A 144,179-nucleotide genomic window follows, 5' to 3' on the forward strand; every position below is an offset into this window, starting at 1 on the left:
TTTTTCTTTTTTTTTCAGATTGAAAGAGAAATGAATCTCGGGGGCGGGGGGGACTTCCATTAAGATACTGACATATTTCTTTCTAATACAAAAAATGAATGAGTCATTCATATTCTGCTGGATGAAATTTATGCAGTGATTTTCAATACAATCCTATCCAAATTTTATCTAGAATATGCTATAAATACTGTTTGAACTAACTAGAAATCATTTTTATGAATTGCTTTTATAAAATTTTAAACGATAATTTCTTGCACAGTAAAAAAATCATTAATTAACGGTATATTAGACGATTGAATGCGTCACGAAAAGTTTAAGTAAAAAGAGAAAAATGTAGCGTCATATTAAAAATCCCCATTTTGAATGCAAAACTCTCTGATAATTGAAATGGAAAATCCTGAAACCATGTGCAAAATTGAAACATAACTGAAATCAAACATGAAAATAAATTGTGAAAAATATTTAGGTAATTTCTAAAAATTTATGGTGACATGCACAATGTAGTTTTAAAATCAGCGGGAGTGGTTCACCAAAACTTTCACGCCAACTCTAATAAACCTGTCACGCCAGAGAACGCCTTGAATGGCATTGGCGTACAATAGTTACGTAATATTATTTTTTTGGCGTTAATGCAGACACGTTCTTCTCAACCGATTGAGACATAAAACTGCTCTTATAGTCACAAAATCCCATATCAAATTTGATATATTTAAATCATTGTGTTTTTATATTATTACATTTACACTTTCCTGAAAGTATAGACAGTCAGTCAGTCAACCCGTGGTTGAATTTGGCTCAAAATGTGACACGTGTCTACATTATATATCTTAAATCTTAGCAAATTTATGCATATAGCTTTCTTCGATTTTTTTTAATTTACCATTCTAACTTATAATCGAACAGATGGACTTCCTTTCCACTTATTTTATTCAACATTTTATGGAAATCTGCAAATTTAGAGTAAATACAATATACCAAATTTCAACCGTCTAGCACAAAATGTTTTTGAGTTATGTTTGTCACAGACAGACGGACATTTTCTATTTCGAACTCAGGGAAGTTTGAAAAGTTGAGATTCGTCAAAATCTCAAGCTCGAATGCTTTGGCGATTACAATATTTTCTCTATTCCACGTATATGAGGAAGCAAAAAAAGATATTGAATTTGATTGGCTGAGCTGCTACTAAACATACTTTTTTTTAATGTAAGTAACTAAACCGCTGTTTAGTACATAAGACGCACTGCTTATCACTTTTCGCCGATATTGAATCTTTGTAAAAGTTAGAAATTTTTTCATCATCTTAAACTCTATTGTGGAATATATCCAAGAGACAGTGGTTAGTTTATTACTGTTACATAAAGTGAGTATTAAGGAAATAGATACATCCAAGCTTAAAGATATGCAAGAAGCTGTGAAAAATAATCAAAGTTTGCGATGCAAACAGAAATGAAAAGTTAAAAGCAAAAGGGAAAATGTTTTGTTGTACTTTTTTTTTATCTACATTCTTCCACCATAGAATTCAAAAGAACATTTTCAATCACTTTTCCAAATATCTAACGAAAAGCATCTAGGAATAACCATACCTAAATGCTTCTTTAATTTCTTGTTGTTGTTGCTAATCTCCATGGTCTGACTTAGTCAGACCAAATCCAAAAATCCGTTGACAAGAAGAAAGTCATAAACGAGGAAGGGAGAAGAATAAATTTCTCCGCAATGAAGTCCTAAACAGTCTAGAATATGTTCAGCAGAGGCCTGATGTTGGCAGCATTTTGGGCAAAGAGGGTAAACTTTTTCACCCTGAGAAAAGAAAAGACATTTAAGGTGGCCACTGGCAAGGCGCGACAGGCAAGTGTTGGTTTTTCTATCACAAGGAAGAATTAAGGACTGGCTCGGCTTATTGGCTCTATACCAATCATGAGTAGGGGGAACCATCCAATTCTTCTTATTTAGGAATTTCGCCTGAGAGAAAAGTTCTAAGTATGTGAGCTCAGCAGAAGATGAAGTCGCTAGGCTGCTTCCTTTCTTTACAAGCCTGTCTGTTTAATTTCTTACAAGATGTTATCAACTTCTTGAGAAAACAATCTCCTTTTGTTACGTGTGTATCCGTGAAAATAGTTCAGGCGCCTTTAAAAAGTTCAATGCTTTACAGCAACCCTTCATTAATACCCATAACTTCTGCAGGAAGACAGAACTAAAATAGATTTAAGTTAAAAAATAAAGCAGACATAGGATAAGTTGCTATTATCTAACATGTAGAACACCATTCCTAATATTAAATCCATAGACATCTTTTATGTCCAGAGCTTGTAGTGATACATAAACGTTGGGTAAATGTTGGACTTCAGATAGAAAGATTATCGTATGTGGATTTAAGGCAGCAAGGACAGACATCTGATTTTTCCGGCTATTCAAAAGTAGAGTCCCCCGACATTGGTAGCGCAATTTGGCCAAAAATGGCTCTTGCGCCAACCGAAAAACAACTTGCGAAAAACAACCAAATAAAACTCCGGCATTACCCCCCAATGTAACCTGCAGGGCATTTATGTCGTAATACAGGTTGTTTTGTTACCAATGCCACAAACTTAAGAAAAGGGGAAAAGGTAAAAAAAAAAAATTCAGATTCATGTAGCATGGCAGGGTTGGAAATGCCTCCTTCATGCGCCAAGACATAAACAGACAAGATAAGACAAGGAATGAAGAATAGCAAAGCATTTTAACCATAAGATTTACAATAGCAGAAACAGTAAATGTTACAGAAGGTAAAAAACAAAATCTAGGTAAGAACTTGGGATTCTAGGGAGCACATGTTCTTATCTAACCTTGGCGTCAGAGCTATGGGATCCCTAACATCCTAGAAAATTTCTGCCATACTTTAAATCCCTTCAATAATTACAGAAAATATACTCATCTGATTCAAGAATTTGATTCATTCTGTTTTCATATGACCCTAGAAATTATATCAAGGCATGATAAATCCGACGATCTATGCAGTCAGCACTGCCAAAATTTAACATTTAGGTGTTTACAAGCTTCAATGATGAAATAAGAATGGCAAAAACTGAGCTATTTAATTTACAATCTAGATACATGTGTAATATATATTTTAACCGAGATAAAGAACAAAAAATCGGAATTTTCTCGATTAATCTAAGGCGTCTGAGAAGTTCTATTTTAAGCATCAATTTTTAAATATGTTGAAGTGGCATTTACAAAATCACGAACATATGTTGCTGCTTTATTTTAGTTTTTCTCTACTATCGAATAATGCGCTGGGACTAAAGCTTTAAATCACACAAATATAGCCGATAATAAAAGAAACGAATTATTTACAGTACATCCATTTTGTTGTCTATATTTAGACTAAGACATATTCACTCATAATAGACTCCCATATCAAAAAAGTAGTAATGTTTTCCCCAAATAGAAATCTTCAAACGAAGAATTCCACCGGAAAAAGAATGGCCATTTTCTGAAAACATAACAAAAGAAACACTACTACATAAGAGTTTACAAATTCTAACGTTAACGGAGCATTGAGCAATAGACCTAATGCTATGAGTTTGAAGTATAGGTACTGTATAGATGAAATATTTCCCCTTTTGAAAGACATTTCTCGTCTTTTAAAAGAGGAAATATTTCTTTTTCGGGATATTCAGTAAGGGAATTGCTAAAGTGATCCAAACTTCAAATGAACTAATGATCGATTTTTGAACGTCTTTCATGTACACCTCATTTTTCCTGAATGTCTTTCTGAAGGAATGGATTGTGTCGTTGTATGATGCCAAACATTTATCGTCGTTTTAAGAAGGTGGATATTACTCATAACAATTCTTGCAGAGCCAGCGGAATTCGGAGGTTGGATGACTAAGTTTATTTTTTAAGCGAAGTACTTTGTCTCAGAGTCAGCGTTAATAAATAAGAAATTCTGAAGAAATGCGTCTTGTCTGAAATGCCAATTTCAGTTTTCGATATTTTGCAGTAAATTTTATCATGTCTAAAACTCCCTCTATTTTTAAAAATATTCTGTTTTGCTTATGGAAAAAAAATTCTTCTTTATGAGTTTCATATCATTTTGTTTATTTATACAAATCGGAATATACATCGCTTAAGTGGATAATTACGACAATCTTGAAGTCAGCACAATTCTCAAATGTTTTAAATATGAAAAAAGAAAGTTGCGAAATCAAAAACAGGGTAAAAAATGAAGAGAAGTAGAATGTATATATAATTTTAAAAGCTAATATCTAATTTATTGATGGTGGTTAGGGATTACAATACCGGTATACCGAGATATCGAATACCGGTATTTTGAGCCATTTATACAATTTTGTAATACCAGTATTCACAAGTTTAAATACCCTTTTTTCGGTATTTACTAGAAATTTTTTTAATTGTCTCCACTATAAGTTCAGGGATCGCCAACATAGCAAAATAATATACGTTTTTGTTTTTATGTCTCCCTAACGGGCGAAATTAATTAGACTGTTAATACAAAGTTGCATCGTACAATCAAGAGAAGTGATAAAATACTGTTTGACAACGGATTGTAAAACCCTCCGCGATTTTGCCTATGCATTAGGATGAGTTTAATTCGACAAAATAGATGTGAAAGGAAAGATGAAAGGAGGATATGTTTACATTTAACAAGGAAGACTCGCGGTTTTATGAGACGTAAACATTACAGATAATTAGTAATACAGAATGTCTTACGGTATTTACATAATTATAATGATTCTAAAACTGAAAATGACAAAGAAGAAAAGAGACAAACCAATTCAAATCTGATCAAGTTTACAGTAAATTTTCTTAAAATTTTTTACCCACAATCCTATCCACATTTAGAAGAATTCGGAGCAGTTATCGAAGATTATGATGACACTAATGTCGATAGTGAAAAGAAATTGTCTCTTGAACAAAAATTAGAATTAGTGATAAATGAAAAAATTTCAACAAACCAAAATACAATACAGAAATCACTATATCCAAAACCATCCGACGAGAAATCAATTTATTTGAAAATTAGGGATTTAGAGGTAAATACTTGGAAAAAGTACTTCGCGCATTGCTAACAGTATCGCCAACTAGCGTAGATACCGAAAGAGCGTTTTCGACAGCTGGTAATTTTTGAACAAAATTACATTACAGGCTTAATGACAGTACAGTTGATGAATTATGTTTTTTAAGATCACATTTCAAAAATGTGTAATAGTACCACTGACTGAATAGTGATATTTACACTTTTTTGTGATTTAAATAAATAAGATGTTCCTTTACTTTGTTGTGATTTTTTATATACTGTTATAATTTATATGTTACAAATTATTTTTTATGATATTTACACTCTCTAATAAAACTGGCAAATAAAACAAACAAACACCTGCGTTTTCTTTCTTTTTCTAAAATTTCTATTATCGGTATTAAAACCGGTATCCTGGTATTAAGATCTAAAAAATACCGAATACCGATATTGAACTTTTGGTCCGATATTGCAATCCCTAATGGTGGTTAATTTGATAATATTAATATTTCTAATTACAGAGCGTTATCTCCAATTACGGAGCTTTATTTCATATAGAGCCTTATTTAAAATAATGGACAAATACTAATTATCTTGATTGCATTCTCTAATTTTTGATTAAAATTATGTACATTTTTACGATATTTAATATTCGTTCTTTTTCCAGTTTCATCTCAGTAACCGATATTAGGTTCTTTATCAATTTTACCCTAACGTATTTATATGTATATAAAAAAAACTATAGATCCCTTTTTTAGCGAATTTTTAAGATGTCTTAAACATAACTAGGCTTGTTAGTGAATCGGATGTATCAACAACTGGTAGATCAATTTATGCATATGTGCTAAATGTAAAGCTCCTCGCGTCAATTTAATTTCGGGATCTATAGTGCACTCTGCAGTAGAAAAGGGACAAGTCATCACATCACAATGCAGTTAGAAGTTACTAACGAACAGTGAGATGTCACATGGTATGCATAATTACATTGGTATGTAATGGCAGCGTTTCAAGAACTAATTCAGAAATACTTAGAGAATGGTGTTAAAATTCGTACTGGAAATGTTTTTTTAAAAAATACTCTACTTTGAGCAGTATTTTATGAACGAATTTCGTTAGTTATTCCGCATTAGTCTCCTCATCCATTGCGCACCTTGCAGTTGGCAAAAGGGCATGGCATCACAGCAAAACGCAGGTGAGAAGTTAATAAAGAGCAGTGAAATATCACATGATATACTCAGTTATGTTGGCACATAAATGTTATGTACTGACTCCATAAATAATAGGAAAATTGAGTTATAAGTTCAACGTGGAATAAAAAATATATATAATCTTCGAAGAGCCTTATTTTTTTAACAAAATTTGTAAGTTATTTCACATTAATTTAATCATAGATTCTTGGATACATTTTATACAATAATTGATAAATTTTATAAAAATATTCTTAATACTTTTATTAGCGCGTTTTAAAAAGTATAAGAGCGGGTTTGAAAGGTATAAGTTAATTTTATGTTAAGTATTTCTACTATTTAGTCATTCACTTATAATTGCTTTCATATTAATATCTTGGAAAGTGGAAATCCATTTTTATCAAAAGCATTGGGGCCACGCGTATGGAAAAAAGGTAATTAAATTAATCTATTAATAAATAAAATTAAGTGATTTATATATTAAAATAGTGTTTGGACATCTGGAACATACGTATACACCAAATTTCAAAATCATAGCAAATCAAAAAGTGAATGAAAGATCAATAATGGGATACCATCTTTGCAAATATGAAACAATACATGAAATAATAAAAGTTTTTTTAATGAGGAATAAAGTCTGGCATTTCTATCACAATTTTTTATAAAAGCATTCCCAAATTGAAGCGTATGGACTAAAATTTTATGAATCCAGCTTTATTAATAACTAAATTCGATAAAATTCAGAATTTTAGTTCCCGTTATTTTTATTTCGATACTAAAATGTCTCGACCGTTTTGGGTCTTTGGTTCACAGACAATTTTTGCTCAAAGGCTAAATCAATGGAATAATCACTGTGGAACATTGCGTTTCATAAAAAATAGAATCATTTTATTATCATATCCAATCATGTATTTTTCATAAACAGAAATCCAGCATTTTGAAAAAAAATCCAAGATGCAGTTTAAATGATCAACAAAAGAAGAATGCAAATTAGCCGAATTTATTTGTTTTTTAGAAGCTCTTCATCAATGTCATCATCAGTTATCCTTGGCAAAAAAAATGTTCAGATAAAAAAAATATTCATCAAGTGATAAATCCTTTTTTTCGTAGTTCAATCAACTCGTTCAAAAACTGGTGAGCCTTTTGAATCATAATAGCTGAAATTTCAAGTAGAAAAGAAGGGAAACTGACATCTGTTTTCACTTGATAAATGGTGCTTAAGTCCGTTTTGAAACCTAGAATTTAATCTTCGTTGTTAAAAAATAAATAAATTTGCTTAGTTGATATGACTTTCGAATATCATTTCATTAGTATTCCACTTTCCAGTTTTTAATTATTAATTGCTAATTTAATGTTTAAACAACCAAAGAAATTTCATAGAAACAATTGTTTGCTTTAACATTTTAATAATTTATTTATAATAATGTTACCATTATTATTAGATTTTTATTTTATGATGTGTTAAAAGAATCCATAAAATGGTGTGTTATGTTTAAGATGTAATTATTCTGTATTTTATTCTAATTATTCTGTATTCTGTATTTATCAGTCTAAATATGAGAAATGTAAAACATTTCTCATATTTAGACTGATATTCTGGTTATAGCAGAGTGAATCAATACTTATGTCATTCAACTGATAATTTTATTTTTAATTTATTTTTTGGATAAAATAAAAATTTGGATCTTATAATTGCTTAAATTGATAATGTAAATTTTAAAATATAATGAAAAATGGTGTAACTTTAAATTAAATCCATTTTTTTGGTATTTCTTTTTCAAATGAAACCACTGTTGTGAAGGAAAAAGCAATCAATTCTGAAATGAAGAAAATGTATTGACAATACACTGAACTAATTTTAGACAAAAAAAATCAGTGATGGCAAATGAACGTGCTTTTTAGAAAATTGTGCATTAAATATAATTTTTAAAAAAGCCAAAGTCTCGAATTTTATCGTAAACATTGAATTTCTAAACAACTATTATTCTTGTGGAAGATTTTCTACAAGTTAGAGATACTCATTTCGCTCAAACCATTTTATTTATTTTTTCCTTTCAAGTTTTTCCTGTTCATCTAAAAATCAATTATAATTAATTGTCAGTCGATAGTTGTTCAGAGAAGTTAACATTATTTAAATTCACCAATTCCTAATTAAATTCTCCATTTTAAATTTTCATTAAATTAGTCTTTATTCAAGAACTGTCATCTTTGAATTATTTTGAGCCCTATTTTTTCATTCAATTTTCATTTTCTCTTTTAAAAAGATTAATTCAGTTTCTTAGAATAATGTTTCTTTTCACATCCATATGGTCACAATTGATTAACAGTGCATTAGAACTGTCACTTTATTTAAGCATTTTTCAATCTAACGGATATGAGGAAGAGTTCAGTATCCACGAATTAAATCGCACTCTTGGTAACTCGACTTGGTAAATCATTCGTATTTCCCAAGAACATTATATTCATAAATTTATAACAAAAATATTAATGCAATATTAATCATATTATAGAAATGAGTTAGTTATATTTCTTCTGCAACTAAAATTATTGTATTTTCATTTTTATATTTCTTTCTCATCCTTTTCAGGAAAGTAATAATAAAGTAGTAGTTTATTTGTTTCCGAAAACAGCAGCCATCTTTCCAGATAACTAAAGACGATAAATTCTTGTACTAATTGCTTCAAGAAAAAAATATTCTTTTAGAATATAAGATAAGAATAATTAGATTAATTAATAATTAAATAGAAAACAAAGTTAATTCTTTGGGATTTAAGATAAGAAATCGAAACATCTATGTTTTGGTTTCATTGAAAAATACTTTGACAATTTAATCCACTTTCCTTTTCTTCAGCATGAAGGGTGGTTGGTACATTACCATCTAAAAATAGTAATATTTAATCGACTGATAAATAATAATTATTTTTATTAATAATAATAATTTGGTGAATAAAACCCTGTTGCATGAGTAATGTGTTTATAAATATTTTTCAGATTCCTGAAGGCATTAAGAAATAGAAGCTTTAATATGCAGGAGGTAAAATAGCTTTGTTATAAAAGTGGTTAATACGAATATTTAAAAACTGATGTTAGCGAAAAAAATTGCAAAAATCGTATTCTTCTTATAAACAGATGACATAAAATCATGTGCGTATAAGAGTAAACATTTATCGTTGATGAATGAAATGCTGGAATGGTTTTCAAGACTTCTAGCATATTAATGTTCTATTTTGACGATGCAACACTGGATATTGAAATAGACTTTGTGATTACTATAGAGCAAAACGCCATGGAATTAGCTCTATATTCATGACTACCCCACCACAATAGAAGGATTTTAAAATCTCTAGATTAATGAATATTCATGGTATTAACTTACAATAACTACATAGAGAAAATAGATAGGTAGCGTAGGTGACACTTGAATCAAGAATCTTTCAACCTCAGAAACGAGTATCTTCCATATATTTTAATGCTCTCCATTTTTGAATCAATATTTAAAATGTGTGTTCCATATTTCAAACAGTACTTAAAATCATTAATCTTTCAAAAAGGAAATTCAGAATTCGAGGCACGTTTTTGCAAAAACAGAATACAAAATCATTACTTATTCTGAATAAATTACCACAGCATTTTTTAAACGTCAGCGAGGAAACTTTAAAAGCAAGAATTTTTATTATAGAATTATTTAAAAGTGACAGAAGTATAAAAAGGAAGTTTAATAAGAAATATATTTTGTATAATATATATATATTTTTTTTTAAAAAAAAAAAGATGAATAAAGAAAAGGTATAAATTATGACTTAAAAATTATTTGCTTTCATTGCACATCGAAATAATTCATGTGCAATGAAACAAAATATTATATCTAAAAATATCTTTTTTAGATATAATATCTTAACAAAATATTATATCTAAAAAATTTCTTCTATAGTGATTTATAAAAAAAATTTCAAGGTGAAAAGAATAATACTTTCAAATTTTTAATAAACTCTTTTAACATTTCTCTTAATATATATCTCAATATTTAATTCATTAATAAGCGTATTGTTCAGAGTATTCTGTATAATTACATTCATATAAAGATTTTTTTTAATTGTCTTTTTAAGATGATTTAAGTTTGCAAGCTGATGAATTGTTTAGCGCTTTAACCTACAGATGGCACTACCAGCTATCGTGAAAAGCTGCTCCATAGATAGTAAGCAACCCAACAAACAGGGAGAAAATGATATCTGTATGTCAAAAATTCGAAACTGCATTTGAATATATAGCAGAGAGAAAGGGGAAAAAAATAATAATAAATAAATAAATAAAAATAAAAAATGCTCAATAAACAAGCTAGGTATTCAGCGACAAATTGCGAAAATCTACGATCCTAAGTAGAGTGTTTTATGATGTGCTTTTTTTTAAACAATGCTCAATATATAATGGAAAATCGATTTCATATCTGGAAATGTCAAGAACAAAAATGATTGAAGTTTTAATTTTTTTTAAAAAAAAAATGAGCCATAATTATTAATTAATGATTTCCTTACTTCCAAATATACATTTATTTAATTTTATAATAAATTACAGCGAACTAATAAGCTTCAAACAAACATAACATCAAAAATAATTATTTTATACGGCCTGTCAAATAGAGAGTAAAAAATGTAAACAGTAATAATAATAATTAATATTCCACTATATTATAAATATGTAATTTAATTTATTTAATAATGGTTTTAATACTTCACTGTAAACACATTCTGCAATCCTAATATTTTATGATGCATAGAATTTCTATTTTACGTAAGTTTATTTATTTGACACCATCAAATAACATACAATTTGTTAATATAACGTTATTTATTGGGATATTGCAAGACGATGAATTGTGGGTATCTCTAATTTACAATCTTAAAATGACGAGACATCAAGTCCATGTTTCTTCCGAATTCGAACATTTGAATAAAGAGTTAATAATCGATAACAACCCTAAATTCGGATTCTTGATTCAAACTGCAAAATTCGTTTCTCTCAATTCGAACAGTGTTACTTACTTTAAAAATAATGAGTTAAAAATCTTACCTTTTTCAATTTTTCTTCGTTTACTTCATGTTTAATTTAAGCTATCCTTTTAAAATGCTTAACATTTCAAAAGAGCAAAATTTTTGAATGGGCATAGATGAATACCGATGAGATTTGAACTCAATAAAAACAAAATATCGACTTTTCCATATTTCATTACTCATTTTCCTGGTCGAATTTATATTCATATTTCAGCAATATTCCATGACTATCTATCAGCACAATCATGCTCTTAAGCAAACGATTTCCTTACCAGATGTGGCGCGAATTGTCTAAAACCTTGAAGTTCGACTTTGACATCTGCTCATTAGAAACAAAACATAGAAAATGAAGCAATGGATGAATAAACAAAAGAGAGCATTGGATACTTGTATCATCCAAGCCATACCATAATCTAACCAAACAGAATTCTCAATGCATTTTGATTTTTCTTTCTTTTACATTCCATTGAATTAAATTCTTCTTCTTGGGCGAGGCAAAAATATGTACTTTATGATTCGTATACATCTGTATGGTGCCACATTTTATTTTATTATTTTTTGTTGTTATTTTTTAGGGGAAATGAACTGTGAGAAAATGCTTTAATTAAGGAGAGCAAAGGTGTAAACTAGAAATGTTAGTGATATTTTTATTAGCAGAATGTTGAATTATATGCGTTGATACAACTAAAACATTCTTACCCAATATTATTAAAATGTCACACTTAATTGACACAGATCATTTGTATCTAAAAAAAGATAAAATTAAAAACATAATATGAATGAAGCCTGTTAATTTTTCTGTATAGCTCTAATGATTATATTGATAGATCCCTTATTTTTTTATTATTTGTTCCTATTTTGTATAAAATGTATCCCGTTTATATTTTATTTCATTTTATTTTAAGTAAGTAGCTTATTGCAAAATTAGAAAGATTAATTCCGACAAGTTTTTCTTCTCAATTCTTACTATGCATTGAATAAATACTGGATAATCTCAAATCCATACCGTAATTCTTTTTAATATCAGCTATGATAGCATGTGCAACCTCATGATTTCTGTCATAGCAGCAAGGGACCGAAAACTCATGTTAGTTGGAGGAGTACTTGCCTCTCTGGTTTTAACTTCTTCTTGAATCTCTAATTAAAGTTTTTTAAAAGTCTGGTCTCTAGATTTTCATTAAGTTCTTCATCTTTGAAAGACATTTTATAAAAACTGCTACTTATATTACAATATATGAATTATTTTTGTTATATTATACTAGGTAAAATCGCTAGCTCAGTTTACTAAGAATGTAATATTGTTAACAAATTTTATTTGGTTTATGTTTTAATTCAATAGATAATAGATATAAAGCAAATTATACCAGGAATAATTTTATTTTTACAAATAAGTTAATTTTTGAAATATTTATTAAAAATCAAAATATATCGTGAATGTAAATCCTTCATTAATTTATTATCATATCATTATTAACTTTGATGCTATGAATACATTGCTCAAGTTGCAGAGCTTTGTCATTGTATTATGGATGCATAAAAAAGGTATTAAGTGAAAGTGTTTACAGGTTAAATGTTCTTGAAAATGGGAAAAAATACTCCAAACAGATTTTTTTATATAATATAAGCAATTATTTAAACCAAAGAATTATCGAGTATCTTGAAAATACATGAAGTTGAAACTTTGAATAAAGATATTAGTAATGCAATTAAAACTGTCCATTTACGCGTGATCGTCTTTCCGTTTTAAATTACATTAGGACGATTTATGGGCAGATTCAATAATTTAGAATCTTGTACAGACGACAAGAATAATATAAGAGGCAGCACCCATCTCTCTCCATACTTTCACACCACACCTGCGAGAGAACTTTCTGTGATGACAGATTTAACATGTGCCGCATACTTGATACTTTTGTTGGGGTCAAGTTTCAAGCCTATACGTCTCCAATTCTGAAATCAATCCTCGTCCACTAAAGAACCGTGCACAGCAAATTCGAACAATAATATGTTTATACAAAATTGTTTTCATGTATATAAATGGAAAGTTTCTTTATTCTTCATCAAATTATTTCTTAATAAACTATTAAGAGCTATTGATTCTTTAGATTTAAACTAAAATGTTTCAATTCTGTATTAAATAAAAGACAAAAAAAAATCCTTTAAAACGATTTTGTAACATTTTCCTCCTGTACAGCATTACGTAAAAGTACGTTGCGTGCAAGTAGTACTGTGTGCTTCAAGGTTACAAGGAATGAAATAATGAGAAAAATCGAACAAAGACAAATGCTCTTCGTCAGTTCTTTTTTTTTTTTTTTTTCAATACTGTAGTTCTTTCCGTTCAGGGTCTGCAAATAAAAAATGCACATCAAAGAGCCTTCAAACGTTTGACTGATAATAAACGCGAAAGTAATCCAGGTGTCTATACATTGCCTTCAGTGCCAGGTTCCTCATATCAGTTTTACTCTTTAAAAATAGTTTATTCTGGGCGTAAACAAGTTTATGAGAGTTAAACATAAACTATTATGCAACGAAATAATGAAAAACCTTTTTCTTGTTCTGTGCCAAGGTTTCTTGACGCATAAGTTCTGATTTATTTTTGAACATTTCGTGAAATTTACTTTTTTCTTCTAATAAGTTATCTCTGTTTAAATATTTCTTCTATCTGTTTTTAATCCTCATATGATTTTTTTGTCAATAAAAAAAATCAAATGCTCTGTTCCAACTTCTAAGACTGTAGCTTAGAATAATGTTACGCTAATAACAAATGAACTCAAATAGAAGAAGCATTTATTTTGAGAAAATAAATGTAGACAATAAATGTTGTAATGTTGTAAAAATAAATGTAGAAATAAATGTTGACAAAAATAAAATTTTTGATTGCTGCATATGTTGTTGTTGAGACTTATGGCACTTTACAAGCCTGCTGATAGTTATCTGTCAGCGATTTAAGCATCTCTTGTTTTTTCACCAACGCCGCCTAGGACCAATAGTGCGACTTAGCTACTTCATGCGCCACACTCGCTTGCCCAACCCCTTTTTACATTGGGGCACATTCACACGCTTCTCAGATAGAACAACCATGGCGAACCTGGACTCTAACCCGGGACGCCCAGATCACGGGAAAGACGCGCTACCCAATACTAGGACGCCGGCTGATCACTGCATATAACTTTACAAAGCGTGAGATTTAAAATCGCATATGATAATGTTTTGTAGTTTAAACATTATTAGTCGGACATTTATTATTATGATTCTGCAATAATGTTATCTGAAAGTAATTGACTTATTAAATTAATTTTCAGATTCAAATACCATCATTTCAAGAATATGTGTTTTAGAAATTGAAAGGAATGGCTAACTATTTTCTGAACTCTATATAACTTTGATTTTGTTATTCAAATTCTAGTAAAACCAAAAATATTGCACCAAAATTTCAATTAAAAACAAAAGAATAAACTATCAATTCTTAAACAAAAGTTATCTTTTAAACGGATACTGGTATTATCAGGAAAGAATGGTAGCTATTCCTAAAAGAACAACTAAAATCAAGTTGTGCAAGGAACACAAGTAGACAAAATCAAGGTTAATTTTTAAAACTGCAATCAAATTGACTAAATAAGGTATAAGAAAATAATTTCAAGGAGAGAACCTAGATTCCTTCCCTCCTGAAAAGAGTTTTAAGAAGTAAAACAAATAAACTGTTCATAGATAAATATTTGTGAGATTTTTTTTTTTTTTCAAATTAGATTGTTGTTAATGGGATATGGGCAAAAAACGACTTGATATTCAAGAACTAAAAGGGAACTATAATTAAAAGAAAATAACTTTTTGGGTTTCTTAAATGTTTTCTAAACAAGGGCATGCTGATTGTCATGCTGCTTAGAAGCATGGTTACTGTCCCATCTTTATTTTAAAGTAATTCACTCATTCAAAAAGCATTTAAAGTAAGAAAAAATTATTTTAGTGAGTGCAGACGCTCATATATATACAATAACACAATTGGCCGGCGTCCTGGCATATGGGTAGAGTCCTGCTTCGGGCATGGTTGTTATTCTGTGTGTGAATGTACCCCCCCCCCCTGTAAAAAGGGGCTGTGCAAGCAAATGTGACGCATGAAGTAGCTAAGTCGTACTCTTGGCCGTAATTCGCGCTACTGCAAAAAACAAGAGACGCTCACTCGGCTTAAATCACTGACGGATCGGTCAACGGGCTTGTAAAGTGCCACACACAAGTAACAAGACCATAATGCAATTGCAATTATATGGTGCCAATGAAAAGTGAAGAATAGCCATATTGAAGTAAACCCTCTTGGGATCATTTAACCTTGCTATAAGCCTCTTAAAATTTACCTTAGAGTATGAAACAAGCTGTATATGGAAACTTCCCCGATAATTGAAATCAAGTGACAATCTGAAATAAGCATATACCCCAGTGGTACGTATATTGATTTCAAGGGATAAACCATAAAAAAAATGATTTAAAGATGTGCATTCATAGATAGATTCAACATAAGAAAATGCAAAAGAAAAATTGTAATAATTTCAGTCCAAATTATATTTCACCACGAAAAATCAGTATAACTAAACTGAATTCGAAATCGTTTGAATTTAGAAAGATGTGAATGTTTAAAATTCAGTTTAGATATATATTTTATTTGTAGGGTCAATAACTGTCGGGAGCAGTGGAACCAACATCTGAAAATAATAAAAAATGTCTATAATCATTATACAAAGTGTTTAGGTAATTTGGCATTGCTTTCTGTTATATAATTTTATTTCTGGAAATAATCTGGGATACTACACCAGCGTTAACTATCGATTGGAAGTAATTTGTCCTTTTTTTTTTTTTTTTGCCTTAGCGTTGCCAACCGCACGTTAATTGCAGTATTCGGACAGGAATTAAAACTTTATGTACTACAAAGTATCGGAGTGGATATAATGTGCACATTTTTTTATAATTTTATACTACACTAACTCCGAATATTTACTAATTATATTTATAACTCGCTTATGAAATTATAATTTAGAAAACTACTCGCATTACCTTCTAAAAATCAATAGTCAAAATGTAGAATTTGTCCTTATGCGCCAGAAATGGGGATTCCCTTAGTTCTGTTGACTCAAACTCGATGAGTCATACGAGATTAACTCGAGGAAAGAGATTCTCGAAATCGAGATTCTATTTTTAACATAACGATACTGCTGTTAATCAGTTCCAAGCTTGCTTTCGAAATTACTGTAAATTTTAACAATCGTAGATAATGGTTTGGAGTTGGTGCATATGAAATAGTGAGGATAGGTTAAGTCGTTGCAAAAAAAAAAAAAAAAATGATAAATGCAAGTATATCTGATGAGATTAAGACTAATAAAAAATTATCCAAAGTCTTACAGTCGCAGGAGACGAATTAAAGGCGTTCGAAACGATAAGTTTCATCTAACTCAGTGGTACGTTGAATTGGTCAGAATGAATTAATACCTAAAGATAGACTATCAGATATTTTTAGAGTTAATCAGTATTATATTTACAAACAATATTGGTTTATGATATTATAGAAATGGCTAAATATTAAGGTCGAAGAAAAGTGTGAAGTAGCAATGAGTCATCTCAATAAATTCGTTCCATTGCTAGATATCCCAATACATTAAAACAATACATTTATTTACAAAATATAATGTAACAAAGAAATAGTACATTTGATTATTAAATGCTATGTAACAAAAAAAACAGTACATCCGAGAAAAACGATCTCATAAAATCTTTCAAATTTTTAAATATAAGTTAATTGAGGATTATGATATAAATATTGCGAGTGTGATGATGAATCTAATATGCTTTAGATGGGACTGTGAATTCAAAAAAAAATTATATAACTGTTCTTCAAAGTCAGTAATGAAAGTAATAATAAATGGTTTAACATGAATATCAGTTTTCTTCTTCCAATTTGCACATTGTCAAAGCAGATGCAAGAAAATGCTATATGGGATAAACTGGAAAAAATCAATATCTGAAATAAAAAAGATAGCTTATATAGTTATTTAATTCTATCAGATTCATTTACTATTCCTTCCATAGGGCTTGAAGTAAATAACAATTTTAAAAGATGCAAGAAAATACGAACCATGAAAAAGTTTGCCCACGCGCTTAATTTCATATGGTCAAATTTGTGCATAGTTTTCTTTTAATATATCTTATTACATTTAAAAAAGACCAATTGATTGAAGTATAAATTATCAACTACACATTATTTTCAGATATTGATTTTCTAAGAAATCAGTTTTGAGTAAGCAAGTATATGAATTAGTCAACTTAATAAGATCTATTAAAGTTCCGAACATTTTGCTTTCTGTCACTACTAATCTTCGCCATTCATAACCGGAAGCACATCCTTTATCTTATGAGTTCACTGGAAATGCAAACATCAAAATATGACAGAACTCATTTATTACTCCCTGTTTGACAAATAAACCCACTTTTTGGAAAACTTTACAGTTGAACAGTTACAGAGTAGATTTCTAGGGTACATTTTATTTGACAATTATCTCCTTGTCCTAGAGAATGCAATGAGTTAGCACCTGTCGATTGCAGCCGGCCTTTCGTAGGACAGCCTTGATAAACGCCAAACATCCGCAAAACCCTCCTCCCTTTGTTCAAACATCTCTTCCGAATTCCTTTCCTGCTTTTTCGACATTGCTTATATAAATAGAAACGAGTGCCAAAAGCAATGGGTCTAAAAGCTGAAAAAATGGGAAAAGTCACATTCGTGCTGTTAGGATTACTGTTGTTAGCTACATGCTTTCAGGTTGGTATTGTTTCATCTTTTGTAAATTTTTATTCAATTTTTAGTAAGTTTGGTGAAATTTTTTAAAGTATATGACAAATCTTTATTTTTTTAACTATCTACATTTCGTTTATTAATCTATATTTCAGTTATTTAAATTCGCAAGCTAGATATTTTAAACCTCAGATTTATCGAACTCTCTGTGATTTATTCTTAGAATTCAAAATAACTTGTTCATATATATTTGCATATTTTCTGAAAGTTTAGTTTACTTCTATTCCGTCTTGAAGAAATTCAAGGGATGTTTCGGGAATTGGATCTTAATTTTGAACATTGGTCTAATAAGGAGGCGCATACGATCCCATTCTTCAAACTTCCAAATCTTAAGCAGACAAAGAACTTTAACGAGATAGCTTTCTTAACTTGAACCAGACCCACATAACTTGCGGATAGTTAGTGAAATTGGATCTCGTATTCATTAACCTCCAATCTCAAAGCTGAAAATTTAACGCCACAAGACAGCAGTTCCATTTTCTTATAACTCTGTGAGTAAAAACTTCTCTTTTACAAAGATTAGATTACTTGTCGAAAATTTCGATTGATCCTCTTTAAAAGCTCATTTCTAAGAGCTGAAATTCATGCTATGAAAATAATTGATCACTTTGGCGGTTAGCTGCAAATATTATCCTTCGAAATTTCCAATTATATTGCTTATATTATTCACTTTTTTAGAAAGAAATTATATAACATCGAGAATAAAATGTTTGTTCTTCTATTTAAACTATTGAAGATATGTAAAAAAAGAATTGTGTAACTTTACAATCAAAGACACTATATTACTAATAATGTGAGAAATAATATAAAAGTAGTAAAACTTTTGTTCAGCAAGGGTTTCAGTAGTATTTAATTTTTTTAATAACATTTAATTTTTTTTCTAAAAATATTTTTTAAATAAATACATATATTCATTTCTATCAGCACCTAAAGTAAAATTTCCACAGATTGTGCAAAATATACAATTAAATTTTTACAACTAAACAATACAATATCTCATTATTTTTTTAATAATGAAACAACAAAAATAAAATGCTGTGGTAGAAAAAGATATTTTAAGAAAAAAATATTGTTAATTATTTTAATTAACCTATCAGAGAAGCCACGTTCGAATAATACAGTTAAAACAAATGCCACATAGAAAGCATAGTATTAAAAAGAATTATCTTTATCACAACTGGAGTTCAGAATGTCTGTTCAAAAAAACAATACATTTGTAAGGGCTTCAAATTTTGTAAGGTGTTATATCAGTTGTTTTTCTATTTACATATGGCGCTGCAATTTCCAAAAGTAAAATAAGGTTATTCTATGCGGTAATATACTATTCGGGAATGCTAAGCATCACTTTGACAATAGACAATGAGCAAATAAAAAGACTGACTGATTCTTTTATATTCAGAGAGAATTCCTCCGTGTTTCCCCCCTCTTCTAGTCTAAAAAACGGTATGATTATTTTTTATTTCAAATTATTATATTTTTTAAGAAAAAAGTTCAATATTAAATTTGCTTAAAGAAAAGATATCGAATGCACAATGCATGTAGATTATCTTACAAGATATAGAGCCCAGCTCCCCAACGAATGAAACTTTACGAGTTATTAAGAATTGGATATCCCTATTTTAGATCATTTTAGTGGTCGTCCCGAGGATGACCCATCAATCAAAGTACGACACTTCAGCGAGGAGGAGGAGCTTTGATTTGAATAATCAAATTCAAAGACTCATAACTCGATAAATTTAGTGAATTTTTATAATTAAAAATGATTGTGCGTCAAAAAGTATTTTGATAAATGTGAATAATAGGAGAATGTGAATAATAATAACTGTATGTGAATAATAATAACTGTATTAAATGTGAATAATAATAACTGTATGTGAATAATAATAATTGTATTAAATGTGAATAATAATAATTGTATTAAATGTGAATAATAATAATTTTATTAAATGTGAATAATAATAATTGTATATAAACTTGGAGCAGTTCCTTTATAGGTTCAAAAAATTCTTCCAATTAAAAATATATACCTATGTCTACCGGTTTCAGAAACTAGACAATTTAAAAGCGGGTCCCAGGTATCATCCTGGTCATCTAATCATGATTCAGAAGTTAAATAAACTGAAATGTTATTGACCAAACCAATTATGTATAAATAATATTACATGAAAATTTTTTATTTAAATATTCACACCAATCAATTTTTAAAAATGTTGTTATTAGGTGGAATTCGAACGAAATAATTTAATAGGCGCTTAATTTAGTTCTTGATTTTTAAAACTGATTTGAAATATAGGCAGTTCAACATATTTGTAATTTAAATTACTATTTTTTAAGGTTTTGGGTTCTCTTCTAAATCGTGTTGTAGATGCTTTTGCATTTGTTTGTTTATTTTTTATCTCATTTCCTCACCTACGAACACAGAATCAATATTTTTTAAAATCATTTCTGCGCATTTCTGTGAAAAGAGGAAAAAAACATACATTTATATATCTTTTCCTTGCCTTTCGCACGTGCTTTCGACACAATGAACATTTGAACAGACAGCTCAAAAACTGACTCATGTAAAAGCGAATACGAAGCATATATTTGTGATTTTTTTCATCAGATTTGATTAGAACTGTTAATACCTGAGTTTTATGTACCTATCTTTGATTCCAAAACTCTATATTTATTTATTTATTACATTTCTTATTATGGTCTTTAAAGTTTATATTCTTGTAGATAGTATTGTCAATTGAATTTTTTTTAAAGAGAAAGTAAAACAGTTCATTTCAAATATTTTATAATGACTTTCAATTATTTTATAATGGAAATTCTATTAAAAAGAAATTCTATTAACTATATTCACCATACGTTTAAAATATCTTATTCCTAGTTATTTCCATGAAACAAGATGTTTTCTGTATCCTTTTAGAAATTATTTAATAATTTTATAGTTAGAAACTATATTATCAAATATGTTGTAAAAAATTATGTGGGAAATCATTTAAGATATTTCCTTTTTTAAAAGCATTGTAAAGAATTCTTAAGACTTAAGCACGATGTCAAAACATGTATGGAACTATTATTATCAACCTTTGGAGTGTTTGAAAAAGGAAATATACTTGCTATTATGAAATTGCAGCTCTGTAAGTGAAATATATTTATACATTGCAATTAAAGATGCAACTACAGGAAGATATTTTTATGTTATAACGTTTTCTAATAATGTTTAGTATTTTTGGTTAAAATGTAAAAGTACACAAGCACATTTAAACATTTTCAAGTTCAACGTCCCCCCCCCCCTTAATAAAAAACACTTGTGATGGGCAATGATGCTTCTAAGTGAATTTGTACTGGTTAAAACTTTCTGAAGAACTGCATATATAAATATTAGGGTGTCGCAAAAGTTTCTTTCTCATCGTGCTATGAATGACATTATCTGACTCTGCTTGTGCAAACACGCAGGCTTATCTGTTAGCCGTCTATGTCATCTGTTTCATTCGTCCCAGAGCTCTTTCACAATACGTTTACAATGCCACAGTCTCTTTCTTTTGCAGCGTCATAGTGGGATTGGAAAGGCGTAATTTTCTACGAGCTCCTTCCTCAAGGTGAAACAATAAATTCTACAAAATACTTTCATCAACTAGATCAATTGAAAGCTGCCATAGCAGGAAATAAAAAGAAAAGAAAAACGGCCAGAATTAATGAACCAACGAGGCGTTGTTTTTTATCATGACAACGCGAGACAACATATTGCATTAATCGTAAGAGAGAAACTCTTACAGTTTGATTAGGATGCTTTACCACATCCTCCATACTCTCCAGATCTCGCCCCATCTGATTATTACTTCTTTATGACCTTGAAAAATTATCTTCGCGATAAGCGCTTTAAATCCATCAACGAAATAAAAGCGCAGCTCAGGGATTATTTCTTGTTCAAAACTCAACAATTTTGGAAAGAAGACATAATGAGGCTTCCTGGGAGATGGAAGAGGGTAATAGAGCAAAAGGGTTCTTATATAATAAATAATATCTGAAACAGTAAATATTGTGCATTCATTTCGTATTAGAAATAGGAAAGAAGCTTATGGGACACCCTAACATTATTAGCTCTCATCCCAGACAAAAGTAGGCAATAATTATTACAAGCAAGTAATCCCATGCCGTATAATTAATCTCAGTTAACTAGTTCAAAAGTATTTATCAAAATCTGAAACTTAAAACAAATAAAATATGAATAAACTACCTAACCTAAGAAAAGAAGCATTCTTGTTCTAAACATTTCTGAAGATTTGTGTGTCATTTAGTTTATCTATTTACTTGTTCTTTGTTGCTATTTTGTTTTAGGTAGTTTAAGTTTTTAATAATGATTAGAAACATTTTTAAAAAATTTAATATGAAACTGGAACCAAGCTTTTAATTTTCATGCAAATGCGTTATTACTTAACAAGTAAACATCCTTCAAATACTGGAATTACAACAACCAAAATAACGCTAAGATTAATGATTTCAGCTCTTTGCAATCCAGGCGCGAATCTTACGCACCATTTATTTGCATGAATCTTTTATATTTAGAAAATAAAACAAACTGTCTGCAATTTATAAGATAGCTGTTTCATAGCAATTAGAAGTGCTTGTCTATTTGTTGTAATTGTAGTCATATTGAGTAGAAAGTTATTCACAAGTAAAGCTTTTAACAAGAATTTTTATCAATGAGACCAATCGAGGCTTAAGTATTTAAATTGTTTTAAATTTATCTTACATATAAATTAGAATTTATATATGTTTTATTATTAGTTAGCTATATCAAACGAAAATTTTAACATATTTTTCCTTTGAAAAAATTTATAAAAATGTTTTTCTTTTTCACTCGTTACCACCAACAGCAAATATTTCATCAGATGCGTCATAAAAGAACTTTTTTACAGAAATAGAATTAATAGTAAAATACTTATTATAAGTAGAAAAAAAGCGGTTAAAAATTACAAGTTAAAAAAAAAATTAAAAGATTGTTAAAATACAACCAATTTTTTTCAGAATAGCATAGTTTTAAACAATTTTATATATAATTGTAGAACGAAAAAGACGTTGATTGCTTTATGATTTGTTTATTAATACGTTTATTAATTTACGATAGACTCTTACAAAATATAGTTTTATTGCACTGCTTGAGTTAATTATTTTAAAATTACATGAATTCACCAATTGAGAAAGTATATTAAAATGATAAGTATTTCATAAGTTACACTTTATTTCAGAAATAAAATCATAGCATAACAAATAACAAGTAAAATCATAGCATAATAAATAACAAGTAAAATCATAGCATAATAAATAACAAATAAAATGATAATTACTCTTCTGAGGAAGTGAAAGACATAGGGTTCTTTCAAAAACGGGTTCCGTTAATAATAAGGTAGAGCTCCTTAAAACACTCAGAACATCTTATCCTGCGAAACATTTCATCCAGTGTAAGACAAATCATAATGGGCTTATCATAAGTGATTGCGCATCCATTAGGGTTGGAGAGCTCCAGAATCCCTTACAATTATTTATTAGGAAGTTGTGGTTGGTGATCAAATGGCGAAGTATACTGGTGATAACGTATTCGGGCCCCTTACCTCGAGGTTAAAATTCTCTCCTAGATACAACTTTTTAAAGTTTTTTCAAAATTATGTCAAATTAAAATTAATAATTTTCAAATATTTTAATTGAAATATTGGTAGTTTTTATACTTACTTGATAATTTAATGATAACTTCGCTTAAATGATAATTTAATTTTACTTAAAATTCTATTTTTTGCATATCAGCTAAATTATATTTAAAACAATCCTTTATGATGATAAAAATAACTTCAAAAATTAATATTATCTTTATTGAATTCATTGAAAGTTTTAAATTATTTGGCTTTAACAGTTAAAAATTATTCCTTCTAACTCTACAAAAACGTTTTTTTTTTCCTTCTTTTTTTTTGCAAGATTATACAAAGCAACTAATAATTTATTAACTACCTAATAAATGGTCTCGATTTTAAAGGAAAACAGTAGAGAGCAGGTGGAAAGGAAACAGTAGAGAGCAGGTGGTAAGTTATTGAACTTGTTCAACCTTGTAATGTTTATTTTTATAGACAGATGAAAAAAGTTTTATGAAGCTTATGGTGAAGTCTACTTATTTGATCGAATATAATCAAGAAAGAAAACCTGGTAGAAACTGTATAAAAAGATAATCAATAGTTCATCATCAATTGTCATCATCAATTTTTAATAAAATGATCCGATACCGTTGGAACACTGCCTAACTCTTCGATGAAAGAGAAATATATTTTATGTACGAGTAATGTAACCTGTTTCCCCGATAGATCGTTTTAAGTAACGTTGCCTTAATGAACAATCGATTAACATTGTAAAATGTCAAACTATACTTGCTTCCAAAGTTTTCATGATAATTATCATTCTTGTTCTTAAATGTCATTAAAAATTAATGCATTTTAAATAGAAAAGATTTCTAAAATTAAATAATTAAATAATGTGAAATAAATTTTTTAAATCAATGAATAAAAAAATTGTGATGTGAGAAATTATAGTTAATGTTTATCAACATTAAAGGTATATTTATAATTATTTTACTGTTTAAAAACTAAATAGTATTTGTAATTCAAGTATCATAGGACTGAAAATTTACTTATTTATTTTTGCAGAAAAATTAAAGAACATGTTAATCAAAATGTTTGTAAATTGTACCTTTAATTTGAAAGGGGGAAAAAAAACTTTCTTTAAACCACATCCAGGAACGAACATTGACCTTGCGGTTAGTTGTCGAGCGCCCAGCAGCTTTGAAGCTGATTAACATCCATAACTTACTAGTATACAATCTATGCCGATTGCTTCATTTCTTCTTCGCTTTTTCTCGTTCGTTATATTTTGGTTTCAGTTTCATGTTGCCCTTGAAGGCTGTACATCTGGTTTAATGCGCATTTGCTTTTTTTTTTGTTAGAGGTCATTCTTAATAAAACGATATGTCGACAATTTTCTAAAATACAATGAGGAAATTTACAATTAAAATTTTTGGACTATTTAGAGAAAAGGCTTTTTTTTTTTTTTTTTCAATTCTATTCTCTTTAAAAGTATTTTTGCATCGCCGCTGATTTCGGAACTGCACATAGTATCCACGTGGTGCATGCCAAATGCGTCATATCAATTTAATTGTAGAATCCATAATACATCGTTTCGGGAAATATATATATATCCACACACATATATGTAATCATAATTTTGCAAATGCGTGGACGAAAAGATGGAACATTTAGAATTTTGACTTCGATTTATTTCACCACGGGAATAATAATTTGTACCTAGTAAAAGCGATAAGCGATGCGTCAATCTACATCGTGACACAAAAGCAAAAAAGACGGAAATTTGTCCCTTCAGTGATTTTACTATGAGATTTTGATAGGGATTTCTTTGCAACATGTTGATTCATGTAAGGGAATCTTAGGTATCTTTAAATGAAGGCTGTAAGCATTTGGGAATTTTATCCTTCTCTCTGAATGTGGGAAATGCGAAAGTTATCAGTTTTCTAGAGCGCATGTAGAATTAATGAAATAAATAAATGGGAAATGGATCAGGAAGTAAGAGAACATTTTAGAATGAAATTAACATGGACTAATTTAAAATGAAAGTTAGGAAATTAATTTTGATTTAAATTAAATTAAGAGATTCCATGTTGTTGTTACTTATGGCACTATACAAGCCTGCTGACGGACTGTCAGTGATTTAAGTCGAATGTGCAGTAGCTTCTGAGAGCCATGGCTCCTGAGCACCCGAGGGCAGAAGTCTGATTTCTAGCTCCTATGAAGATGACACACGCATTCGCTTGCATGACCCCTTTTTACAGGGGGGTTCATTCACACACTTCACAGATAGAACACAGGGTAGAGAACAACCATGCCCGAACCAGAACTCGAACCCGGGGCTCCCAGATCACTGGGAAGACTTGCTACCCCTAGGCCAGGTCAAGGAAAGAGATTTCCTTAAATATATATGGGTGTGAGGGTGTGTGTGTGTGTGTGTGAGAGAGAGAGAGAGATCGCAGAGCAGTTTAATATAACGTGCAATAAAATATTAGATGGGATATTCAGTAGTGTTTATCACGAGACTGTGACATCACAAGAAATAATTGCGCTTTGCGAATTATGTTATGTTACTATAAGAATTTCATAATCAAGTATGTTGATACTTCCTTGCATCCTCCAGGAGCGATTGCGTCTTCTCTAAACCCTATGAAAAGATTTTTCTTGATATTTTAAACTCAACACATGTTAACTATTTACAGCAAAAAACCTTCTCTTAATTGTGTTTTCTGATTATTATTGGCGTACAAAAATATATAATTTATTGTTAAGGAAAGCAACAAGATTTTATTATAAATAAATGCTTTTTTCGTTTCTAACTCATCTTTTGCTATTGATACGGGGAGAGGTATGTTAGAGAAGTATAGCTCAGCTGGAGCCTATATTGATGGCCATGAAAGCAATGTTTTTGCTTATTGACATTTCAAAGGTCGACATTTCACAGGTATTTGACATTTCAAAGGTCGACAAAATCGATAGAGACTTGAAATATGTTATATACCTCAGATATCGATTACTTTCTATGCACTGGCTCTTGCAATGACTTTATTTGCAGTCATATTGCAATTACTGTTGGCATTATACTGTTGGCGTAACAATTTTTTTAATCAAATTTAAGTCATATTTTAATTAAATGCCTGTTTGACTGTAGGTTGACAGTTTGATGTGGAATTCGAAACCTAGTGGAATCACCAATTACAGACCAGGATATAATATTGGTTGGAGAGAACATTATGGAGTTGGGGACACTAGAGGTCGATCATATCCATGGAGTAGCAACAATGGCTTTTATGGCACTTCCTGGAATTTCCCTACAGGAAATATGAAAGGCTCAAACTACCGCAGATGTGTTGACAGTAGACAATGCTATCAAGGAGAATGCTGTCAAGCTACAGGATTTTCTAATTTAGGGGCTTGCGTGTACGGAGGTTATGCTGCTGCATACGGTTGCAATGATCGCCCACAAAATCTGGGGTGGCCTGGAAATAATAAAGGTAGTCAAATAACAGCTACACAGTTTGGTAAGTTTCAAAAATTATGAAATCAGATAAACTAAAATATTTTTCCCAAAGTAGTTTTTCGCAATTTTCTTGTCTAACTTTTTTATTTTAAATTCAAACTTATCAAAACTACTTCTGTTTTTATTATAGATTTCATAACCATTATCAGTAAAAGTATCATTTATCATAGTCATAAATCATTTAACTTTTCATTCTGTCTAAAAATATCGATTTTATTTTTTTAAATAAATGCAAATTTAACCACATTTAAATACCAGTATAGTTAGTATGCCTTATCATATGTCGTTTAAACGTTAATTGGACCAAATCTTATTATTTAATGAAATCAATCTTATTTATGCGTGACAAACCTTTCTTTATCAATGTTGAAGGTCTTCTTATATTTTGTGGACGTTTACCATCTACGAAAACTAAATTTTTTTATTCTCTTTTACTTGATATAATGTTTTTTTTTTTTTTTGTTGTTGAATATTATTTCTTTTTTCAAACATGTGGCTCTTTTTCGCTAATATAGTTCTTTTGCCATAAAACCTCTAATTTAAAATAGCCTCTACCTCTAATTTAACCTCTAATTTAAAATAACAACCTCTAATTTAACCTCTAATTTAAAATAACAACCTCTAATTTAACCTCTAATTTAAAATAACAACCTCTAATTTAAAATATTTTCAGAGAAAATTCTGAAATCTGATGTAAAAGTACTCTCTGGTATTAATATTAAACTGCGTTAGAATAGCTCCAATGCAAAGTGAAAGCTGAATAGCTCTTTTATTCACTAAACCTGTTACTTTATGAAACCCCTATGCCATTATAAAAAAAAATTGGCAATATAAGAACCATATGGTATCATATTTAAATTGACACAAAACTAACTAGAAATAAGATTCAAATAGTGTAGCAGCTTTTTGGATTTGTAAAATTTAAATAACTTTGTATCAAAAATTCAATTCAGATAATTAATATAACAAAAAGTCATGCAATAACAGCTGAGCTTCTATCAATGTAACTGGGTTAAACTAAGTAACACTGATAGAACATAAAATCTGTATTACTTTTAAATACTTTTTCTTATTACTTTTAAATACTTTTTCTTATTACTTTTAAATACTTTTTCTTATTACTTTTAAATACTTTTTCTTATTACTTTTAAATACTTTTTTTACTTTTAAATATAAATTGTTTAGGTATAGAAAAGAAAATAATCAATGAAATGAAGTTAAATTTTTTCGTTCATAAACAATGATCTCTTGCTAAATCTAATTAATAGTTAGCAATTGCTGTTCATATTAGTTAATTGATTCTCACGATGCAGCATAAAGGCTACTTATTCTGAATATTAAAACACTATAAATACATGCACCTATTATTCGATGCAATTGTTTGGTTTGATGTTATGGAGAATTTATGCCATAACAAATTTGTCGCATAAAGACAAAAAGGGCCTAATTGATTATTAGATATAATTACGAAATATATAACTTAAATGTAGGAGAAGAAATTCTAATAATTTAACAAGACTTTAAAGTAAGTGAAATAATAAAATTTCTGATAAAGACAATAAATAATAAGAGTTATGCATCACACCAACGTAAATGTTTAGAAATTTTTCTTGTATTGTTTCCAAAAGTCCGTTGATGCTATTTATAAGCAAAATTTATTATTTATAAGCAAAAATGACAATATATTCACTTTTATTCACTTCATTCACTTTTATTATTATTCCAAAATTGTTTATGCAGTTGGAAAATACTAAGCAAGTTCCCGAAAGAAGTAAATCATTGAATCATCTTAATAACTTGTTTCGGAGTTGGAGTTCTGAAAATGCGACTAATACTTGCTTAGGTATTTTTTTTCAGCAATACCATCAAATTTCAGTTTATTTTAACCAGATTTTTTCAATTACTGTTTGCTGATCACCTCTGTGATATTTCACGTAGTAATATAATAATGACTAACTATGTCAAGAGTAAAACTAGAAGAAGACAAGTAATAATAATTACTTACCTATCGTCTTACCGTCGTCGCAAAGCGGTAAATAATTCAAAATGTGCAACAAAGGTAAAAAAAAATGGAAATATAAGAGAAAAAAATATTAAATATCCTTGGGGTGTCATAACCTTCTGTTCTGACAGAAATATAAATGAGGAAGATGAAGGTTACAACTTCTGTTTTTGAATATGAATTCCTTCTATAGCATTCAAACTGCTTTTACATCTTTAAAATTAATATATTAAGTAATATATCAAACAGAATAAATAGCAAATTATGAAGACACGTTTCAATCATTATCATAATAACTGTGCTCAAGAAAAAAGGAATATCATTTCGAATTTGTTCATCAGGAATTATATGTAATCGAAAAATATCAACTACATTATTCTCGTTATAATGTTACGCTCTAAAGCAGTTGTAGTTCGTGCACTGAAGCCACGGGATTATAGGAATAACTTAAATTTTAAGTTTTCTGATTAATTTTGAATGGCTCATTAAAAATAATATTTTCAACTTGATGTAAATAAATTTTAACAAAGGTACTATAACAAAGCAATTGGTAATTTTAAATTAATTTTAATTAGAAATGAAACTTCAAATTAAGCATTTTCCTTTATTTCCCTTGAATTCCTTATTCTTATATAAAAATATATACTCAACTATGTCTAAAATCTACTCCTAAATCTATGTCAAAAATCATAAAACTTTAAAATTAAATCAATTAAATCAATCAATTACATATCAATTTAAGAATGCTACTTTCTAGTAATATTCAAAAAAAATTATTAGTGAGATATTTTAATGAATGTTTATTTATGAATAATTTATCCTTCCTTTTTTTATTTATATTTAAATTTTATCCTTGCGAAAAAGATTATTCTGCACCATAAAAATGTTTAAAGCCCCACTTCACATATCTGCAAGGGAAAAAGATAATGTGTTTCTGGCTATATCTTCTTTTTTTCAGAGAATGTGGAACGAAACGCATGGGATTTGTTGTTGCACCTGCACAGAGATCTATACTCTTTGAAAGAGATACGCAAAGTGTTTTGCTGTGTTTCCCCTGAATATTGAAAAATTTAAAAACAAACTTTTGATTATGGTAGCTTTGGATATCGCTTGCTAAAGAAAAGTTAATGATTATATTCATACACTGAAAAAAACGTCGGAACACTGCAGTTGAGTAATACCTGTACAGAAGCCGCCCTTGCCTCGAGAAATTGGAATTTTTTAAAACCTTGTGCACACTCGCAATCTGTGTCGGACAAGTCATTAGTGGAACAAAATATCAGAGAAGTGATTAGAAGCTTAACGTTCATTGATAGGATAGTATTTGGTTATTGCACGCTTAACTCCTGTACTGTTCCGATTTTCTTCCGACATTCTGAGAGAAATGCTGAGCAAAAATGTCGCTAATATTTTTTCCGACGCGTCAGAACCGTGGGAGGCATGCGTGCAGTGTCCAACTGCTTCCTATGTTCTTTAAGTCACAAACTGCTTCTCAGACATTTCGTCGCTTATGTCTTGTCCAACACACATCAAACATATGTAAAAGACTTAGTTGGACTTTGTTCAATTGAATTCTGCTGATATCATACTCCTGAAATGTTGTGCTTCTTGATTCTAAATTCTTCCTGTCGTTTTGAAATTGTCTAAGTTTAAACTGTTTTCAGGTTGATTTTGTTGTCCCAAACCCAGTTCTAATTCGTGTTTTAGTGATCACTGCCTTCTTGGTTCAAGTAATAAAATATTTAAAAATAAAATAGAAACATAAAGAAATCTTATAACGTATTAGAAGAGAAAATATTCAAAATTCACTGTATTCGAGTTTTTTCTTCACTCCTTCCATAATCACTTGGTATTGCTTTGCAAACATTTCATCTGAAATTTTACCCAATTATATACCGACATTAAAATTGGTATAATACATGATTTAAAGAGAAAACTTTCGTAGTTCACTTTACACAGAAGTTACCCTCACTTTCTATAATCATTTTGGATAATCTTACTTAAATATAAAATTACATTTTAAATTTCAATATATACATATATATATATATATATATTTCCTCGCTTTTTATATTCAATTTTCTTAACTTTAACTATACTAAATGTTTGAATTACACATTGATAAATACACAGTAAGTGCTTGAACTCGTCTAATGAGTCTCAAATATATTCCCTTTGATATTGTATTCCAAATTTCAACCGAAATATCAGCCAGTTTTATCTATATATAATATTTATGATATAATTCTAAATGAAAGCTGTATAAAATATGAAATTTAAAAAAAACTAAAAGCAAAAAAAAAAACGTTGTAATTTTTCTATTTAAATTGAAAACAGTGGGAGTTGGTTCCCCCAAACTGTTTATGAATATACTGTCTAATAGAGCTGTTATCCCCTCTTCTCCAACCAACATAAAATTTCGGATCTTCTACAAGACCATGAACGACTAGAATGTTCAGATTCTTATTTTCAGAGTCCCACACGTAAGCGTTTTGTGTTTGACAGTATAGGGAAGAAAATCGAGCATGCATGATGAGTGCCCTTTTCTTGGCCGCTTGAAACTAAAATTTGACAAAAAAAACTACAATTTTGGTAATAAAATACCAAATTTCATCCATTTAAGTTATTATGTTTTTGAGATACGGCTTTTACATGCATGCGAAAGCACAGATCGACAAACGATCAAGTCCTTAATAAAGTTAATTAGAATCTACACTTTAAATCACAAATGACTACTCCAACCCTTCCGAAGGCACGTACAAAAAAACATCTGGATGATCGGAAAGCCGCGACAGCATAGGGGAGAACTAAGTTTGAGTTCTAAGGGTCATCACATCTACAGTTTAGATTCTAAAACTGTATACCAAATTTCATTTATTTAGATTATTGCATTTTTTAGTTATCGCGTTTACATGCATGCTGAAGTACACACGGGCAACGGAAAAATTTAACTTTGCACAAAATACTTCATAGAGCTCTTTGTATTTATCGCATCTCACTTGCATCCGGGCAGCTAGACCAAACAGACTTTTGTGAAAACTATCGCTCATAATTGGATAGAAATCTACAAATTTGATGCTAAGACTACATACCAAATTTAAACGTCTAGCTCAAAACGTTTTTGAGTCATCGTATTCACAGACTGACCGACAGACATAATTCCAAAATTATGTTTTTCGGACTCAAGGTGGTCTAAAACGTGCAGATTCGTCAAAAATTCGAGTTCGAATCTTTTGATGATTACAATATTTTCTTTTTATATTCTTTATTTTCGGGAAAATAAATGTATGAAATATTCTGTTCTGGGATTCTTTGCATAGAATAGAAAACTTTTACGTAACTGTAATGAAAAAAGAAATACCTACCGGCTCCGTCTTGAACGCATGGCAGCGAACTTTTCAGTTTAGACTATTTTTAAGCTTTCTTTCTTTCTAAAAGATAACTCTACTTTTGAAACACTATAAACAAGGGCAAAATTATGCAAATCTCTTCAGTTTGTAAGGACAGTTTTAGAAGAATACAAATGCTTTCCTTTCATAATGGTAGTGATTTGTATGACCTAATAACTCTTTCACCTCATTATAAACTTTGGAAAAAACATGTTAGACGAGGCTAAATTAACTGATCGTAATAAAGCTCAAATACAAAAGCGTTTCCTCCGGATAAAATTTCAAAATATTTTCCCATCTATTCTCCCTTTAACTATAATCTTTGGTTATTTCTTTTCACATTAGCTTCCACGGGACAGTTTCCAGCGATAAATTTTCATTTAATGTACTTCCGCGACCGATTTTCACCCTGCAGATTCAAAGTTGAAAAAACAATTTACGATCTGAACGGGTTACAAGAATTTTCAGAACAAATTTTGATATCAAGCAATTTTTTTGATAATTTTTATTGTTTGAAAGTCGTATTTTGAACTGTGTATTTGGAAAAAGCGACCGGAACATCAGACTTCTGTTTATAAAAATAACAGTCGTCGGAACTACGAGACATGAGATTGAGATCAATCCAAAAAAAAAACAACTTCATAAATTCTTCATATTTGTTCTTTATTTTTTGGTTTATTCTAAAATTGAATACGTATATTGAGTTTAAGGTTAAAAGAAAATTTCGATTGTGAATAAAAAATAAAATATATCTGATAGAAAAATATTTTCCTCTTCTACAGAAATAAATCGCTCAAGCCAAAAAGGAAATAATTATCATCAATTTTAACAATTATTACAAGTTTCGAGAAAATTTATCTCTTTCCCAGAAACTTTAATTACAACAAAACAAAAAAAAATTGTTGCCCAGGGCAAGTATCAAAACAGCGCCTCTCTCTGTTGTTGAATGTTGCTCCAGGCAATTTGCATGTCTCCCCCCACAGTCTACGAAGTTTTTCTGTAAGGAATGCTAAAATGGAAACTGAATTAAACCTAAATAATAATTTAAATAATATTTTTGAAATAATATAATCATGCCGCCTTCAGAACTATAAACATTCTGAAATGTTATTTCCTAAAAGATCTTACAGTTTCTTAAAATAACATGTTTAGAAATTTTAACCCCTTCTAGCAGGTAAAAATAAGAAGTTAGCGACCTTATTCAATCACAATGCCATCTAAAGCTATTAAGATATATAAATAAATAATCATAACTTTGAATTCGAATTCGTTGCTTACATTCTCTGTCGAGATTTACCAGTTTTTAAACATCAGACAGGTTGTCTTACATTTTATATTGTTTACTTGGTAGGTTATTTGTTTGCATGACTCATTTTGCTGAAAAGAGATGTAAAACTGTTTTATTTTTTATTGCTACTAAACTAATAGCTTTTATAATTTTTGAAAGGTTAATAAACTGTTTGAAAAAGTGAAGATAGAAAAATTAAATGGACCATGTTCCACTAAGCTGCGCCAAATATTTATCTGTAAACAGTACGCATATAAAACATCAGGAGTGAATTTTTTAAGTTTAAGATGTTTACTTTTTTGGGGGGAAATCAGTTTCACTCTGTAGTCATGTGAAAAGAGCAACGAATGAAACTTCAGGAAATTACAACTAAATTAATTCGTCGAAGTTCATAGATCATTTTGATAAAGCATGGGAAGACAGTAAAAGAAAGGATAAAAATTAAAACATTTGAATCTGAAATTTCACATGAATTATAATATAAGAGACAAAAAATTTCTGTGAAAGAAAGGATTCGTGTGAATCTTGGATTTTCCTGGATTTAAGAAATATACAAAAGATATTATATGTAATAGAAATTCCTTCAATCCGAAATAAGCGGATTTATGAAATAACACTTATTAACTTAATCAAACTTTGTTTTGGAACTCTATCATTTAGAGATAAACTGCATGAGGTATAATCAGGAATCCCTTCCTGGAATATTAATAGCCTGGATAAGGCACAGATCAAATAAAATTGAAAGTGAAGTATTTAGGTCAGAAAATCCCTCTGGAAATTCAACTGGTAAAAACTTTAAAGATAATTTATTGAATATTTTTAAAGCTCATTAAATTCTTTAAATTTTATGCATCATTCGTCAATTTATCAACAATTACTGATCTGCTACACCTACGGATTGATATAATCTAATACTTGAAGTAAAAAGCCAGTGTCTACATCAAAATACCTTGCTGATTGTTAGCAAAAAAGAAACTGAATTCCCTCTCTTTCGAAAAAACCATGCTAAGTTTTGCAATTATTTTTGCAACCGTTGAGAAACCAAAAAAGTAAATGATTTTACAAAAGAATATAATGAAATATCATTCAATTTTTCGTAAGTTTAAATAAGCATTATACTTTTACCTCAACAATAACATAAATATTTGTGTATCCCTGTATGATTTTGTATCTCATTAAATTTTGAATGCGAAGAATTTTTTTCTGACGTTAGCACTTCTCGGATTTTCGAAATGGTTTCGCAGTCACCTTCAGCCGTAATCAACAGCATTTTGTCAAAACTCGCTGAAAGGAATTTAAATAGGATAAATCTTTGCAGTCTGGTTCTTTCCTAAAGTGAGGTGTCTTTTTTTTTTTTTTTAAATTTTATTATATTGGCTCAAGTCCCACTCATTTTTCCTTTTATTCTAACCCCGTTCTTACACTAGTAAAAATAAATATGAAGAAATAAGCAATATATGAAAGGATTTTTAAAGCTCTTCAAATTAGATGATAAAACTTTTGAAGCTAAATGTATTCAGAAAGTGTAATAGTTCCTAAATTCATCTTTTAAATTTTCTAACCGCATCTCGTATTACTATAAAATTAGACTAAAGGTGCTCTTATTTAATTACATAGTAGAGAAAATTATTGTTTCTGTACTAGCCGAATACTTGCAGGAATTTTTGAGAAGCAATCAGAGGAGTAATATTGATGCAGAATTTTATTTTTTGTGTATATGTGATGATTTTTTAATGAACATTTTTTAACCACATTTAATTTCAAACATAAAATACTCTACTTTTATAGAAATATAAAAGCACTTCTGCTTTAACTTATGAGTGGTACGGATCTTTAATTTCATCCACATTTCTCAAAATATAAATGCAAGAATTTTCACCGCCTTTTGTGCTGACCCACACTGAGAGACCCGTAAAATAGCTTTTTCAGGGGATTTTCTCTTTTCAGAGCTGTATAATCGTTATGCAGATTTTTAACTTTCTCATTTGACGATGTCATATTCCGACAATTCCACTCGCAGCATTGATCATGAAGCGGAATTCTTTACAAATACTTTAAAGAGTTAAAAAATTAAATTAACTATACCAATTTGTTCAATTTTACAAAAGTAATATCAAAAGTCTTCGAGTTCTAACTGATGCTTATTTAATGATATTGTGTACAGTACACACAAATTCTATAGTAAGCTTCCTTCTATCGATAATAAACATGAAATAGAATGAAAAGTATTCACATCTCTATGAAACCCTTAAAGTGACAGATTTGATTATTTATTTTAATCTCAACATTATTTTAAATTTTGCAAATGAAAAAAAAGTCATTTAAAGAGGAACATTTCCGAAATCCTTAAACAAATAAGCCTCCAAGATTAAATTTGTATAAAAATTATTATTTCATCCTTAGCATATAATTGCAACTATCGACATTATTATTATTTCACCCTTATCATATAATTGCAACTATCGACATTATTAATATTTCACCCTTATCATATAATTGAAACTATCGACATTATTATTATTTCATTCTTACATAATTGCAACTATCGATATTGTTATTGTTGCAGGACATCAAATTAATTTTAGAAAGAATTTCAATGCATTATGATAGTTTTCACTTAAGAAGCAAAAATTATGTATTTAAAAAATCAGCGAAATTTCTTCTATAAAAGTTTCAAAGTAAAGATTCAAAAATTACGAGCTATTTTATTTTATTTTTTACTTAAAAATCATTATTTTCTAAACTTTAAACCTTGTATGGTTGAACACCTTTGATACATTATATTAATATTCTAATTGTAATAGCGATGATAAATGCACACTGTTTGTTCTCTCTCTTTTTTTTTTTAATGAAATCATAAAAAATATTCTTTTCGAAGCTTTGTTATTAATACTTTTCTTTACATGGAAAATTTTAATGATATCTATGTTTGAAATATTGCCATTAGAATAATACACATTTTATACCGTTAATAATTTATAGTGCAAATATTCGTCAAAATGAGGATTTTTCAAAGTGTAGCCGTCGGCAACTGACCCTTTTACTTTTTAAATAAAAAAAAAATCAGCTGATATTTATGAGCCTTTTGGATTTCACATAAATCTAGAATAAAAATCCATATTTTTCCTAAAATAATTCTGTAAAGAAGCCAATAAATCTTTTTCAAAATTTTTCAGCATCGCTATCTTCCTTGGAAACTTACTTCAACAAAATAAAGAACGCCAAACGATCATTGTTTGTTCAAATGCGACATAAAAGTCAAAAAAATCAAAAAGGTTTTTTTTTTTTTTTTTTTTGCCATTTTTAAGGAAAAATATGCCTGACATTTTTCATTTAACATCTAATTTTTCAAGTCAAAAGCAGTAAACAAAGTGCCTTGATCTTTTTGCCCTTGCTTTTTATTCTCTTTCAACAGTAGAAGTTGCAGAGCAACTTTACGCTCTCACTTTGCATTAATGAAATTAAGTTTTTAAAAAGTAAAAAATAAAAATAATGATTAATATCTAATCGGTTCCACTCCAGAATGCATCGATGAATATTATTAAATAAAAAGCGCATCTTTTTTTCTCCCCTAGACGTATTCAGTGCAGAAAATTGCGGTTTTGTTGACTCCATTTTATAAATTTCTACTGTAATATATCGCTCCATAATGAGTTGTAATCTGAATAAGCTCTAGTAAGTTGTGATTTGCAAGTAAATGCATTGATATATATGAATATCTTTGATGATTATTCATCTTTAAATTGCATAGATATGACTTCGTTTCAATTGCATATAAATTTGAATTATTCTTTATTTAAAGATAGCTGTTTGCATCCATATATGTTCTTAGCTTTTAGTGCTGCAAATCATCAAATGATTGTTTTCGAAATAAATAATTGTATAAAGAATTATAATTATTCTAACAAATATTTTTGATGACGGTTCGGTTTTCAAGAATAGTGAATGAAATTAATATAAAAATATGGTATGGTATGGTTAGTAATTAATATTATATGTTGCATGTTTTTATTTGGTTAATTAAAGAAATTAGGAACAAGCGCCATCATTTTTATCAATAAAAAAGTTGATGGCTAAGAAACAGAAATATAACGCTCTAATCCCTTATCTTTTCGTCGTGATGGAAGTTCACACAAAAGGTGCTTTATTTATTTCTCTAAATATTTCACTTCAATATATACGCTTTCAGTTGAAAAGATTTATTAAATAAGGTTGGGCAATTGAGTGAAAACCCTTTAGTTTCTGCGGTTTTCGAAATTAAAACGTTTTTTTTTTAATGTACATTCTTTTATGGGTTCAATAATGTAAACATTGTCAATTAGTAAAATGTTCTTTTATTCATCTGGCAACACACAAAGTTACATTCTCTGTCTACACAACTTGCAAAGATATTTTTTATTTTTAAATTTAGAGGGAATTATCACAAATTTAGATGGAGACTTTTATTTTAGGAATGCAAGTTTATTCAATACAGAAAACGTTTCGTATGCGAATATTTATCTACTAGTATGCCATCCAATCAATAGAAGCTGAAAGATATTTGCTAATCATGCATACGGTTGTTCACTCAGAATGATCTACAGTTACAGTTATTACATTGATTGGTCCCATTTTGTATAGCAATAAACCGAAAGGCAATGAGAAATATTTAGTTTATTTTGAAGGACATTGCATTTGAACTAACGGATAAATTGCCATTGGGATTACTTCCATTGGTAATTCATGCGTTATTGGAATCCAATTAGATGAAGCTCCTTTTCACTATATGTCAGGCGATGGCTGGTTACGGAATACCCTGATAAGTGGATTGATCTTCAAGGATTTGATACATTTCTTCCAAAGCGCCTGGCTTGACGCCTCTTGATTTTCATTTATGTGATCGATTACGTTCTTCTGCGTATAACTTGACTGCTACATATGTAGCAAATATTTTTTCAAAGAATTCAAGAAGCTTTTTTTTTATGTCATAAGTCATGAAATGGATTGCATTAACTCAAGTATTGTCAGAATAAAAAAAACTTTTATATCGAAGGTGATCATTTTTAACAAGTTTTGTAAACATTTCAATCAATGCATTATTTGTTTATTGTTTTAATTTAATAAGACTTAACATTTTATGATTCCACCCTTTTAATGATATATTGCGATATGTTTGCTATCCTTGAACAGAATAATGAGAGGCTCGTTCAAATACCAGTCTGAGTAAACAAAAAATAATCTCAGCCAGTACTTGATTTACTTTAGCAAATTTTGCAAATAGAAGCATAAAACTTTTGTGCTTATAAATAAGCGTGAGAAAAAATTTTGCTAATTGACGCATTTTCACTATGGGGGACGGAATGTATAAATCATTTTTGTAAATTTTTATTATTATATCATTTATGGGATTGTTATTTTTATCCATTATTATACGCCACTATAAAATTCAATTTTTCTGCAATCTCCTACTTTATTTACTAAAATTTGTGACTGGAATTATGTGTCTATTTGCAATATTTAAAGAAAGGCACGTTTGTTCCACTTTTTTAGAACAATGTAATATCAATTTCGACGAATTATTTAGATTTTCTGAGATATTAAGTGAACAGATTAAATATGAAAATAACATTTTGAGCAACATAAAGTGTTAATTGTTTCTTGAATCATTGTTAAACCTACTAGATTTTTATTATTTTGAAAAAGCGCATTATTTCTACATTCGTATACATTAAGCATTTGTTGTCGGTTTTATACAATTATGAAAGAATTTCACAAGAATTTGTATTTAATCTGAAATTAATTAATACACTCAATATTTCTACAGACTACAGAACTTTCTTTTTATGCAAATGAATGATAAATTCGGCACCACCCTTTCACATAACTAACAGAAGACCTTTAGTTCGAATGTAGGTGAAATTTTATGAAATTCAGATCCAAATTCCTTTTATATAAAATGTCACTGAATATCTTTTAGGTTGAGCTCTAACCAGTTTTCAATTATTAGTTGTTATCTTAATGGTGTTTTTGATCTGAGAATAATCATCCAACAGGAAAATGTTAGTTATGTTGATATAGTGGTTCAAAACATTTGATATATAATTACAAAAATTTAATAAGGTCCCTTTTCATTTGATGGGGAATTTGTGAGAAAAACATCGTATGTATCGCAAAGAATTTTGCAAAATTTCACAATTTTACTATCAACGTAAACTGAATACAAGATTTTAAAAAAATGTTATGTTTTCAAAGTGATATTAAAAATTATCTTCTCCAAGAATGAAAAGTAGTTTGTTTAATTCTGAAATCTTTCATAAAATGATTTATTCTAAGAAGTTCACAAACAAATGAAACCAAGGAAAATCAAGATAAGCTTGGCTTAACTTTTCTTTTAAATTACCGACCTCTTTTCACATTCCACTTTTGATTAAATGTATTATCCTCAGATCATGGAATGAATTCGTTTCCAACTGCGGATTATTGAAGATAGAGATGAGCTTATCAAGCATACGTAATTATTCAGTGAATAATGCGTGTTTTTGAGTCTTTGTCAAAGATATGCTTTTAATCAATCATATTTTTTTTCATAATCAAAAACAATAAAAAATCATACATCTAGTGAAGACTGTAACAAATTGTATTTGTCTCTCAATGAAGAAGGAAACTTTCATTTAATTTTAGATCTCATCATCTTTTAATTTCCCTTCCAGACCTGATTGCCTCCATATTGCTTATTAACCTGAATAATATAATCAAAAATATAACAATGACGAAGAAATTTTAAACATTTTTTTAATTACTTTTTTTTTTATCTTTTCTAACAGGCCGACCAGGGGCGTGCCCTCCTCCGCAATTCCTTCAAGGCCCAATGCAGTATTGCCGAAATGATGAAAACTGCCCTACCAACCAAAAATGCTGCTACTTCCAGGGAAAAACTGTTTGTCTTCATCCAATATTTCATTGACGAATGAAAACGTGGTCACTGAGCTATGCATCAAATTTTGTTGAACCGAAATAAAATCATTAATGAATAAAAACAGTTCTGATTTGAATTTTTAAAAAATAGGTCACATACCTATTTGAAGTAATCTGAATAATCATAGACAAGAAATTCTTACAAAAAATAACTCTAAAATTTAAAAAAAAAAACTCACAACTCAGTTACAAAAAGCCTCGCAATCATTATGATAAAAGCTTTAACGCCTTCAAAATCTGTTTAGAAAAGAAAGAAATTTTCTACCTTTTATTTACAATTTTCAAATAACAACAAAATAAATTCTTCAAAGCTTGCCTTCTAAAAGCTTTTAATAATTATAACTAGAACATGTATACATATATACATACAAGGTGTGCACAAAATGCAATGAAAGGTTTAAATATTTTTTGAAAATTTATTAATTTCAAAATCATTATTCTTTGTTTCACTAACAATTATTTTTAGTCCTGAAATGTCTGAATTTTCTTCTTGTCTTCTGCAAATTTTGATTTTCTTGAATTTACAAAGATTAAGTGCATATTTTTATATAATTTCTTGAAATGGATAAATCGAGTATTAATCTGCAAACTTCCTTAAATTTGATCATTAGAAGTACCACACAGAAAAGAATAGATTAGAAACACATAGAAAGAACAGACAAAAGATTTTACAACATGATGATCTATGAAATCGAAATTCTTTTGACTGCAGCCTCCTTTATGACTCATTATAGTCCATTATTTTTATTTTAACAATATGATGGGATGTTTTCTACGTAGATATAAATCCTCCAGCATTTTCAGTGTTTATAACTGTAAAACAAGCAGCATAATTTCTCGTTCAGTTTAAGCAAACTAAAAATGAAGGAATTGATTATTATTACATGAATGCTTATATTGATCATATTTTTAACTTAGATATAAATTTACTCTTCATTCTAAAAAATCTCTGTCGTTAAAAGAAATTATTAGAACAGAAATGAGCCTATCATTTAGCATATGGCCACACTTTATTTTGAGCAGCTCTGGGAATAATAACTGAAAGAAAATTCCAGCTTAGTTTTTGAATAAAATGCATCTTTTGATATTTTTAGATTCTAAGAAAAAAATTTCTGCGAATCTTTTCCGACGAAGAGAATTTTTAATGAACTAAATAATAGGCAAGTCACTTATAATTCTTAATTATCAATTTTCATGAAATTATATATGAAATTAGAAAACATACATTTTTTAACACGATTAACATCATATTAAAACTGATCAGAGTTTGCACGAGACAAACATCATATAAATATGAAATGCATATCAAAAGGATTGATTGTATTCCATTTAGTGGCATACTTCAAACCAGTTTTTGCATTTTCTAAATAACCATCAGTTGTTGATTTATTTGCATCTGCTAATGAAAGCAAGTGTTTTTAGCATTTAATTACTTCCGAGTTCATCAAATTTCAAAACCCTTTCAAAGAGGTCTATGTATTTTATTCCTGAAGTTTGCGAGAAAATAGCAACTGTAAACTAAATACATATAAAAACGCTTATTGATTAAAAATTAAATAGGTCTATGTAATAAATTATTCCATATCCATATGCAGTAATTTTATTTTATAGATAATTCATTCAAAACTTGTTCTTTAAATCATTTCTGTTGAACAATAAATTCAACATGCTAGTCGAAGTTTATCGTTTTAAATCCTCAATTTAATCATTCGGAAATTTTTATGTAATCGTTTCCTAAATATAATATATAACCAGTGGTGGATTTACGCATTCTGGGACTCTAAACAATGCAGATTACTAGGCTATTCCTTTAATAAATTGGTCAATATAGTTTCACATTTAAATACATTTTTTCTACATTGTCATTATGTGATTTTAAGTTATTTTTTATTTTATTACCTTTTTAAAAAATGTATTTGTCTATTTATTTTCTATGACACCAGACTGCCTTGCATCCATGGCAAGCTAAATGAACATCCACATCCTTTAATAAGTAAGGGAACATAAGAAATTACCATTTAGAACATTGAAACTATTTATAAGAGTCTACCATTTTTACATGTTATAAGTATTAGCATTATCCTGATATTTGCAGAATTTGCACTTTTTACAAATTTATTTACTTGGAAATTGGGAAAATAAAATGTTTCAATCGATCTCCTTGTAGTCTAGCAGTCCTGGGTAGCTACCTAATCTGGTTAGTCGCAAATCCGCCACTGTATGTAACAGTCGTGTCTAGCAAGATTCTGGTTCTTTTGCTTTTCATACATTTGGCATAAATTCATAATTATGCAGTTTGTATGCTTTCCTTTTGCGTTTATTATAAATTTCGATTTAATTTTTATTGTTTTGAAACAAGGTGCAAAGTTTCATATAGTGCTACCCAAAATATCATCTTATTTCATCTTTTGCATTTATTCATTTTTGTTTTTATCCATTTAAAAGTAACAGGCAAAAAATTTGTTGCATTTTCATAATAATAAATATAATCTTAGAACTTAGTTGTTCTTACTTAATATACTACTTTTCTGAAAACATTCAATGAAAGGATTATACATTATTCAAATATAAATTTTAAAAATCTTTTAACCCTTTCTAATGCCGTGGGAAGTATGCTTCCCACCAAATTTATCAATCTTTGTATGAAATTATGTAGGTTGGAATAAGTTCTGACAAATTTTTTTAGTAAGTCAGAAACTTAGATGCTTCAGTTCTTTATCTCAGACAAAATGATGTGACAAATGATGTGACAAAATGATGTGATCTTGATTTGTTACTTAATTATTAATTAACCAAATTAATTAATTAATCAAAATAAATTTATCTAATAAATTAAATGAATCCCTTTCCTTATTCTAATTTCAAGCCTAAAAATATTGTAACATAATATGACTAGAAAAAAATGGCCCTTTAAAGGGTTAAATCATTCTTTCCACCTGTAAGTTTAAAATAATAGAAACAAAAGGCTTGTAGCTTAAAAATGAAAGTTTTGAAAACCAAACCAGCGGGAGAGATCTCCTCGAAACTTTCTCGCATACTTCCTAATAAAGGTGTTATCCCCTCCTCCTGAATGAAATTGTGGACATCGGACAAGAATATCATCTCCATGGAGGTTCAGAATCGTATTTTCGCGCATACTAACGGTGTCTTTGGTAATGTAGTAGAGAAAACCGATATCTGTGTATTAAGTGCGTACCAATTATGAGCAATAATTACGAAAGATGAATCCTTGGCGTGATTCTAGTGTTTTTACAGATTCCCGTGTGCAACCTTATACGATTTTGTTTCGCGATAAACCGCTGGCATGCAGTTGATGCCTATGAATCAGAAAATTGAATATGTATTTAAGACGCCTTTTTCTAACCGATTGAAGTCAAAATTTGACATTGAATTATAACTGTAATCGAAATATCTCATACCAAATTTCATTTATTAGGACCTCACTTATTTATTTGGACATTGCATTTTTGAGTTATCTCACTTACAGACCGACAAATGAACAATCCTTTGACAGATATGGGTCAAAATTCGGTACATATCTACACTTTAGATGCTAAATATTATCTATCTAGCTCTTTTTGTTTTGTAGTAATCGTCTTTACCGGTATTCGGACAGCCGGACAACCGGGCTTCCTTTGAACATGATAACATGAAACGGTTTAGGGAATTTTTTTATACGATAAATGATTTTAAAATGACTCTTCTAGAATTTTCAATGAAATAAATATGCAAGTTAATTGCTAACATTGACTAAACATAAAAATGAAATGTTCAGTTGTGAAAGAATTGAATGTACAAATTATTTCAAGAATCTTAAGGTTCCAAATGGTTTTCACTTTACTATTGAAGAATTATAAAAGTGAAATAAAAAAAGATATATGAATAACATACAGATACAGTTAAAAAAATTAATTTAAGGTCATAAAAATTATTTACTTATTAGTGTGATAATTCACGCAACTTAAATTGTGCGAATTAATGTAAAGAAGAGAGAGAAATCTAAGCACGAAAGACGTTATTTTTATTTGAATAGAGCACGCAGAAAAAGAAAGAAAAAAAAACCCGCTTGCGTTTATATGGTAAATAAAGAAATAACCACCGCCTTTCTCTAATTGAATTCAACCAGTTGTGGCATTTCTCGCATTTTAAACATCTTCATGGCCGAAAGTCGCGTGGTGGTCATCAACCACGCAAAAACATACCAAAGAAGAAAAGCTTACATTCTTCCTCACATAACCGTATCAACAGCAACAAAACAATCTTCTCCTTTCTGACTTCGCGAGTATATAATGTGAAGCTATCCCTTTAAGGCCAAATGAGTGTATAAAATAATCTTGAGGGTACGGGTGAATAGGTATGAAGGCCGTCGAAAGACTACAGCTACCGGCACTCTTGTTCTTATTTTCTGGACACGGAACTAGGTTATCCAGGCTCAGCATCTTGGTGAGAAGTATTTAAGTTCTGCTTTCACCTTTACGCAGGTTTTGTACACTTTGGATTCGTGCATGTTGTATTTGCACTCAGAGATCGCTATGTGGGCTTCTTTCCTTTTGATCGGCCTCTTCGTGGGGCAGGTAATGTGCCAGAGCAAACCGTTCCCCTTTGGACCCAGGAGAAGGGTCCTTCCGGGTCAAAGGTCTTCGGGATGTTCGGACTGCGCGGCGGAATTGAAACAGTGCATTTTGACTTGTGTCGAGAAATTCGATTGCTCCGAAATGAACATCAAAGGTAAGTTCATGTTCTTTGTAATATAATTAGGAAAATTTCAAAAAATAATAAAGAGGATTTAATTACTGGTAATAAGCTGGTGCTTATAGTCATAATTATCATTTTGTTAGGTGTTGGTACATATTAACAGATTATTTTTAATACTTCTGAACAAAATCTTAATATCGTTATAATTAATATCTTTAAATATTTAAAATCGCTATCGTTCATTAAATTTATTAAAATTTCTTTTATTAGATACATTGGAATATTTTACATATTTTAAGCGAATGGAATTATCTATTTATATGGTGCAGAAGCTAAAAAATTGCAAAATATTTAGCAGAAATTATTCTGTTTAAATATCCAAGCAATTAACATGAAATAAAATAAAAACTAAAACAGTGAAACAAAGCTTAAGAAATAAAATAAGGAAATATTTCTTTTGGGAGAAAGAAAAGAAATTTAAGCAAATAAATCTTTTGACAGAAAATAGGTAATATTTGACTGAAGAATTTTTCATGTTATTTTTATTGTTATAAGAAATTCCGACTAAATTATTTTATCTGAATTTTCACTTAATAATAATTTGATTCACAAAATTGTTTTAAAACAATTGCCGCTCATTATCTTCGGATGGCACTTTGGATACAAAATAATAATTTGGCGAATAATACTTATTTTTTTAATTATCAAGCATCGTTGGAAATTACGCATAAGCAATTTAGTAAACAATATGAGACAAGCATTTATAAATTTACTCGGGTTGAGTTTAAAGTTATGTACAAATACTACATTTCATTAACATTTAACCATGTAATTAATTTCTAATCTATTAATTATATGTTTAATGTAGTTTATTATTATTTTATAATTCACGTGAAAATGTGTGCATATAAAAGAAATAACGTATCTAGGGGAAAAGAATTATATTTTACTCTTTTACAACATTTATAATTGAAATTAAATACAAAAAGATACCATGTTCTTCTATAAAATGGTGCAGACAAAATAAACTGTACCTAATAATCAAAACGGTAAACAATAATAAATATGCTTTATTGAATGTTTAGTGTGTGAATGACTATTTCAATTTCTAGCAATATATTTACTGAACAACTGTTTGAATTTTTCTTTATAATGAGTGATTTGTTTAAATTTTTCTTTATAATGAGTGATTTGTTTGAATTTTTCTTTATAATGAGTGATTTGATTATTTTTTATTAAATATATTATTTATGATGAAAAAAATTCTTATATAATGAAATCCTTACAAATCAATTGTTAATAATACTCTTATGTATAATCATGACTTATTTATACAGCAGCATAATATTTTTAAAATAATTAAATATTTATAAATAATCCACTAAAAATCTGTATCATTAAAGTTTGGCAAGAGCTTTAAAATCCTGTCTACATTCTTTTTCTTTGCGTCATTTTCTAAAACCTACATCCTTTTGTCATCTTGGAAGTCAAAAATTCAGATGAATTCAAAGGAAATATATTTTCATTTAAAAGCATTTGATCTCAGGAGTTTAATTTTTAATTACATGTGGAAATGCCCATATGGCTACTATGCGAACTTATAATTTACTGATAAAATTGCAGACACGATCGTGCTAGATTTTAAATTACAGATAAAGTTCAAACATGACTAAATTAAATTTTTAGTTATGTATAAAAATGTCAACTGTTCTATATAAAGTGATTGGAATGTCAAAATAACCCTAAAGAAATCCATGAAAACATTTTCAGTAAAAGAAGTTACTTTTAATTTGTGGTAATATGTGAAATACGATGTATCCGAAGGTAAAAAAAATGACGAGGCAATTTTTTTATGCTATTTTCACATATTCTTTTTTTATGACAATCCGCATGTTCTTTAAAGATCAGAACAATGTTATGCGTAATTAAAATGCAACAACCTTCCAATGAAATTCCAAACACCAACCACCTTTTCTAAATAAGATGTCAAACAATCTTTTAAAGTGGTTAATTAATTCTTTGCACTCCCCACTTCAATATCTAACAATTTTGAGGTCAGTTCAAACTAGTTGAACAATTACTTTAGAAGCCTGCTACAAAGTTGTCGTAAATGTCCGCAGGTCATTCCGGCCAAAAAAGTTAGGAGTGCAAACGAAAAAGAAATGATACATTGATAAGAATGGCTTCCAACTTCTTCTACAACAAGCATCCCATAATCTTTTCTGCGTCCTGAAGGCAGTTTTGTTGTAAACACGTAATATAAAAGCTAGAATTTAGCTCACATGACATTAAGCTTTCTAGAATCTTATGAAGTCACACTTTTTGTAAAATATTTCTGTTAGCATTATTTGCATTCTTTTTCGCTTTTGAGCTGAATAGCAATCATTTTCACGAAGACTTTTTTTCTCTATCTTCAGTGCAGAAGTTGGTTAATAATACCCAAATCGAAGCGTTCGAATGCATTGGTGGTAATAAATGCAATCGTTTTAAAATTTAAAGCTTTTATAGCACGTGCAGACTTGGATTATATAAAGTTATGAATACAATACTGAAACCAACATTCCACAGTTTTCCTCTATATTTCCTTGAATTTTTAATAGTATTATTGAGCCTGTGGGTATATATTTCATATCTTTATCTAGAAAAATTCACATAAGAAGAAATATATAGTTTCTGTCTAATTTTGACTCAAGATCTTAACCTCTGATTGAAATAAAATAACTTCTATCGACTTATTTCATTATCTGCGAAATATATTAGCCTGAAACTTTCCTTAGCCTAATATTTCATGGTTATGATTGTTTTTAAAATAAAAAGGTCGCTTATTGTTGAAACAAAACTGCGCTCTTTCTTAAAGAGCGTCTTAAAATGAAAAGTGTATCAGTAAGTGATCTTGAACTTTCCGCCTACATCCTTGTGTGAAGTGAGGCGTAACAAAGAAGTTCATAAAAGACGAAATAATGATAATTCCGTTACGATTGATGTTCTCCTTAAAGAAAGTGAATGAAGATGTACATACCCATTGTTTGTTATTATTTACATAACATAGTTGGATTAGTTAGACATGCGTGGTGGATTCGCTACTAATCTTATTTGAGCTTTATGGAGCAATTCCCATTACTTTACACGTGTAGATTTATTAGCATTTTTATATTACAGATTTAATTAAGCTTCCGAAGTAAACAATCGCAGTTTGTCTTTTAATATTTTTAATCATAGCAGTCATAAAATTGTAAAATAAATTGGAATGATTTAGCTTATTTTCCCAATAACAGCATGAGTTAAATGCAAGAGTAGGTGTGAATTAATTGAGGGAAATCACGATATTATAGATTTGTTGTAGGTATGTGTTTAAATGATTGTTATTTATTATTCCCAGTTCTGTTCATATCAATCTCTGTCGTTATCATCATTTTTTTTTTCAGGCTACAATTGTCATGTAGTTCAAATAACTTCTCATCTACATAATTGCCTTAAACCCACCAATTGTTCCGACAGAAAAGAATTTTGTAACTTAATCTGTATATCAGATTTGCAGATCAGATTTTATAATCATTTCCTCTCGCAATTCATACTTCTTTGCATAAAGATTTTGTTTAATAACCGAAACTTTTTTCGATAGAAGAAAACAAAATTATAATACGCATACGTGATGGAAAAAATGCTGCATGAGCAATCCTCATTCCATTCTTTCAATTTTTCTTTTTAATCTAAAAATACTCGTTTTATAACAGGATTATTTTTTACTTGAAAAAATATCCATCTCTACATTAAAGCTTAAAGTGCCTTCAACAAACAATATTTTAGTCATGTTAAAATCATATAAATAACTGCATGGCAATAAATTTAGTTATATACTTATCTATTTTTTTAATTTTACGCGGTGAAAAGAATTTAACAAAATATTAAATAGGAGAGAGTATGTTTACATTCAGAAATCGAGCTTTTTTTTTCAATAGAGATATTTTATATTATTTTTTATTTAATCAAGCATTCACATTTTACACATTTATGTATGATAACTCAATAGCACAAATATAGTTCGTTGATATGAATTTTTTTTTCTTTTATTACCCATTCATACATGCTTCATTTGAATAGCGGCAACGATGTCAATTTGCGACAACTATACCTACATATCACATTTTTAAGAATATAAAGAGATGACACATTAGTGGAGGACTTTTTCCAGGGAATTATCCTTATTCGGTTACACACAAACGAAAATAAAAAATAAATAAACAAAACAACATAAAACTTCACACTCAGACTGACATAAACCTATTATTGATGTGGCCACATGAAAAATGATAGTAGTTACGAAAGAACCTTCTTTTTTCAATATTTGTTTCCATCTACTAGGTCAGTCATTAATTTTACTATAATTTCCGCATATAATTCCACTTCTAAACGGACTGAAAGAATTTCTATATCTAATAAATCATTTTTCATTGATTAGAACTCTAAATTCCCAGTCCCTTTAACTCACAAACTCAAATACTGAGTATAAAATATGCTTGAAAAATAAGCTGACAACGAGCATTTAAAGATTACGAGTTGGAATTATTTATTTGATGAGTATAGATTTGTACAACTTTATGATCAAAGCAGGAACTGTATACTGGGGAGAGCTACAAAATGTTATGATAAATGGTCAAGAAACAGTTTCTTTTTATTGACGGACGCATACTTGAAACACCCCTTATCTGGATCAAAATTCTATATTACGATACAATTTTCGAAAATAATAAAATCTTATTTCTTCAGTGCAAGAAACCGAAATTCGTCTAAACAATTAATGAAATTATTTTTAAAATCCTTCGATGCCAAGAGAATTATTTCGTGCTATTTTCTTTGAAACTGAAATAACTAATTAAGCTTTTCAAAAACTGGTTGTTGTTATTCTGAAATGATAACATTTGGACAGAACAATTAATTGCATTTTGTATTTCACAAGTTTTTTTTTTATTTGCCCTTGAGAAGTCAGATATATAGCCTGCCTTCTTTTATAATTTCGTTTAACCTTCATTTGAGATGAAGGTTAGATGAGAGGTATATTGAAGGTCATGAATCTATAAAACCAAATGATATATTCACATCCTAATTTAGAATAAAAAAAACTGATGGGAACAAACGGATTTTTCGCTGTTTCCCGTGATATTTTGAAAATAATCACAAACTTTATTTTAAATAATCACTTTAATTTTGTAGATTTAAATGTTATAAATTTAAAATTCTTTGAAAAGTTTACACATTATTTTTAAAAGTTTCCACATTCTTTTTAAAAGTTTCCATATTCTTTTAAAAGTTTCCACATTATGATTTTTTTTCTTTTCAAAAAGTAAGCTTATTTTGTTGTAGAGCCATAAAATTCCTAATAAACTAACCATCTTTCAATGAAAACAATTTTAGTCTACTAACAGTCAAATAATTCAATCAATAATCATATTCTAAATGAAATAGCTAATGGCATTGATCTTCAATCTTTTATTATTGAATATAACCTAATAAATTTTCCTGGGATTGAATTTGATTATTGTGTCAGAGGTATAATAATTTCTTTTCTATTTTTAAATAGATATTCAATTCAAGGAATGAAAAGAAAGGGGAATTAACAATTTTAATATCCATTAATGTACGGTTTTATACTTATATAAACAGGAAACATGGAAAACTTGAATCATATTAATGACTTTTTAAGAAAGGAAAAGGATTTAGATATGATTAAGATAATTCTATGCTTAATATTTAAATAATAAAATCCGTATTTTTTTTTATTTTTTTTTGTCTTTATTTCTTAAAATAAAAAAAAATAGATTTCAACCAAATCAAATCATAATCTAGAACGGAAAAGATAACAACATCTTGATAACAATTGAACTTAGAAAATAACTCAAAATGTATTCGTAAAACATTCTGCTCGAGGTTTCATATAATTAAACCGTGATATATCAGCAACGACTTTTTAGGTTAATTAACGTTCTACTCCCATTATTATACAAGTTTTTTTCGAGCTATCGGAAACATAACATGACTGCAGATGCGGTACATTTTCATAAATGCAAAAAGAAATGAAAGATTATTTCTTAAAAAGAGACACGATCATCTTTTGTTAATAAGAACATTTAAGAGCAGAATCAGAGTTAGTGTTGGAACGCGTTATATTCAAATTGAAAATAATTCTTCTTACATGGAAATCTGTTATTCATCACAACATCGATTTATTAACTTAATCTAATAGATCCTTTCTTAATATTTTTGATAATTTGAAATTTTCAAACTACATTTTTGATGTTTGACTGTTAAATATTTAAATGTTTCCCTTTAAATCTTTTACATCAAAATCAAATTTTTCAAAATAACATTTCAGGATTTTTTTGATACGATATATATGATTGACCTATATTACAGATAATCTGGTGGCTATCTATAATGTCTGTTCTCTCTATATGATTGGACTATATCATGAGTAGTCCAATTGTATATATATACAAACTGAACCATATTCATCTTTTAAATACATATGATGAATATAGTCCAATTCTGAAATAATCAATTAAAAAACTGATGCTATAATAATTGTGGTGTTTTATCTGATTTATTTCTGCGTCCTATCTAATATGGTGATATTTGTTTTATTATTTGAGGATAAAAGATAAATCCTCATGCATTTAAATTTCCCCGAGAAAGAAAAATTAAAATTTTAGCATGATCTATAAAAATTATAATTTTAAAAAAATATGCACTGTTTTTTATTTTCATAATTATTTTTGCCATAAATTGTACATTTACTGGAAATAAACTTCCGAATGGAAATCTAAAGCTTGTTAAAAAGAAATTCAAGAAATAAAGCCCTAGACTGAGAAGAGCCGTTGTAGAATTTTAAGTCGAAGAAAATTATCTTTTTGAATCAAATCAACAAAAAAAGATATTACTTTCTTATAACTTTAGAACTGTCTGTTTTCATTATCAGACACATACACGCACACGAACAAAGATAGTCTCCACACTTATTCGAAATTCTTGGTCTGGAAGAAAAATTAGCCGCAATCCTTGCATACACACGTGCTTTTATCTGAATAGTAAATAGACTAATCATTAGACCTGCAACTATGCTTTACAATTCCTAACAGGATAGATAGCAATAGTTGAACCGAACTGAGGCGTGGCATCAACTCAAGCATCCGTTGTGTTTAAACAGTAGAAAATAAAAATTAGACTGTTACAGAAGAGAAGCGAAACAGTACTGTTATGCTTTGTGGCTCCAGCAATCTTTACTATCTAGTCCGCATTTAAAACAAATTATTATGGCATTACTTACAGAGCATCCTTAGCAGGAGGAGGTTTTCTCTGGTACGGAGCTTGCATCCTTAATACAGAAAATAATAGAGAATTTTTCTTATTTATCGTTGTGAGTATCCTCGATTTTAATCATATGCGTATTTCTTTCTTCTACAGTTTATTTCGGTCATGTTGTAGTCTTTTCATTGATCAAGAGTTTAATTTATTGATTTAAGTTCTTTCGGACCTTTTCCTCGATTTGCGATCACAATAAGCAAATTTAAAAACAACATTTTGGTTTGTATTTTTGTTTACAATACATACAATAAAGTGCATGCTATGTATTTTTCATATTATATGCAATAATTGTGCAAATCTGCGATGCACTTTTTAAATACACATTTTGTAACTATTTGAATAAAAATATTGCAGTAAAATATAAATCTGATATACAAATTACCTGTCGAAATAGAATTTGGTCGTTGGTCACTTTTCTAATGAAATCATTATTACCAGATTATACTGAATGCTATATAGCTAAGTGCTATAGTTCTTTTTATGATATTTAATCCTATATCTTATGGAAATATTCATAATGGATGACTTCTCATCGGAATTTTTTTTTATGGAAATCCATTTTGATTCCATTTAAGCTCTCAAGCATGTCAATTTTACAAAGCCACAAATATTTCTCAAAGAAAATTCAATGATATATGTGTGCTGATTAGAAATAAATGCTTGGTGATTTTTTTCCTTCTCGTTTATTTTAAAATGTGTATGCTTCATTGTATTTTACAACTTTCAATAAAATTGATGAATAAATTTATTACAGAAGCACTGAAATAAAAAAGATTATAATTTTTTATTAACAATTTTTTACAAAAATAAAATAAAGGATGGCCCGTTACTTTAAATAATTAGATGATTTATGGAAAAAAATTGCTATAATTTTATTAATTAGTAGTTTTATAATGGCAAAATGTTTTCATCAGTGAAGTATGGTTATCATTAAAAACAAGTTAATCGTACATCTGTGGTGATTTCAGCACCAAAATCTTCCACAGGCATAAAATCACGTTTATTTCTTCTGAGCGTCATTAAAATTATCAAAAATATTTTTATGATAAATTTTAGATCTTTTTACATACTCATACATCCTGATTTAATGTGTTATGAACAAACAGCTAATGATTGCCGGGCATAAATATAGGAAGCTTTAAATACTCCAAGATTGGGTTTTCACATGAACAGTTTATTTGATATCCTAATTGTTGCAACAATGTTAGTTATGATAAATTACATTCACAAAATTTACTCAAAAAAACACCCTCTTAATTAAAGTTTTAAAAAATTAATATTTTTTATATCGAAAGTAGAATTACTATGCTTCAAAGGGAGAAAATTATACTATACATACTTTTATATTTGAAACCATGCTGAAAAATTATATAATAAATCTAAAATTTAAAATTAATGCTCATCATTCAAACCAGAGAATTATTTTTTTTTAAAAAAATGTAGAAATGTTTCATATTTTGTGTCATTTTTTTTTTGTTCTTTTAATATAAATCACTAGTATTATTGCAGAAAGAAAATTCTGTAATTCCGAAAATTTTTGAATTTTTGAAAATTGGGAGCAAAAATTATATTAGAAATAATGTTTCTCAATTTTATGAGGTTATGTCAAGAGATTTTTAATATTCGAATATAGTGCGAAAATTATAATAAAATTATCCTGTACTCGTTATTTTCATTAATACAATTAAATCAATTTAAGTATTTTGTCGTTTAAAATAATGTAAATATTCATATCTAACAGAATTAATACAGGTATTGAAATTTCCGTATTATAATGAGATGTTAAGTCTCTCGACCGTTATTTTTTTTAAATGATTTTGAAGATTTATTTATTTTTTAATAATTTTTCATGCACTGATGAAAAGTAAATGCTCTATGTAAAGCAGAAAAAGAAAATTTTGCCATTTTTAATTTATTATTAAAATATATCTGTTGATCATGTGCTAAAGGACTTTTGGAATAAAACCAGCTTGAATTTGAGAAAATATGTCTGTTTTACAGACGTATTCGCACAAAGCATTCAGATGACGAAGCAAAGAACAACCAGTCACATTTTTTTCCCCTAGAAACATCTTTCCGCTTATTGCTGAGCAAGCAATTCTTTGTCTCGCATTCGTTTGCACGAGTTGCTTATCATTGTTAGACAGGTGAAAAAATTTGATGCCAAACTCTTCCGTGTTATTGGTACTGTCCAGCTTCGATATCAATCGAAACGACAAACAAAAGTTGTTTGGCACGCGTAGAAGGTGAAAAGGCAGGAAAATTAAAAGTTCGAATTGCATTAAAAGAACCAGTTATTGTGCTATGCAAAAGTGAAAGCTGAAAGACCAGATCAGTCAGAGAAAGCAGAGATTGTATCATTCCCTCCCGCCTGCGTGCCACATAATAATCTCTTAATAAAATCAACGTTTTTCTTTCCCTTACCTCTCATTATAAAGAAGACTAAGTCGCACTCACATGAGTAAGTCAACTAGGATTTTAATTGCAGAAGCCAAGGTTATAAGTGCCTAGATGTTGTTGATTGAGGTCAAATTAAAAAAAAAAAAAAATCCATGAACGGATTCCTTCAAGAAACGTAGCAAAAGTTATAGAAAAATAAGACCTGAAATGCAATTTTGAGTCAAGAGGAAATAACCCATTATTTGAAACACAAGAAATTAGGGCTTCATTTTAATTTTCTGAAAATAAATTCCTTTTCGCTAAATAAAGGTCACTTTGTGCTGTTTTCTAGCAAATAACACGTACGTGAATTATAATCATTTGAAGTTTCCAGCAATGCACTTTTGTTCTCCTTTGTTATTTAAATATTTATAAAATTGCATATAATTATTTATGCATTTGTTTGCTTTAGCTAATTGCCTGAAACCTAAAGATATATTTTTACACCTTAATAGCTTCAAACATTTCTCACATATTATTTTCCATATTGTGTCCAGAAAGTTTTTGCTGCTTGCTGACGTTGAGTGACTATAATTTATACCCTTTCCTTTATTTATTATTTTCAATAGCCCATTTAAACCTATCTACTTTAACTAAATATGTAGTATATCAATATTCTATTTGGATTAAATTAAAATATTCAGTTGCTAAATCGTATGAATTTTTTCTTGTGCTTTAAATTACCTTTTAACTTTCTAATAGACTTTCTCTAAAATATTTTTTAACAGCAGATGAGTTACAACTGCACTTCATTTAAATGTCACAAGTTATAAGGGAGAATATTTTAAGGCAATTTTGAACTGATTCTGATGGCATTTATTAAATAGATCTTAATCCAAGATAAACGCTATCTTATTGATGCATTTTTGGATACAATCATTCAGTTGCAATGCGTTAAGGTATTAGATCATAAGAATATATTGGGTTATCGTAAAATGCATGACCCATTTTTATAACAGGTAAAGTTAATTCACGTTAGCGACGTTTGGGGTTGTCAGCATCGTTACTCTCGCAGTTTAGTTTGAGAATATAGTTTCATTCAAAAATAAATAAAGATTTGACTGAGTTTTGATTTCACCCTGTGGACAAGATGGATGAATACAGTTGCCTTTTCGCTTTAGTTTACTGTTTTACTTCAATAAAGCGAAGAATGATCATCAATCACGTCCAAACGTGTGAGTTTACGATGATACTCTTTTATAAAAGGTCAATACCAACAATAATTCAAAAAATTTCATAGCAGATTTTATTTCAATGGCCTTTTTTGGTTAAAGAAGCTTAACAAAATTTATGATGACAAAATCAAAGCATTTATTATTAAGTTATATGAATTGAGAAATTTGAAGAAATTGAAAGAACTTCATTGTACTTAAAGAAATTCATTTGGCTTTACGTATAAACATCTGCGATATGCTCATAAAATTTTAGAAAAACGATCCTTTTTTTGAAACTTCTAACAGTGATAAAAAAAAAAAAAGGATTGTTTACAATAAATTTATATATAAAACGTTCCGACACGATGGTTTGCTTAGAAAAGCATCAAAAGCAGACATTTATAGGAGATAGTTTACTCTGTCAATGGATAGGAGATTCAGAGCTGCCATGCTTTCCTCGCTTATAATAAGGACCAAGCAATTCATTCTAATTCATATGTAAATTTCAGCGATTGCAACATCTGGACCTTGATAACTGTAAAGGAAATTTTACTTTGTCGCACAATGGAAGATCACATAACTTTAATCACACTTCAAAAGGCCGCGGTGGCATGGATATAAGGTCTCGACTTCGGAACGGGTGGGTTTCAGGTTCGAGACCCGATTCCATCGAAGAAGCGTCGTGTAAACGACCTGACGCCCGCTAAATCCGTGGGAGCCAAACGGCCTTCCACTATGTGATGTGGAAGCTTGGAGAGGGGGCATGCCAGTTCAGGTGTCGTCCTCGCCATCTGACTACGAGATGACGAGGACGCTTCAAGATTACGAGATCCGCTTCAAAATAGATCTAGGGTTGCTTTACAACGGGACGTTAATATAACTAAACTAAACACTTATCCAATATTATTTATGTACGCCGGCTTCTGTTATTCCTTTTCCCATATTAATCTCTCTTTGCTCTGTGAATTTTCAACATATTTTGTTCTCTTCTAATCTTCAATTTAGAGAGAGCTATAAATCAGCATCATTTTCAATTTTCTGATGGTGAAAACGCGTTTTCCAAGGAATGAAAAATTATGAAACTGACTAAAATATGACAAAATTGTGTCAAACAAAATCGGTGAAATATCTTTAATTAATTTAATTCTTGTTCTTTATATAATTGAAGAATCCTTAAAAAGCATATAAAAATCCATTGTAACTTTTCCAACAATTCGAAATGCTAGCAGCATAGAAAGAATCTTGTGGTTAAGAAGAATATGAGCTTGTTATTAAGTATAGGAGCAATTCGTAGAGTTCTTGTATATCAGGTAGTTAGAATTAAAATCTCTTTTTAAAGAAATGCGGAGAAAATTCAGGAGTCATAAGAACACTGCATTGTGGTGATATGGATTCAGAACAAGGCAGAAGGAATGATGAAAAATGGTTCAAAAATTAAACGGAAAGGTTAGACAAAGAAACTCTAGCATAAAAATACTTTAACTGTCATAGCATAGTAGTTTTATTGCAATCGGGATCTAAATTAATTGAATATTGTAGTGGAATAAGAAAGCAATAAATTTTAATAAGTATATTAAGCACAAAAGTGTCATTTTTATTAATGCATAAAAAGAAATAAATACTTTTGTTGTAAAAAGTATGCATTACACAACCAGATATTTGTACCAAGTGTTTCTTTTTTCTTGTTTTATTTATTAATTTATTATGTGTGTCATTTGTCTCCCTTTTCTCTATTGAATTCCACTGAAATTGGTCTGTCATATAACCACTGCGCCCCCCCCCTTATCCATTTTTTATCCATCCTGCAAGTGATAGATTCTTTCTCTAAGCAATAAGAACATATTTAGCATTTTATTTTTGTCAGTTTTTATTTTTGTCATTAATATTATTTTTACTTGAAGATAGAATTGTATATAATTTCATCTCGAGCGGCAAATTACAAACACACAACTTTTTTCATAGTATGATCGTATTATTGATTTTTCATAAGTTGGCAAATATTTAATATTATCAAAATATTCCAAAAAAATTTAATATTAGAAATGATTATTTATAGATATTGTATTAATAAGAGAAATACATTATCTATAATGATTGATTGTTGGTTTGTTTGATTGTAAGTGTAAAATTTAAGTTGCTGTTGTTATTAAAAAAATAATTTTATTTTGGATTGCATTGAATTTTTGCGTTGAATTTCAAAGAAAAAAAATGATGCTACAACAAAGTTTTCGCTTGCAACTTCAAAAGTCTAATCTGTTGTAAAGTCTTCTAACAAATACTATATTCAGATATCCTTCGCGCAGCAAAATCTTAGTAATCCCTTTGTAGTAAAGCGTAACACGCACCTAATAGATTTTACAAGTAAAACAACGATAAATTAATTTATACTTATATATTTTCTATCTTACTAATTTAAAAAAAGGGGTAGGGGTGATTACCTGATACGAGTATTAGTTTGTTTGTTTTTCTGTTACAATTAGATTCGATTATTTATCATCTAGAATCAATGCCATTAAATTACATTATTTATAATCGGGTTAGAGGAGAGCATTTACTATGATATCAAAATCAATAAATTTCAGTTAGCATAAGAAAAAAATTGGTTACATGTATCGTATTTAAGGAAATAAATATTTTAGAGTGGAATATTTTAACTACCAAAAGAAGCAGGATTAAAAGTTTCAAGAATGATGGCTTTTTTTTTTTATTTCTATGACATAAAAAAATTGCACCGAGTTCAATTGTTTTCAGAAACCTTGAGCTTTTAAGAGTCAAATACATGCAAATAGTTTGCGGTGAATAAACGTATTATTATGTGAGAATAATAGATATCCAAGGTTATATATTGCATAATACGATTCAGCGTAAAGTTCGGCTAGCAGCGCCATCTGTTGTGAGCATCGTCAATCATCTTAAAGTGGAAATTTTAATTAGGAATAAAAAATTTCTGCTTCTACTAAAAAATTTTGAATTGAATTTTGAGTAAAATTTATGACTCCTAATGCATGCTTAACTTCACAATTTATTTTAATATCAATTTGGAAAATCATTTTCAATTTCGAGAATTTTACAATATCATTAAAAGCATTAAGATTAACGAAGTTGTTTTATTAGTATATAGTGTTCATCTCCTTATGCAATGCAAATTTCAAGTCCTCCCTTGCTCCTTCAAAACTTTCGAAATCAGATATTTTTTACTGATTTTAATTTAATATTTATAAAATAATTTTTAAATCATAAATATAACGACAAATTGAAATCAAAGAACATTTCATTGCTAGTCTCCTTCAAAAGAGTTGGCCTCAGTGTTTTAGGTACAAAAATCTAAATTTAAAAGAAATTTAAACAAAATGGTAAAATCACTCCAAATGCTCTAATGCAAAATTTTATAATGCATATGATTTATAGGTTAGAAAACAAACGCAAAACTAATTGAACTCCACTGATCTGCAAACAAATGTGAAAACATTGAAAAGAAAATCCTAAAAATATTGTTCTGAAATAAAAATGATACTTGATTTTTAATTTTAACTAGTTCGAGCATAACGCTTTTGCAAATCAAATGAAAGCAAAATATTAAATTAACCTGAATATATTGCAAAAAAACCTCAAGACTTCGGGATCTCCTAAAATTTGCGACACTCCAGAGTTTATACTTTTAATTTACACATGAATTATAAAAGAAATCCTCCAGTCGGTAATTTCATATTAAAAAAAAACACATACACACTTTTTATTTAATCTTCATTGAAGCCTGATTACAAGAGGTAGAACGAGATATTTTTTAACAAAGAAAGGTACTGGACAAAATTCAAGTCAAAAACATTCGATTCAATAAGATTTATTTTAGTTGATTTCCTGCTATTTTTTAAATAAAAAATAGATTTCAAGGTAATTCAAACACTAATTATCTGCGCTTGTGATCTACCGTGATCAAATTTTAGAAATTTCTTTGGTTCCCAAATTGGGATGTTTATTAGGGATGGGATAAGAGTTTTGAATAAAATCCAATAGATATATTTAATTGAAAATTAAGATAATTATAAATAGAATAAGAAGGGGAGTGAATAGTATGCTTTCAATACTCCTTTAGACAGGCTAGAATAATTTTAAAGTTTAAAACTTTAGTATTCGTTTGAATTTGTGCTCCAATTTGCTTAGTAATTAAAATTTATTAGATTTTAACTCTTGATTTTGAATGTAAAAAAATAATAAATAAAAACAGTTTACAGCCAGTTATTCCAATGGCGGAAACTGAGAAAAGTTTCTGCAATTCATAAAAAACATAGTGGGAAAACGGGCCTTTAAATATAACTTTACACTGGCTTTTATTTCTTTTCATATAAAATACTATGTGCGCAGTTAAATCTGTTCCCTTCTTGAAAAAAGCGATACGTGGAAATAAAATAATTCACCTTGTGATATCTGGCTTACTGTATTAAATAAATATTAATGAAAATGAACGTAACTTGCTTTTTAACTTTATTTGAAACCAATTTTACAAAACTCTAATACTAATTGTAAAAATGGGTAATTTTCAAAACAAACTGTTTTCTCCCTGCATACACATCATCGGTAATAGTAAAAAGTTAAGGGTATTAACATAGCTTCATACAACTATATACTATAACAAAATGTTGAGCAATTTATAAAAAATTAAACCCATTTTTGGTGTGGAATTTCGCTGTGAAGTCGAACAAAGAAAAAACACGTTCCAAAAATTTTTACAAAACAGGCATATCAACAATAAAAGTCATTGCACTTTTTTTTTAAATTAAAAAAGAGCAAACGGTAAATTATTTTACTTTGAAAATTAATACTATTTTTTATAAACCGAGCATTTATTTCAGTTCTAAAGTGCATATCAAGCAAATAGAATAAAATTTCTAAGAAATATCACCCAATTTCCCCCTAACACCCATTGTGTGTGTGTGTGTGTGTGTGTGTGTGTGTGTGTGTGTGTGTGTGTGTGTGTGTGTGTGTGTGTGTGTGTGTGTGTGTGTGTGTGTGTGTGTGTGTGTGTGTGTGTGTGTGTGTGTGTGTGTGTGTGTGTGTGTGTGTGTGTGTGTGTGTGTGTGTGTGTGTGTGTTAAAATTAAATCAGAAAGAGATTAAAAGGTTAAAAAATGCATTTTTCTTCTCATACTTTTACTGCTTTCACATCAGGTTGATTAGAATGGTTATATTATAAACATAATAAGAACTGAGAAAAAGAATTCTTAGGACGCTAATTTTAAAAAACAAAAACTTAATGCTTTTCTTTTTAATAAGAATTACTTGCTAATTAAAAACTATATTTAATAGAGTTTCAGTATGAATCCGGGACCATTATCAATTCGGAACATAGAGTCATAAATCTGGAATGTCCTAGCCAATCCAGCACATTATTGTGCTTTGTTAATTAATTAAAGATCGATCGTAATCGAGACTTTCCGCTCTGTATTAGTCCCAATGGTCCCAAATGGAAAAATTTCTTCCAGGCATCTCGAATTATATTATGAGAAGGATTAATTTCTCCATCTTCAATGTCTGAAGCGTTCTGAATTGAAGATGAGAGAAACGAGTCATTTTAATTTGATAAAATATGTTCATATATTTTTGCTATATACATATAATTCTTTAAAGAAATTCGTATTTTCTATTTTAATATCATGATAAAACAAAGACTACTGTTAGCAAAATTAAAGTTAAAAACGAATTAAATAAATTCCAAGCACTTATTTTAATACCTCTGACTGATTAAAAAAATCAATGCAAAGTAAAATTTAATTAGGTAGTAAAATGAAAATGAATTCGAAAATAACAACGTTTTCATTAATCACCAAGAAATAAGATATAAAGAGCTCATATTTGATTATTTTTAGAGTTTTCATTAGCATCATTGCTCTAATTTTAGATTCAGACCTGTTTTGAAGTTATACTAAGATTAATTTGAGATAAACTATGTAATTTTTTAGCCATAACAGCCTCGTCTGCTTTCGCCATTTCTCCAATCGTGTATAACACACCAACAAGAAAACACACTAAGATTAATTATAAAAGTTTCAGGGTACCTTATAATTCATATGTACACATCAAATGATATTGAAATACACATATTCTTAAAAACATATATATATATATATATATATATATATAGCTAACCAAAATCTGAAATAATAGGCGCTTTTCAGAGACGTATTACAAAATAACATAATAAACATAAATGAGTTGCTACATTTATTTTTCTTTATCTAATATTTCAATCCAATTTTTAATACCTCTAGAGAGAAATTTGTTAATTAATAGATTCATACATTTTAATCACTGAAAAAAAAACATTTCTAGTGTTTTAAATTCCTGAATTTCCAACTAAGAAATTATCAATCACCTTTCCATCAAACATGTAGATAAAAGTATCATATTTTTAAAACTTATAACTGAAAATTTAGTCATTCTTGAGAGGTATAATTTCGATACAAAAATTACTTGGAATCTATAAACTTTCAAGCTTTCTATGGTCTTTTGTTTGAATCGGTACAACACATTTCTTACACAAAACGTCTCTTCTAATTAAATAGGAGAATAAACAATTATGGGGTAACAATATCTTCTACATTTAAGGTAAAACTAATTGAGGCTTATTATATGAAAAATATTTCTAAAAAAAGAGTTGAAATCTTCGAAATTCCTTTAAAAACCCTATTGTTGAAATATCGGAAAAAAATTAAAAATCTCTCTCCCTCTCTATTGTTAATATTCAGTATGAGATCTAAAAAAGCAAAATTAAATGCATTGTTAAAACCGCGATGGATAAATATTCATATGTAATACATTCCCATTGCAGTATGAGATGACAAACTGAATAAGAAAAAATAATAACGAAAGAATGTGACAGCTAAAAACTAATATGAGAAATATAAATGTAGTGTGTCACACATTTTGCATTCATTTGATGTAAGTAAAATTAGAATATATTTTTGAACGATAAAAAGAAACACAATTATTCTAATTTGTAGGAAAATAAACAAATAAATATTTAGTTCCAAAAAATTGCGCAATCTTATAATGGTATCCAATTTTCGCCATAATATTTATGCGTTGCGATGTCCTGAACGTGAATCAAATTCATTAATACGTAACATCGTAACCTAGTTTCGGATGATAGGTCGACTGAATACTTTATTCAACTCGGCATACGTTGAATCACGAATACCTGCAGAGCACTTATAATGAATTTGAGCTAAATATACTCGTCTTGTGTTGACATTTCTCTTCGATTTTGGTATTTAGCAACGCAACGAAGAATGCACGGTAGGCTATGGGAAATGGATTGCCTTTTAAACACGCAAGTATTCTAGAGAGATTTTAGCCACACGCATTTACCACAACGCACAAACATTTTAAATCATCTTACTTTATAATGTGTGTCAATTCGACTTATAGTACTGCAAATTGTTATGTATTATTAGCTTTTATTATTTATTGTTTTTACTGATAAGCATCTTGTAAATCGAGCTTTATTTAATGACCTTGAGATTTTAATCTAACTAAAACACCTTATGCGTAAAAAATGCATAGAAAGAGAACAATAAATTTCAAATTCAGCTGCCATTATAGCTCCTTTAAATTTTGTATCATTTTCTGTCACGAAAAGCAGAAGAGTTTAAAAGATTGACGAAGAAGACTTTATGATGAAATTTTGAGGTATATCCACGGAGAAAAATATTTTAAAGAATTTTCTTAAAATATTTATTCTAATACAAACAAAACAAATCAAAACTAAGAATAAAAAGAACTCATAACTAATTTTCTCATTTTAAGCCGGTAAGTATTCTGCATACACTACAATCAGATCAGGTTAAATCGATCTATATATACTTTATCAGATCAAATTAGATCTTTACCTATGACCTTACAAACTATAAACGAAAAATGTACAGAAAGCGAAATATGGATTCGAAGTTCACCGGCTTTATAGCCTTTTTTCATTTTATTTTTTATCCTATGATGAAAAATAGAAGAGTCTAATAGATTGAGAAGAAGATTTTATGATGAAACTTTAATGTATGCTTACGTATGATAATATTTTAAGAATTTTCCTATAATATTTGTTTCAATACAAAGAAACCAAAACAAAACTAAGAATGTATTGAACTTATAATTAATATTTTTATTTTAAACATATACGTGTTTTGAATGTTCTACAATGTATTTATAAGAGCGTATAAATTCGGTACTCATGGCCTTAAAAACTATAAAGAAAGAAATTCACTTAAACATGTAAGAAATACAATGAACGAAAATTGACTTCAGAAAGCAATTGTCTCATAACTCAAAGCAATTAGTCAATCGCGACCACCTTCAAAACAAGCACTAAGGACCATTTCTTTACAAGTATTTTTTTCTTTATAACTTTTTTTTTCTTTGCCCTTGCAAAGAAAAAATTTCAAAGAACAATAATCATTAAAATTTTGTCCAAATTTAGTTATTATATAATTCGAAATTGGCTGTACACCGGATCGGGCATAGTTAAATTCTGCAAATTACATCGGTATAATTTATTATGTGAATCCTAAGCGCATGAAATATTTGTTTTAAATCTTCTTAACCTGCTCCGGCCGATATACTTCATGGAATACTCCCCTTTTTTTTTTCCTTTTAACTTTCTTAAAATTAACAGTTTTTACTATTTGATATGAATTTTTTAAACATTATTAATGTCATATTTTACTTCAAAATAAAATTTTCATAGACTATGATAAAAGCTTTACAGTTTTTATGTTAGTACATTTTTACATTATACAGCCATTGTTTCGATATAGCATGGATATATCTGGGTTTTATGCCATAGAAATCTGTCATTCATTTACCCAACTGATTGAACGCAATTTTATATCTCATTAGTGTTCTATATCTGGGATAACTTTGAATTCTGTAATTAGTACAGCTACTTTTATTCTGTAGAGTCGTATCCACACTTTAAACACTCTCAAATGAATGATTTGCACACTAGTTTAAATTATATGGACACTCTAAAAGATATAAAGTGTGGCAATAACTTAGAAATGGACCAGAACTTGACGGAAGTGCACTTAGAAATACGCAAATTAAGAAACGAAAATATTTCACATAATATTTCTCTTATAAGTTGCACGGGTTCATTATTTATTTTAATATGTTTTCAAAACAAACAAAGGAACATTTTTATCTCGGCTATTTTTTATACTATTCCAAACAGCTTGCCATCAAAGATTCTCACATGATATATGAAGAGAAAAGAAACATGAATTTTAAATAAAAATCAATCATGCCACAAACGCTAAACAAACATTTTTATATACTAATTTTTAGATAATTAAAACAGCGTCGAAACCTCCACTTGAACATTCTTTTCATAAACACAAAAAATCTTATCTTCATAGCTTAAAGAAATTTGTAACTTTTTTTTCTCCCTACGCAAAAAGGGGAGGTGGGTGGAAAATTTCACTTGACCGTTAGCCACTAGATACATGACGCATAAATATCTGGCTAATAAATGTACTTATTGATTTCATCCTATTTACCAAAACACGAGCTTCTCGAAATTCTTAGAAAATAGAAACAAAAAATTTTTGTTTCATTTCCCAAATGAAAATTCCGATTTCTTTTAAAGTTCCGCATAATATAAATAATTCTATTTAAATCATTAATGTGGTGTGTGTGTATATATATATATATATATATATATATATATATAATGATACGTTTATATTCTGGAGAGTATAAAAAATAAGCAGGAATTATTAACTCATTAAATGCTCAGGCTAAATTAGCTAATTATATCAACGCTGTATTTGAAATTATACGAGGATTATTTAGGGATGGACCTACTGTTGACTGTTCTCTGTCTTTCGGCTAAGATATCATGATGATTTATGAAAAGTTTTTATTTTCTTCTACTATTTCGATCACATTTCGGTAGAATTATCAGAAATATTGAAACATTTGTATATCATGCATAATAAGAAGATAGAGTTGTTTTCCCTCATTCAGAACTCAGTGAAAAGTTCGAAAAAGAATTGTCATTTTTTATCCATTTAATTGTTACTTCATGGGCAATGAATTTGCAAATTTTCTAATTTATGTTTGTTTCATTATGATGATTCTCTTATTAAATTCTGAACAAAGATTAAAGTAAATTTAGTGAAACATAGGGGACTATTATCGACATTCTTTTACAATACGCATTCTAAAAAAAAGTTACTTTGCCGTGCCAAATTATGTGAATTCCTTATAAATCAATCACTAGAATAAATAAATTGTATAATTGTAGATTAAGTTTATTTAATAATAAAATATGTTTTTTTGTAATTTAAATTATTAGGCCACAATTATTTCACTAATGAAATATTATTGACTGCAACTAACGACAAAAGATAAATATGGTAGCTTTTTAGCTACACTAAAATAGTTCATCCAAGTATGCACTAAGTTTCATAAATAAATTAGTGCATAAATTTTTCAGATTCTACATTTATTATTATAATTATGCCATCAAATAAAGTAATTTTTCTTCTTTAATTTTTCTTTCAATTACTCATTACGATAAAAATATATAATTCCATGGACTTCTAAATTTTTAATGGAATTTAGTAAAGATGTTCTGATAAAAAAAATGATTAAAATGGTTACTCATTGAATACTATATTAAGACAAACCAACGCATGCAATCGAGAATGTAAAAAAAACCCTCGGGTTTTGTCTATAATATATATATATATATATATATATATATATATATATATATATATATATATATATATATATATATATATATATATATATATATATATATATATTAGCTTACAATAGCTCCAAAGGAAAAAAGTACTTAGCGATGAAAATAAATGCCTAAAAATGAAGATAGGATAATTCAAATTCAAGGTCTATTTGTTTTTAAATAAAATCGTTTGGTTTTAAAGTCTAAATATGCTCATATTAATAAGTGCATTAGAAATCTAATGTTTAAGTAGTTCATTTTTCACTTCTTATTAAGCATTACATAAACATTTCTGCATATATTTACAAAATTTTTCTCCAGCCTTCTTAAAACAACAATAACATCATACCCCCCCCCCCCTCATCTTATATTGTCCGTGTCCTAAAAGTAGAAAATTTTTGCTCATACTTGCCAGCTTATTTGCCCCAGAACTCGAAATACATCTTAATACCTGCTCGTTGTAACAATTATCATATAAAAATTATTTTAGGTAGATAATAACACTACAAATCGATTTTCGGCGAAAATATCGAATATTTTTTTATTAATTTTCCAGTATTTCTGGAAAGTTTCGTTTATGAAATCGATTGAATTTCATTTCTACACTCATTTTATATAGCTACATTATAAAAGTATACATTCGTTCATTTAGTATGACATGCCATCCAGGCACAATCAATACTAAGCTGAATCCGTTCTTTGCCACAAAAAGCTTTGACATTGCTTACCATAAAAGACATATGAAATTAAAGCATCATGATTAATTAGTGTAACAAAATCAGGTAGCTCCAGTCTTAGAAGTGGATGTGAAAAAAAGGAAGAATCCATAGGAAATTATTTCATCACAAGCTCTTTTCTTGAAGACGATAGAAGATCCAATATTCTTCAGGGTACCGCTGTCAAATGTAATTTCTTTCTTTCTTTTTGAATTATAAAGAATTTATAAAAATAAACATACGATTACTCCCCCCCCCTTTTTTCTTTTTTTTTTCTTTTTGTGGCTTCTCTTGCCCCGACAGTGTCTTAGGCATTAAGTTCTTTTCGTATAATTTATGTATTAAGGAAGCATTCTTTACTTTCAAGAAAATTGACTAATCGAAGAAAACTTAACGAAATTTTAGATTTAGTTATTTCTTTTTATTAAGTATTGTCTTGTATATGTTATCATAATCCAATAATAGGTATTTATAAATTATTGTAGCCCTGTTCGATTAATTCATTTCCTTTGCAACTGAAATATTTAATATTTAAAAAACCCCAGAAGTGTAAGAATTTTGTTAAATTCGAATCAAATTCAGAATGATTAAAAATGTATTTCTCGTTAAACTCATATTAAATATTTCTACGATCATGCTACAATAAATTTATCTGATTTATTGCTACAACCTGTGTTTCGATCTATGTACTAAACAGTTCATATCTAGATGAAATTTCATTTAAAACACAACTACGAGCATGCCTTTACTAATAAAAATAATATAACTTTTCAATTAAACCTTTTATTCTGTTTTAAATTATTTCCTTTGTTTCTTTCAGAGGGATTCTGTCCAATAGGAGACAAAAAGCCTGACAATTGTTCCATTTCTTCAGCTTCCTTTTTAAATGTTTGCAAAACAGACACAGACTGCCCAGGAACAAAAAAGTGCTGTCATAGCGGTTGCAGTAAAGTGTGTGCAAGTGCATTGCCTGTTCCTCCACAAACGGCAGGTCGTAGGAGTCGAACGCAAATGAAACTAGGGTAAAATCTAATTTAAACTCCATAAATGACTAAGATGAAGAATATTATGTAAATCTAACTGTACAGCACAAGGCAATACTTTGACGACTATACATAAGAAATGGTAAAGACATTTCTTACCTAAGAACTCTTAATACTGAATGCACAGTACAGAAACTAAAATAGTAGTGTAGATATCACATGAGCAATTGCCTAAGGGATGACAATCTAAATTTCAGCTATTTGAATCAATGCCATACGCATAATACAATAATTAAGCAGAAAAATGCAATTTGAATAAAATTAGGCCAGTCTTCAATGCTTAAGTATAAATCAATATTATAAGAATGAATGAAGTGATCAATTTATTACTTTTTATACGATATAGTCAGTGGCCTCTTTATGATTTAATAATGACAATGCTATGAGTTGACGCATTCACTTAAATGCGATTTTTCGTTTCATTATTAAATTGTTGTTACCATCACCCACCGTACACAACCAGACAAATGAATTCTCATCATTAGATTTAATATTAATGCAAATTTAATTATGAATAAAAAGAATTAGAAGGATTAATCGTAGCTATTAAGGGAAAAAACGAAAAAAAAAATTTACAATGAATCAGCAACGAAAGACATTTTCGAAAGGAAATTATGCATGCATCTTCAGATATTTGTAAAAATTTCTACTCTACTTTTATGTTATTGTGCCCGTGCTGTGATTCAGAAAGAATAAAACTGATATTTATTCGATGTGATCTATGCAAAGTTCCCAGATATATCTAGGAAAATGTCAGAAAGAGTAGGAAAATCAACCAAAAGTGAATTAACCAAATGGTATATAATAGCATATCATTGCTCACTTAAAAATAGAAGAAAATTGAAGTTAAAAACGACTTTAGAGAAGGAAAAAAAGTAATGAATATTCTGACTCAAGGACTGAAGTTAAGTAAAATGTATTCTGAGAAGACTTCCATCAACGGTACTACTCATGATAATCTGTGACAAGATAAAATATTTGCATTTAACGTTATTAGCTTTTTTAACAAGCTGCGATGATTTATAACTTTCATTTCATAAAGTATAATCAATCACAATGTATAATACTCACCTCGAATAACAATCAATGGCGTTTTAACACTTTCAGTCCTTGATTCTTGACTGAAAATATCGTAAATACAGGCGTTTAAATTCGTAACGAAAAGTGTCAATGCTAATCTAGGTCACTCCGTGTAAAAGGAAAGTTATGCTGTTCACATTTCAATTAGCTGTAAATAGGCAGATAAATATACTTATTAAACTGAAATATCTTCTTTTTTTTTTTTCCCTTTGCCAAAGTAATACGTCTGTTTATATTTATTATTAATCAATTCAATAAAAAATATTTTTTGAAAAATATGTGTAGCTTAATTTTACTTCTTTGACACACAAGAAACATACTAAGAATATCATGGTCACTCTTGAGATTGAGACATTGGCAGTCCCCAGGCATATTCAAGAAACTTTCCATTCGGTAGGAATCGGACCTTGCACACGGAAAGGAAAGAATATCGAATTCTGCTCTGCCTCAAATGTGTGAAGGATCGGCACCTATGCGTCTCAATACTTTTCAATCGATAATAATGTTCTTACATCTCCAAATTTGAATCATACTGTTCTAACCTCCAGAGCTCTGATTCAATATTTTAGCACTAAATAATGAATTTAGTATTTGTAGTTAAATGATTCTCAGGGGACTTTAATCAGAACAAATGGTTAAGTAATGAAAAAAAATGTTATTAGTGATACTCCTCAAAACTATTCAAATATTCGACTTGTGTAAAGCCAAAAGTTGTTAGTATGAAACTAATCTTATTGTTGGAAAAAGCAAATAAATAAAGACATTAAATATAAAAATGCAAACAAATTAAACGAAAACTACCTATTATATGAAAACTTATCCAATATTCAAATTCCAATATCTCCTTTTTCAATACAAGAATTGTAAAATTAATTTGCTTTTGATTTTATTTTAATTTATTTGAATAGAAAATATGCTTCAATAAACTCATTGTTGTTTAAAAGTAATTCAAATCGAAATACCACGTTCGCAAAAATTGAAATTTTAAATAAAGCATTCATAAAAAAAAAAAAAACCTTGCAGTATTGATTATTTCAATACAGAATAATTATTATAGAAATATTAGAGACACTAATAAGATATTAAAAAAAGCAATTTAATAAATATATTTATTGTGCACTTGTAACAAAAATTACAATTTACAAACAGGCATACCACATTATGCAACAAACAAAACACAGTCCTACAAAAACAGCATGAAAGTAATGCACAATGCAACCCACAATTTACATGGAAAAAAAATCAAATGACTCCAGCAATACACACACACATATAATAAATTAAAGCTCCCAGCAATCTTAAATGTGACAGTGTTTTTATACCTATATACATTTTGCATTCACAATCAAAATATTTTATGAGCCTTATATAAATAATCCTTGTGATTTAAGAACATACAGTGAGAATTTACAGTTAATGTCATGCATCACAATGTTTTAGAGCGCAAGGTAATCAATATTTCTACCATAAGCTTACGAGAAATGAGATTAAGAGTAAATTAGAACATATTCATTCTTATACTGTCATACAAAACAAATGGATGGAACCCTGAGTTGGCATAGGAAATGCACATTCTAAGATTTCAGCACTAAAAATACTTATTTTTATATGATATACATTATTGATTCTAAAAAAGCTACTGCAAAATATTGGTAGTCTATTAAACTCTTGATTTACGTAAAATTATTAATTCAACAAAAAGTACATTTATGGTGCAAATTTTGATAAAAATGGAAACTTACTCATCAGTAAAGATTATTAGTTAAGTAAAAATACAAACAAAATATAAATCTGGTCTAACTGTTACTTTTCAAATAAAGTGGAGGAAGTATTTGCATTAATTTATTTTAATTCATCTTGATAGCACTTAATTTTAAAAAAATAATAATTGCTTTTTCTACAAGCAAAACTATTTAAGAGTTTCAAAATTTGCTCTCATTTCTCACACAGAAATATTAAATGAAAGTGAAGCAGTTGATCAGCGGTTTTCATTCCAAAATTTGTCTCAATACTGTAAAAAAGGAAAATTACTTGCCCAGAGAGAGGAAAAATTAAAAACTAATTTCTTTCAAATATATTAAATAAGCAATAAACCAACAGACATAAATATGTAATGAAAAAAAATATAAAAATTAGGCTAAAAATATATCATAAAAGACTTCAAAAACCACCGGGTAAAAAATGTAGATATTGGTTGCATAAAACTTTGCAAAGCAAACCTTTGCAACTTTTCATTTATTAACTAACACCAAATAACAATGTTATAAATAATATGATTAAACAAAATATAAAAAACAAACACATTTCAAATTGGGAACTAAGTTAAAACAAATGAATATTCACTTACAAATAAAGTACTTAGATAACATATTTCATATAAAAAAGAAAAGAAATAAGTTCTACAGCATTAAAAAATGGGTGGTTTTTCATTGGAAAATCAGAGAAATCAATAAACTAAGTTCAAAAAGTTAATTACAATGAAATGTAAAAATAATTTGAATAAACTATTAATAGAATGATATTCTGCTTTTCACATGTCAAATCTAAGTAAGAAATTAAGCATAAAGCTTATCGGATAGCTTCAAAAGCATTTCAAATGCAATAAAGGGGGCAGGGTAGACAGAACTAAATATAATTAACCATTAATTGTAAGGTAAGTTAAACACTTTTCCTCCACATTATAAAATTTTAAATTTTATATAGCTTTATACAGTTTATTATTATTGTTAATTTTGTATTTATTCAATAAATACCCAAATTTTTTTTCATTCAATTTTGTTATTTTTTATAGTTATGTAAATATCTAATAACTCACAGCATGATCTTATTTAATGTTTTGAAAAATGGAAAAGGGAGCAGTTAAAATATACTTAAAAAATAAAAATGCAAGAGATGAAAATAATGCCTAGCAAAAGATCCAAAATATATATATATACACACATACATATATATATAAGCCTTTCTCAAGTACATTTATATTGCTAGAAATAAAACCACACTATACTAATGAACTGCCTTCAGATGTTCAGATTGCAGCATTTACATGATGTTTAATGAAGGTGGATTATTATGCATGGTGTGTAATGAAATGAATGGTTATTCTATTACATACCATAAAAAGATGAATGTTTGAACAATTTATACATCAATCTAACAAATATTACATGATGATGCATAGTTCAATATTGAGCAGTTGAATTAAAAGAGAAAGATAAAAATGTGCAAACTCTTTGACAAGAAAACCACATACACAACAAATTAAATAAATATAGTAATAATTACAAATATTTTTTACCCCTTTATTTTTTTATACAGTGACTCTCAAAAGTGTTTGTATACTTACAAATTTTAATAAAATGCTAAAAAATAATAATATACTAAGCATTAATATCCTAAAAATTAATATTTTAAAATGAAAATTTTATAACGACATCTATACCTGTTCCTTAACACAACTTAATAAAATATTTTAATAATATATTAAAACAATTTTTTTAATCTCATTAAAAAAATATCTCACAAAAGACTTCATTCACTTTAAAGAAATCTATAGATAACTATTAATAAATATTGTGACATTTCATTCAATCTGCATTCATAGAACACTCCACAGTATCCACCATGGCTTGTCCATGTCTGGGCACAGAGTTCATTAGTTTTTTTTTTATTTGTTTATCAATGTTCCTTTAATCTTCCATTATTAATGTTTTTAGTTTGTTTTTGTATTAATGTTGCGTCTTTGTACTTTCACTTCTAGATTTCACCAAACATGGTCTATTGAGTTTAAATCCGGCAAATGAGGTGGTACTTTCAGATTTTGTGGATTTGATTATAAAAACACCAGAAGATAATGATGAGAGTAATGTGCTAAGGATTATTATCCTGATAAAAGCAAAATTATTTTCAATACCTAAAATTTAGAATAATTTTAAATTACCTCTTAAAATATTTAAATAAAGAGCATGATTCATTATTCCATCAATAAATATTTTGCCTAGTCAAGTAGCTGACATGCAACCCATTACCATGCTTTATTGTTCCAATTAAGCTCCTCATTTTTATCTTTTTCATACAGTTATATAGTCATCAAAAGCAAAAACATAAAATTTGATTTCATTTGCAAATAAGGCATGAATTCTATGTTCCTGGCTTATTTTTAATTTTGTGAAGGAATAATACCTATACTTTATTTTTAGCACTAAATTTTTTTTCTCCAATCTGAACATTCAGGTAATCCAGCTGATCTGAACATTCCTCAAACAATTTTAGATTAAATAAATTCAGAAAATTTTTTGGTAAACTCAGTGGAAATCTTTGCAGCACTCAAACATGGTTTTTCTTGCAAATGTTTTAACTATAAATTTCTTATTAAATTAACTTTCCTGAGTAATCTTTCTCTGCATTCATTTCAATTCAATTTTCTTCTTAAAGCCATTTTATCACAGACTGATGTAGAATGGAATAAATTTACCAATTTAGTGATAAGACAAACTGATTTACCATTACTATGATAAAAATAATCACTTTTCAGATTCATTTTTTGTTTCTTTACAATTATGAGCCATTTTAAAATAATAAATAAAACTTAGAGAAGTAAACAAACAAAAATTGAAGCCAAACAATCTTTAAAATGTCACAAAAATGTAAAAAAACATAACAGTTGATATTCCTAGTTATAATTTCTTCAAAAAATTTTTGATGTACAATCACTTTTGTGAAATAATTTTTTAGATTTTGATTTTCAATAACAATAAAATAATCATATTAAATAAAAAAAAGTATTATAAAATCAATTTTTCTCAAAATCAGAAGGAAAAAATCATTTTTGTATCATTATTATGACAATATAAAAAAATATTGAATTCCACATTTATTCCACATTCTGAAAGTGTATGAACATTTTTGGGAGTCACTGTAAAAATGGCTAAATATTTAAGAAACAGCATACACAACACAGAAAAAATTTATGCACAGAATGAACAATTATGTCTGCAGTAAAAATGTGACCAATGATTTAAATATATCATGAATTCAAGTAAAAAATTATGACAGATAAAATTACATACAAATTCAGACATATGTACAATTACTAAAAAAACCCTAAATGTAAAGTAAAAAATATATATTAACACAAATGCTATAAAAATACACAAATTTTGGTGGTGGTGAGATTAAAACAAGTACATTTTAAAAATTGTTAATAAACAGAAAATATGCCAATTTAATTTTTTAATGTAGTAATTTGAAAAGCTTACATATATCAAGAAATTAAAGGTAGAAAATTTCACTTGTTACAGATGCTAAGATTAAAAAATGAAAATACTGAAATTCAATATTATTAGGAGCTCAAAACTATTCTTATATAATGCATAAAAAAACTATAAAGTAAAATTTTAAACATAGATTAAGCTATTATCAAAACCTCAAAACACAAATACAATAATAAAATATTCAAGCAATAAAGAAAAAAGGTATGGGCGAGCTCCAGTCCTCTTAATATACAATTCTTGTGCTCAATTCTGTTTGGGGGTGATGCTTAAGTTAAAACTAGTTCTTCAATAAACAATTCATCCATTATTTAAATTTTAAAACTAATATAAAATAAATTTAAGATGAATTTAAACATAGAAAAATCAAATATTAATCAAAGTATAAAAAGTTAATATCTATAGAAGCTAACTAAATAAGACACAAGACATTTGTAGGAACTATAAAACAAAATATTTCTATAAATAAAGGTATAAACACAGCTCACCTCCATTAATACTAAGCACAATAAATAGAAACAATTGAAATTGATGAGCTTTCATAAATTAAAAAATCATTGGTCACATTTTCTATGAATGTATTGGAATGTACTAGGATAACATAAAGCAGAAAGAAAAGAAAGGCAAAGATTATACAGGATTATAACACATTTAGTTGAGCTTACACAAACTATTTTCAGATAATTCATAATAGGCTATGAATAGATAGTACATTATTTGATCTCAATTTGTACTTTCTGAAAACAACTAAGTTTCATGCTTTTTTTCCCCCTTACTAAAAGAAAATTCTAACATATTACTGTAATTAAATATAATATACCAAATATTATCACTTTATTGCAAGTAATCCAAGTATCCATAAAAACTAAAATTTTGAGTAGTGTATGCTAAAATCCATAAAATAGGTAAAAAAAATTTTAAGGTAACAAAATTAAAGGTAATTAAAGGTATAGGTAACAAAATTTTAAAAAATTAAGCAGTCTTACTCAACAAATATATATATATATATATATATATATATATATATATATATATATATATTGCAAAAACCTTTTCAAATTACTTATAGTAATCTTTATTTGATTTCTCGACATATGATAAATATTTCATAAATCAAATTTAACAGCAGCTTCCAAAAATAATAAATAAATAAATACATATAATTTTAAAAAATGTCAGCGTGACAACTTGATTTTAACACAGATTTGATTCTTGTTGACAAATGTTACTAAACAGCAATAAAAAAAAAGTCAATATGTGGAAAAATAATGAAGGTTGGATTTTAAACAAATATTAACACTGCTTCAAAGTTTCATATCATAAAAACATAGCAGCTTACACTATCATTAGGAAATCTTAAATAAAAGGAGCATAATTCTAATTTAATTATGCTATTCAGAATCCTATAAAATTTTATGAATATGGAAATAAATATTCAATTTCAACAATATATCATCAGATTTACAGAGAGTTTTTAATCAATATGAAATATGCAGTAAAAATATAATATAAAAAAAGATGTAAAAACCTGTGCATAAAAGACAAAACACAAAAACACATATTTCTTTAATTGGAAAGAAATTATAAAATACAACACAACATGTACATGTAAAACACATTGCTTTTGATAGTTTAAAAAAGGGCAGTTATGGTTTTCATGGCAAAACAGATTTTTTTTTATCAAACATTTAAAAAATCAGTTTTATCAATATATTTGCTACAAATACAGTTTACTAAACCATAAAATAATACCAGCACACATTTTTTAAAGAACAATTTTTTTAAAGAAAAGTACATTTATTATGGTATGTCAATACTGACTTTAAAAAAAATGCAGCCTTAAATTGAATTAATATCACACACTCTTTTTAAAAAATATACTTATTCTTCAAAAAAAGTGATAAAAGCTGCCTCACAGAAGCAAACATGCATGAGCCAATTTGCAACACCATAAAATTAGAAAAAAAAAAAAAAATTAACCGAGTGTACTCACTAAAAATACCTATATAATAAATTTAATGTCAACAAAAAATATGCAAATTACAAATCTTATCTTTTCATATTATTTTCAACCATATTTTTATTATTTATTATGTTGTTTTAGATATATTACAATATTATAATACCTAATGAAGAAAATATGTTTGAGAATTAATAAAAAATTATTACATAATATACAAATATGTAACACCGTTTTATTAGTTCAAAAATAACCACTGTTCCATTAATTCTTTATTATTTCACTCATTTTCTTTCCTTTAAATTTCTTTTACTACAGTTACATGCTTATAATGTAATTTTACAGAAATGGGCAATTCTGTCTCACACAACTCAAGTAAATACTCTACTGGAAGAGGGGGAATGGATTTGATGAAGACTGAAGAATACAATGAAAACTATAAAATCTTCAAATCTTTTACTTCATTTTCTCTTAAGGCTAACCCAAAATTAATCGAAATATTTAATTTAAAATGATTATCTGGCTTTGTACTATAAGTTGGCTAAACAATACATTAAAATACCTGCTTTAGGTCTTCTAAATTAATTTACACTGAGGAAGTAATGTTTATTTCAAAATCACCAACAAATATAATATATAGCATACCACTAAAATAATGAATATGGAAGAAAAAAGAAAACATATTAATTTAACTAAATCATAACATACTTTCCCAATAAAATCCATGAGTATTTTTCAGTTAAAAAAATTTATCTTAGTAATACATACTCAAAAATATTTTTAATGTAAGAAAAATAAACAAAATATTATTAAGACAAGGTCTTAAATATTAGAAGTAATATAAAGCAACCTGGCTATACATAACCCTGCCAGTATATACACATACATATATAAGTTCACAATAAAAGCAAAGCAATTAAAAAGTCAAGTTCTCAAAAGTTATACAAAGTTAACATCTAATTTTGAATAAGAAATGATTTTGCAATTTTCATATAATCAAATTTTAAACCTCCTAAATTTTCTCAAAGAGTAAAACAAAAATTATAATGAAAAATTCCCCCCTTTTTTTGTTAACCAATAAAATGATTATATATATATATATATATATATATATATATATATATATATATATATATATATATATATATATATATATATATATATATATATATATATATATATATATATATATATATATATATATATATATAAAACAAGTTATGAGACTAAGTATAATTGTTGCTAAAAAGGCCAAGTAAATTTCAACAAAATGTGCAAAAAAAGAAAATAATAACATGCCTTTTTAATACTAATTTCAGATTTACTTTATATTTTGGTTAATCAAATTTTGGGGAATGAAGTTGCTAGAACAGACTTTAAATCATTAACTTTTATTATGATAGTGCTTCACAAAACCAAATTTATTTTAACAGAAAAGGAAGGGGGAGGGAGTCTGACAATTCTACATCTTTCTCTTCATCCTAGTTAAAAAACTTTATCATTATTCCAGTTTAATTCCAATCCAGTCAACAAGTTAATTATTAATAGTTTACATAAATAGTTATAATTATTTCTTATACTATAACTTAAACAATTTCCACATATTTTAAACAGCACCCAACACAAAAAGCACCAGGGAATCTTGAATGATACTTAGAAATTATAATTCAAGACCTGTTTTATAAACTAGATAAATTTCAAAATCATATATCTATTTGCTCATATAGACAGTTAAATATACAGATATATATATATAAACCAGTTCTCTTAAAAGTTGAATATTTGGTTCAAAAAATGATAGCTCTATGTATCCATATAAATTTTAACAATCTTTAAAATTCAACAATTTTATTTTAAACAGTGCTCTTTATTCTTGTATCACTTTGCATCAGCATTCATATTATTAATTATAATGATGTAATAAATATTCACAAATATGTTAGATTAAATACCAAAAAATATGAGTTAATTAAAATTGAGCTTTATCTAATTAAAAAATAAAACATATGAAAGCTGTGTACTATCATAATTGGATAATCAAGTTAAAATTATTAAAAATACAAATGATTCTGAAATTTTATCTACAAAAATTAAAAAACAGCTAATTATCTTAAGTTCTGATGGCCTTTGTTAAAGCTTTGCATAGCAGTAATAAATATCTACAAGAATGCTGAAAATATATTCAGGGACTCATACATTTAACTTTTTATAATTGAAAAGTTTTGATCTGAGGTAAATAAATAAGCTATATCCATATTAAATATTAAAATTAAATTTTACAATAAAGTCTTAGTAATTGTCTCAGAATAATCAGTAATTAATTATTTTCCAAGATAAAAACATCACTAATCAATGACATCTGAAGTTCAGTGGGAAAAGATAAAAAATGTGTCATCATGTAGAGTTAAATAGTCTTGGATGTGATCTTAATATATTTAGAAGTAATTGAAAATTTTTAACATAATTTATAGTTTTACACAATTATATCAATATTCTGCATAATAAAAATCAATGTTTTAAACAAAAGTTGCATAATTTCATTGTTATCTTTCTGTAGCTCAAAGCTATGCAGAAGCTTGCATGTAGCTTTCTATATGTTATCAACTTAAGTTGCCATCATTAACTTGCTAATTGATAAAAATGATGAGTATATTACACTTGCAGGACAAGAGGATAAAATTGTCTTTTTTCATTTTTGTTGGCAATACAGAACATATTTGCAAATTATGAACATTAAATAAGAATTGTACCCATGATGAATTTCACAATACAATCTTTGAAAACGCATTTCCATTCTAATATGTAAAGCTAAAAATTGCAAGCCTCGACAGCATTTACATAATTTTTATTTTAAATAAAATGAACCTTAAAAAGGTATTTAAAAAATTCCTTTTTGATCATACATGCATGTTAGAAGAAAAATTTCTTTTCTCCTTTAATGTTGCTAATATACACCTTTTACTTTAATTACAAGAACACATTAATTATGCAATAGATTTGGGAATTTACATATTAACATTTATTAAAAGGCTTGATTTTCTTTATTAACACAGCAAAGTTTATTCTATGAATAAACTACATTTATGCAAGGTAAGGGTCAATTGCTCACTGTTATCTATTTATTAAGCCATTATATATAAAAAGCTATTTGACCACAATAAAAATGTCAAATGATAACAATATATATATTTTTAAGCTATTCTAACAAAACCTTCCATATTTAATTTCCCCCTAAACTCATAGAGAGATAAAGGAAAAGCACAAAGTGTAGTAGCATTTTGAAACAAAAATTTATAAAATATATACATTAATTTTATAACTAATGATTTTACACATATCTGAAACAACTTTATCATAAAACAGAATTCAATATCCTTTCAAAAAATTTTTAAGTAATTATAAAAAGATACTAAAAATACATGCAAATATATAAATACCAGTAGTATGGCTATATACTTCAACAGGATTTCAAAAACAATAAAATACAATTAAAAATATCTAAATAAATTTGAATTTTTTAAACTAATCAAAAAAAAAAACTTTCCAATTTCCAAAATAAACTTTCTGATGAGTAAAGCTTTTTTCAGGTTTAATAGAGGAAATTAGAATATAAGGAAACAGAATGAATAAGAATACATCTATAATTTAAAAGAACCATTTCTAATTAAAGTGAACCAAAGATACTGCAAAACTGAATATTAGCAAGAAATGATTTGAGCTGCAGATTACATCATTTCTATATGGCAAGGCATCTTAAAGTTAATGCATTTATTGTCTACTTCTAGCTTACTAAAATTTGTAAAAGCATCTATGCACAAAATGCCTAGTGCATACCTAAATAGAAAAATTAATAAGTAAATGAAGCTTTAATCAATAAACAACAAAAAAAAATTATATACCTATTTGTTTATAAAATTTTAATAAATCTTTTTTAAGTAATATGTTTTCCTGATTTTTTGCTAACAAATAATCTAAAAAAGAATGAATACTACTACTGCAAAAATTGAAATAGAAATCTTAAAAATATGATCTTTAGAGGCAGAAAGATTCCCCGACACAGAATTCTAGTCAATCTGAAAAGATTTATAAAACTTTTTAATTTTTAAGCATAAAGAAACAGTAGCTTTTGATTTGTGATATATGATTTTAAGTGAAATCTATACAAATAATTTTAAAAACAGAATAAAACAAAATATATAACTACTTAACTTGCATCTTTTCCATTAGAAAAAATTAAAGGAACTTGATCTCTTTACATATAACACCTTTTAAGAATTGTCATCCATTTCAACCAGATGCTTACACATTGTATAGAAGATTCACATTTTAATGAATCACATAATAAATCATCATTAAAAGCATTAAAATTAAATAATTGAATTATTACATATGTGTAATAACATTTGTTACTTTATGGTCCATAAAGTAATATATGGTAAATACCTCATTTGAATCTTTCAAACTTGGTAACTAAACAGGTTTCAGATCATGAGTTAAATCCTATACTATATTATAAGTTGAAACACAAACTGCAAAAAGCTTTAATTACTAAATTTTTTTAAGGTACTTAATGTTAAATTAATAAATGTGTAGTCACATTTCAAATGTAATCTTTTTCTGCATGCCAGATAATGATTCAAAATTTCAAATCTAAAAATTAAGACTACCTTTGCCATAAGATAAAACTAGTTATGAACATGAATAAAAGGCTTTTGCCAATGCTCATATTACAATATATTTTTTCATCACAATGCACACCTATATTACGTTTTTTAAATTTTTGAAAATATTTCATTTTAATTAATTATCTACACATTTTATACCTAAAAAGATTCTAAATAAAGCTCAAAAGAGCGGACATTAAACACAATAAATATTAATTAAATTTTCATAATATACATATAAAATTACACGAGTCAAAGAAATCTAACATACACAAAGAATTTTCAGAAGTATAATATGAACTTCCCAAATTATAAAGACTTCACATATTCTTTCACAGAAATTTTCAGTTCTAACAAACTTAACCCTTAAAGCTAACGTAGTACTATAAATTTTACCTCGCATGTAACTATGATCTTTACAGTCAAGTTAATAGAACCAGCAAATGTTAAAAGAAGAGTTTTAAAGGAAAGATTCAAATGCATCACAGAGTAAACTAATTAATTCTTCTTTAGTCATTAAGATTATAAAGCTGATTTAAACAACAAATTCAGAATTTCTGACAGTTGCAAAGAGTTGCTTAATATTCTGTTGAAATCTTCTTTTGGGATTACAGAGCCCATTTATATTAAAATTTGGATTTTTATGGAGATATAATGTTAATACAAAAATATTCAATAATTATACAGTTTCAAATAAATTAAATGAATTAGAAATCAACAACCAAAACCCGATTAAATGGAAACCAAAAACATCATAAGTTTTGTGGAAAAAATCTTACAAGCAACGCTAATATTTAAATAATTTTTATTATGAAAAAGGAAATTTTAAAAATCCTTTTATACAACAAAAATAAATCTAAACTAAATTACAAATAACATTTTAATTTATGAATAACAGCACTTTAGTTAATACTAGAATAATGACTATTTTTTCATTAGTTATTTAACTAAATACTTGAAATATCCTCAGAATATGCATGTTTTAGTTAAATATCACTAATAAGTGAAAAAAACAAGGCTCATATAGTTTAAGTGTTCAACTATATTTTCAATCGTTTCTAAACTAATTCATTCTTTCAAGTTCAATAAGTGGTTTTAATGCAGATAAGCTGACTAACCATTTTTTTTAATAAGAAAAGGAAAAACTAATTAAATTTTTACTTCTTAAATAAATTTTTAAGAAAAAGTACAAGTTAGAAAAAAATGCTTAATGTTAAAATTTGTAGAAAATTTAAAATAAAACTAAAAATATTCACTTCTTATCTTCAATGCTTTAATTATTCCAAAGAATGACACTTAATGCAGCTTTCTTTTCCCCCTGTTTTTTAGTTTGAACCAAATTTAAAAGCCCAGAATTGGACATATTTTTCAAGTCACAACCTCATCTTAATCCTCTCCACACACACACACATATATATATATATATGTATATATATATTATAAATATATTACAAATAGATATATAAATATATCTACTATTCAAAAATTTCCCAATCAACAAAGTTAAATTAAAAATATATATAATTAAGAAAAACAGAAAGCAAAGAAAAATAGTTACAATACTTAATATTATACATTATGATATTAAAATACAAAAAATGGCCTAGATTTGCCACAAAAGTTATTAACTTAAAACATAAGGTTCTACTGATAGTTCTACAAATCTGATTTTAAAGGAGAACACAAAAATGTCCAACATTAGTAAAAATTTCACAACTTAAACTTAATTTCAACATGTTAAAAATTCACGATTTAAAAATTCTTGAAATAAAATCAACTTACACTAATATAGGATTTCAAAATGCTACTAATAAAAATTTTATGCTTTTCAGTCAATATAACATTCAAGAGACATTTAATATATATGATCAAAATATTTGTTAAATAAAAGTATTAATAAAAATCAGACATACTTGCATTCTGTCACATGAAAATGCAATATAACAAAAATGCACAGAATGTACACACATATTTTTAGGGAACTATAGCATATCATTTCTAATAAACATTTAAAAACTCGCGAGTGTTGCAAAAGCTCATTATAAAACTATAATAAATCTAAATATCACATATATTAAGGAATCTTACCAATAGTAGGTAATGTACGAGAGTCAGTTGCACCTGTCATGCTCTCTCCAGCACTACTTAATGCAGTTCTGCCTTTTGAATTATTTACATTAGTTTTAGCAAGACTAGAGCGCAAAGCTGCTACATCACCACTACTGCTGCCATCCTGAACATAAGTTCGATGGGATGGGTCACTGCCTGCGGTGTTACTTGAGCTCTGTGGAGGACGAGGAAGCCTTCGTCGAAGCCAGCCATGTCTGAGAGCCGCAGGTGGTGTCATGCGAAGCGCTGGATCCCATTCAAGACATCTTTTTAAGAAGTCTATAAACAATACATCATCACAACCTCTGAGAGCACGTATCCAGTCTTTACTACCAGGTGGCCCTCGTAACTTGCCACGCCGAGATCTTCCACCACTAAGTACTATTTTACCATCAGGTTGAACTGTTGTAGTACAGTACCGTGGATAGCCTTTTGAATTCACAAATGTCTTGGCACGCTTTGATTGATCTAACAACTTTGGGGAAGGCATGCCAAGAAGTTCTATCATGCATGCCAACTGATCACTTTCATCCTCTCCTGGTAACAAAGGATAACCAGTCAAAAGTTCAGCCAAAATACAACCTAAACTCCACATGTCAATTGGCATTCCATACTTCAAGCCAAGAATAACTTCAGGTGCCCGATAAAATCGAGACTGTATATAGGTATAAACTCTTTGATCTTCAAAACAACTTGATCCAAAATCAATTACTTTAATACCACTCCTACCTTGCTGCTTTAATAAAACATTTTCAGGTTTCAAATCACAGTGAATAATTTTGTTACGGAAAAGTGCATCTAGACATTGTAACAAGGAGTGAGCAAATTTACGAACTAACTGCAAGCTAAATCCTTGAAATTTATTTTTCTTAATGAGTTCATACAAATTAATACTGAGAAGCTCGAAAGTGATGCATACGTGATTGCGAAAAATAAAATGCTCATACATATGAACTATATTCATTGTGTTATCCTTGTCTTGCTTTCTTAAGTGGTCTAATATCTTAATTTCCTCTTGAGCTTGTCTAAAAAATCTTTTCTCATTGCGTACCATTTTGAGAGCAACATATATGCCTTCTTTATGATCATATGCTTTAATAACTTGCCCAAAGCTTCCTTTCCCTATAACTTTCAGCATCTCATACCTGTATGATATCTGGTCATGAGGAACGTGGATGTAAGATCCTGTACTGTCATCATAGCCACAATTAGATGGAGCTCCAATGATACCTTGCCTTTTTTTCGCATTTGCACCCAGAAAATAGATATGAGAGTATGAAAAGATTTCTTGTTGTTCATAAGGGGTCATTTTATGTACATACAATTTCATAACTTGTTCCGGTGTTGCAACGGGGATCTTAGGTTTACTCGTGGAGCTCTTATTACTTGACGAACTATCCCCACTGGTCGCAGGACGGACTTCTGGTAGCTGAGGAACGGCTCTGGATGTGGAAGTATCGCTGTGGTCCCTATCGTTTTCATACATGTGACGATTTGGTGCGTTATTTTGAGAGATTGTATTAATAGTTTGGCTTTTAATCGGCGGAAGGGAAGTTTTACTGTTCTTGTCGCCAATCTGTGGTAGAAAAGGCTCTTTAATCGCAGAGCTGGGGTTTCCATTGATGCTAGTTACAAGTGATCGGGTGCGGGACAAAGGCATATTAGCTTCTGTCACTCTCGTAGACATTCCTTAAGCCTAAGGAAATATCTTCGTCTAATATTTTTAAGCGAACTAATAAAGGTGAGTGCAGAAAATTCAGTCCAAAACTTGCAAGAAAATTCATGCCGCTCTGCATTCTTTTAATTTTGAAATTTCGAACAGAAAAACATCCCGATTCGCCAGAAAACAGAGACATCCATTCCTCGCTTCAGTTCTACCTCCGACCAAAACGAACAACAGTTCGATCTCTTCACTTGATTTCATGAAACAAGCAAAATATTTAATAAGAATGTGCATCAAAAAAAGACTACTTGCATTATTCCTAAAATATAATTCTGAGTGCATGAGAGATGCTGAATTATTATTTGGACATACAATTTTGCTCAAAATAAGTCATTAAAATGCGCTTATATATCAACGATATTTCTTCGTGTGCTGAAATCAAAGCCTTTCAAGATACCGAATCGATAGTGGAGTTAAATTTTTCTATTAGAATATTGAATCCACAACTGAATCATTCTGAAAGTTAAGCACTAAGGGGAAAAAAACAACTGAAAGAGTAAAAGTGCAAAATTTTATTGAATGGATTGCTGAATTAGTGCCACAATTTGAAGAAACTGGCAGTTAAAAGGATCATCCACGACATGGTAGATTACACTTCAGCGCATACTGCATTTGTAGCGCTGTTAAACAAAATAATCTAGTAACATAATTTGAAAACACATTACATCATTATCAAACGACAGATCATAATAAAAATTTCTAAATCTATAGTTTCGACATGCTTCAGACAATTATGAATTACAGATGCAAACAAGTTAAAAAAGATCATAGCTAGTTAAAATTTGTCCCGTTTATTTACGTGCTTAAAATTTTATAGCTTATGAAATTAACACAAATTACTGAGTTATACAGCAAAAAAAATGTTTTTGAGGTTCCTTATTCACTAAATATTAATTGTGACAATCATTTGCTAAATTTTAATAACATCAAATTTGAGTCTCCACGCTACAAATGTTACATCAGGAAAATGCATTTATTTGTACAAGGATTTTGTAATACATAATTACGCTGAATTTTAAATAATAATGAAATTAATTTTATTCAACAGAAACATCAGGTTTTTTTTATTACCAATAAAAACATAATGTTGAACAATATACTTTTAAAGCAGAACATTTATGAAATTTTTTTAAATGCTAAAGTTGCATTGATAAAAATTACATTGAATGAATATCATAAAATAAAAGAAAAACATACAATACAATAAATTTAATAAACAAGAATAAGGTCATGATATATATATATATATATATATATATATATTCAAATATAAAGAGGAGTTGAAAGAAACACTTTTATGCTTTCACAGAATTTTATAATTCAAAATTGATATGTTAAAGAAATGGAAAAAAAGTGAAACATGCATGTAGCAATGAAGTTGGGAATAAAAATTATATAATAAATGCTGATATGGAAATTAATTTTCAATGAAAAGACCTTTATTTATTAAAACAGAAATCACTGAGGTGCACAGTGTTATAACAGGATATTATGATAACAGTCGATTTCAGTTTAAATACAATAAACTATTGACATTTCATTTTTAACAATAGAAAAGTTGGTTGATATAAATTCACTTTGAATCCATCACAAATTTGCAAATGTAATTAGAAAACTAGTAATATTCACTTCCACCTAAGTTTAGCATTATAGCAGTTGTTATTTTTGCAACAGGAGTTTGTTTACTTACATTAATTAAATTTAGATAAGATTTTGTAAAAAAATACAATGTAATATTCATGTAAACATTTTAAAACCTTCTAAGCATATTCAAAATTATCAGAAATTTCATCAAATGTGAATAAAGTAAATTAGAAATGCACTCACGATTTTGTTTGATTGTTTTTGACGGCAAATCGCTTACCGATTTCTTTTTCTTCGAAGAGTTTTTCTAACAAATTACTGGAACAGCTATATTTAATAAATGGACACACACTGAATGAATTCTTTAAAATGATCGGAGCATATCACCGCCTTCGAAGGCTTGAAAAAATCTATACCAAAGCTATCAACCCAAGTCAGGATTGCTGAAAGGAAAATAAGAAAACATTTTATCATGACAGTCACTCTTGTGTTTCGCATTAAAGCATGCATCCATCAGCACACCAGTATTTCCTCTGTTAACAATAATGAGAGGAAAGAAAATGACTCAAAAATTATAACTTCAAATGTAAACAAAAAATCCGCTTCATACTTGGCGGAGAACGTTAATGGCAGACTGATCGACGAGAGCGGTGCGGATGAAACTTAAATGCCATGCACAAGAAGTACATGACATGTGACTTTTACGTCACATGAATTGACCCCAATGGGTTTTGGTTCAAAACGTTTTCGAATTAACATGTTCGCAGATAGACGGATACGTTACCAAAAATGCATTTATCGGATTCGAAAGCTTAGAGATATGGACGTCATCGAAATCTTAAATTTGATTTATTTACTTAATTATTTAGTTTTGACGATTACTATATTTCCTCGTTACGTACTTCGTATATGAGAAAGTAATAAGAAATAATTCTGTAGAAAACAGATAAATGCTTTCCAACAGATTACTTTCAGTTTTTAATTAATTATTTTTCAGCGATACCTTCATTTGCTAATTCGAAGAATATATTTAGAGAAACGAAAACGAAAATGAATCATAATTGATGGTAAATGAATGTTTTTTATAATAGTTCTATAGTAAATTTTAATGAAAAATTTAATTGAATAATACGTTTTTCAAAATTATATGTGTAAAGTTTTTGACAACGTCAAACTTATAATACCCAACTTCAATTTAAAACATTATGGAGTCGGTTATTTCCTAAGAATAATTTAAAAATGTTCTTTTATATAGCAAAAGGCCGATTGGCAATGGTTATAATGTAATGGTAACAGGTTGATAAAAGGTAATTGACATGCTCGTGCAGATTAAATTTTATTTTTATTTTGTGTGAAATACGTTGTTGAAAAATATAGTTAAAATATTTCTTTAAAAATTCGTTAAACATCGAAACTTAATTTGTAGATTAAAGCATTGATATCATTAAAAAGATAATTTTTTGAGTTTTATCTTAATGAAAAATCAATTTTTTCGGAAGTTATAGCATTGTAATTTTTAGAAAGTGTGTCCATTTTTAAATCCTGTTACTCCTTAATGTGATAAATTATTGTATGTATAAGAATCAATGTTAGTGAAATTAATTAATATTAGATAAGAATGTTATCTGTAATGCGCATAAACAATGCTGAATGAGAAAGTTTTTGTATTAGTTGAAATTTAAACACTTTCGTTTTTCAAGTTCCCATTTTTGTTGAGATTACTGAAAATTAAAAGAGATGCATTGCACAAAAAGCGGAATAGTATAAGGTTTTTAGTACAGTAGTAAATATTACATGTCCAATAGAATTTGAAGTTAAATATGCTCTTGTGAGTCAAGAACAAGCTAAGTAAATTTTTGCAACCATAAATCTGAATTATAAAATTAAGTTGGTCACTGCTTTCATAAAAACTTTAAAAAAAATGCTTTTTAATGTGCATTAGCATTTGTGTAACAGTATATTTTACAACTATTTTTCTTCAATTCCTGGTTATATAGGAGTAATTATAATTTCTATTTTGAAAAAAGCAACATTCCTACAAGTTATTTAATTGAGTCTCTCAAAACTTTTTTTTAAATTTTAGTTACATACGAATGAACAAAAATTGCTGATAAACTTTCCGAAATGCGGAACAGTCTTGACTATGCTAAATGTCAGATAAAGAAATGTTTGCCCCGTTTTTTTTTTTTTTTTTTTTTTTTTTTGTTAAATGTAAGTGACCATATTATGCATATTGTGAAATATTAAAAATGAATTATTTAGAAATTATATTCATTTTTTTAAACTCCTAACGCCTTTTTATTATTTTCATATTTTTTTTTATGTAGAACGTTTAGATGTTGCATTTAAATGTCGTTTGCGGTACATTGGATTATGTATAGTTAAATCTGACAGTAAATACACTAGAAAATGAAGTAGTATATTTCAGATTTGAAGGAATTTCAATAATTATCAACATTTTCTTATTAAAAATATGGTGTGTTTTTTTTCTCCTGGGAATTAACCAGCAGCTGTTTTTAAAATTATTAATATGATTCCTATAATTTATTTTAGCCAAAAATGCTTATTATTTTGCAAAAAAAAACTTATTTGAACAGCTTTAATGTAAAAAATACATTAGCTCATTTCAAGTAACAGCTTGTGGAATGTATATACATAAAAGCATACATACATATAGAACGAACTAAACATTATTGATATCCATTTAAATTTGAATTCAAAGCCCTTTCTATGTGTTTTTTTTTTTTTCATTTTGTTAAACGAAGTTAAACCGTAAGAGATATAAAGATTAAATCCTCATAAAACTAAAAATTATAATTCATTTTATTAGATTAAATTTGTATTATGTACATCAGAATTATAATTTTTATAAATGTCTTCCGTGTGGGAAAATTATAAACGTGTTCCTTTTTAATAAATGCATTTTTAAAGCAAATTTCTCACACTTCATATTTATTATTTTCAGCACTCGTCTGAAACGTGGTAAGGGACTTCAGCATTTTTCTCACGGAAGTTTCGTTTCGTTATCAGAGACGAGGAGTATTATTCTCACTCTCATAGTGATTTGATTATCATTTGGTGTACATTGTAAAATCGCCAAATCTTACATGCAAATATAAAGTTTATAATGTGGTAGCCTTATTTAAGCCTTGAAGGGTGGGGGAAAATTTATTGAGCACAAATACCACACAACCAGAACACTGCCTTTCCTACCCGATGGATGCCTGAAGAGTATGATCAATCAATGCCATTATTTGGCTTCAAAAATAGTAGAAAACCAGCCTCTAGTGACAAGATCAGCATGAGACCACCAAGTTGGTGGTTGTATATTTACGTCTACATTAGATTTGGAAAAAATTTGAATTAAATGCTTGTTTTTATTTAAAAGTTTATAAAGAAAATATTTATTAGATTTGGTTTTTTAGAAGAATTTTCTGAAAATCCCACTTCCCAATCTTTTCTTCTACGTAGTATATAATCTTCGATTTGGTCGGGCAAAAAAAAAAAAAAAAGAGAATTCCTTCATCTGACTAATTTATAATTATTATTTTTTTCTGAATCGGAAGAAAGTATTTTAAATGCTGCTTGATGTCCTCATATAACAACAGAAGTGGAGTGAGAGAAAAAATTATAAATTTATTAATCGTTCAGTGCATTTGCAGTACTGTTTTTTAATTTTTTATATAAACTGTATACTGCATATCTCCTATTAAGAGTTTTTCCAGGATCTGTTGGTGCAAATGGAATGAAAGGAGATTCTAAGGCTGGTTGCACAAACAGCGTTTTTTTCCGCTGCGGATATTTTTTCGTTACCGCTCTCAAAAATAGCAGGTTTACACACACGGTGGTAAAATTTCCGCCGCCTGTCTTAAGAATCGGCGTTGTTTCATTAGCAAAGAAATTTACTTTAACCGTTTTATTTAAACTATTTACTGTTTTAAGTGTAATTTGAAATGAACAGAGAGCAGATTTTATCTTTATTGTTATTTTGTCGTCGAATGAAGAGGAAAATAAAAAAAGTGACTTATTTGGATTTATTCAATTAATAAAAAAAAAGAAGATTTTTACACGTTATTTGAAGGTTTGAGGCAAAAGAAAGTGGCATGGGCGGATAAAAGATATCACACAAAAATGCACAAAATGAGGAATTCCATTCAGCATCTAGAAATGCTGGCAATAACTTTTGAAATCTATAAGTTGGAGCATTAAATTGCAATGAGTAAAATAAATGTTTCATTTACAGTTATTTTTGTACATTGTTATTATAAAATTTGAAGGTAACTTTGTTTATTGAATGAAATTCCATAAAAACATACAAATATGAACAAAACTTTAGATATGTTTTATAAATATACAATTAGAAATTAATATACAATTAATATATGTTAATTATATAATTAAATTACCATTCAGTAGTGCTGAGGAGCATTGCCAGCAGTAAATACCATTTCATTTTGTGCTTGCCAGGCACAGAAAAGTCCAGAAGTTCCATACTTTTTTTGTTGATGATGCAGTATTTGGGCTGCATAAAAATTTGCTAAGGCCATATGCTGAAACACATTTGGCAGTCGTAGAGAAAATATTCGAATATCGATTTGTAAAGCTAGAAGATACACAGAATGCTAATTTCACATTTTCAACAATAAATGAAGAATATTCCATCATCCTTTTAATGTTCTACCACAATTTGCGCATGATATTATTAAAGCCTATATTATTCTTCAGAATTATGTTAGGGATAGAGATATATATATGATTGAGTATACAATGTCAATTATAGGATTGGAAGATATTCACGAGAGAATATTACAAGAGAAGGCTTCAAAGCAAACAATATGAGAAACATTCTATGTAGATATTTTTTTTCAAATGCAGGCATGATTTACTGGCATACATCTACAATATAAAAATATTCTGATCGCCATTATTTTAGCGACATGTAATTGTAAAATATGCGACTTTCTAATTTGAAACAAGTATTTTAAAAACAAAAAGTGTTTCTTCACATTATTTTTATTTACTTGTAAAATATTTCTGATTTATTAGAAATAAGTTAAAAGCATAATAAAACTTGTTGATGAACGTAATATAGTTACTAATTTTCCAATAATGTTTATATTTTTATGGAAAAAAAAACGTTTGTTAATAATAGCCAGCTCAGAAATAAAAATAATTGATAATTAAATCCAGAAACAATAGTGCAGTATAAATAAAATTCTTTAGAATTAGATCCGTCGTTTCTAGACTCTCAAAATTAGAAATTTTTTAAGACTTCATCTATTATCTAGTAAGTACATATGAGAAAGTTTGAATTTCTTATAAATCGTTTATCTCTTTTTCTTCCAATATATCAGTCATTATAAATTTCCTGCCAACCAATATTAACAAATGATAATAAAGAATAAGTAATATTTTTTAATCTCTTTCTTTCTTTTATTTTGTTAGTTTTTATCAACTTTTTCATTAATTATTAATATAATTTCGTACATAACCTTTTTCTTATCGTTATACTTTTCAGTTATCAGTTTATTTTCACTTTTGATTCTTAGAATTGCATACTTTCACTCAAAATTGCATGAAAAGAAAGCATTAAAGTTAAAAGTAAATCGTGCATGAATCGTGCATTCTCGGCCTTCCTTCTTGGCTTATTTTAATTCATTAATTTATATTTGCCATGCATTATTTCTTGTTCTTAGTCTTTTTCGTGCGATTTTTACTGCCACCTCGGCCGATAGTTTGTTTCAGAAACAGATGCGAAAAACACTTATAAACACTTCTAACACTTCTACACAGATTGGCAGGGTATATTTACTTACAAATGCATTTTATAATGAAATTGCACTTGAAAGTTCTAATGAAATTTCTAGTGCCGATTATTCACATCAGAATTGACATCAAAAAATTTTGAAACAGCTTTTTGCATATACCGGAATCGATTATCAATATTAATACATCTGCTTTCGTTTCAGAAGTGTTTCGATACATCAGGCCCTTTAAATTTTCCCCATTTTCTACTTTAATTTGGTGAATTACTCAAAAAGATAAAATCCATCAGCAGATACAATCACTTGCATTTTAAAATATTTATTTGATTTAGACGCAACATATTTTTATCAATTCACACTCAAAACACGGCTATGTACAATGCTTATATACAATCAGTTACGAAACATATTTTACATTAATGGAATAAGAGCACGCAGGCTCGTGAACATTCCTTTCACTTCAGTTTGTTTTTAAACGTGGACGGTCTTCTTCACATCCTCCCAACTTTTTGAGTGATTACTGCAACTCAAAAACATACAAAGTTTGGTTGAATAAATCAAGCTTATTGGGAGCTTTGATACATCTGCCAGATCGTGTAAATTTACATTCGGTAGCTTCAGGGGTGGAGGAAGTGTGAGAAAAATCGCCTTTACGTATAGTTTTATTTTGAATACTTTTATTCTCACTCTTTGTGAGAGAATCTATTTCATTAATGTTTAATTCTAGAGGAAAAATTCGCTGCACAGATCTCAGAGAAACTCCAGACTGTGTGTTTGCTTTAACGGTACGAATTTTTCCGTCGCGACCTGGCAACACATCTACCACAATCGCTAAAGGCCAATTCGATCGTTTTTTACTGTCGTCTCCTATTAATACAACTTCACCAATCTTGGGTTCATGAATATTTTTTTCTTATTTTGTTTTTGAATTAATAAACTCAAATCTTCTTTTCGGAAACGAAGTCTTAAATCTTTCAGCAACTTAGCTCTATATCTTATCCTTTTTCTTAAACATTGGGTCTCGATTAAAAACATAGAAGGGGTTAAAGGAATAAGATCATCTGAATTTTCCGAGATATAAGTTAGGGGACGCGAATTTATAACAGACTCGCAGTCACATAACACAGTCTCGAGTTCCTCAAAAGATAAGATCGATTTTCCGAGAGAGCGTCTTAACAGTTCTTTGAGAACTCGAACCAACCGTTCCCAAAACCCTCCCCACCAGGAAGCTGTGGGAGGATTAAATTTCCACAAAATTCTTCGAATGTTTGCCTCCCTAGTGATTTTTTTCCAATCCAGTTCGTATAGTTCATTATTTGCACTTATAAGACAGTTATCAAGATAAAATGAATGTCTTAATTTCTGCACCACATCAGCAAAGTCATGAGGAGCGTGATCAAGGAGATGTTCAATTGATGCACTTAAAATAAAAGGGCTAGAAGTAGCCCCAAATACAACCCTAGAATGCCTATAAATTTCTCCTTCATTACTAGGATAGAAAAAACGAAGATAATCCCTATCATGAAGAGCAATCCCAATTTGAAGAAGGGCCTTTTCTATGTCTGGACTTAAACCTATCGGGAACATTCTGAATCTATCAAGAATATCAGGTAATAATTCTGTTAAATTGGGTCCAGTAAATAAACATTGATTTAAAGACGGATTTCCCTTTTCTCGTGCCGACGCGTCGAAAACTGGTCTTATCTTAGTGCTTTGGCTACTATTTTTAATAACAGGTCAATGGGGAAGATAATGGCATTTTTTGTTTAATTCAAATTCTGGGACTCTTTCAGTAATTTTTAAATTTTCCCATTCATTGAATATTGTTTGATATTCGTAAAGATACTCATTATTTCGAGCTCTCGTTATAGCTTTCTCATGTCGTTTCGACACTAATTCCTTATTATCTGACAAGTTTGAAGAATCTAATTTCCATGGTAATTCCACCTCGTACCTGCCATCGGGAAGAACAGTTAACTTTTCATGAAACTCTTTTAACTGCTCGTCAAATAATTTCCTTTTTGAAATAATTTCAATGGGATCATGAATACCTAAAGCATCAATTTTCCACAATTCTTTTAAGGAAATATCATTAACATACAAAGACAGAACTGTTTGCACAGAAGAATATACAACTATTTCATCGTTACTGGAACCGAGTCCAGTTTCTTTATTAACAACAGTCCAACCTAATTTTGTATGAATTGCAGCTAAGTCAAAATTTAACTGAACACACTTTCCCGTTAATAATTTCCCAATTAGATCTGCTCCTAATAAAAGGTCACTTTCATCTTCGTTACAAAAAGCATCAGATAATTCGATCTTATTCATTCTTAAATTCTCTAATATATGCTGGTTTTCTATTTCAGGAACAAAACCACAAATCTTACGTTCTGAAAAAACTTCACTGCACAATTTGAATGAGCCATTTAAATCATTAATTTCTATCGCATATATACCATGCTCTAATGGAGCAGTTTCTTTCCCTCCGAATAGGCCATGAATTATCTTTTCACGTGCGAGAGGTTTTTAGTTTCAAGTACTTAATAACTCTATCACTAACGTATGAACGGGAAGACGCACTGTCTAAGAGTCCCCGAACTCGAATTTTATTTCCCTGACCTATAATTTTTACACAGATAGTCTGCAAATATACTTTATCATTATAATTATTATTCGACAGATTATTTGCAACTTCCTTATTTTCATTAGTTTTAAATGAATGAATTTTTTTTTATCAGAACACATTAAAGTTAGTTACATGCTGCTTATTACATTTTAAACATTTCAGTTTAACTCTACATTTTCTACTAATATGGCCGTAATTCAAACATTTAAAACAAATTCCCTTTTTAAACAATATTTGCTTCTTTTCATCATAAGACATTTTTTGAGCCAAAAGACAATCGGAACTCAAATGAGATTTCTCACAAACTACACAATTTGGCTTACATTTGGGTATCCCGTCATGAGAAGCATTTGTACTTACTAACATGGCTGTCGTTGTTACATCCGAGACTTCTACAACTATAATTTTATTATTTCGTTTAACTACTCCATTATTTTTACCAAATCCCTCTCGTGCTAAACTTATCATCTTCTCCGATTCGACTTCATGACGCACAAAACACATTAATTTTTCGAGTGATCTTTGACTTGTAGAGTCATCCTTATCTTCCGAAACTCGGCTTCTTTCCCAGGCACGTAGAACACTTTCAGGTAGACATGATTCGACAAGAGGCTCCAGAAAGTCCACAAATTTTTCTTTCGTGCGTCCCAAGCTTTCCAAAGCTCTTAGTTTCGTTTCCAGCATGTCGTAAAGGCTCGCTAAATCGGGAGAATTCCTTCTGGCAGTAGCATTCTTCATAACAAGAGAAAGAAGATCTCGCACATAGATCTGTACTAAAAGATCATCCCTACCAAATCTTATTTTCAGCTGTTGAACCGCTTTAGAATAATTTTCAGATGTTATTGGAAAACTGGAAACCAATCTTGCAGCTTTGGATTCAGGCACCATCGCTTGATATAAATATTGGAATTTATCTATTTCAGATAACTCATCCGATTCATGAATTTTAGAAAAAATACTCCAAAATGTGAGGAACTCTTTCGGATCATCAGAAAATTTCTTTAATTCAAATTTCAGTAGTTTCAATTTCGCAGCATTGATTTTTGAAGAACATTCTGAAACACATCTGGGATTTTTATTCAAGAATGTCGCCACTTTCGATTTCAGTTCGAGATATCTGTCTCGATAATTTTCAGCCACTTCAAAATCTGTTTTGTATTCGGCCGTGTTCTCTTCTAAAAGTAATGAGGATATTTCATTTTGAATCTCATCCAAACGAGATTTATCCTCTAGTTGTGAATTTAATACGTGAAGTTCATCAATATCCTTGGCGTCGTTTCAAGTTCATCAAGTATCGCCAAGGATTAAGTAAAAAGTTGCGCCAAAATTCTCTCTGCATTAGTAAATGAAGTTCTTAACGACTTTCACTTTATTTTAAGAGCATCCATGATTTCAAATGCAAATAATATTCTATAAATCACTCACCAGATTAAAATTTCCTGTTGCGGAAGCCGCAAATGTTACATCTGCTTTCGTTTCAGAAGTTTCGATATATCAGGCCCTTTAAATCTACCTGATTTCTTCTTTAATTTGGTGAATTACTCAAAAAGATAAAATCCATCAGCAGATACAGTCACTTGCATTTAAAATATTTATTTGATTTAGACGCAACATATTTTTATCAATTCACACTCAAAACGCGGCTATGTACAATGCTTATATACAATCAGTTACGAAACATATTTTACATTGATGGAACAAGAGACAAGAGCACTCAGCCTCGTGAACAGTCCGTTCACTTCAGTTTGTTTTTAAACTTGGACGGTCTTCTTCACAAATATTCAAAAATTTTAATCTGTTAATAATTTTATTGATAAAATTGACAATTTTACTGATTTTTCTATCAATTCCAGTAAATCTTCCATGACGGTACACGATTGCTTTTCAGTTAGTTTTGGAAGTATTTCTAATAAGAAAAAAATCATGTCTGCATTTTTATAACCTTCAAAATAGTTGAAATATCAATTTGCTTTTCTGGGATTTGATATGTAGAAAAGTGGAATTATTTTATGGGCCTATTTTCAATTCAATAACAAATAAATTACATTACTACTCATTGAGATATGTTTTTATATTAAAAATTCCAGAAACTGATTGCGAGGTTCCAATAAGGAATTTTATAAACGATCGCAGCGCCGTATGTACATTAGTTTGAACAAAGTAGTTTACCCCCCCCCCTTTTTTAGCAACATAATTTAAAATATCATATTAAGTTTTAAAAGGAAAGAGTTTGCCAATGCGTATTACTGTATTACTTCTAGAAACTGTTAGTCGATAGGCACCCCGATAGGGATGACGAATATTTTACGAGCGGTTATTACGTAACCAATATCATAAAGTCACAAATACCAGTGATCACTACTTTTCAAAGAGGAGTGTGATTCAAATCCTTGATACGATCTTACTGGTGATATTTGGATTGTAGGTTTTGGATCACGATCGAAAGTAACAATCGATACGATATCACTGAAATTTACCTGAGCGGTGATTTCACTAGAAAGTAACAATCGATACGATTTGTCCAATGGAAGCTCTCGAACAAAACAGAAAAGGAGAAATCTGTGAATGGATTGAAAAGTGAACGTACTGGTAATTGGAATTATCGTATCAGTGAATTGCATATCACTGAAATTTATCGGAGCGGTGACTTCACTGGAAAGTGTGAAGTCGCCGCTCCACTTCATGAGAGTAACCTTGACTTTCCGATATTCGCATTCGCATTTGCACTATTCCACACAAATCCTTTTTAATTGTCTGTGATTTGACTTTTCATATATTCCGTTTACTGCTGGCGACATCTATTGGTAAAATATATATCTAAAGTAAACAATTTAAAGAAATGACATATATATTTAATTCAAATTTTTCAGAAAATGGTTTACTCCAATGAAGAAATTAAATAAATTGTTTTGAAAAAAAATCAGATTTAAGAAGTAAGCTGAAATAGATAAGTTAATTCAATCACACGTTACTTAAATTAGTAAATTAAGTATTAATTACAATTAATAAATTTTATATTTAATATTAAGTAATAATTTTTAATTAATAATATGATTGAAATAACAGATATTTGGAACAAATATTTAAAAATAACAATAGCAAAATTATTTGTTATTCAAAAAATCGTGGATTATGCATCTCTACACCCCGATTAGATCAAAATAAATTTGAATTTGATTTTTAGGAACTTAAAACGGTTCGAATGAAATAAATTTGGGAATTTTATGCAAGAGATTTACGTCTGGAAAATATTCGTGTAATATGACATGGATGAGTAAATCTAACTAGACGGTAAATGGAGTTCCACTATACTCTAAAGTCTCGATCCAATAAAAGGTAGCGTTATGATCAAATTCTTTATTTACAGCTTTATTTACATAAAATTTCATCTAGGTTAAATGAGTTCTAGGTTAAATGATTCTTATTCGACACAACAAGTATAGTTCCTCGAATTAATTAATTGAGATCTCGGGTTTCCTAAATGATCTTTTGTTACCCTAAAAAACAATCCCTTTTCCTTTTTAAAACCATCATGTCCTTTGTTAACTCGTTCCCTACATTCTTCCAAGGTTTCGCAGTCCATTTGAGCCTTTGAAAATTCTTCTTGAGTTATCTTGAACGAAGTGAATAAATCTTCAGCTCCTTCCCCTATCTCAATGGGTGGTAACGATTCTTCACTCAGTTGCATTTCGGGTTCTATCTCATTCTTCCCTCCTGTCCCGCTTTCTATTCCCCTTGCATTTCCATCCCCTTTTGCGTTTTCCCCCTTCTTTTGTGAACGAGTAGTGACAGCATTCACAGTGGCGATACTGATACGTTTCTTAAATAACTCTGCCGTTGCGTTGCTAAGAAGGTAAATTCCTTGATCGAGAGATGAATCGACAATAGCGGCCTTTGTGACGACCTCCCCGAAATCTGGGCTAGTGAGCTTTACACGTGCCAGAGGCAAACACCTCAAATCTAAGTCCAATGGTTGTTTGACCCAAATTACCTCACCGGTAAAATCTGCATTACTGACGTAATTTCGTGTAACGATATCTACGCTGGCGCCTGAATCCCGGAGAATTTTAATTTCCGATCCGTTAACGGATCCTTCACTTATATAGGAAGAAAATAATTCATTTTCGTGCGCGCTTCCTACGTGATTTATCTGCTCTGTCGGTTGATTCCTTTTTAATTGAGGGCAGTTTGGTCTTAAATGCGTCGTAGTAAGACATTCATAACATTGTAATTGTTTCCGCTGATCAAAATTTTCTCCCCTCCAATTCCTTTGTGGGACTAAATTCCTCCACGATTTATTCTCATTGGATTTAGCGGTTGCCATTCTTCCCGTAGCTTTATACTTCTCTTCTTTCTTAGGCGAAAACGGTCTGTTTCTCTCAACCATTTTTCTTTCGGGGAATTTTACAAAGTTGGATTTCATCCGCACCGATTCGTAGTGGTCCAGTTTCTCGGCTAGAACAAAAGGATCCACGAACTCCGACCATACGTCTAGAAAAGGGTCACTTATCTGGCTCGGGACGCGTTTTTTTATCTGGTCGGTGATTAGCAATTTCTTTATCCCGGTAAAATCCGTTACACCCGATCGCGAAAGCCAACCATCTAAGAAATGTTCCAAATCAAAAATTAATTCCTTCCACAATGCGTTCGGTTTTTTCTGATGGCTCACGAAACGCTGCCTATATGTCTCAGTTTTTATCTTAAATCGTTCCAGCAAAACTTGTTTAATATGCTCGTAATCCTGAGCCTTGTCTTCCGGTTCTTTCGCTATGATGTGAGCCAAATCTAACGGCAATAATGACAATAGTTGAGAGACCCATTCAGCCTCGTCAATCTCGGCGGTTTTTAATTGCCTCTCTAGTAACGTAAGATAAATTGACATATCAGTTTGGTTACTATCAAACTTAGGCATTAAATGCTTAATATCTCTTCGCGGTCCAGAATTTTCATTTCGGCTTGAATGTGAGCTATTAATTTCCGAGGAATTAGATATTTTTAAACGCTCCAACTCAAATTCCCATTCGTGCTGCCTTTCAGCTTGTAATTCTGCCTCTACGCGCTCTTTTTCTCTTTTTCGTTCTTCCACTATAATTTCATATCTATCTTTTACGAAGTCTAAGTCAATATCTGGGAACTCTTTAATTTTCCTGATCAGTTCTACTACTTTATTTGAGGGGTCAGTCTCGATCCCTAATTCTTCCGTCAGGGAGAATAAATCTATTTCTAACGCTCTGTTTAAGAAAGCCATTTCTTAATTTAATCCTACTTACAACAGACTAGCTATCTTACTCTCAAAAAAATATTTTAAGCTACACAAAAACTCAACTGATTCTAAACACAAGGAACTTCTTTCCATATCAACAATATACATAAAATACACTTGATTTATACAATACACAAAATAAATTATATTAAATATTTCACCAGTTTTGAATAATTTACTGAAATCAGCAGATTTCTATTAAACTAATTACTGCAAAACTGTCACACAATTTTTCACCTAATACACACTCGATAAAAGTCAAAGTTATCATTCATCAAATGCATTTGGTTCAGCCACTGAAACCTGTGGTTACATTTAGCATTTATAAGTTAATTAGCATCTACAATTTAACATTACTTCTATATCATTAGCAGAACTTGTACACCAAAATTTTAATCTTTACAATTAGTCCCAACTAATTAAAAATTTCTTTACTGAATTGCTTTAATAGCCAATTCTAAAATGCTACACTGAAATTTCAAATTTTACTTCAGTAATCGACAGTTACTTTTATAATAAATTTACTGCCTCTAGAGAAAAGGAAAGTTAGGAAGCACTCACTGGTGTGCAGGAGACTCGGAACACTTCGTCGGTTGGTTGATACCAGGTTGGAGGTAGAGGGAATTCCAATCGAAGGTTGAGTCCACTCGTCGAACTTGTAGCTGGAGAATTCCTTTCTAACTTGAGTCCGTACACTCTTGCAGCTGAGCGATTCTTCCTAGCTTTGAGTTCCACTCGTCGATCTTGTAGTTGGCAATTACTACGCAACTTTTTAAAAGTATTTTTAACCTAGATATTATTAGTTTTCTCAGACTAGAAATCTCTGAGTCTGAAACGCAAGTTCTATCAACACCGCTGCCACCAAATATTAAAGCTGTAAAGTCTCGATCCAATAAAAGGTAGCGTTATGATCAAATTCTTTTTTTACAGCTTTATTTACATAAAATTACAGTTCATCATCTAGGTTAAATGAGTTCTAGGTTAAATGATTCTTATTCGACACAACAAGGATAGTTCCTCGAATTTTTTCGTAGAAACCTCCCTAGGAAACAGCTAGCCGACTCTTTAGCGTTCTCGCAAACAGGCCGAGAACGCCTGTTCCAGGGACTAGCGTCTCAATCGCAACGTAATCCCTATGGGATGGGCGAATCCATCATGAACCGTACTTTTCACAGGTAGGTACGTTTGCCCGAGAGGGGCAGCAGGGATAAACGTTGGCTTTTAAATGTTGAGTTGTAGCTCAACGCTTATCCCGTTTCAGTTGAATCGTTTTTCGTTGATCACGAGGGAATTCGTTGTCATTACTTTAGCATGTGAATGTGGATATAGTTTTCCTCTCTATTAATGTCTATTTTTAAATCACTATTTTTTATCTTTGAAAATGTTTACAAACTTGTTCTTGTGTTGCATTTCATAAACGGATCATATATAATTTTTAGGAATGTATAAAATTACATTGTGAATGAAGAGGTAATGTGATATTGATATTTAAGTTTCATAGTATATAATATGTAAATAAAGCAAATCATTAACCATTTCATTATCATACTTGTTGATTTTTTTTTTTTTTTTTCATTATATTACTCTCGTGCTTTGTAGTTTTAAGTAAATGCATGTTAAATTCTTGTAAAGATAATAAACTAACAGGAATGAAATAACTTATTGAATTTAAATAACACGTTTTGTGAGTAGAAGACATATAACCAAAACTTAATGATCTAGGTCATCTTTATTCTTAAAAAAATAAGTAAAACAACTTTTACATAAATTTAGAAAAATAATTTTATAAAGTGCTTACTGTAAAAACAACTTTGTCACAAAGTTTATTTCCTACTCGGGCTTCATAGAGTAATAATAGACATAGCATGTTGAGTAGGTATATATTGTAATATTTATTGTATATCAAGTCAAGCCTTTATTCAAGAAACAGTTTTCTTAAAAGGATTCTGATTTTATTAATGTTTGATTGAGATTTATTTTACTATATTATAAATTTCTAAAATTTTTATTATCACAAGTTATTTTCCTCTTCTCAATAAATAAAACAAATTGAGTTTTATTACTTAACAGATAAATCTCATTAAATGAGCTATAAAAATATGAACCTTTTTAATGCATGAAATAAAACTATTTTCAATTCATGTTTTATTGATAATTTAAGTTCTTTTGTAACAACTTAGTCCTACATAAATGACACAATTGTAAATATATTTAAAATATTTTCATTTGATGAAGTTATTTTATTAGTTCAATTAGTATTATTTGAAAAATAACATTTTAATAATGTCTGTTAGCAATTTAAAGTTGCAAAGAATTGTATTTTATAGTGATTTTTTTTAAGCATAGGACTATTTAAATTTAATTTTCTTATGACAAGTATAAGATTATATTCAATTACATAAAAGTATTAAAATGTAACTCCCTGCGAATGCTTCGGAGGATATAAGTTTTTTTTTAATACTGGTTTTCTTTAAATTAGGGTTTGTTTTTCTAGTTATTAAGAAATCATGTTATATAGAGTTTCATGTTCATACTTGCAGCTTCCTCAGTATATTTCAAAATATAAATATTCTTGAAAGATTAATATAATGGTCTTTTAAAAGATGTTCAGAATATTCTCAATATTGCAGCCTGTTACTGACATTCTGAATATAGGAAAGAAATAAATCTCTATTTTTAAAAAATGAAACTACTAAATTTTCCACTTAATAACTGAAAAAGAAGTGATATTGAACTAATATATTATACAAATATAGAAAGCCTGAATGTTCAGCATGTCACATGTTCTATTTCTAGTAGCACCAATATGTTTCCATGTGAAAACTTTTTTAAAGAGGGTTAGTGGAATTTGGCTTCATTCTATTTAGTTGTAGATGCCTCCAAATGGGGAAAGTTATTTTATGGTCACCCTGTAGTTTAATTGCACAAAATTATTGAAATATGGCAAAATGAAGTTTTAAAAATTCATTTAAAAAAAGTAAAAATTGGAGCAAAAAAATTATAGTTAGGAAAGAATTAATTTTACCTGCTAAATCATGCAGCAGTTATTTTTCTCATGTTTAGGAGTATGAATATAATATCCTGAAAATTCTACAATTAAATAACAAGCTAATATTGAATTAAGCAATAACACTTGGAAAAATAGAAATATAGTCAAATATCAAATTCTTATTGGTTTAACAGTATAATATAAACAAATTAACATATAAAATAAAAACTAAAGAAAATAAATAATATATAGCACTGTATTACACAATTTTTTGACTAAACTTTAATAAGTTAATGTCATAACTAGGCAGTTTTTAGAGTGATGAAAAATATAATGTATCGATTGTTAGCTTTATACAGCTATAAAATGTAAATAAATGTGTTCATGGTAATTTTTTTCAGATTGTTGTTCTGTGACATAAAATCATATTTACAGTGTTTGGGAATGAAGTAATCGTGTTATCTTCCTTTTGTGAATAATTGCAATACTTATTAATTTATTTGAAAAATCTTGGTTGATTTCATTATAAGAGTCATAAAAAGAAATAGCTATAATATATATAATCCTTATGATGAGAAAGGTTTTATTTGATTTGTCAAAATTTTTCTCATCTCATCTCATCTTAATGCTTATCTTATTGAAATGATAGTGCAAGTTTACACATTACTAAAGTTTCTACTATTTTAATAACAAAACAATGACAAAATGAGATTCTCATCTTACTGTTTATCAAATAAAATACAAAGATATCCTTACCAAATATGAAATCATGATAAAAAGAATTAAATAATAATTAGCAAGTTCACTTGAATCACAACAAGGAAAACTAAAAGCTAAATTTAGAAGAGCCTACAGAAGCAAATTGTTTTTTGAGATGTAATCTAACTGACATTGCTCACAAATGGTAAAATGTTTAGTATGTAATAAAGTTAAATATAATAAAAACGCAATATATATTTATTACGAAAACATTGTGTAATGAAACAAACAGAAAATGGATTAATATTAGTATGAAAGAGAATACTATGCAATATTGAAACATGACATTGTTTTCATATTTGTTATAGTCTGTTCCATCATTCTGTTATGCATTTCATAGTATATATATTCATACTTGTCACATCAGGTGACCAGTTTGTTCATCAGGAACATTGGTTGTATTTGTTTTTAGATAAATTGTTTAGATATAACTTCATATCAATGAGTCTTATCAAATAGTTTAGCATTAAAATTGTGATTTTAACTGACTTACTTAAATATTCTTATTTACTATGTGTATTGTGATCATAAACTTTTCTGATTGAGACTGTTACTTGACATCATGGCACTGTTGAAAATGTAAATAACCCTTTCATCTATCTTCTAAATTTGAGGTATTGTAACTTCACTTTTTCTATTTGTTTTATAAATTGCTCAGATATTAAATATAATACTTCTTTACTTGACTTTCAATAATGGGCAAAAACCATGCGATTAATTACATGATGAAAAAATGAAAACGATTTGGATTTCAGGGTAATAATGTAACATGAAATGTGGGGAGGGGGATATTTTTAAAAAAAGCAAATATTCGTTCTACAATTCAATTGATATAATTAAAAAAATTTCAAACAATGTAAAATTTATGTTTGTGCAGTGATATTTTCAGAAATTATCATGGAAAAATGGCAAATTTCAGCTTAAAATATTATTTAAAATTTCTAAAAAATCGATCCAAGGTGCACACATCCACCATTCTACATATGTGTCACATTTGATACATGTAGGTCAAATATTTGGCTTGTAGAGCACCAAAACACACACATTCAACTTTATTATTAGTATATAAATATATTTGTTCCACTTTTTTTATAATTAAATGTTTCATCATTCGTTCGTTGAAGCAAGTTATGTATGGGGTGGATTAAAAAAATGATTCCGTTTTTATCTTTATAATGTATTAAAATAAAATAGATAAATATAATAATACTAAATATATATATATATGCAAGTGATACAATAAATGAGTTTGTCTGCATTATCTAACCAATAAAAAAAAAGATATTTACATAAATACTACAGACAACAATTCTGTGCACGATGACTTGCAATTCTGTTATTTGGTTAAATGTTACAAACTGTATTTTGGTTTATATATTATAATTATGCTAAAAACTAGTGAATCTGTAGAACTTCAGCTCTCAAGAATTGAATAAATTTGATGATAGTTAATAGATATTTTATAGAAACTTTTAATTTAATAAATTTAAATAATAATATTTTATAAACTTTCTATAGCAAACAACTTTTTTTTTATTATCTTTATTGAATATAGAATAAGAAATGAAATACTTTTTTCACTTAATATACAAATGAATCTAAATTTTTCAAGGCAGATTTTTTAAAAATTTCAAATGCAATTTAGTTTCTCCATTGGTATATTGTATCTAATTATTAAAATATAGCATTGTAGTTTTATTAGAAACAAAGAATTTTTCAAAAGCATAAAATATATTTCATCATTTGAAGAACTTATTGTGCTATTTGACTTTAAGTGGCAGAAAAAAAACTTAACACAAATTAAAATAATATAATGAAAATAGTTATTTCCATTTTTTATTATTATTTATATAAAAATATGTTATTTTCTATGAGAAGAAATATTATATTTCTATAATTTTATATTATTTATTTTATTGTTTTACAATAAAAAAAATAATAAACACAAAATAAAGTTGGATGGACACTAGAAACAAAGTCAAGGAAACAAAGTAAACAGAATGAAAGTAATTTGATTAAAACTTGTTTTAAATATTTACATAACAGCTCATTTTTGTGAGGCAGTTAAGAAAATAATATATTTGTTTTCATTAGGTTTACTTCAAAATCATTAAGGAAACCAAAATATGAATGGCTGATAAACATAGATAATATACTCTCAATTAGCATTGGAACCATTGTGCATTATATATGTAATTTTCATAATTGTGCTATAGATATAGGAAAAATATTTATTCACTTAAAATATAGAAATGTTACAGTGTTAAAGAATATAGTAAAAATATTTACAGATTGGTTACAGAAGGCTACACTTAGCTGAATGCCTGCCAAAAATGTCTTTGGTAAGTGGTTAGTGATTAAAAAAAAATAACTATAATTGGTTATTTATTTATGGAATTATATAGGTAATTCTCATAATTTATAAGACTAACAATGAAAAACATTTATACATGAATATTTGACCGAGTTAGTCCAACAAACATTGATATTGCATAATAGGAGATGCTTTGGATGTAGAATATTTTACTATATAACTTTCAAAAATCAAATAATAAAAACAGCAAATTATTTAGCCTGTAACTAAATTGAAATACTAATATGAATTTTTTTTTTGTCTATTGAATTGATATATTTGGCTCTAATTTACAATGTAAAATTTTAATGAAAGGAATTAACATTATCAAGAGGGTTTTGCAATGAATAGACACATATTAAATGCACAAACTACATATAAAATGCTAAGCAAAATGTGTAAACTTTATTAAGAATGAGAACAACGCATAATATAAAAAAAATATTACAACTGAAAAACATAGATACCATAATTACAGTTTCAGGATCAATAAAGTAAAGAAAGCAACAAGAAGGAAAAATTTACCTAAGTATTTTAAACACTAGTATATCTTCTCACAAATCATGTGATGTGTCGCATTTTATCGTTAAAAAACGTTCCAAGATTCAAATTGCCAATACTACAATTGATTTTGAATACTTAGTACATTCTAAAAGAGACACTATGAATCTATGTGTGCAATATTTTACTTGGATTTTTTCTTTTTAAAAAGAATTTATCAAAGCATAATTATTTTTAGAAACTATATAACTGCAACTGGCTAATGGAAAATAAATGTAAAACTTATGAAGTTCCCAAATAATGTCTTAAATTGTGTTTTTATTATATGAGAACACGATATAGTTTTGGGAATGAAATTTTTATTTCAGAAAAAAAATTGGCCAGCTATATCTTTAAATTGGGACTGCAGAAAATGCAAAATATCAGAAAACATTCTAAATCCATTCCAAATTTATTCTTTTTGAGTTTATATTCTGAATTAACAACATTCTAATCATATTATAGAAAATACTTCTACAGAAAGATTATATCAGGAAGCGTATTCTATTTAAAGTATATATATTTCAGATGCTTCAATTTGTCAATGCCTTTTGTGACTATCTATGGTTTAAAAATCCAAATTTTAGTTTATATTACAAAATTGAAATGTTCTCACGTCATATTTTAAATTTAAAAATAGCAGTATACATTTTTTTTTTTCAGTTCATGGTAACATATTAAGACAAATAGAAATGTGAAGTTTAGGAATTATAAAAAAAATAGATATACACTGTTCTGGGAATGTAAAGGCAAATATAACCATTGGCAGAATATTTTTTTTCTCAGACTATAAAGATATTATATCCATACAATCATATAATAGGCACATCTTTTTTATTTACTGCAGAAATAGTACATGTTAGATGTAAATGAAAAATATGTTTCCATATTATTCAGAAATTTTTCTGTAAAGGAATGTTATATTACAATTAAATTTTTTTCAAAATCAGTAAATTACCAGTTTTGAAGATGATGTATTAATGGAAACATTCGTCGGGTCAAATGTACTTTTAAATGATTTCAAGATTCATTAATATCAGGAAATTCAGAACCCTATAAAAACAGAATTAGTAATAATAATAATAAAAACAGTAGAAAACAAGTAAAAGCCACCTGAAAATGAATTGTCTGAAATATTGCTTTTGGTAAAATAAATGGTATTTGTATTAAATATCCATTGAATAAGATGAAGGTCACTGAAAAATATGTTTAAAGCTAATATGTCGACAGCTTGCTTGGAAAACGCATCCTTCCCCTCCAGCGGAAAACGATTCAATTGAAGCGGGATAAGCGTTGAGCTACAACTCAACATTTAAAAGACAACGTTTATCCCTGCTGCCCCTCTCGGTCAAACGTCCCTACCTTTCGAAAGTATGGTTTGGGATGGATTCGCCCATCCCATAGGGATAGACGTTGCGATTGAGACGCTAGTGTTCCAGGGATCCACTGAATCTTTTCGGGTGCAATTCTAGTCGGACACTCCGCTCTCTGCCTCAGTGTCCATGATTGTTCCTTCTCTTCCAATCTCCTCGCACTTTTATTCTGTCCCCACCCTCATTCACATCAGACCATTTTCCCGGTTATCCAATAGTCGTTCAGCAACAACTTCACTGGTCTACCGTCGACCGTGGGAATCTGTTGGGGAGCCACCCTCCATAATGTAAAGAATGCAGGTTTACATTTGTTTCAAATACAATGCAGGTGGGGTCCCTTATCTGGACTCGCACTAATTGCCCAGATGTCCTTACTTTAAAGGGGTTGACCACCTGGCACTTCTGGAAGCACTTACACTGCGGTAGGGCATCGCCATTGCTGATACTGCTGTCTGGATGCTAATTATGGAGCGTGGGAAAAGAAACGTCACCATGGTCAAGCAGGGAAGAAGCTGCATCATTACAATACGCAATGATTTTTCATGCACTTGCACATTAACTATGAATTACCCTTTTAATTTAAATTATGTATTGTTAATTTGAAAAAAAAATTCCTACTTATGTAGGAGAACAACGTTTCTTTCGAAGATATATAAACAGAGAAGATTCAGAAATATTATTGAGGAATTTTATATACGATCGAGACGCTTTAGGGAATTCCGAACTCTGGAATTCATAAACGATCGCCTTGATCAAATGTATTTCAAACCTGAAATTTGAAAAAGAAAATTAATTCATGTAACAATGGTTACCAATGACACGGTAAAATGACTTGTGCTAAAAATATCAAGATGCATTTCAGTAGCCCGGAAATATAGAAATGTGTAAAAGATTCTTGCAAATCTAAAAACCAATGCATAACTATTTACTACTCATTTTATAAATTTCATGCATTTATAAAAATATGCATACAAATACAAGTTTACTTCTACATTCGCATCTTCAATTAATTCAGCAACAACTGAATAGCCGGTGAAATAAGAATAAAGCATTTCATTGCATAAGCGTCCAATGGGTGGAAATTGGAGATTGAAAAGGTGAGTGTAGCAGAATTCAGCGAAAATAAATCTATTTTTTTAAACCGTTCATCATGTACATTATATTTACTTAATATGGTTTTCAAAAAATGTTTACAACAATTTTAGAGAGCTACGGACATTTGTACCTTCAAAATATTGCCTTTTCGAGTGTAGCCTAATAAAAAAGAGTCTATTTTACAGACTACAGAAATATGTAAGTTGTATAGTTTTGAAAAAACCAAAGTTTATTAATTGTCAACAACGAATCTATCGTGAACTCCAGTGATAAAAAGGTAGAGAGATTTTAACCTTTCTATTGAAACATATTTTCTTCAAATTTTGACCTGCATGGAGTGAGCACATTCTATTCATTACAGGCGCAAGAAATCTTATAAAACAATTATTACTAACATTATGCGCCTGTTAAACCTATAAATATTTTTCGGCGCAATAGCTTATTAATACTTAAACGGTAGTTATCATTCAAAATATCATAAATTTTTTAGATTTATAATTAACACGACAAATATTTTTTTAAAACTTGTCATGAAGATATTCAAGTTAAAATAAGTTCCCTGTAGTTATTAAACCGATGCTAATCTAATTTTTTACCTAATATTATTCCAATTTTTGAATGATTTTTCTCAAAATTATTTTTGCCACATTGCTTATATACTAATTTAATTTTGGAGAAACAAATAAATTGCACTACTATTTATTCATATATGTTGTTATGTTCAAAATTAAAGGAAGAGAATCAGAGTTTTCAATAAAGAGTTCTATGAAATATCGCGGCACCATCTAAGCAACAATTTGAACAGAATAATCTATTACCATTTTTTAAACCATTGTCTAAATCAGCTATCAGTTCCAAAAGCGAAGGTCTTAATCTGTATTACTTCCAGAAACAGTTTGTTGATAGTCGCCCCCGTTAGATCAAAATAAAATTCAAACTGCATCTTTAAGAATGTAAAAAGGTTCGAATGATATAAAAGAATCAGTTTTATGAAAGAGATTTTGTTCTGAGTATTCGTGTGAAATGAAATGGCTTACTAGACGTGAATTGGAAGACGTGAAACGCTAATATAACTATGCACTTGCACATTTAACTATGAAATTTAACCTTTAAATTTATTTAATTATGAAATTTAACTTTTAAATTAAAATTAATTACTGTTAATTTGAAACTTTTTTGCACTGATTTAAGGGAAGGACGTTTTTTCAAGAATAAATTAACTCGGACATTAGCAGACATACTTCAGAAGTTACATTGGGGAATTTTACATACAACTGACACACTTCAGAAGTTCCCGAACTTTGGATTTCAAAAAAGACCGTAGCGCCATCTACGAAGTGAGCTGTACAAAGCCTATTATCAGTTTCTAAAAGCATTATTTATATCAACAATCGGTTTGAAAACAAAAGGTCTTGCCAGTGAGTTTTACTGCCACAAACTGTTTGAGAACAGGTGATCAGTTTGGATCAAAATAAACTTTAGACTGAATGTATAGGATATAGGAATATAAAAAGGTTGGTATGAAATAAATTTGTGATTTTTACACAAGAGATTTAGTTCTTACACAGAATTGGTGTCGAATGAAGTGTATACATCATAGAGAAGATTAAGAAATTTTATTGAGGAATTTTTTATGAGACCAACACGCTTGAGAAGATTCCGAACTTTGTGACTCATTAACGATCGTAGCGCTCCCATTTTTTTTCTCCCTTTTTTCTTTCAGACGTGACGAAGCTGCACACTGTTCTTCGAGTTATGGGAGAGTACATATTCTTTGCACATTTATTTGTGAAGTTTTACATAGTGATTTGTAACAAATTATTATCTTTTTAACTACGTTAATTTTATTCCTAAGATATATTATTTCCAATTTTCGGAATTTTCTAAAAATTAGTTATTAAACATTACTGGAGCATCATCTTTTGTTTTCCTAGTAAAATACAGTTTATTTTTATTATTTTACTACTTTATGACTTTTTTTTTCAGCATTGAACGATAAACTGTTTTAAAAATTTACTTTTCTATTAGTTATAATATATTCAGTTCTTAGCTCAATTACTAAATCATTATTTCATCATCTGCAAGATTATTTTTTCTTAGTTATAATAAGTAATTTATATATTATAGCTTTATTATATATATATATATATATATATATATATAAGTTAAAAATCAGTAATATTCGTAATAATTTACAACAATAGGGATAGGAAAAAATAAAACAAGTATTTTAGAGAATCAATCTTTCTTCTAAAACATTTTAAACAATTGAAGAAAAAGATTTGCCGTGTTAACTCCATAAGATGTAAAACATTCATTTAAATGTTTCGCAATTTATTATGGAATTCAAGGATTTCCTGTGAAATATTTTCTTTTGCATTTGCTAATTTATTTCTTGTTATTTTCTTACAATTCATGCATTAATTTAACAAAAATTAAACTAATTGCAAACACTTTATAATTAAAGCAATACCAAATGAATGATGGGCAAACCAACTGATCGCTGAAGGCAGCTAATAATCCCTAATTATCTCAACTTCTTTTTTCATCATATACGTGTAACAATAATCATCCTTGTAATGCAAATGTATTTTCAATGTGAAACAAAACAGTGTATAACAGTGGGAAACGTGATATTAATGCATCAAACAATTTTATTTAACAGATCCCATGTTCTTCCTCTGGCCCTAATCATGACATACATAAACTGCTTAGTTATGCTCCGACTCCACTTACAATCCAAAATTAATATTTTTTGACTGATTCTCTATTTAGAATTTATAGGTGTGCACCTATACTGTCACTGATTCATGTAAAATATATATCATGGATCGTTAATTGCTCTATAAATACATAGAAGGAGTACAGCAGTGTCCATCAGTATCGTAGTAAGTGTATCAGTCTCTCAGGATATAATTGTTTCGCACTCTACTCGTTATTGTTTTTCACTCTTCCATGATATTTCATTTTCAAATATGATATATGTGCACTAATGTTGTGCCCCGATGATCCATAAGATTGGCGCTTGGGGTATATTTTCCCCCTATAGGTCGCTTCGTCACTGGGGTCTACAGAGACCACGAATAGCTGAGTTCACAGGAAAGTCCACGAACGAATGGATGGGTAATTCGCGAATGAGAATAGTGACATCCACATAGCGGTGTGCAAATAAAAATAACTCTATCCACGGAATTGTAAGCTAAAGATCAGAAGCACAATCAGAAGATGCCGATGGAGGCACTTCGGTTCATTTAGTTGATCAGTTCGTTTTTTGGAAAACTCATCTCCAGTTGAGTGACTGCGGAAACAGTAATTTTTTAATGATCACAAAAATTGAAAATTAAATTTTATCTGCCATTTCATTTATTCTAGAAGAAAATTAAATAATTTCCGACTTCTTCCGGAACGAAAATATTTTAAATCGTGCAAGTTAGACGTATTGGTCGTGCTACCATCTATACACAGAAAAACAGGTTGTTAGTATTAATAAGTATAGTAAAATATCTTCAATAATTACTATGGATGAAAAATTTACCAAATATCTGAAATGTTCAATTTAATAGTCGTCATCAAACCGCTACTGACAGAACCAATGGATGGATATACAGATATTATGTTTCATGATGCATGTCGGGATTCTGGTAAATTTATATCATTTTTCCCCATTAATTATTCTCTTAATCAATTAATTTATTGGTTAATATGAATAATAACTAATAAATGAGATTAATCGATTTACACTGGCGGGTAATTATTAATACCAAATAAATACTGACATAGACAGTAATATATATAAAGTTAAAAAGAAAAATGGAATTTAATAAATAAGAAAAAAGTTTGAATAAGGCAGAAATGATGCCATATATAGATGAGAAAATGTGTGGAAAGGATTTTTTGAATTTTCTTTTTCTTTTCTGAAACCTGCCCTTTTTTTTTTCATTAATTTTGCCTAGTTTTGTCATGAATTCAACCTGCGGCAGTGGTTTTATAGAAGACTTGTTCAATACTCCATAATAAGGGGGATTTCTCCCCTCCCTCTAGGGTAAAAACTTTGCACCTTTGACAAAGCCGTGAACGACTCGAGGGTTTAGATTTTTAGTCTCAGAAGACCAAACCTCAGCGCATTATTCTTCGTAGTATAAAAACGGAAACCATGTATACAATCTGGATTCTTGTTTATAATTGCTTGAACCCAAAATTTGATATAGAACTACAATTTTAACAATGCCAATTTTAATTATCTGATCATTGCATTTTCGAGCTATCCCATTTACATAGATACGAATAGTCAACGCCTTTGCAGATTTTATTCAAAATTTATTATTTTATCAAGTAGTACAAAATACCAAAATGCATTTAGTATGAATTTATTCTAGCATTTTTCGTCATAAGCATGGAAAGCAAGAGATAGCTTCTTTCGCCCTTGATAAGTAACCATTCATCAACCCAATCTGAAACCAACTGGAGTGGTATCCCAGAGAATGTCTTGCATGTCTTTGGCGTGCAATAGTTATGCAATATTAACGTTTGGCGTGAATATTGCATGTTTACTGAATCTATTGTGCGATCCTTGGTGATTAATTTTTGGCATACGATTAATAGTATAAAAATCAAACGAAATTGTGTTTTAGGCACGTTTTCTCCCAACCGATTGAAACAAGAATTTGAAACAAAACTACAATTGTAATCACAAAATCCAATTCCAAATTTGATATATTTAAGTCATTGCGCCTTTGAGTTATTGTGTTTAGATGTTTCTGTTGTTTGTTTGTTTGTTTCTTATGGCACTTGCCACTGACAAGCCCACTGTTACGAAGACAGCGATTTAAGCCTGAGGGGGAACGTCTCTTATTTTTATAGCAGCGCCAACTAGGGCCAAGAGTACGACTTTGCCACTCACGCATCACTCATTCGCTTGCACAACCCCTTTTTACAGGAGGACACATTCACACATCTCACAGATAGAACAACAGAAGAACAACCATGCCCAAACCGGGACTCGAACCCGGGACACCCAGATCACGGGGAAGACGCGCTACCCCTATGCCAGGACGCCGGCTTAGATGTTTCTAAACGTACAGACCGCTAGACGGTCAATCCCTTGTTGAATTTGGGTGAAAATTTGGAATGTGTCTAGACTACAGATGATAATTCTCTGTGACGAATTTTATCTATCTACCTCTATTCATTTTGCAGCTATTGTGTTAAATTATATTTGAACAATCGGACCAACAGACTTCCTTTGAGACTTCGTACATTTCTAGCAAATTTTACTGAAAATTTGCTAGAAATGTACGAATTCCTTCGGCAAAAACAATGAAATATTGCATACTGAAGCGACCTTAGATAATGAATTTATAATGATAATGAAAAATAAATAAGATAACGAAGATTGAAGAGATTTAGATAAAATTGTAGCGAAGTTAAATAATGAAAAATAAATATTTAACATGATCTATATTGCCACATATAAATGAGTAATTTTAATCGTTTCAAGACCAAAGCTGTAGTCTCTTCCAACGTAAAATTGGATACTAATATATATTTTTTAAAGTCATTTGATGAAGGAATAGCTTTTCCTTTTCAATTTTAAATAGTTCATAATTTAACTAAATTGAATTTCAAAACGTAGAACTGGTTGAGAGGGTAGGAGTCCTGTTTTCATGTTTCATCTTAGGAAACTGAATATGTCAAATTAGTTAAAAAAATTCCAAGCATTAAAATTTTTTTTCTGTATGCCTATGTCATAAATAATCATAAATGGTGAAAAAAACCATTCTGTTTAAAAGTACAAAAATTAAATACCGAATTATTAAAGTGTACAAACTGCTTAATTGATTAAATACCAGCTATTCTGTCACAATGAAATTATTAAAAAGGCCAGTTAAATTTTCCTAATGTAATGCGCATGCACATAAAATGTTTAAATACAATTCTGTAGCTTAACCCTTTCAGAATCAACTCTGTCATAAATACTAGTACTACCTTCAAGAATCAGAGGGTTGAATTTATTAAACTATTTACTTTCTTTACAATATATATATATAGTGATATTTTGTGCAATCAGTTTCACTTACACTCTTCTTTAAATATCCTTTAGGAATCATTCAAAAATAATGAAATTAGTTAATAACAAATTAAAACCATAAAATAATTTTAGGTATCATTCAAACCAACAATTATTTACTTAAAAGGATACTTGACACATGGATTTAACAATTTGTTTAAAATAATTTCAAAAATAAAATCTTGCTCTTATTACATTTCAAAATAATTAATTTTTTCATAAACTCTCTTTTTATAGTAAAGATGTCCAACTCAAATGCTAGCTTTAACAAAATAAATGAGGTTTGAGTTTAAGTGGGAGAGAGAAAAAAATATTTTTAACAGAAATATTAATCTATTTCAAAAATGTCATTAAAAAAAACTAAAGACAAAAGTAATATTAATACTGCCTTTCTTGCATGTTTATCTCAAGGAATATGTTTCGTCTACAGTGATCAATTTCAAAATGATACAAGGTGAATATCAGTAATTCTGGATCTGACATAAAACATATTTCTTAAGTATTTCCAAATGTGGAAATAATTTCATATCTCATAATAATTTCATAAACCTGTCTGAGAGATACTTCTAAAATTTTAACCTTTCAGCTTAACTGAATTTTACATAAAAAATGAACAGAATCACACTGATATATTATATATAGTTAAATACCAATATCGTAATAATGGAGAAAAATGAGATCAATCAATAAAGCTGTACATACAAGGACTTTAAATCCTCAAACTTGTCTCATATGCGATTTCTCAGTCTTAAAAAAAATTTCTATATATTTTTGACGCCAAGCATTTTTTCTTAAAATTAATCTGTTGAAGACTGTAAATAGGTATTTTTAAAATTATAGTACAATAATTTTAATATATATTAAGGTTAGGTAAAAGTGAAATTTAAGGTACGGACCCCTGCCAAACTGCGCCAAAATATCACAAAATTCGCCAATTGTCCTCCATCTTAGATTGCTCCAAAATGGCGCTATTACATCCATGTGGTTCAAAAAAATTTTTTAATTAATAGAATTAAGGAAGAAAAATTAGTCTTTAAAACTGAGAATGGTCTTAAAATGGGTAGAAATTAATACATTTTAACGCAAAATGAGACAAATGAATCCATGGAGAGGCTCCATAAAATTCAACGAATTTTCCCAAAGATTTAAAGAATAATTTGTATTAGAACACAGGATAATTAATTATTATTAAATAAAATATCATTAAAAAGACGAAATGAAGCAATTTTTACTGATTTAACGCTAATTTAATAATTTGGTAGTCTAATGAAGCATCAAATATTTCAATGACACAGATATCAAGGCTAAATATGCATGTACTCAAAACTGCAATATTATTTTACTGCAAAATAATAATATAAATAACTTTTAAAAATTTAAATGTAATTTCAATACAGTTTAATAAAATTCACCTGAATTATGAAACTGAAATGTATGCACTTTAGAATATAAATTTATTTTTCATTTATGAGATCGAAATATTAGACTCATATCTATCCATATTTCTTCATAATTACATTTTCAGATCTATGTATTTAATACATATAGTTGGGTATTTATTTAATACATACCCAACTATATGTGTTTGAAAATATTCCTTAAAAATGCATACTGGCGCTGAAATATATAACAGTAAATTGATAAAATTTTCTCAAGTAAATACAAAAGCTTTCAATAGTTACTAATTGATAATTTAAAACAAAAAAATACTTGTCTGTTGTCACAATAACTCCACCTAAACAAATGATATGACATAGTGTTTGGTATTCCGAGATACGTTTATAAGTAAACTGATATTAAATTATTTAAAAAGTAAAGTAATAAAAAATAAATCAATGATTTGGGTGTCATGGATGAGAAATCTATAATGTATTCTTTATTTGAACAATAATTTTTTGCAGCATCTTACTTTTCATATAATGTCATAACTTCCATATAAAAAAGCGTCGTTATATTTAGTTCAATAACACTATTCTAAAATCAAAGGCATCTATATTTCAGAATTCCAAAGACAAATTTTGGCTAAATTCTAGAGACGGCTAAATTCTCTACGCCTGCAATGCATGGCAACCCTGTGAAGAGAATGGGGTGATGTCGGTGATGTAATTATAAACTAATCAGGTATGAATTGACTTTGAACCTCAACCCGCACAGGTATAAGTGCAGCTTTTCGCGGGGAATTTCTAATTTCTACTGCACCCCAAGTCTTGTAACGTATTTTTTCTTACTTTCTTCGATTTCTCTTGTGCTGGCAGCTTTTCGTGGGGAATTTCAAGATTTTCTCTTCAATTAATTGACGATTGGATTTATTCTGATTTCTTCTGCTTGTAAAGTATTTTTTTTCTTACTTTCGTCCATTTTTCTTGTGGTGTAAAATGGCTGGTATGAATGTGACAAATGAGGAATCCCTTAAATTGAGGGTTTTTTTCGATTTAGAACGCTTGGTAGCGAAAGCGTGTGTTGAATGGAGCATGAAAATGGATTTAATTGCTGATGGAAGTGTGGTGAATGCGGGCAGGATATGGTATTAACAGAAAGGAAAGGTTTGTAGAAGAGAAGGGCATTATTGTAAATTAACGAAATTCACATCGTTAAATCGGGTGAGTTAAAAAAAATTTGTATTGTTTTTTTTTGTGCATTTTTTTAAATTTAACATTGTTCAAATTGTGCTATTTTTAATTATTTCTTATATAATAATTCTTATTTTATAATTATAATATTCTAAATTCTAATATTCTATAATATTCTAAATATAAATATAATATTCTATTAAATATAATTATTCTTATTTTTGTTCTTTTTGTATACTTCATGCCAAATTTTTCTCCTGCCATCGCCCCAAGGACGCTGTAATCTTCAGAAAAAAAATCTCTTGAAAATAGTCATAATATTGAGAAATACAACTCTGAAGATTACAGCGTCCGCGGGGCTTGGCGAGAAAAATTTGGCGGGAAATCGCCAAATGGTACCCGTCTCTAGAACTGTACCCAAATTTTGAAACATTTTTGAACATACAGAATTATACAGTTCAGGACTCTGACGAAGAAATCATGTGGGCTGAAAAACTTCGTTTTCCCTAAACATCAGAAAATCCCTATGATTTTCCCTAAGAGCAAAATTTTGGTGCTGTCCCTAGAGTCTACTCTGTCCAACATATATTGTCAGAATGCCCAAATTTCAATGCTCAACGTTTGCACTTCTTTCAAAATACGAACACTCCATTGCCCTTCTTACTTGGTAAGACATCACATGTTCAAATTTTTACATTTTTGAAATCAACAGGTTTTTATCCACATATTTAAGTTTTCTTCATCTTTCTCAAAAGTTTTCACATTGTTTTTATAGCTGAAATTTTATATTTTAATCCTGAAAAACACAGTTTGGCGCAGCATAGCCAACATCATGGCTCTTGTGCCAATAAAATCCAGAAAATCCTGACGATGACTCTTGGTGATCATCCAGTGTAAAATAAGGTAAGAAACCCCAGGAAAAGCGTTGTGATGCAACTCAGCATTTAAAAGACAACACTTATCCCTGGTGCCCGTCTGGGTTAAACGTTCCTACCCGTGAAAAGTACGGTTTGCGATTTATTCGCCAATCTTATAGGGATAAATGTTGCGATTGAGTCGCTAGTTGGAAGGAAGGAAGGAATGAGGTTTGTCTTCCGGTGTATTCTCCTGAACGGATTCTTAGCTTGTGTGGGTTCACAAAAATCAAAACTCGTACTAGTTCTTTCTTTCCGAAATGTAAACATACACATACAGCCAGCTTTTCACTTCAGCCAATCATATGTACGATTACATTACTCTTATACATGCATATACGTAGCGAGATACTTTTGCGAGCTGGGATTGGTCCATCAAAAGTGAATTTGTGTTCACTTCAGGGAGGTATACTTATAGCCCGAGGTTTTCCTCTAATCCTATTTGTTCTACAGTATTTCCACAGGAGGTACTGAAAAAAATGAGATAGATAAATCAATCCTGAAACATTATCATGCTACGAAATTTCAGATTAGAAAATTCAATTCTCATTTTTTAAAAAAATTAAGTTTTTGCATTCCGACTTGAAAAAAGATTATTATTTTATGGCTTTTAATTCAAAAAATTTCTAATAATGGAATCATGAAAGTTTTTTCCATGCAGATAAGAGCTATAATTTTTCTCAGTGTAAAAGACATTTGCTAATTTATTTTAACATTTGAGTCAGCCATTTGAAAATTCAGAATTGTCTTCTTGTAAATAATTTGAATAGTCAATAAACATACATGCATATTCTGTATTTTAAACTGTATATATGATATGATTATGTTCCTTTTATCTACTTTTTTTACCTTCATTTTCGGAAAAATGTTTTGTCTGTGACTATCACTGTAATGCGCATGTCAATCATTTTCCTCTCTTCACAGTGTTTGATATGATGTTTATTTGCAAAGCCACGGAATGTGCTTGCGAAATTTTCATGGGGATTTCTAATTAATGAGATTTGGTGGCCGAAAAAAACTTCACTTTTTTGGTACCGTTATAATTGCCGTGAATAATATTTTTTCCTAATTTTATAAGCCTGAAATTATATATAAACAAATGCTTCCACATTTATTTTTTGGCGTGAAGTTTGAAAAGCCTGCAGTTAAGATTAGATAGTTTTATGCGTGTATTGTTCAGATTACAATAATCTACTGCATCTTCGCTTATTGCCACTTTTGCATTTTATAACATTTATTTATTTAATATACAATTGACGTGAAATTTCATGATATATCAAAGCTTTTAAAAATTGATTTGTGATGTGTTTATCTTATTGAACGAGAGCTTTTTAACTAGAAAATGCATTTGATATCAACATATTGGTACTATATGGAGAAATGTTGCAGAATTGTTCCTTGGGGTCCCATAAAGTACAAACTATTTATTATTTTATTAATATTTCAATTAATCCAAAATATCCAGAGTGAAGAAACCAAAATCCATACCAATGAATTCGCGGTGCACATTAAAGGAGGAGAAAACGTAGCCAAAGAAATTGCACAAAAATATGGATTTGTGCACAAAGGACAGGTAATTCATTCTATGCTTAGTTAAATATGTTATTACAAATGTGAAGTTGTCAAATACTTTGTTGATAAATAATCTTAAATTACTTATTTTGTAATAAATTACATTGCAAACGTTTTATATCATTTGAAGAAATTTTATATTTAGTTATGATAAATTTTTTTCTTTTACTCTCATTTATCATTATGGATTTTTCCTATGTTGAATTTCTATATTGTTTAGTTTAAAGATGCTGTGTTTAGGATATTTCAAATTATTCTGTCAGATTGATTTTGAATAACACTTGTATTGTTTGTGCACACAAGTTTATTCACCTCAGACTTTTTCATGTTTTCTCTTGCATCAACAGTATGCAACAGTATTTTATACATTGATTCTTTTCGTATAATTTTATATTGTAAAAGCATTGTTCACTTTGAAAAAAAAATCAGTGAATCAGGAAAACTTTTTATGAATTTTTATATTTAGTTATTTCAATTTGTTAGTTGCTATTTTGCATATGTTATCATTATCCAATATTAGGCATTTATAAATTACTGTAGCCCTGTCCGATTAATTCATTTTTGGTTGTAAATGAAATATTTTATAAATATTAAAATGATCCAGAAGTTGAGAAATTTTTCAAAATTTGAACCAAATTCAAAGTAGTATAAAAGACATTCCTCTTTAAAGTCCGTTTAAATATTTCCTTGATCATGCTACAATAAATTAAGGTGATTTAGTGCTACAACCTTTGTTTTGATCTATATACTAAAATCTAAAAACGAATGGAACCATATTTTTTTCTGAAATTGTGAAATTAAATCTCCTGAGTGTTATTAAAAATAAATTCAAATATTGATAATCTTTTGATAGGTAGTAAAAGAAATTGAACTTTTTTTTGTCTTTCGCAAATATCCTTGTAAATTTTAAACAATGAGAGAAAAATTAGTCAGTATTTAAATAAAAACGAAAAGATGAAGGATTTTAATGAGCTAATTAATACTTAATTGGCTTTAATATAAAATAATTATTATAAGTTATTGTGAAGTTAAATTAGATATATTGCGCCTGCTCCCTGTTGGATTTGTCTAGCCTCCCCTCCCACCATTGGTGAATACCTCTACCGGTGCCTCTGCCTCTTGATGATGAGCTAAACGTCCAAATTATGTGGCTAAAATAATGTAAGTCAGATTATGTAGCTGTGGAGAACATTCCATGCATTTAAATTCTTAGCTTCCACAATATTCTTAAATACTTTGTCTTTGGTTCCAGGATTTTTATGAAATCAGTGATAAAAATAATTTGGTATTTTTATTTCACCAAATTTAAAGCTATAGTGAAAGCTTATTTAATTTTTACTCACTTTAAATATGTGTTTTTTGTATCTTTAACATTAGCTATTTAACAGTTTGTTATAAATATCTAGCAAAGCAGGATTTTTTGTAATAAACTATGTTCAGGTTATCAGAATTTTACTTAATGGACTTGAATTGCTAACCTCCATACATAATTTTATGAATAAAATGCTGTATCTGTTACTACTCTGTAAGGCCTTTACAGTTCCTTAAAGTAATTTTATCAGAAACTTAGTCCCCCCCCCCCCTTTTTTACTAAAGTCCAGTTTCATTTTTGTACATTCAGTTTGCTAAATCACTCTATGAAGCTTGCAGCATTTTATTTTTCTATTTTTACATCCCTGAAATAAAGGTTCACTGATACTAGATTTCTGAAATTATTACTTTATATACATTCTCTTTACATGGACTTCACAATTGCTGTAACTTTTGTACAAAATTTCTGATTGTGATCATTTTATGCTGAATTAATTTCATAGCAGTTTTATTGTTCTGTTCTTTGATCTTTCAATCCCTATTTTCTTTCTTAACATAAAATAATTATATTTTATTCATTTTAACTCTTTTTTTTATTATTATTATTGCTGTTAGTAGCGGCTTGTGCATAAATTACAAATTAACAAATTAATTAAAAGCAAACTAATTCATGTGTTATTTTTAATCTGTTCTTTTAATTATTTCCTTATTTTTGTCTTTCTTTAAAGTATGTGAATAATAGGATGCTTTTAATGATTACTTTTGTCACTATTAATAGTAAGGCTTTGATCATAAAAATGATTATTTAAAGAACCTCTCCCATTTCAAATTATTAAGATGTAATTACTTATATAGTAATGTTATCTGAATTAAGGGAAGCATTGCAACATAAATAACTAAAATGTATTACCTTTTTTTGTTGTATGATACCTTAAAATATATTTCTTCTTGGAACTTTTTAAAATATATTTCTTCTTTCATGATGATTTATCAAATAATAATTATTAATTTCAGAACATCTTTTTTGCAGTATAAACTCCTAGAGGGGGAAAAAAATCATTTATTAAAGAAATGAAATGTTTAAATTTAGAGACTTGGGGAAATTTTTTAAATAGAATATTGATCTTTGAGCAATCACAGAATACATTCACAAATTTATTAATGTTATGTAATAGGACTTGAATGAATTTATATGTCCGATATATTCTGATTGTTACTTTCAATTTGAATAATTTTGCTTTTAGATTGGATCATTGAAAAATTATTATCTTTTTGAGCATCGCAAAATTCAAAAGCGATCTTTGTCACCAAGTTTAGAACATTGCAAAATTCTTGAAAGTGATTCCTCAGTAAGTAAATATTATTTATTTCATGATTAATTTTTTTAATGTGTGTTAAATTGCCAGGTTAATCTTTGTTATCCATTCTTGTCTCTTGAACTGTATTATGAAAAAATGTTATTTAAATGGCAATAAATATTTTCAAATTAGTTTTGAAATAACAGAAATTTTATTGCCTATATGCAGTTTATAATCGATTTATATGCCTTGCCATACAGCAAAATTAAAAAGATGTTGAAAATAGAACTTTTCTCAAATTTTCCTTTTTCAGTTTCTTTTCCGAACAAAGAAAATTTCATGGAATCTTTGTTTTAGTTTATGTAATTTTTGAAGATATAAATATCTGAGAGTAAGGGTTTTCTTAGTTTAGTATATGATCAATTTTTCTAAACTAGAATTTAAAAATATCTTTGCTTTTGTAATAAATTTCAAACCCCAAAAGAATTCTGATGTTGCTCAGAGCTTTTGATTTAGTAATTTCAGAAAAAGGCTAAAAGAAAATACATTTCAGAAATAAAAGAGAAAAATAGATTTTTATCCTCTTTGAACAATAAATACCTCCATCTCTTTCTCCTTTTTTTTCTTTTCTTTCTCCCCCCCCCCCTTGATATTGATATGTATGTAAATCCTTTGTATTTGTGTAAATTTTTATGAACCCCCAATTTTCAATATTTGCCAGTATCTTAAAAATTTCTTTAAACAGTTTTTGATGTATTTTTAAATTTTTGTATGTAGTAGTCTAAATTTTTGTGTGTAGACTCATAGTTCAGAAGCAATAGATACTGTTAGAGCTTTTGGTTGATTGATTTTTCATTTTAATTTAAATTTTGTTTCATTTTATTCTGTCATAATCTATTCCAATAAAATTGTGAATTCCTCAACTATTTGTAACAAATTCAATAACATTTGTAGAGAGCAAATTTAGCTGTGTGTTATTTATGCAATGTTTTTTTTCCCCCTTTCCGCTTTCTCTTTCTTTTAGGTGTTGTGGTTTGAGCAACAAGAAGTTAAAAGAAGAGTAAAAAGAAGTATATCTAGGAAATCTTTTTTAACTTTCCATGATCCTTTGTACCCTGAGCAATGGTTTCTAGTAAGTATAATGTCTTTGAAGATAATATTCTGAAAATGATGCATTTTTTAACACATTTTTTTCACTTTCCGTAATATACTAAAGAATTATTTAAATATTTCTAGCATGATGGTGGATATGGAGGCTATGACATGAATGTCATTCCTGCTTGGAAAGATGGTTTTAGTGGGAAAGGTGTTGTCGTTAGTATTTTAGATGATGGCATACAGGGTAATCATCCTGACTTAGCCCAAAATTATGTAAGTTTTTGAATTATGATTCTGTTATTTTTACTATTTATTCATATACAGTGGCTCAAACAATTGAGAGTACACCTTACTTGATAAATCCGACTTTCAACATAAATAACACATTACCTTGAAATGAAAACATGTTTTTATTTTTGCACATAACAAATGGTTTAATCTAAAGTAAAAACAAAGAACAATCAATGAAAAACTTCTAAATTGAAATGTTTCGGAAGCATTTTAAATAAACATACACAGATTTTTACCTCAAAAAATTGAAAATACACTTACGAATTTTTTGTAATATCTCGCATAGAAAGAAAGTGTCAATATTTAGTTGCATGTTTTTTGGCTTTTATAATAATGATCTTTAAACATTGTGGTACCGAATCGAACAATTTTAGGTGGTATCTGAAGATATTTTCCCCTATTCCTCTTGCAACATTTGTTTTAAATGACATTTGTTTCTAATTTTGTATTTTTTAACCACTATTTCAAGTGTGGCCCATAGATATTCAATGGCATTGATTTTGGGGTACTGTGGAGGTGTGTGTAACTGCTGTTTATAATGAAAAAGATACCACATTTTGATGTTATGTGCAGTGTGTTTGGGATCATTGTTCTGATGAAAATGAAATTTTCGTCTAAACCCAACCATTAAACAATTTGTGATGTGTAAAAATAAAATCACTAAAATCAATCACGTTTGCACTTCTCGGTAATATGTTATTTATGTTGAAATTCGCATTTATTAAGTAAAAGTAAGGTGTACGCTCAATTGTTTGAACCACTGTATGTAATTATGCAGTATTGCCCTCAGGTGCTTTTGGAATAGTATTTGTGTAAGGAGGATTACAGCAAAATCTGTCATTTTCCCGGTTTTTTAGTACTATATAATGTAATTGTGGGCTCAAAAGCATTGCATTTTTTTTTTCTTTTCTTTTTTTGTGATTCACTTGTGAAAAGTAGTGAATTCATGATAAAAAAAGAAATGTCTCTTCATGCATTATTTAAACATTGAACACCAAAATAAAACCTCCATTTTGCAAAATGAAAATTTTGAAAGGTGGCAACACATTTTGGAAGAATGCAAGATCAATTGTGAGGTCGAATTGAAAAAACATGTGAAGAAACATTAAAAGAAGTGGGAGGAAGCTTTGAAGAACTACTTCAAACATGTTATAAAAAATAATGATTATGTGAACCAAATTATTTTGTGTGCTTAAGCATTTGAAAATGACATGTTATAATGATTATTCCCGGAGCAATTGATATTACTTGTGCAAGAAAATTAATGAAATAGTGTTTCTATAATATTGCACATTTCCTTTAAACCACACTGTATAAATATTTATTTAATTGAAACGATTGGAAACTCGTGGTATTAAACGATCATATTTTACTCCCCATTTCTTGGAAATATTAGAGTTGTAAGTGTTAATTAGATTTCTTTACTCATATACGGTACAGTTTACAATGTTTTGAAAAATTAGTCTTTGGTGACAGTATTTTTAGAGAGCAGTGTTGTTTTTTGACACTTTATCTGCAATTTATCAATTGGTAGAAATTTTCTATCGAAGACAAGAAATAGATCTTCCTTTCTTGCTGCACATACCTCTACACCCTATCTGGCAAAGCTGTTAAATTACAAAGAAACGTTCATCAGAAAGAATGAGCTCCCAGGTCTCAAAAATCAGACTTGCCACGGCACAGCAAGAATCAGAAAAATTGAGAAAACATAGGGAATTTAAAAATTGTGTATGACACAGCAAATGCAGGAATTCTGGAAATTTTTCTTCAAAAGTAGAAAAACATAGAGAATTTATATATTCATAACAAAAAGAGTTTTAAGTCAAAAACTGTATTTTTTTATTATTTATTTTTTTAAAGAAAAGAATAAATGTCTGAAATTTTATTTTAAAATTAGAAGGGCAGAAATTTTGTGTACTCGTAATTTTGAAACAAACGAACTAGACTAACGAAATTTGATTTCCAGGAAGAATTTTTGGTGCAGTTTTGAAGTTTGATGAGGAAAATGGCTGTTACCATAGGAAATTTTGAAGTTTGTCCTCATTTCAATATATGTAGATGGTCCTTTATAAAACTTTTAATTCTAAAAATTTTAAGAGTATGTTAATTTTTTTCAAACAAGACCATTTTTATGATTGTATGATGGTGATTGATTATGATAAACTATGCTGTAATAAATTTGGGTGGCTTCTTTTTTTACCCAATGACAGTACATATATAGTACAATTTTATAATGCATATTTTTAAATTTTATATTAGCTACTCACTTGTTTCTAATTTTAGAATTAATTGAACATTTCTTTTTCAAGGACAAAGATGCTAGTTATGATATTAATGACGCAGATGAGGATCCTACTCCGCAAGATGATGATGAGAACAAGTATGTGTTGCACACATTTTTATTTCTTGATTTCATTTCATAAAACAATTTTATTCAGGATATATACCAAAATAATTTTTTAAATATGCATCTAAATTTTTACTAAACTTACTAACACTTATAAAATCTCTTAAAATCTAACTAGACTGTAATGGTATAATTTTTTTTTTTTTCAACTCTGATTCTACTGTAGCCTGGTAAGTTGTATACCATCAGGTAGGTTCCAAATGAAAATGAGTTAGCGTCAAAAACCTCAAAGGGAAAAAAATGTTTGCTCTTCATACTTCGTTTAATTTCTGTTGATTGCTGGATAACTTCAAATCATTAGAGAAAGAATTACTCCTTGAATTTATTTGATAGAATTGATGTAAACATTCAAAATAAGATTCTGAATTATTTTAAGAAGTGGTTTTCTTTATTTATTAAATTCTGCATTGATTTGATCGAGATAAATATTTAAAGTGTTAGAATATCACACCTAAATATTCGTTTACTAAAGTTGATTTAATCAATTATTTTGATCAAGAGAAGTATCATTTTTAACGTTATGGGTATTCAGTATTTATTGTAAACTAGGTTAACTTTTATCCAGGGGAAAAATATTTTATAATAATTTTTTTAATATATCTAGCGTGATTTCAGAGGTTGACGACGAATTTGGCGACTTTGGCAACAAAATAGATATTACAGGAAACTTCCAGAATTTTAGAATTGAGCCAATAGGAGTAGAGATACGCCTGATTGGTCCAGGACCTTCTCTGACCGCTTCCCGGGAACTATAAAAGGCCGGCAGTCTCGAGCAGCAGTCAGTCGTGTATAATTTTCTGGAGAGGATAGCGGAATAGTTAATTGAGTTGAATAGTTCTGAATTGAGTTGTGTGCCAATTCCTGGTGTTTATTGTAGAAGTAGCATCGAGTCGTGTGTGGAGTAGTCACTCGGCAGTTGGATATAGCTAAGCGAATAGACAGTAGAGAATTGCAGACGTTTGGTGAGACTGTAGAGTGAAGCTACATACATTCCCTCCTCCTGCTGAATTCTGTCTGGCCGCTTTGTGTGCTGCGATTATTATTACTACCGATTACTACTTGTGGGATACTGTTTATTGTAACGTGCTTCTGTGTATTACATGTGTTCGTCTCGGCTGTGCATTTGTTGTCTTCGTATTTGTGTTAAAAAAGGTCGTCGTCCATTACTTGAGGACTGTTTTCTTCTTCGACCAACAAATCGTGAAAGAACCCCGGAAGTATCCGTAACAATATATATATTTGAATATACATAACAAGTTTTTTGATGATTACAATACTGTTATAAGAGTAAGTAAAAATGAGCTTGAGTTCATAAATCACTAAATCTTTTAAGAATTATAAGAAATTCTATTATAAATAAAAATTTTATTATAAATAGAAGTTTTATTATTTATTTTATTATAAAAATTTAATTATTAAATTATTTATTTATTATAAATTAAGAGAAAGTTTTACTTTGTTTCTGAATATCGAGCTAAGGTAAATATTGTCAATTTTTTGTAATCCAAAGACTAAATGGCATATTCTAGGTTCTAGCATGTTTTCAGATTTAAAAAAAGTAAAGTTAAATAAACATTTTTGAAAAAAAAAAGAAATATTAATATCAAATAATGAATAAAATTGTATTAAATTTAGAGAGAGATACAAAAGTGCCTATCTTATCGTATTATATGTGTACATTTTATATAGTAATAAAAGAAATGGAAAAAAAAAAAAAATGGGAGTAAAATTTTACGAACATAGAAACAAATATTTAAAGGCATCAAAATACGAAACTGTCATTTTTCTTGCTTTTAATTGGGAGAATTTGTCTATTTTCTTTTGATAAAATCATTTTCATTATGTAAGCGAGACAATTGATTCACAATTCCGCAAATAGTCCTTGACTATTTTAGATCAGACGACGTTATCTGTCAACTTGCTTTACAAACTTGCCCTGGCTTTCTGCTAGATTCAATTTGGAGAAAATTAAACATAAAATGATCAAATAATCTTTTACTTAAATAACTATTATTTGTGACACTGCATTTAGAATGTCCCCATCAATTTAGAAAATAAATATTGTGATGCTGTTCACACTAATTTAAGTCACTGACATTATTAAAGAAGGAAGAACGATGAAACTTCTGGGGAAAAATGTCACTGGCTAATTTTTTTTAGAATATATAATAAAACATTTTATATACTTCGCAACTGAATCAAATTTGACTTTCTCCTCTTCATTTCAATTGTCTCTGTACTTGTTTTTAGATAACTTGATTCTTCAATTAAGTGAGTGAATATATTTTCTATATTTGTTTTATATATTTTTCTCTTTAGATTAAGTTATTATTAACTCAAAAAGTTTATTTAAACTTTCCTTAAAATTGTTACCTTTCCCGAGGATGCAGAATGAATTGTTTTGCACTCCATGCTAATTAAAATATAAAATATACTAACTTCTCTTGGATTGAAATGAGTCAAATCTGCACTAGCTGCTTTTAAGTGACATTTAAAATATAGAACTTGATTCAAGATAATTTTTTAAAATTTAAATTAAGTTTTAGAGACGTGAAATACTCCTTGTGTCTACAAGTCAGGTTTCTTAGTTTAGTTGAATGGACGTGATTGTAATTAGAAGATAATAATGTTTCACTATTTAACCTATGGTGAATTAAGTAGATTAAATCTGGTTTCTTTTGCAGACATGGAACTAGGTGTGCTGGAGAAGTAGCAGCTGTTGCTAATAATGAATTCTGTGGTGTTGGAATTGCATATAATTCAAGTATAGGTGGTAGGTATTAAAAAAAACAACCCTTACAATTATTTTATTTGTGGTAAAAAAATACAGTATTATTAAATAATGCTCAAAATTTTGTCATTAGTATTAAAATTGAGTTCATAAATAAAAAAATTGTTGAAATATTCTTTTAGTGATAATAGTATTTATTTAAAAAAATTTGAAGTTATTTAAAATTATGCAAATTGCAATAGTTTAGAAGATTTTTCAAAATAAGTTTTGTGAGTTTGCTAAAAATAGAATATACTGAACTTGACAAAATTGGAAATTCTGCCACAATGAGACATTGTTCATTTGGAACTAATTCTTACACTGAAAAGCCATCATATGATTAGAACTGGAGGATGACAGAACTTTATCTTCTCGATATATCGTCCTGTATAAATTGATATTTCTTGATATATCATAATTTTATTATTATAAATAACCTCTCTTAAAATACTGATTAAACAAAACCTCCAAATAAAGGAAAATATTAGATTATCTTACTAAATTTTAATTTATATAATAAAAATATTCGTGTTTTTCCTTACAATAAAATAATTAAGAAATAGTTGTATTAAAACCCCTTTAATAAAGTTGTCAGTGTCAAACCAATGTCTGCATTTTACAGTTAATTATAATATTTTATTTCTTCAAAGAAGGAGTGGTTTTTATAAAAACTTTATTATTATTACCTTCCTCTCGCTTACAATCTGAAATAAATTCGAATGATAAGTCTATTATTCCATCAACGGATATGCCCTTTTATGAAGCGGATCCAAAGCAATGGCTCTGGCTCTGGCTCAAAACGGAAGATGATGCATGATTTTCAATGGTCATGAAAATTCGACCAGCATCGACAGTTCGGCCAGGCATGTCCAGCATAGAACGCTGGAGTGAGGTGGAAATTCTGAGCCGTCTATGGTCAGCGTTTTAGGGTGGAGAATTATCATATGTATTAGTTTCTTTTCCACTGTCTATTTTTGTGTCCCTTAAAGTGGCTGAGAGGTGATTCCTATTCAAACAAAGTGATTTACATGATGTTTCCGTTTATATATGCTATTATTTATGTAGAAATGACGCGCTAGAACAAGTGCAAAACATACATTACCATAAGTGTAGGAAATAATTTATGGCTGATGATCAGATTTTGGCTCTGTAATGCTGTCTTAGGGTTAAAAACACTAATACCAATTTTCTTAAGTTTTTTTAATGATCTGTTGGGAGAAAATATCGCTGCTGATTACTGTTGGGAAATCTAAAAGACTCTGAAGGCTGTTGGGTTTTCTACTCCAACTAAAATGAGATCACATTTTTCCTTCATCTAAAAATGTTAAGTTTTATACTCCAATGCGCAACTGAAGATTTCAATCTTTCGTTGCGGCTTTTACATTTGCTTACATCTTTAATAGAGGAGAATAGGTGATGTGGATTTATAAAGATTTTAAGCAAAACTTATTTTTCATGGAACAATCAAATCTTCAAACTCAGCTACATTTAGTTGTTTATAATCTATCATCATGCAGTGAGATATTATAACATTTGTATTCCTTATAAAGGGAGTTTACTTATTTACAAGATTAATTATATACTAGGAAGGGGTCTTCACCTTTTTGGCAGCTTAGAACAACAATATAAAGATAACAAACGCCTATTTTAACAAGAAAAAATGAATATGTAAAATTTTGAAATGCATTAAGGAATTTAAACTTATACGTACTGGTAAAGAAATGATAAAACAAAGCTTTTTTATTTTATTTTAATTAAAGGCAATGTCAACTACTTCGTTAACTAATGTCTACTACTTTGCTTTGAATCTCAAATTTCAATAAATAACGATCATCTATTAATTGTATAAGTGCTGTAACTAAAATTAAATAGTGGAGTGTATGCGAGAAAGTTTTGCGGAGGCCACTCCCACTAGTTTACTTTTGTCATGGATAAAGTTGTAAGTCTGAGCATCCAGTAGAGTGAATTTGACCAAGTCAGGTCCTCATAGCATGAGGTCATGAAACTAGCCTTTCAAGAACGTTAATTTCGCAGCCTTCATATAATGTTTTCTTGCTATGGCAGTAAGTAACTACGGAAACTAAATTATTGGCAATGAAACAACACTAAGTTACAAGATATTGACCACCCACACCTTAACAAAGACAGCGGGTGCTTAAAGCTGCCAAGTGTAGTGAAACATAATGCGGTTCTTTCATTGCTTTAATACATTCAACGCTACCGACGAGATATCTCGTCTTTCAGATACTTCCAATTACAGGTTTCTGTGAACTAAAATTTGTCTCTTATGCCAGTTTAGATAGGCTGAACTTTCTAATACATATCTGAAGAATACTTTTACTTTTTTGAAAAGTGTTGAAAGTGTTAATTAGTTGCTGACATTAATGGAGACCATAGTGGAAATTTTTCATAGCACTCTATTTGACAGATGTTGTTAGATATAGGACTCTACTATCATCACTTCACTAATGTGCAGTCCGTCAATAAAGTATTAGATCGCTGGTATTCTATAAAAATAAAATTCAAAGAAAAAGTATCGTTCATTTTGGAAATATACCTTCTTTAAAAATATTTAAACTCATTTGTTAAGGAGCCATTTACATATTTATATTTGCATAAGCAATTTTTTAAATTACCACTCCCAATTTTTCGTCTTTTAAATGATTCAGCATAATGAGAAATCCTGAAATAAAAAAATTGTAGCCAAATCGGCTCAAAATAAACTTTGGTATGCGAGAAAAAGGATTCGGGGACATTTTCTATAAATGCAAACATAGCAAATAAGTCACTCTGTTAATACTTTACATTTACTATGTGCCCTCATTCTCTAAAAAAATGTAATGCTTTTTTTTTTTAAGTTTACATATCAGCGATGAAACATGACGAAATGAGAATTTTTAAAGGCTTACTTTTATTTACATAGTTAATTACAAAAAATAAAAATTCCATGACTCATTGTTTAAAATAAACAAAAATTCTAGGCAAGTTTAATATTAATAAAAGAGTTTTAAATTAAAAAGTTTTTGGAACAGCAAAATAATAATAATAAGAGGTGTTTACTTTCGGAAACGTTCTTTTGCAATTGAAGCAAAAATGACATAATGCTGTTGATTTTGTACGTTAAAATTTCCACCAAAGGATACTCGAAATCATTTTAAATCATTTTCCTTTTCATACTTCAAAGCGTTTTTAATCTTTTGTCTTTCAAAGTTTCTTTATGTAAAGAATCATGGAAGAACATACTTTGTTTTCCGTTCTGTTTTAGCAATCTTTTGTTCTTGTCAGAAAATCCTTTTTGTAAAGTGCAGATACCCCCAACGAAGCAAAAAGCATGTTGTTCTGAAAGCATTTGATTATTGCTATATATCTTATTATTTGACAGAATTATAATTATCTTGTTATTATTTAACGAAAACGGATAAAATTTGGAACAGTGATGTTTCAGGTCTTGCACCTTTGATTGATACAAATTTTTTGTGAGTTTCTATTCAAAACTTTGTTAATACTATAAAATAATGTTACATATTTTTAAATACATGATTTTCCCATTTTTATTGAGTATTTTAAGGAATCAAAAGAATTATTATCAAATTAATTATATTTTGAAATATATTGAAAAAAGAGAATTCTCATTTAACTTTAGAAGCTGAAATTCTAAATTGCTTATAACTCATCAGCTCAAAATTACAAAATGTTACATGTATTCGAGCTATTTTTAATCTATAGAATTTAGATGTGTATCTGAAATAGCATATTGTTATATGAATAAAAATTGAGTTTGAGTAAATCTAAATATCGAGATGACCCATTACACAAAGAAATATTTTATGTACTTAAAAGATATTTATATAGCGACAGACATTTACAATTTTATTATGCACTAACTAGTTTCGAAATAACGAGCAGTGTCCTGATTCTTTTTTTGGCGGACTATAATATTACAGTATCTACATCAGCATCAATTTTAATTATTCCATTTCACTGAAGAAGGGTTTGTAATAAAAAAATTTTTTTATTGAAATTGTTAATTTTTATATAAAAAATTTATAAATATCTGCATAAAAAATATTACGCATGTTTACTACTTAAAAATATTACGTTTTTATTATTACTGATTAATATGTACAACAGTGTTTTTGTCTGCATGTGTGTTTTGAAATTAATAAAGACTGCTATAATTTAAGTATGCTTTTATATATAGGTGTACGGATGTTGGATGGATCTGTTACTGATAATATTGAAGCAACAGCTCTAAGTCTTAATCCAGACCATATTCACATTTACAGTGCTTCCTGGGGTCCAGAAGATGATGGAAAAACAGTCGATGGTCCTGGAAAGTTAGCAAAAACTGCTTTCATTGAGGGAATCACTAAGGTAATTTTTGTCTCACACTTGTATTATTATTATTATTTTTTACAAGAATTTAGACAGATTTTTTTTCTTTATGCAGTTAAAATTTCATTTTCCATAAGCAAGAGCACTTGGCATTCATTACTTTTTATTGAAATTAATTCATATCTGTTGCAAATGGGATGTCTTTTATTAAGGCACAATGGACATTAAATTTTTTTTCGCAATTCTTTACCTACTTGTTTAGATTTTTATGTGTTTATGTTATAATTAAAACCACATATAAAATTTTTGTATTGAAAAATGAGTGGTTTTAAAAAAAAATTAAAAGGTTAAAATTAACTAGATTTCAAAACGTTGTGCAAGGTGACAATTTTTACTGAACTGCATATTTCACTTGATTTTAAATATTTTAATGTCTAATATTTAAATATTGTTTAATAAGATAGTTTACCAAATATGGGCAAACAATGTACTGATTCATGAAATTTTATGAATTTTTTGATTTCCTTCAATTAGAAATATAAATTTCTTCTTTCATGCAATTATTTTTTTTATATAAGATTCTTATATTATATATAAGAGGGATATTTTAGGAAAATGTGGGAGTAATTGGATGAAAATTTTACTGTCTGGGACATTTTGAATTTCTGCATCTAAGAAATTTTTTTTATTCTTGGGGGGGGAGAGAAATGTCTTTTCCTATAATTCAATTTTTTGGAAAAAAAAAGTTAGTGATTTAACATACATTTAATATATAAGATCCCTAATACAGTGAAACCTCACTTATACAAAGATGAAAGGATAAGAAGATAAGATTATTAAAATAAGTGGATACATAATGCTATAATGGATAGGCTAATACATAATGAGGATTTCGTCAGGGAATAAGAAGTTATTTTATAACTGAATATTTCATGTAAGTGAAGTTCCAGTATAAAACACAAATGTAGTAACATAATAATAAAACACAATTAAATAATAATAAAGTAGGCATATATTTTACTGCAGTATTTAGAGTGACTTTAGGATACAAGTATTTTGCATAAATTCTAAACTCTTATACCCTCAAATTAACAGAAATCATCCATAATTGTTTGCTTCAAAAATTTTAAAACCACAAGTACTATATATATATATATAATATGATACAGTACATTCTTTTCCTCTTTTGTGAATTTTGATGTTTATCTCATTTTTCAGCCATTCGTAACAAAAAAATAACTTTCATTTGGACTTGGATCGACTTTCGTTTTTAAAAACTGCATGTCCTAATAATTTTTTTCCTATGGCATCTGTACCTACTACTTCTTGCCTCCGTTTTAAGAAAAGCATCTCTTTCGAACATTTCTACTAGATGCAGTTGTATAGTCTTTAATTTTCGCCTCTGTCAAGTTTAACATATCAATGATAGACAATTTTTTTTTAACTACCAGAGAAATGCGAGTCTTTAAGAAACTATGCAATCCTGGAGTTTGTAAAAACACCAAGATGTTTCTCCGTCAGAACATTTTCCGTGAGTAGGCTTTTCATCAGTTGCAGGTAATTGCAATAAATTAGCTTACACTACTGAGTATTTGGAACATGGCCTTCGTATAAAATTTTGCAGCTTTAAGTTTGTTTTTTTATTCAGGCTTCTCTGTGTTCATCCACCAAGAATAATATTTTTTACTCTCATCTCTTAAACTTTGTTCTGTAAGAATATGCTGAACCTTTTCGCAACGGGCTTCAAGCACTATTTTTTTACATTTGAATCACAAACACTCTTTTCTGTCAAAAAAAAAGGGGGGGGAGCTTTCGAGTCCCCATCACTCAACATGGAAACATATGGCAACTGATTAACATATACATTTCCGTGGCTCTAAATGATCCATCAAAATTTTTTCACATTCGCCGATATGTCTTTGTCGCCATATCTGGAATTCTGCACTGTTAACTGCAAATGTCTCGTGTCTCGTCCACTGTCTCACCTTGTGCTTCACACAGTTCTGACAGTATATTGGAAAAATTTCAAAATCAAGGACCAGACCACTAATGATGTTGGCGATATTGCCTGATCCTAAGTTAGAAGTGTACTGTCGTTTCTGCCAAGTGCCATTTACGAGACACCAATGTCAATAGCCTTTTTATCTTCCTGAGAAAAATGAACCTTTATGTGCTTCTAGAGCTGCTTGTCGTGATATATCCAACATTTTACTTTTTATCACTTTGTTTTCTTTAGATAAATTGTGCATGCACTTATCCATTGTGGATATGTTTAGAACAGATGAAAGAATTTCCAAAGCAGCATGACCTCTGCCAACGAATAAGAAGGGGCATATGATTTTGCCGCTTACATTATGAGAACTTTTGACATCCTTCTGAAATCTCGAAAATACAGCACCACAACTGGAAAATACAGTCCATAGCTTTCATTACATTCCCATCTTTACCAAATCTTCCAGTAATTTACCGAGTCTGTACTATTTTAAGGTGAGAGTGCTCTGTGAAAAGATTTTACAGAGGGTTTTCACAAATAAATAAGAAAATATATCCTCATGTTCTATAAAATAGCTTGTTTATTGTTGAGATGAGTTGAGAAGTCTCAAATAAATCTTTCTTCCATTTTTTTTTCAGGTTTTTTTTCCCCGACGTTTTTTTCTTTTTGATAAAGCGACCTTTTATTTTCATGTATTTAAAAGACAAAACATCCATATTGCAATTTGCTTATTTGTAGTGTTAATTATCTTGCAATTATATGCACGATAATTGCAAACTTTAAGAAAACTTACACAAACAATAGCTACCACTTTTATTTTAAAGAACTGAATATTTCGAAGAACTGAATAGTCGAAGAAAATGTGCAAAAATCTGACGTAATTTCATGTGTAAGTTTTGTGCATGATTGTTGTAATCTTCACTTATTATTAGCAGTTTCGTTGACAATACCCAGGAAAGTCTAGCAATGTCTAGATGAAATCGTTTGTCCAATTCATGAAGGTAGTGGTCGGTTGGATGGATGGAAATAAAGTTGTCATAAGCTGATACTGCTAGACGTCTCAATGTGCCGCGTAGTGTGGTCAAACGACTATAGGATCACTTTCAATCCCATTATTCTTTGTCCAGAAGACATGTGTCAGGCCGACCACGAGTTACTGCACCTGCGGGAGACCGTTGTTTAGCTCTTTCGGCCTGTAGGAAAAGAAACACACTGTGTATCAGCTCATCGCAGATCATTTTGTGCCAACATGGACAAGGTTCTCCGCTACTTCAATGCGAAGAGGCCTTCATTTACTGGTCTGTATGAAAGACGACCACTTGTGTGTCTTCCCTTGAAGTCAGGAACAGAGCTTCCCGCTTACGTTAGACAAAAGAACACGTCTCCTGGACCAGTCTGTACGCTTCACAGACGAGTCATGGTTCATATGAGAGAGTGATTCAGGTCGTCAGATGATCTGGAGAGAAAACGCACCAGATATAACCAATCCATCATTGTTGAAAGCAGACGTGGTGGAAAAGTGGTTTGATCAGCGATCTCTCGGTGTTCATTCCTGGTTCTTGGAATGTGTTCCAAGGGCGAACTTTGAAACGGTGTTAGATATCGAGACGAGATTTTCAATCCATATGTCCATCCATATGCTGCTGTTGGTAATGATTTTCTTCTGATGTAAGACAATGCACGACCGTACCGAGCTCGGTTTATTGAGGACTATTGTGAGATCGGATCGGTATCAAACGAATGGAATGGTCAGCTCTATCCCGAGCTTTGAATCCGACAGAGAATCTTTGGGACTTGAGACACCGTTTGCTACTTTGTCTTCCTCCAAAGTTATTTGATAAGCTGGAAGAAGAATTCTTTATGTCTGTTTTCGCTTCCGATTTCGGTGTTCCATAATTTAATTCTCAGCATGAAAAGTCGATGCCGAAAATGCATTGCATCTAGGGATGGATAGGTTCCTTATTAGAACCCATTCTTGTAGTGTTTCCGCGACATTTTCCCACACAAAACTATGATGTACTGTTTTTTCTAAGAATGAAGTTCTCTGACAGTAATTCATTTTTTTTTTTTTTTTTGTAAAAAATGCTTATGTTTAAGAAAATTTCTATTTTGCATTCATTAAAGGATTAGTTTGTATAGTAATTTAGTTTCTAATCTGCTTTGTACACATTTCCTCTAAATCTTCTGTGTTCATTCATTCTCAAATTAGACTCAAAAGACAGGTTGTACTTGAATCTGGTGGCCAGTGTCAATAATGAGTAGTTCCAATCTCATACACAGTTAAAACTCTTCATTGCCATGCTAAACTTGGTAAAAAGTATTTAAAATAAAAATTAGTAAAGTTTTATTAAAAGAAAAAAAAATTCAGAATTTTTGAGTACTTGATTTCTCTGTTTCCATAACAGCAAACTGATATGGATGCGAAAAGCGAAATTACCCCATAGCTAAAAGAATTCGTAAAATGGAATTTTTCTATGTCTATGATCGAGCTTTTAATATAGTATGTAAATAAATGAAATTTTAGGCAATTGTTCACATTTTCAGTGTCAGCTGCTTTTTTGTGTGTGCGTAAGTGAAATTGTTTAGCACAGAAATAGTAAGAAAGGTGATTTAGCGGGGCGGGGGTTCTCCCTTTAAGTAATGTTGACATGGTTTATGTAATTTTTTAAAAAGAAATTTTAGACAAAAAAAAGTTAATTTTAAGAATTTTAAAAAGAAATTTAAGAAAGAAAAATTATGTTTCCAAACTTAATGCTTATTACTTTTTAAAAAGTATTTAGAATTACTTGTTGATCACAATTTTCCAGAAAAATTTGGTTCTAAATTTATTTTATATATTCTTTTTTTGTGTATGTATGTTCCAGTTTTTCTCATTAAAACCAGATACTGAAACTTACTTTAAAAGAAATGTAAATTTTTTTTAAAAAGTTGGAAGTTATTTAAAAAGAAGTTAAGTTAAAGTTGAATTTACTTTTTTTAAAAAATGTAAATTTTGTGTACAAAAAACTTATAATATTATAACTTTTTTTCCCTTAAAATTTCTTGAATTAACAACTATGTTATGACATATAATTTTAAAAATTCATTTGTTTGGAAGAGATTTAGCTATTCATTTTCTTGATGAACCATGGCCTAGACTAATATGTTGAAAAGTTTAAAGTCTTTGTGTCATCAGAAAATTAATCTTGCTATTTAACCAAATACAATAGATTATGATATTTCTTGGTTTAGAAAATTGATCAGATTGTGTTTCTTCTGAATTTTTTGACTTTAAAATTTTTATATAATTAACTTTTAAAAGAAAGAGATTTATGTTTTAATTGAATATAATAATTTAAATCTAGGACTAACGAAGATTTCAAAGGATGAAGTGGCATTGTTTTCATTCTTATATACATCTATTCTTCCTAAATTCCTCAACTATCAGATTGAAGAGAATAGCAGAAGCATTCCTTTGAAATCTAACTCATTTCTTGAGGGACCATAATTCACATAAGTAGAATCCATCTCAGTCCACCCAATTCTTACAATACTTTTATTGATTACGAAAAATTCTGTATTTATATCAAAAGTTTCTGCATTTTTTCTCCATTTCATGCATCTGTGTTTATGGATTTTAACTTATTCTCTAATATTAATCTTGATATATAGATTTTAATTTATTACAATTTACTTTTCTGGTTATTAAGATATTATGCTAATTTACCTTTAAAAATTTGTAAGTCTACAGTTTACTGTTTTATGATTCGTGTTATTTTTATTTTGAAAATTTCATTTAAAGATAGAATAATTAACTTTTCATTGTGTAATTGGAGTTTTCTTTCAAATCAGTTATGATTAATAATCATAAAATTATGATTTTTCATTTCAAATGCTTTTATTAAATGTACATTATAGAAATTTCTCATTGAATGCAGGGACGAGGTGGCCTTGGATCGATATTTGTGTGGGCATCAGGAAATGGAGGAAGACATAATGACAACTGTAATTGCGATGGGTACACAAATTCAATTTATACAATATCTATAAGCAGTGCTACTCAGAGTGGATTAATGCCATGGTATTTAGAGCAGTGCTCATCAACTTTAGCTACAACCTATAGCAGTGGTACATCCAACAGAGATCAGAATATTGTAAGTTCCATTTTGTTCTTAATCGCATTGCATACTTTTTAGAAAAATTGGATATGTAATAAAAGCTTTTATATAATTTATCTTAAAAATATATTGCTTTTTCCATGCAGATTGCGAGGTTATTTATTTTTAGTAATGAAATTAATATTATACGTTTAATATTTTTCTAAAAATTCTTTATAAAATAAAATTCCTGAATTTAAATTTATTTTTTAACTATTTATTCATTAAAAATTTCTCATATGTAATATGGATATCTTAATGTTCAATATTTCATTTGTAAAAATTATAAATATAAAAGTAATTTTTAAAAAATTATAAAAGAAATTACAAAGCGTTTTAAGTACAATTTAATTTCTCGAATAAAAACTTTGTCCGTGCAATTGACTTATGAGTCAATCGGCCAACTGTAAAACGAGATTAGACTAATGAATTATGTTTTAAAATGAATTTAAATACATGAAAATAATAATTAAACGATACTTAATTATTGATACATAAATCTTATAAATTAAACGAAAGTACAAAATTATGTTACTTTAAAATTAATGCATAAAAATCCCAAGGCCTAATAAGTTGTGGGACCACAGATCAATTGTATATCTGATAATTTGGCCATGCTCATTGTCTGAATTAAGCACTTTTATTTTAATGAACTTCGAATTATTATTATCCGAATAATTATAACAAAATTTATTGATATACAGATTATCCCAAAAAAGTTTAAAGACAATCTAAAATTTGTTGAATATGTTTTCAGTTGTAAAAATGCTTTTATAAATGACTGGACCGAGAGATTTTTCATTTATAGTTTCATTCCATAATAGAAATAAACTTTCTTTGGAATTGTGTTGTATGGAAAAAAAAAAAAAAAAATTCTAAGAATGCTCTTTGTTGGTTCTAAATCTTCGGTCCTCTGTAAGCAAGCGTTCTTCTGTACAAAGTATCTATTAAAAAGAAAACTAATATCTACCACAGGGCTTTGAATCACCTTTAAATGTTACACGCCATCATAACTTCATAAATTGTTGTATGGCTGCATTCTCGTAGATCCATTGGGTTACTCTTACACATATTGACAGGTAATTCATTAACTTTAAAACGTTTTCCCCTTGTTAAAAAGTTTCTTTTGATAGAATATTGCAAATGTGACTAAGCATGAATCGTCTCAAGTTTAATTTATCTTCATAACAATTTTGTTATAAATATGTAAGATAAAACTAAAAGGAGTTAATTCATGTGATTTCATAATCATATGGCAAACGTAACTGCAAGTATCCTTAACAAGTGTAGATCTGTGGCATTAACATCCTTGGCATTGTTTACAATTTGAATAATAGTTTTGAGTAGGAAAAAAAATGTTATCTTTTCAGATTTTTAACTTATAGCATGGAAACTTTTATATTTTCCGCTGAATAATCTTGTGTTAACATTTTCTGGGAAAGTTGAAAAGAATTTCTAGGCCGTGGTGGCCTAATGATAAAATAGCGGCTACGGGGTGGTACTGCTTACAGCTTGAAACCCGAATCTATGAAATATCAGTCATGTATATGGGCCGAACTTCCTCCTTTTGGTGTTGCGCAGATATTTTTTGAGAAGTTGACAACTCGGATATTATCTGACCGGAGCTTAGAATTATAAAGTCCGTCTCAAAACAGTCTTAGTCTTGTTTCCAAACGGGACGTTAGTGTAACTTACTAAACTCGAAAACTCGAATTTCTTAAATCTGTTTCAGATTGCGAACTATGCTCTTTTAACCTTAACTCTAATAATGCTAACTAAACATTGTTATAAATAGATATTAAATAACTTGTTGAAATAAAATTTGATGTGCTAAAAATTTAAATAAATCTGATTAAATATGTTATTGATTAAAATGTATGTATAATATGTGTGTGTATAACATTATTTTGGTTTAAGCAGAAGGCAGGTTGGACAAGCAGTGAAGAGACTTTGTATCTTTAATTTCGTTTTATTCTCTTTCGGGAGGCAAACATGATTATTTACATGAAGACGCAGCTCGGCACGAAAGCAGAAGTAAGAAAAAAGGACCGAAACAAATGATCACTAGTCTTATATAGCATGGGATTTCCGGCCACGCGCCAATTCAATATACGTGTTGACCTTTGAGAAGGGCAACGGAAGTATCACTTTCACTCGATATGTAGTCTGATGGCGCAGTACTTTTTACACAGCTTCAGTTGAATTAATTAAACCGAAAGTGGAATTGGATCAAGAAATAAGAGAATGAAATTACTATGGGCTAAATTAAGATAAAGCTTTGGAAATTAATTTGGTTTAAATTTAAAGTTTAAAATATCATTACATACATATATATATATATATATTAATTTTTAACACTGACATTGCCCCAGTCTACCCGATTTGATGTAAAGCTCATAGTGAGCCAGTGGTGAAATCAAGGACGAAAACATATTCCATACATGTATCTCTCAAAATAAGAGTGGCAATTGATTACATAAAATTGCAAAAACTATAAACTGTTCACTTAAAGTTAAAAAATGTAAAATCCTCCAAGAGCATTTATTTAAAAGTATAAAAGAACAGGTACCAAATAAAGGCCAAAAAGTTACATAATTTAAACAGGAAATACATAATGGGCAGTAAGTAATTTTTAAAAGAAATATTTACAATTTTTGTATCGAAAGCTCCCCAAAGGCGATTTTAGACATAATACGAAACGTTCGGATAAACTAAAGACACTGAGAACAGTACAAGAATTAATTAAAATAATGTCAGTCAGTAGCTGTTTTTCACAAAGGCATTAGAGGCTTTTTTTTTCTTCTCTCAAGAACTCATGGAATTCACAATTTATTCGACTAACTTCGAAATTTATTCGCACAAATTTATTAGAAGTACTGAGTCGATGATGATTTTAAGACATTAAGCTGTTTATGGCCATCAAAGCAATTGTGTCAGTCGATTTACGGGAATGTGAAAATAAAATTTAAAAAAAACGCGAATGATTCCATCATAAACAGTAAATTATCTTTAAAAAAATGTAAGCAAAATAATTAGAAACCAAAAGCTTAATTAAAGTTCTTATATGCGAAGTTTGCGAAAATACCGAAAGTAATTTTAAAGCAGAAAATAATTATTTCACTCAACTAAAACAATTTATTTTATAACTGTCAATACAGGAAGTTTGCTCAATGCACAGTAAATAAATAAATTAAAAAAAACAACTCATGTCTTAATGTGAAAATTCAGAAAATTCGAAACTGCATTACTTAACAGCACAAAATTATCTA

At 28.9% G+C, this 144,179-nt stretch overlaps 4 protein-coding genes across 5 annotated transcripts in view; 3 read left to right on the top strand and 1 right to left on the bottom strand.

Annotated features, from left to right (window-relative positions):
* Positions 1–17,836: 17,836 nt before the first annotated feature.
* On the top strand, positions 17,837–40,911 carry LOC129960626 (uncharacterized). Its single transcript, XM_056074168.1, has 3 exons — positions 17,837–18,051; positions 26,848–27,217; positions 40,699–40,911. Exons 1-3 carry the CDS (start codon positions 17,974–17,976, stop codon positions 40,836–40,838), a joined length of 588 nt encoding a protein of 195 aa, XP_055930143.1. The 5' UTR covers positions 17,837–17,973; the 3' UTR covers positions 40,839–40,911.
* Positions 40,912–45,063: 4,152 nt separating this feature from the next.
* On the top strand, positions 45,064–69,800 carry LOC129960396 (waprin-Enh1-like). Its single transcript, XM_056073816.1, has 2 exons — positions 45,064–45,577; positions 68,773–69,800. The coding sequence occupies exons 1-2, from the start codon at positions 45,355–45,357 to the stop codon at positions 68,976–68,978; spliced, it is 429 nt and encodes a 142-aa protein (XP_055929791.1). The 5' UTR covers positions 45,064–45,354; the 3' UTR covers positions 68,979–69,800.
* Positions 69,801–83,882: 14,082 nt separating this feature from the next.
* LOC129960425 (dual specificity tyrosine-phosphorylation-regulated kinase 2-like) lies at positions 83,883–85,952 on the bottom strand. Its single transcript, XM_056073846.1, has one exon. The coding sequence runs from the start codon at positions 85,760–85,762 to the stop codon at positions 84,041–84,043; it is 1,722 nt and encodes a 573-aa protein (XP_055929821.1). The 5' UTR covers positions 85,763–85,952; the 3' UTR covers positions 83,883–84,040.
* Positions 85,953–120,609: 34,657 nt separating this feature from the next.
* Positions 120,610–144,179, top strand: part of LOC129960095 (furin-1-like) — a 74,008-nt gene continuing 50,438 nt past the window's right edge. For both annotated transcript variants that reach the window (XM_056073202.1, XM_056073204.1), the window contains exons 1-8: positions 120,610–121,272; positions 123,827–123,931; positions 124,905–125,012; positions 125,117–125,251; positions 127,579–127,649; positions 130,361–130,449; positions 134,648–134,820; positions 140,692–140,907. In XM_056073202.1, the coding sequence (XP_055929177.1) occupies positions 121,042–121,272; positions 123,827–123,931; positions 124,905–125,012; positions 125,117–125,251; positions 127,579–127,649; positions 130,361–130,449; positions 134,648–134,820; positions 140,692–140,907 (1,128 nt within the window). In that variant the 5' untranslated portion in view covers positions 120,610–121,041. The remainder of the gene's footprint in view (positions 121,273–123,826; positions 123,932–124,904; positions 125,013–125,116; positions 125,252–127,578; positions 127,650–130,360; positions 130,450–134,647; positions 134,821–140,691; positions 140,908–144,179) is intronic.

This window comes from Argiope bruennichi, chromosome X2, assembly GCF_947563725.1.
Source record: "Argiope bruennichi chromosome X2, qqArgBrue1.1, whole genome shotgun sequence".
Classification (NCBI taxonomy): Eukaryota; Metazoa; Arthropoda; class Arachnida; order Araneae; family Araneidae; genus Argiope; species Argiope bruennichi.

Coding starts and splice junctions, on each gene's coding strand:
- LOC129960396 (XM_056073816.1), top strand. CDS start 45,355: ATGTTGTATTTGCACTCAGAGATCGCTATGTGGGCTTCTTTCCTTTTG. Junction 45,578..68,772: donor CTCCGAAATGAACATCAAAG/GTAAGTTCATGT, acceptor TGTTTCTTTCAG/AGGGATTCTGTCCAATAGGA.
- LOC129960425 (XM_056073846.1), bottom strand. CDS start 85,762: ATGTCTACGAGAGTGACAGAAGCTAATATGCCTTTGTCCCGCACCCGA.
- LOC129960626 (XM_056074168.1), top strand. CDS start 17,974: ATGGGTCTAAAAGCTGAAAAAATGGGAAAAGTCACATTCGTGCTGTTA. Junction 18,052..26,847: donor TGTTAGCTACATGCTTTCAG/GTTGGTATTGTT, acceptor GTTTGACTGTAG/GTTGACAGTTTGATGTGGAA. Junction 27,218..40,698: donor AATAACAGCTACACAGTTTG/GTAAGTTTCAAA, acceptor CTTTTCTAACAG/GCCGACCAGGGGCGTGCCCT.